This window comes from Antechinus flavipes, chromosome 3, assembly GCF_016432865.1.
Source record: "Antechinus flavipes isolate AdamAnt ecotype Samford, QLD, Australia chromosome 3, AdamAnt_v2, whole genome shotgun sequence".
Lineage (NCBI taxonomy): Eukaryota > Metazoa > Chordata > Mammalia > Dasyuromorphia > Dasyuridae > Antechinus > Antechinus flavipes.
This window is the reverse complement of record NC_067400.1, coordinates 575,132,062-575,276,240: the sequence shown is the minus strand read 5'-3', so window position 1 is coordinate 575,276,240 and position 144,179 is coordinate 575,132,062. Positions and strand designations below refer to the sequence as shown.

The 144,179-nt window shown below is 38.2% G+C and overlaps 1 protein-coding gene across 1 annotated transcript; it reads left to right on the top strand.

Annotated features, from left to right (window-relative positions):
- The first annotated feature begins 83,963 nt into the window (after positions 1-83,963).
- On the top strand, positions 83,964-140,380 carry OPRD1 (opioid receptor delta 1). The gene is made up of 3 exons (XM_051988027.1): positions 83,964-84,794; positions 127,759-128,108; positions 132,356-140,380. Exons 1-3 carry the CDS (start codon positions 84,583-84,585, stop codon positions 132,895-132,897), a joined length of 1,104 nt encoding a protein of 367 aa, XP_051843987.1. The 5' UTR covers positions 83,964-84,582; the 3' UTR covers positions 132,898-140,380.
- The last annotated feature ends 3,799 nt before the right edge of the window (positions 140,381-144,179 follow it).

Sequence of the window (144,179 nt, the reverse complement as noted above, 5' to 3'; positions counted from 1 at the left end):
ACTTTTCCAGTTTTCTTACACGTTTTTTTCCTTCTTTGTATCCCCAGCACCGTGCTAGGCACATAGTAGGTGCTTAATAGTTTTCTTTTTTAGCACAATACCTGGTAGACAGTGGGAGTGTAGCACAGTGTCTGGCACATAGTAGGAGTTTAATAAATGCTTATTCCTAACTGTCCTCATACCTGGAATGTTTGTACTCTCCTCTCCCTCCCTCTCCTTCCGTCTCCTTTCTTCCTTCCAAATGTAGCTCAAATCTCCCTTCTGCCAATAGATGGCTTTTCCCTTTTTCTTCCACTACTATTGTTTTTCCTTGTAAGAGTGCCTTCTATCTATTCTGCAACTATCTTGTCTGTTCATAGTGGTTTGCATGTATGTAATCTCCCCCAACAGACAGACCTTGAGAGAAGTAATTGGTTCTTGTCTTTCTTTGTAACCCCAGAATTAATAGTCTCTGTCACATAGTAGGCTTCTAATAAATGTTTGCTGATTCATTATAAAGTGGCAAAACTCATATTCAAACTCAGGTTTCCCAACTCCATTTCCAACTCTCTTTACACATTGCTATCTTGAAGGCAACAGAACTAGTACTCTTCTCCTTTATTCTCCTTCCAAAAAAGTCCCATGCGCTTAGGTTTGGATGTAAAAATGCTGCTCATGGTCTCTATTGCCTCTGAGCATTCATTTAAGATATCTTTATTTCTCTTCTCCACAGATCCCTTCCTTCCTCCCTTCCTTTCTTCCTCTCTTCTTCCCTTCCTCCCTCCCTTCCTTTCTTCCTCCCTTCCTCCCTTCCTTCCTTACTTCCTCTCTTCTTTCTTCCCTTCCTCCCTCTCTCCTTCCCTTCCTCTCTTCCTCCCTCCCTCCCTTCCTTTCTCCCTCTCTCTTTCCCTTCCTCCTTCCCTTCCTCCCTTCTTCCCTTTCTCCTTCCTCTCCCTCTTCCTCTCCCTCTCTTTTCTTCCCTGCCTCTCTCCATCTTCCTCTCTCTCTCTCAATTGGAGTTGAGTAACTTAGGACGATATCACACAGCTAGTAAGTGTTAAGTGTCCAAGGCAGGGATTTGAATTCAAATCCTCCTAACTCCAGATGCTCTATCCACTGCATCATCTAGCTGCCCCTCTTATTTTCTTTCTTTAAAACTTTTTTTAATATCTTTTTTTACATCATCTATATTTCCCAGTATTCCCTTTCCCTCTTCCCCTCTTAGAGAGCCACCCCCTATAAGAGAAAAGATAGAAAAATTCAGCCAAACTAACATATATTTAAGAAGTCTGATATTCTATATAATGTTCCATATTCATAGTCCTTCATCTTTCTTCTTGGGGACCAAGCTTAGTCATTTTATATCTATATCATTCAGTTTGGGTTGTTTTATTCTTTCAATTAATATTGTTTTAGTTATTATGTATATTGTTTTCTTGGGTCTATAGATTTTATAAATATTTCCATGCTCCTTTGAAGACATCAAATTTTGTAGGATAACACTGTGATATTCCATTACATTCATGATGTAAACAGTATGTATTTTACAGATACATAAATGTCCCTTGCATGTTGTCTCTCCCATTCAAATGTAAGTTTGAAGACAAGGGCAATGGTTTTTTGTTTTCCTCTCCTCAGACCTTAGCATTGGTTCTGCCTTACTTAATAAATTCTTGTTGACTTGTTATCAAGCTCCTACTATATGCCAGGCTTATGTTAAGAGCTGGGGATATAAGGAAGAGAAAAACAACCCTCTCAGTCTAACAAGGGAGACGTCATGCAAACAACAATGGACAAACAGATTATAGACAGGATAAGTTGAAGGACTGAGCAATGCTTGTAGCAGAGGGTGGGAAATGTGAGACTTAGAAGGAGCCAGGGAAGCAGAGTTAAGGAAGTGGAAGATAAGATAAGAGTGGAAGTCCTGGGGGACACTCAGAGAAAATATTTGGAATCAAGATATTGGAATGTCTCATGTGAGAAAGAGCAAAGAGGCCATTGTCATTGGATGGTAGAGAATGTAGAGGGAATTAAAAAGTGTAAGAAGACTGGAAAATTGGAAAGAGTTGGGTTAGGAAGGGCATAAAGACCAAAAAATGGATATTATGTTTGAACTTGGAGGTAATGCTTATTGACCAAGTAATTGATTAATTCTAGATAGAAAGTTGTAGAGATGGAATTCTTCCAGTAATAGGCAGGTATTGTTACTTCAGATTCATGACTTTCCACTGTAAGTCAGTCTTTTTTTTTTTTTTTTTATAATTTAAGCTTTTTATTTTCAAAACATACATGGATAATTTTTCTACATTAATCTGTAAAACCCTGTGTTCCAATTTTCCCCCTTTTCCTCCCACTCCTCCCTGAGATGGCAAGCAATCCAATATGTGCTAAATATGGTAAAAATATATATTGAATCCAATATATGTATATCTATTTATACAATTATCTTGCTGCACAAGAAAGATCAAATCAAAAAGGAAAAAAATGAGAAAAACAAAATGTAAGCAAACAACAACATAAAGAGTGAAAATTCTATGTTGTGATCCACACTCAGTTCCCATAGTCCTCTCTCTCAGTACAGATGGCTCTCTTCATCACAAGATCATTGGAACTGACCTGAATCATCTCATCGTTGAAGAGAGTTTCGTCCATCAGAATTGATCATCATATAATCTTGATGTTGCCGTGTACAATCATCTCCTGGTTCTGCTCATTTCATTCCCCATTGATTCCTGTAAGTTTCTCTAGGCCTCTCTGAGATCATCCTGCTGCTCATTTCTTACAGAACAATAATATTCCATAATTATTGATATACTATAACTGATTCAGCCATTCTCCTACTGATGGACATCCACTCAATTTTCAGTTTTTTGCCACTACAAAGAGGGCTGCCACAAACATTTTTGCACATGTGGGTCCCTTTCCCTTCTTTAAGATCTCTTTGGGGTATAGGCCCAGTAGAAACACTGCTGGGTCAAAGGATATGCAGTTTGACAGCTCTTTGGGTATAGTTCCAAATTGCTCTCCAGAATGGCTGGATGTGTTCACAAATTCACCAACAATGTGTCAGTGCCCCAGTTTTCCCACATCCCTTCCAACATTCATCATTATCTTTTCCTGTCATCTTAGCCAATCTAAGAGCTGTGTAGTGGTATCTTAGAGTTATCTGAATTTGAATTTCTCCCATCAATAGTAAGTGTAAGTCATTATCTTGCAGAGTTTAGCTATTGGGTGATAAATCTTTTGGTTTATGAAAACTATGCAATAGGTTTGGAAAACTTGGTGGGGGCCCACACCAATGATGCCACTGATTCTCACTTTGGAGGGACATTCTAGACTCACAGAATGGAAAAACTTAGAAATGTGAGCAGGTCCAAACAGTTCTGGAGAACAATCTGATATTCCCAAAGGGCTATAAAACTGTGCATGCCCTTTGTCCCAGAAATACCACTACTACATCACCACTACAAAGAGATTAAAAAAAAAAGGAAAAGGACCTATATGTGCAAAAATATTTGTAGCAGCTCTTTTTGTGGTGACAAAGAATTAGAAACTGAGGGGATGCCCATCTAAGGAATGGCTGAAGGAGCTCTGGTTTATGATTGTGGTGGAATAATGCTACAAGAAATAATGGGAAGGGGGATTCAGAAATCGTGGCAAGACCTATATAAACTGATCCAAAATGAAGTAAGAAGAACTGGGAGGCTGTTGTACATAGGAATAGCGATGTTGTGATTATGATCAACTGTGAAAGACTTGGTAACTTTGATCAGTTCAGTGATCCAAGACAATTCCAAAGGGCCTATGATTAAAAATGCTATCCACTTTCAGCAAAAGAACCGATGAGCTTTGAGTGCAGACAGAAGCATATTGTTTTTCACTTTATTTTTCTTTTTTCTTTTTTTTAAAAATAAGATGGCTAATGAGGAAATAAGTTTTGCATGACTTCACATTTATAATGGGTATCAAATTGCTTGTCCTCTCAATGGCTGAGGGAGGGACTGAAGTGAGGGAAAGAATTTGAAGCTGAAAATTTAAAAATGTTTAAAAATAATTTTTTAAAAGAAGCCTTAAAAATTCAATACAACACATTTTCCCAACTGTCTCCCCACCCTTTTTTATCCATAAGGCAATTGAGCCCCAAGCATCCAAAGTGATAGCAACATACTAATGGCTCTTTGTAATAGAATTGTACACTATGCTAAATGCTGAGATGTAAAGAAAGTCTAAAGAAACCAGTGTTACTAGATGGAAGACTAAATTGTGGGGAACAAAATGTAAGAAGATTGGAAAATCAGAAAAAGAGGGGTAGCCAAGTGGCGCAGTGGATAGGGCACCAGCCCTGAAGCTAGGAGGACCTAAGTTCAAATCTGGTCTCAGACACTTAATACTTCCTTGTTGTGTGACCCTGGGCAAGTCGCTTAACCCCAATTGCCTCACTCCCCCCAAAAAAATTAGAAAAAGTTGAGCTTAAGAAGGATTTTTAGTGTCAAACAGAAAATTTTATATTTGATACTGGAGATATAGGGAGCCATTGAGTGGTGTGGTAATATTGCTGAGGCTGCTTTTTAAGAAAATAACTCTACTATTTTCTTGAATTTCATCAAATTACGTTGTGATTTTCTTTTTTCTTTCTTTCTTTTTTTTCTTTTTTCTTTGTGATTTTCAAATGTGAGTTGAAATGGCTGTGAATGTTTCAACCTTCTGAAGACTAATTAAGGAACTATAAGTAAAGGGCTATAAAATTGTGTTATACCCTTTGACACAGTAATACCACTACCAGCTCTGTATTTGCTCTAACCTACCATTTATTTACTGGTATGCTATGTTGAGATATGGTATGGTATGCTATGGTATACTGGTTTATAGCAATAGCAAGAAATGTTACATAAACACAGATGAAGAATTGGTAGTTTCTAGTCCTTCTAGTTTAGTAAAAGGCATCTATCTTCCACATGGCTGCCAACTCCCAAAACACAGTTATTCCAAAAACACAAGTTACTACCCAATTACCCATAGGAAATTTCCCTATTGCTTTGATTGGATTCCCTTCATAGGCTCATTTCCAACCTGTATTTCCAGACTTAATTCACATTACTCCATCATGCACTCCTAGTCAAACTGGACTGCTTGTTCACCATATGGAACATTCAGAAATTTTTACATTTGAAAATATTTTTTGAATTTACTTTTTATTCTGATTTTAGCACCAAATAAAACAAGCATTTCTCTATATATAGCAGAAGAAAAAATGGGAAACTACATAAAACTAATTTTCTTATACATATAAAATATTTTTCTTTATTTACATGCACATATTATATATATATATATATATATATACACACACACACACACACACATATATACACATGAAAATAAATTCAACATGTTACTTTTATCCTTGGTTATCTGTGATTCTTTTTTGGATTTCTTCTTGGTACATTTAATGCCTTTTTTTTTTTTTTTTTTTTTTTTTTTACCGGTGTAAAAATTACTACATATTTTATTATTATTATTATTATAGCTTTTTACTTACAAAACCTATGCATGGGTAATTTTTCAGCATTGACCCTTGGGAAACCTTCTGTTCCCACTTTTCTCCTCCTCCTCCTCCCCTAGATGGCATGTTTTTTTTTTTTTTTTCTTTTTATTTTTTCTTTTTTTTTTTTTATAATAAATTTTATTTTATTTAATAATAACTTCGCATTGACAGAATCCATGCCAGGATAATTTCTACACGACATTATCCCTTGCAATCACTTATGTTTCGTTTTTTCCCCTCCCTCCCTCCTCCCCCCCCCCCAGGATGGCAAGCAGTCCTATATATGCTAAACATGTTGCAGTATATCCTAGATACAATACATATTTGCAGAACCAAACAGTTCTCTTGTTGCACAGGGAGAATTGGATTCAGAAGGTAAAAATAACTCGGGAAGAAAATCAAAAATGCAAATAGTTCACATTCATTTCCCAGTATTCCTTCTTTGGGTGTAGCTGTTTCTGTCCATCATTTCTCTAATGAAACTCAGTTAAGTCTCTTTGTCAGAGAAATCCACTTCCATCAGAATACATCCTCATACAATATCGTTGTCGAAGTGTATAATGATCTCCTGGTTCTGCTCATCTCACTTAGCATCAGTCCATGTAGGTCTCTCCAAGCCTCTCTGTATTCATCCTGCTGGTCATTCCTTACAGAGCAATAATATTCCATAACATTCATATACCACAATTTACCCAGCCATTCTCCAATTGATGGGCATCCATTCATTTTCCAGTTTCTAGCCACTACAAACAGGGCTGCTACAAACATTTTGGCACATACAGGTCCCCTTCCCTTTTTTAGTATCTCTTTGGGGTATAAGCCCAATAGAAACACTGTTGGATCAAAGGGTATGCACAGTTTGATAACTTTTTGGGCATAATTCCAGATCGCTCTCCAGAATGGCTGGATTCGTTCACAACTCCACCAACAATGCATCAATGTCCCCGTTTTCCCGCATCCCCTCCAACATTCATCATTGTTTTTTCCTGTCATCTTAGCCAATCTGACAGGAGTGTAGTGATATCTCAGAGTTGTCTTAATTTGCATTTCTCTGATCAATAGTGATTTGGAACACTCTTTCATGTGAGTGGTAATAGTTTCAATTTCTTCATCTGAAAATTGTCTGTTCATATCCTTTGACCATTTATCAATTGGAGAATGGCTTGATTTTTTATAAATTTGAGTCAGTTCTCTATATATTTTGGAAATGAGGCCTTTATCAGAACCTTTAATTGTAAAGATGTTTTCCCAGTTAGTTACTTCCCTACTAATCTTGTTTGCATTCGTTCTGTTTGTACAAAGGCTTTTTAATTTGATATAATCAAAATTTTCTATTTTGTGATTGGTAATGGTCTCTAGTTCATCTTTGGTCACAAATTTCTTTCTCCTCCACAAGTCTGAGAGATAAACTATCCTATGTTCCTCTAATTTATTTATAATCTCGTTCTTTATGCCTAGGTCATGGACCCATTTTGATCTTATCTTGGTATGTGGTGTTAAGTGTGGGTCCTTGCCTAATTTCTGCCATACTAATTTCCAGTTATCCCAGCAGTTTTTATCAAATAATGAAATCTTATCCCAAAATTTAGAATCTTTGGGTTTGTCAAACACTAGATTGCTATAGTTGACTATTCTGTCTTGTGAACCTAACCTTTTCCACTGATCAACTAATCTATTTCTAAGCCAATACCAGATGGTTTTGGTGACTGCTGCTTTATAATATAATTTTAGATCAGGTACAGCTAGACCACCTTCATTTGATTTTTTTTTCATTAATTCCCTTGAGATTCTCGACTTTTTATTGTTCCATATGAATTTTGTTGTTATTTTTTCTAAATCATTAAAATATTTTCTTGGAAGTCTGATTGGTATAGCACTAAATAAATAGATTAGTTTAGGGAGTATTGTCATCTTTATTATATTTGCTCGGCCTATCCAAGAGCACTTAATATTTTTCCAATTATTTAAGTCTGACTTTATTTGTGTGAAAACTTTTTTGTAATTTTGCTCATATAATTCCTGACTTTCCTTTGGTAGGTAGATTCCCAAATATTTTATGCTATCAACAGTTATTTTGAATGGAATTTCTCTTTGTATCTCTTGCTCTTGGATTTTGTTGGTGGTGTATAAGAATGCTGAGGATTTATGGGGATTTATTTTGTATCCTGCTACTTTGCTAAAATTATGAATTATTTCTAATAGCTTTTTAGTAGAATCTCTGGGGTTTTCTAGGTATACCATCATATCATCTGCGCATTTAATGCCTTAATCACCTATTTCCTCCTTCCTCTGCTTTTGGGGAAGCAACCCTCTTTTTAGCCTTCTTTTTCTTCTCCTTTTCTTACCCCCAAATGGACAAAAAGAGAAAAATATTAACAAACCTTATCACAAATATTCATACTCAAACTCAAAGTATAACACAAACAAAACTACTTTGGCTACATCTGAAAATTCATAATGCTCTTCATGAGTCCATCACCTATGTGGTAAAGCATATAAAATGCTTTATTTTCCATCTTCTGGAATTGTGGCAATAGAAAATTAATTTCCCACTTCTCCATCTTAGTCCCACACACAGAATACTTAACTTTCTCATTTCTACTTCTTAAATCCCTATCTCCTTCCAAGGCTCAATTTTGGTGTTGCCTACTACATGAAATCTTTCTAGATTCCCCCAATTAGTGTTCTCTCCTATCTTTGAAAATACTTCATATGGAAACATAAATCTCCTTTTCAGTTTCTCCCCCAAATTAGGAAATTATGTTTTCCTCTAAAGCCCTTTCCAGACTTCTGTGAAAACTTCTTTGGAAAGATGAATGGGATAGATCTAGATGAAAAGAAGAACTCTTCGCTTGGACCACAAAATAGACTATCTTCAGTCAATCTCCTCCCTCTATCCCTTAAAAGGATTAGATTAAGGTCTACCCCATGAGAATTACTTTCTTCCATTCAATGGGAGTCACTCATATCACCTCCTATTCAATTTGGATTCTCAGTATAGATCTGTGGGAGGAATTCCATGTATTCTTGGTGCAGAGTAGTACAAAAGGAAAGGGTTAGGTTAATCACTTCTGGAATCTTAATCCAGGCTATATCTTCTGATATTTTTTCTTTGTTCATGATTCCTATAAATGGTATCTGAAATCTTTTTGGAGCAAAGAGTCTTATTGGAAGATATATCAGATTAGGCCATATGGACATCTTTCCTCTCCAAGCCAGACATGACTTGGATATAGATTACTTTTTTTTTCCAAGACAACTTTCTTTTATTTTAAAAATTTTTAATATTTTATTTTTCCAAATACATGCAAAGATAGTTTTTATCATTCATCTTTGCAAAGTGAATGTAAGTTAAATATATGCAATTCTTCTAAACGTGTTTCCATATTCGTCATGCTGTGAAAGAAAAGTCCCATTAAACAGATCAAAAGAAATTTAATAAAATGAGAAAGTAAAAAAAAAACCCCACAAATAACAACAAGATGAAAATGCTATGCTTTGATCCATATTCAGTCCTCATAATTTCTGGATGCAGATGGTACTTTCCATCACAAGTCTGTTGGAACTGCCTGAAATCACCTCCTGTTGAAAAGAGCTAAGTTCATCACAGTTGATCATCACATAATCTTCTTGTTGCTGTATACAGTATTCATTTGGTTCTGCTCAATTCACTTAGCATCAGTTCAAGTAAATCTTTCCAGGCTTTTCTGAAATCAACCTGATTTAGATTAATGTTTTATTAAATAAAAACAAACAAACCATGCAACTTTGATAGACTGATGCCTAAATGACATAAAATAAATATTCATATTTTCTTTAATATTTAATTTATTTTATATACTCCCAAACAGAAGATTTATTATTCGCTCTCTCTTTTAATTTTCTCCTTTCTCAAAAGTCTTTTGTTTCTGACCACTGCTTGTCTTAATCCATCCTCTCTTTTATAATTCTCTATCTTTTCTCCATATCTTTTATCTTTTCCCCTCCTTGTTTTCCTATTGACTAAGACAAATTTCTATACTTAATTGAAGTGTGTATGTATATTCTTCCCTCTTTGAAACAATTCTAATGAAAGTGAGGTTCAAGCATTGCCCACCCCTTCTTTTTCCCTTTACTATAAAAACTTTTTTTTTTTTTTGGTTACTCCTCTTTTATGTATGAAAGTTTTCCTATTCTACTTCTTCCTTCCTCCTTCTCCTGATGCATTGCTCTTTCTCACCCCTTCATTTTTTTTTTTTGTTTTTTTTTTATGTGAATCTATATCTTCTTTTTTTTCTTTTTTATTTAATGATTACTTTATAATGACAACATTATTCCTTGCACTCGTTTCTTTTCCGATTTTTTTCCCCTCTCCCTCCCTCCACCCCCTCCCCTAGATGGCAAGCAGTCCTTTATATGTTGGATATGTTGCAGTATATCCTAGATACAATATATGTTTGCAGAACCGAACAGTTCTCTTGTTGCATAGGGAGAATTGGATTCAGAAGGTATAAATAACCCGGGAAGAAAAACTAAAATGCAGATAGTTCACATTTGTTTCGCAGTGTTCGTTCTTTGGGTGTAGCTGCTTATGTCCGTCATTTATCAATTGAAACTTAGTTAGGTCTCTTTGTCAAAGAAATCCACTTCCATCAAAATATGTCCTCATACAATATCGTTGTCGAAGTGTATAATGATCTCCTGGTTCTGCTCATTTCACTTAGTATCAGTTCATGTAAGTCTCGCCAGTCCTCTCTGTATTCATCCTGCTGGTCATTTCTTACAGAACAATAATATTCCATAACATTCATATACCACAATTTACCCAGCCATTCTCCAATTGATGGGCATCCATTCATTTTCCAGTTTCTAGCCACTACAAACAGGGCTGCTACAAACATTTTGGCACATACAGGTCCCTTTCCCTTCTTTAGTATTTCTTTGGGATATAAGCCCAATAGAAACACTGCTGGATCAAAGGGTATGCACAATTTGATAATTTTTTGGGCATAATTCCAGATTGCTCTCCAGAATGGTTGGATTCGTTCACAACTCCACCAACAATGCATTAGTGTCCCAGTTTTCCCACATCCCCTCCAACATTCATCATTATTTTTTCCTGTCATCTTAGCCAATCTGACAGGTGTGTAGTGGTATCTCAGAGTTGTCTTAATTTGCATTTCTCTGATCAATAATGATTTGGAACACTCTTTCATCACCCCTTCATTTTATTTTTGGAGATCATCCCAACACAATTAATTCACACTCATGTCCTTTGTCTACATAGCCTTCTTTTACCTGCTCTGATAAAGTTCTTAGGAATTAGATGTATCATCTTTCCACATAGGAATGTAAACAGTTTAACTTTATTGATTTCCTTACGATTATTCTTTCATGTTTCCCTTTTTATGCTTCACTTCAGTCTAGTACTTGAATGTCACATTTTGAATTGGCTCTGAGTTTCATCAGGAATGCTTGAAATTTCTCTATTTCACTAAATGTCTATTTTTTTTTCTCCCTCTTAAGCACTACATTCAGTTTTTCTGGATGGGATATTCTTGCTTGTAATCTCAGATCCTTTGCTTTCTGGTTTATCATATTCCAAGCTCTCCACTCCTTTGATTTGGAAGCTGCTAAATCTTGTGTGATTCTGCCTGTAGCTCCATGATATTTGAATTAATTCTGGCTGCTTAAAATATTTTCTCTTTGAGTTGGAAGTTCTGCTATTTGGCTGTAATGTTCCTGGGAGTTTTCATTTTGGGATCTCATTCAGGAGGTAATTGATGGATTCTTTCAATTTTTATTTTACTTCAGGATCTAAGCAGAGCAGTTTTTCTTGATAATTTTTTGAAATATGTTTAGCCTCTTTCTTTGAATATGACTTTCAAGTAGTCCAATAATTTCTTAAATTTATCTCCTGAATCTATTTCCCAGGTCAATTGTTTTTTCCAATTAAATAGTTCACATTTTCTTTTATTATTTTTTTTACTTGATTGTTTTTGATGTTTTATGGAGTTATTAATTTTCACTTGCTAAATTGTAATTTTTAAGTGATTATTTTCTTTAGTGAATATCTCTTTTTCCATTGGTTTTTAAGGAGTATTTTTCTTCAGTATTTTTTGGGGCCTCTTTAACCAACTGCTAATTCTATTTTCCTTTGCACTACGCTCATATCTTTTCCTAATTTTCCATTATTCCTCTTACATCTTTCTTGAGCTCACCTAGGAATTCTTGTTGGGCTTGAGTCCAGTTAGCATTTTTTCTTTGAGGATTATTATTAGCTATTTTCACATTTTTGTCTCTGAGTTTATCTTGATCTTCTCTGCCAACTTTGTAGCTTTTTATAATCAAATTCTTTGTTATTATTTGCTTCTATTTCTTGATGATGAACTTTCTGCTAATGTTGGATTCAGCTCATCAAGGGGTATGGGAGTCATTGTTTCAGATTTCAGGCTTTTTCTATGCTTCTGTTTTCAGATCTAGTTTTGGGATTCTGCAAGTTTTCAGGACTTCCAGGACAGCATGATCCATGGAGGGGTTTAGTCACTGCTCTCCTCAGTGTTTATTCTTGGCTTTACCCAAAAAAAGTCCCTGCTCCCCTGCAGGAACTAATTCTCTTCTTGGCTCTGGAACTACAATTAGGTTTCCTGTTCTGAAGCCACAAGTGCTAGTGTGCACCTTGGAACTACAACCGGGGCTCTTGTTCCTTTGTGAGTGACCATAAGCACTCTTCTCAGCCCCAGAACTGCAACCCAGAGGCATGGGTAATAGAATTGCCAGCTGTCCTCAGTGCTAGTAAAAGTTCCCTGTAATCTCTTTCTGACCAGTTATCTGACCCCTTATCATCTCTGGGCTGGAAACACTGAAAGCTTTTGGATCTGCTTCCAAGAACCATCAATGGTGCACTTTGGGCTGGCCCCCATCCTGGTCTCAGATATCTCTCCTACTTAAGAACCCCCTACACTTTTGATACTGCCTTCCTAATTCAGGGATCCTCCCCAAATCTGTTGTGAAGATTCAGTGAAATAATATTTACCGTGTGAGAGGCATAAATGTTAGTTATTATTATGGTATCATCAATACTCTACCTATTTCACAGGACTATTAGAAGGAAAGCACTTCAAACCTTAAGGATATGTGCAAATACAAACTATTATTATTGATTCAATAACATTTTTTAGGTAATTAAACATTTGGAACAACTAACTACTTGGCTATTGACTCCATCTTATTTATTTTTTTGTTTGTTTCATTCTTTTTTTTCTTTTTATTAAAGCTTTTTATTTTCAAAACATGGATGGATAATTTTCAACAGTGATCCTTGCAAAATTTTGAGTTCCTATTTCCCCTTCTTCTCCCCACCCGCTCCCCTAGATGACAAGTAATCCAATATATATTAAACATGATAAAAATATATGTTAAATCCAATATAAGCATACATATTTATACAATTATCTTGCTGCACAAGAAAAATCAAATCAAAAAGGGAAAAAAAAAGAGAAAGAAAACAAAATGTAAGCAAACAACAACAAAAGAAGTGAAAATACTATGTTGTAATCCACACTCAGTTCCCACAGTCCTCTCTCCGGGAGGACTCTTCATCACAAGATCATTGGAACTGGCCTGAATTGTCTCGTTGTTGAAAAATATTGACTCCATTTTAGAGATACCAATGGGTTCCCATTCCTATAGCCACTGTTCAGGACCTTAAGGAAACTTGGTCTGCAGTTTCAGTTTCATTGCCCTGCAAGAAAGCCAATCTCATTACTTTCTAATTGCACCTCTTTTCCAACTCAACATAGCTTTAATTAGTTTAATCTTTAGCCTTGGCCCCAAATAATTTTTGGCTCTTTTTAGAAATGAAATTAATCCTTAAAGAAAAGTTTACCATCATAGTGGACAACCAAAAGACATAAGTTTTAAGGGCAATTCCTCAAAAAGGAGTCAAAAAAATGTTTTGAGCAATGACATCATCATTGGCAAAGGAGTTGACAACAGAGTACTCTCCTACCCGAATCCTACAAGGCTTTTTTTTGGGGGGTCTGCTTTAGGAATTTCTGAATCTAATGATTAGAACCCAATATGTATGAATGAACTATGTATTGACACTGAGAGCAGACTAAGGGGCTGCAGGGGAGTTAAGGAAGCCAAAAGGTGAAACTTGCTTTCTAAATTTATATAGAAATCTTAGTATAGAAAATTAAGTTTTGAAATATATGAAGCCCCAGTTTACTCACATTGAATACATAGGTAGGGAAATGGATAGAAAAGTATTTAAGTGCTCACTATGCACTAGACAGTGTGCATGAGGCACTTAATAAATGTTTATTTTATTGAACTACATTGTACTACTTTGAAGGAGACCATAGGTTTCAGATGCATGTATTTATTTAAAAATAAGTTTTGATCACTAGGTTTTTATTTACTTAGCTTTTAATAACATGCCCTTCCTCATCCTCTAAGCAGAAGATCTTGCCTCATATATCACTTAAAAAATTGAGAGTATCCACAACTAGCTCCCTCTTCTCTACTATTAAACATGCCAACATTATTTTTATTTTCTTTTTTCCTTTGGTGTTAGAGGGAAAAGTTAACATGTTGTATATATTTACTTTCCCAGCCATCTTATCTGCTGTTTATTATCTTGATGCTCCTAACTGGAAAAGATCATTTGACAGAGGGACAATAAATATTTATATATATAAAACCCCTTTTAAAAAAGCTCTCCTTATCCTTGAACATCCCATTCATTTTCTGGGAAATGGGGAAGTCAATCAATCATTCAATCAATAAGCAATGACTACAATGTGCCTGGTACTGTGCCAGCCAAAGAATGAAAATCATGGCATTTGGGGAACCTCCATGCTATTGTCTCCTACTTTCTTATATCATCTTGATTTCTTGCACTCTAGTTCCCATCCATACCAAAAGCATCTTCCTCAAGAGCATCTAAGAGCTCTTCATTGACAATTTCAATGGCTCAGCTTTCCTGAGCTCTCTGCAGAATAGCTACATCCTTCTTCTAGATAACACTTTCCTGTTTCCTCTCTGTTTTTTTATGTTGCTTTCTTAGTTCTCTAAACAATCCTCATTAGCCTTCTCTACTGGGTTATTCCCTTCTCCAGGATCATTCCCTTGTTTTGGGGAAAAGGCTTTTGTAGCTCAAAATCACAAACATGTAAGTCATAATGGGGGGTTTTGATCAAGGTGATCTACTGGGAAAGGAAATGGCAAAGCACTCTGGTATTTTTGCCAAGAAAACCCCTTGGGCAGTATTAAAATGACAAAAGAAGATTGGAAGGTGTCCAACATATTACTGGGAGAGAATGAAGAACAGCTACAAGTAGCTCCAGAGAGAATGACGCAGCTGGGCCAAAGCCAAAAGGAATCAGCTGAGGATTTGTCAGGTGATGAAAAGAAAGTCTGTAAAGATCAATATTGCGTAGGAACCTGGAATAGAAGATCCATGAACCAAAGTAAGCTAGAGTGTTCAAACAGGAGATGAAAAGATTAAAGAGAGACATCTTAGGTGTTAGTAAACTTTAATGGATGGGAATAGGTGAATTTAATTCAGGCGATCATTACATATTCTGCTAAGGGATAAGAATCCTTCAGAAGAAATAGAGAAGCCCTCATAGTCAAGAAAAAGGTGAGAAGAGCAATGCTGGGGTATGAACTCAAAAATAACAGAATGATACCTGTAAAGTGGCTCAGTTCTCTAAAGACCTAAGATATCTTATAGAAATACCACACAAAAAAGATGTCATGTTCATCATAGGGGATTGAAATGCTAAAGTAGGAAATCAAAATTTTGGATTCTACCATGTTTAACATATATTGGACTACTTGCCAGCTAGAGGAGGACATGGGGATAGGGAAGAATAACTGGAATAACAGGAAAATTTGTCCTTAGAGTACAAAATGAAGTAGGGCAGATTGATGGAGTTTTGTCAAGATTAGTCACTAGTCAGAGCAAACATTTCTTTTCACCAACTCAAAGGGTCCCTCTATCTGTGGACATCATCAGACGGACAATTCTGAAACCAGACTGATTATATACTTTGCAGCCAAAGGTGGAAGAGCTCTCTGCAGTTAAAATACCTGAAATTGGCTCAGATCATGACCTTCTTGCAAAATTCAGATTTAAATTGGAGAAAGTAGGGAAAAACAGCAGACCATATAGGTATAACCTAAATCACAGCCCTTATGCATATGAAGTAGAAATGGTAAATAAATTTAAGAGATTAGATCTGGTAGATGGAGTCCTTGAAGAATTATGGACAGAAGTTCGTGATATTGTACAGGAAGCAGCAACAACAACAACAAAAAACATTCCCAAGAAAAAGAAGAGCAAGAAAGCAAAATGACTATTTGATGAGACTTTTCAAATAGTTGAGGAAAGAAGAAAAGTGAAAGAGAAAGAGGAGAAAGGAAAAGATATGCCCAACTTTTTTTTTCTTCATTAAAGCTTTTTATTTTTTTCTTTCTTTTTTCTTTTTTTAAATAATCATAACTTTTTATTGACCGAACTTATGCCTGGGTAATTTTTTTATATTATCTCTCTTTTTAAAAATTTTTATAATAACTTTTTATTGACAGAATCCATGCCAGGGTAATTTTTTTACATACATCATCTCTTGCACTCACTTCTGTTCCAACTTTTCCCCTCCCTCCTTCCACCCCCTCTCCCAAATGGCAAGCAGTCCTATACATGTTAAATATGTCACAGTATTTCCTAGATACGATATATGTGTGGAGAACTGAATAGTTCTCTTGCTGTACAGGAAGAGTTGGATTCAGAAGGTAAAAATAACCCGGGAAGAAAAACAAATATGCAAACAGTTTACATTCATTTCCCAGTGTCTTTCTTTGGGTGTAGCTGCTTCTGTCCATCACTGATCATTTGAAACTGAGTTAGATCTTCTCTTTGTCGAAGAAATCCACTTTCATCAGAATACATCCTCATACAGTATCGTTATTGAAGTATATAATGATCTCCTGGTTCTGTAAAGCGTTTTATTTTTCAAAACATATGTGTGGACAATTCTTCAACATTAACCCTTGCAAAACCTTGTGTTCCAATTTTCTCTCCCTTTCCCCATTCCCTCCTCTAGATGGCAAGTAGTCCAATATATGTTAAACATGGTAGAAATATATGTTAAATTCAATATGTATACATATTTATATGTTTTTTATTGTGCTGCACAAGAAAAATCAAATCAAACCAGTAAAAAAAAAGAGAGAAGCAAAATGAAATGCAAACAAAGAACAGAAGAGTGAAAATGCTATGTTGTGTTCCCCAATTTGTTCCCCTAGTTCTCTCTCTGGGTGCAGATGACTCTCTTCATTACTGAACAATTGGAACTGGTTTGAATCATCTCAATGTTGAAGAAAGCCACATCCATCAGAATTGATCATCATATAGTCTTGTTGCCATGTACAATAATCTCCTGGTTCTGCTCATTTCACTCAGCATCATTTCCTGTAAGTCTCTCCAGGCTTCTCTAAAATCATCTTCCTGATCATTTCTTACAGAACAATAATATTCCATAATATTCATATATCACAATTTATTCGATCATTCTCCAACTGATGGGCATCCACTCAGTTTCCAATTTCTTGCCACTACAAAAAGGGCTGCCACAAACAGTTTTGCACATGTGGGTCCCTTTCTCTCCTTTAAGATCTCTCTGGGATATAAGCCCAGGAGAAAAATAGCTGGATCAAAAAATATTTTATGGAGAATTCACACAGGGTAAGCACTTACAAGGTGGTCAGAAGAAGCAATACAAGGACACTCTCAAGGTCTCTCTTCAGAGTTTAGAATCAATTGTATGACATAGGAGATCCTGCCAGCATATCATATTCTCATCAGAGAAGGTGCTGTGCTCTATGAACAAAGCAGAATTGAATTAGCCCAAAGGAAATTTGAAATACATAAAATTAGAGAAGCCACCCCAAATGTTCATATGGATTATTTGTGTCTGACCTGTGGCAGAGCATTCCGAGCTTGTATTAGTCCAATCAGCCACAGTCGGACATACCATAACTTGATTCTAACATAGTAATATCATTTTTGTCCTCTTCAAAACCAAAGACTGCAACATATTTGCGTATATATTGGATCCCATTGGCCATTATCTTCTTTCTCTAAAAGATCCAAGCACTCAGCTCTTCTTATACTATTTGGAGACATGATCAAGGGTTTCCTAAACTTGGAAAGAAGTTTTATATTTAACATTAAACTTCCATTATTATTATTATTATTATTATTTTGGCAAGACAATAAGGGCTTAATTGACTTGCCCAGGATTACATAACTAATAAATGTTCAGTGTCTGAGGGCAGGTTCTCCTGACTCCAGGACCACTTCTCTATCCATTTGTGCCACCTAATTACCCCACTCCATTGACTTTAATAAATCCTAGCACTTCCAATGAGCTCTTGGGATTTTACCATCCCCTCAATAAGCTTCTTTCCCCTCACTGAGTCCTTGAATATTCATTGAATCCCTATTTCCATGCTATGTGCCTCTATTCAATAATCAACTTCCATAAAGCTCCCACTGTCTGCCAAATACTGAGTTTGGGGATTTAAAAAAAAATATAGTGTCTGCCTCATTTTACAGGGGTTTGCAATATTGACACAAGTAAATAATCACAAGGTAATTGGAGTAGGAAAACAACATTGGCAGGGACAGAGATAAGGGAAGACCTCACATAGAATGTGGTTACAAAGCAGAAATCCACTCATCCTCACCTTGCTGACCACACACACCTTCTGCTGAATTCCTCTGACTGACTTTTTTAACCCCTCCATTCACCCATCCAATCACTTCATGGAGACTTCATTTCCTTCACTAAACTTCTCAATTCGTTCCCTGAGCTGCCATTCCTTTGCTGCAGGTCGCACAATGGACAGAAGTTTGGGCTTGGAGCCTGAATTAAAATCCTACCTCATACACTTCCTAGCAGGGGCATGCTGTTTTATTTCTCTGGGTCTCAGTTTCCTCATCTATACAATAAGGGAGTTGGATCAAATGGCAGTAAGATTCCTTTTGGCTCTACATCTGTAACTCTGTGAAACCCTAGTTCCTATCAGTGAATCTCTGGTCCTATCATTTCCTGGCAAATAGAGAAGAAGAAATGGTCAAATTTTATATTCTTGGGCTCAAAGATCACTGTAAACCATGACTGTGACCATGAAATTAAAAGATACTTGCTTCTTGGAAGGAAAGACATGGCAAATCTGGATTGTGTAGTAAAAAAAATAGAGATATCACCTTCCTGACAAAGATCTGTATAGTCAAAATTATGGTTTTTCTGGTAATAACCAGATATGGCTGAGAGAATTGAACTTTAAGGAAAGCTGAGCTCTGCAGAATCAATGCTTTTGAATTGTGGTGATGGAAAAGACTTTTGAGAGTCCCTTGGACAGCAAGGAGATCAAATCAGTCAATATTTAAAGACTAATTTCAACTATTTACTGGAAAGTCAAATACTGAAGCTTAAGCTTAAATACTCTGGCCACATAATGAGAAGATCTTTTTTGGAAAAGACCTCAATGTTGGGAAAGATTGAGGGCAAAAGGAGAAAGGGTTGGCAGAGGATGAGATGGACAATTAGTTTCATAGAAGCAATGAACATGAGCTTGGACAAATTTTGGGAGAAGCTAAAGGATAAAAGGACTTGCTGCCACAGTCTATGGGATCATGAAAAGTTGGACATAACTGAATGAATGAACTGGGTCATCATACTGGATCATCATCCATTTGTGTACCATCCTTTTGTGCTGCTCTTTTCCTTTTTCTATTCACTTCCTCTTGGTGATCTCATCAGCTCCCATTGGGTTTAATTAGCATCTCCATGCAGATGCCTAAAAAAGCTACATATCCAGTCCTCATTGCTTTTCTGAGCTTCAGTCACTTATTGAATGATATAATATATAAATATATTATAATAGATATGATATAATATAATAAATAAATATAATAATATTATTTTTATAATACTTTCAGTATTTTGAACTGGATGTCCTATGGATATCTTGAACTTAACTTGTCCAAAACAGAACTTAATATCTTTCTCCTTAAACCCATCCCTTCTAAATTTCTTATTTTTGTTGGAGGCACCATAATTCTTTTTGTCACCCAGGAAGTTACTTCTATCATGCTGCATTCATGGAAGCCTGGCTCACCCCTAGAAACTTTATAGAGAGGGGCCACCCTCTCTATTACCAGAAGAAGCTTTCTTTCCTCAAAAAAGTTGCAAATTATAAATCATAGTATGGATGTTAACAACTATTAATAGAAGAAATAAAAATCATAATTACTCTAAGGTTTCAACTTACCTTTAGTAAATTAGCAAAGATAAAAGGTATGGCAGAGTTTGGAGGGGTTTGGAAGAGAAAAACCAGAACAAAAGGGAAAAACCATGAGAGGGAAGAAAACAGAAGAAAAAGAAAAAAGTGAACATGGCATGTATAGATTTACATTCACTATCTATAGTTCTCTCTTTGGATATGGATGGTGTTTCCCTTTAAAGTTTATTGGGATTGCCTTGCATTACTGAACTGCTGAGAAGAACTAAGTCTGTCATAGCTGATTATCACAGACTTATTGCTGTGTATAGTGTTCCTATTTCTCCTTGTTTTGCTCAGCATTAGTTCATGTAAATCTTTCCAGAACTTTCAAAACCAGTCTATTCATCATTTTTTATAGAACAATAATATTCCATTACTTTCATACACTATAACTTATTCAGCCATTCCCCAACTGATGGGCATCGAGTTATTTTCCAATTCTTTGCCACCACAAAAAGAACCTCTACAAACATTTCTGCGCATGTGGGTCCCTCTTTATGGTTTTTTTAAGGATTCAGATCCAGTAGTGACATTGCTGGATCAAAGGTTTTCACAGTTTTATAGCCCTTTGGGCATATGAACTCCTTATCTTTCAAAGAACACTAACAATAGCTGAGTAGTGACATCAGCAAATTCTCTCAGTATCCTAGGCTGCAGGTCACATGGACCTGGAGACTTGAACTCATCAAGAACAGCTCAGTGTTTTCTTATTGTCTCCAAGTTTATCTTTAGTATTGACTTTCTTTGCAAATAAAGCAAAAGCAAGGTAGGAGTTAGGTAGCCCTATCTTCTCTCAGTTGTCAGTTGCCATTGCTCTGTATATCCAAGCACTATTGGGGCTTGGAGGACTTATTTTTATAGATTAGAGTTAATCAGTCTGTCCTGTGCATTTGTCTACCACTGAATAGTAATTTCTCTCTAAATGGGTGGGTTATATGGTTAAAAAAAAAAAAAGATAAAAAAGACACTCCACACACATTTTAAAAAAATCCTAGTGAAATTTATTGGAAAATATAGATCATAATGGGTATGTAACTAGAAGAACGGAAAATTGAAGTTGTAAGTACTTTTCTTCTAGGGATTCCCTTTCCTTCCTCCCCCACCTAACCCTATACTTCTAGAAGCAAGAATATGTCTTTGTCTAGGTTTTGTTCACGTCAAATATCATGTTAGTTGTCTGAGTCACAAGTACTAGGATTTCTAGGTAAGTACATGAGATCATAGGATCATTGATTTAGAGTTGGAAAGAATTTGAGAGGTTCTTGGTTTTCCCCATTTTACAGATGAGCAAACAGAGAAGCTGAGTGATTTTCCCAGAATTCCACAGCTAGTATATATCTGAGGCAGGATTTGAACAGGTTTTCCTCATTTCAAGTCTAGCTCTTTATCGGCTCACTATACTTTGAGATATACCCACACAAAATAACTTTCCAGCTTTCTCCTTATATATAGAAAAGGTCCCATCTCTGATTGATTGGTGATGCCTTATTTTTTGTCTCCTAAGCAAAAAGGTCTTATTTCTCTTCTTTCTGACAATCTTTCCGGTACCTGATAATTTGTGATAGGTCTATTATTAAACATTTTATTTATACCTACTTGAATTGATTTATGCTTTCATAACTCTTCACAGGATAATGAATTCCACACGTTTATTGTTCATCCTGAAATGTATTGTGCAGAAGGACTTTGAAATAAGGGAGAGTCTTTGAAGTGGAAGTGTATTCTTTTATTCATTTATCCCTTGACATTTACAGAGTGTCTACCGTGTATAAGGGACTATGCTAAAAAGGTAATAGCTAAAGCTTTTATTAAGTACTTTCTATGTGTCAAGTACCATGCAAAGCAATAAGAGAATATAAATACAATGAAAAAGAAAGTCCCTTCACTTAAGCTACTGTAAAACGGAGGAGGAGACAGCATTGAAAGGAAAATCTACCTTTGTGGAGGTGAAATAGAAAAATATGGAAAGTGAGGAGAAAAGTGATCATGACTAGCCTCTGGCTTGTCCTCCAATAAGAGGTTCCCTGGGGAAAAGTTAATCATCTCAGAAAGGGGTCACATGGGTAAAGGAATCTCCAGGGCTAGGAACCTGCTGTAGGTAGACGGGTAAAAGGGGAGCTGAGAGAGAAATGAGATAAGTATGGGGAAAAATGAGACACTTCTTATCTTCAGACTAACAATGTATCAGGGGAATGAATATATAAAAAATATACCATAATATCTTAAAAACTATTTATTATGGACTTACATCCCTAATGTAATAATTCACACCAAAAATAAAGGAATTCAATGAATAAAATGTCAATTTTTTTCAGTGATCCCTTTAAGATTATTCTTATTATTACTTTCACATGGATATAAGGTAGTCCTTCTTCTTTAGTTTTTTTAAGTTTGCATTATTTATATTTTAAAATTTATTGAGTACTTTATTTTTCCCTAGTTATATGTAAAAAAATAATTTAGCATTCGTTTTCAAATCTTTGAGTTCCCAAATCACTTCCATTTGTTCAATAATGAAGAGAATCAGCTACACCCAGCAAAAGAACTGTGGGAAATAGGTGTGAACCACAACATAGCATTTCCACTCCTGGTTTTGTCTGCTTGCATTTTTTATTTCCTTCTCAGGTTATTTTTACCTTATTTCTAAGTCCGACTTTTCTTGTGCATCAAAATAACTTATAGATATGTATACATATGTTGTGTTTAATATATACTTTAACATATTTAACATGTATTGGTCCCTGCCATCTAGGGGAGGAGATGGGGGGAAGGAGGGGAAAAAATTGGAACAGAAGGTTTTGCAAGGGTCAATGCTAAAAAATTACCCATGCATAATCTTTTAAAGAAAAAGCTATAATAAAAAATAAAACACACACACATAAACACTTTGAGTTCCAAGTTCTCTCTCTTCCTACTTCTTTCCTCTTCCCCATTGGAAAGGTTTTTTTTTTTTTTTTTCAGTTTCATATGCAATCATCTTTTTATTTTACTATGTTACAGAAATGCTTGCCTTATTAATAATATATAATGAATGAAAGCTAAAAAGACTATCTCTAATTTTCTGAATCTAGGTGACTACAAAGGTAGCAATGCCCTTATTAGACATGAGGAATCTTGGAGAAGGAGTGTTTTAGATGGGAACTATAGAAGTTAACTGGTATTGTATTGAACTTGAAGGTATTTATGAAAAGCAAATAGAAATGTAGGTTGAAGATTCATGAAAGAGATTAGGGTTGAAGATATAGCGGAAGTCATCCTAGAAATGATAACAAAATTCATGGAAATAATAAGAATTATATAATTTAATTTAATAAGGAACCTATGGATGGTATCTCCTAAGTATAGACTTATTTGTATAAAAAATGGATTATGTTTTATCATTTAACTATGAACTTGATATTATTATACCTTTTTTTATAGCCGTCTACATACCAATGTTACTATACTTATTTCAAAATGATAGTGTCTCTGGCAACAAGATTAGATGATGATCAATTCTGATGGACGTGTCTCTTTTCAACAATGAGATGATTAAGACCAGTTCCAATGATCCTGTGATGAAAAGAGCCAGCTACACTCAGAGGAAGGAATAAAGGAACTGAGTGTGGATCACAACATAGCATTTTCACTCTTTTTGCTGTTGCTTGCTTACTTTTTCTTTCTCATTTTTTTCTTTTTGATCTGATTTTTTTGTGTGCAGCACAACAGTTGTAGAAATGTGTATAGAAGAATTACGTGTTTAACATGTATTGGATTACTTGCCATGTAGGGAGAGGGTATAGGAAAGAGGAGGGAAATTTGCAACATAAGATTTTGCAAGGGTCAATGTCTAAAAATTAGCTAAATTTTTAAAATAATTTTTAAAAAAAAAGCTAAAAAATAGCTAAAAATATGTTTTGAAAATAAAAAGCTTTAATAAACTATATTTTAAAAAAAGATAGTGTCTCTCATGAGAAAAATAAACATTCTGAAAATAAAGTAACAGTATAAATAAGATTTTTAAAAATAACTTTTTATTGATAGAACCCATGCCAGGGTAATTTTTTACAGCATTATCCCTTGCATTCACTTCTGTTCCGATTCCCCCCCCCCCTTTTCATTCCCTCCCCCAGATGGCAAGCAGTCCTTTACATGTTAAATAGGTTACAGTATATCCTAGATACAATATATGTGTGCAGAACAGAACAGTTTTCTTGTTGCACAGGGAGAATTGAATTCAGAAGGTAGAAATAACCCAGGAAGAAAAACAAAAATGCAAGCAGTTTACATTCATTTCCCACCCCATTGGAAAGGTAAGCAATTTGATATAGGTTGTACATGTGTACTCATGCAAAACACTTCCATATTAAGCATATTGTGAAAGAAATCATAGACCAAAAAGAGTTTGATTCAATCTATACTCAGACACCATCAGATTGCATTTTCATAATTAGTTCTTCAGAATTGTCTTGGATCATTATATTGCTGAGAATAGCACTAAATTATTTCTTAAAGTTTCTTTACCATCTTCTTTATATTTTTCATACTTGTACATCTTGTCTGCATTTTGGAATTCTATGACATTAATGGTCCACAATTCAACCTTTCACCTGTTGTTGAACATTAAGGCTGCTTCCAGTTTTTCACTGTTAGAAACAATCATGCTAAGAAGACATTGGAATGGATAGCTTTTTAGTCTGGTTTTGATAACATTCTTAGCATATATGCTAGACAATGGAATTATCAGGTCACAAGTCATTGCTATTTTTAAACCCTTAGTACAAACAGTCATATTTCCTTCTAAAAAGATTCTATTCTTTTTCAATTTCATTTTGAATGATCAGGAGCTGTTTTCCTACAGGTCATGCAGTTTAATTAAATCAGACATTTTCACATAGATGGATGGGGAGATGCAGATAGAGAAATCCTAAGCCCTGATAAATATCTTAATGTAATGCTTATTCCAAAGCAATTCTGCCCACCCTGTTCTTCATCTTGTCTGATTACTTAAGATTGGTGTATGCAGAAATGGTTCTAGTTCTTGGTGCCTATTCTAATATAAAATCGCACAGCCCTCTAAACACCCATTTTAACTAAATGGATCATTCAGTTGCTTGAAAAGTATCTGAGCTTAATGCTTCAGACTCAGCTACCTGATCTCTACAGCATTAATTCTCCTTCTCTCCTTCCAGCATTTATTTTTCGGTAAATATTCTGCACATACTTAGATATGCAATTGTTATCTCCCTTTTAGAATGTCAGGTCCTTGGATCAGGAACTGTTTGATTTTTTGCCTTTGTTCCCTCGAGTCTATCACTGTACCTGACACATAATCGACGTCTAAAAAGCTGCTTGTTGATTGGCTAACTATCCTATATCGCAACAAAGAAGGAAATTCAGTGATGGCAATGAGGGGAAATATGCATATATTTTATATGTGCCAAGGTTGTTTCCCTACGTGATTGGTATACCAGTAAGCTAAAGTTATGCTCATGCATTCCTATTCTATTTTGAGACTAAGTTCCTGTCATTTTCCTTCTAACCAAGAGATGGCAGCAGGTAGGCTTCTTCTGAGCAGTCTGCCCGTGACCGACAAGGAATTGGTTGGCTTGACTGCATAGGATTTGTAGACTTGTGAGGGAGTGGGGTGAAGAGGAAAGGAAGTATTTATGTAAGTTACTTTGTATCAGGTACTGAGTTAATAGCTTTTCCTCTTTTTTCTCTTTTTCTCTTTCTTTGTTTCTTTTTTCTTTCATTTCTTTCTTTTACCCCTTCCTTCCTCCCTTCCTCCCTTCCTTCCTCCCCTTCTCTCCTCCTCCTTGTCTTCACTCCCTTCCTTCCCTCCTTCCCTCCTTCCCTCCTTCCTTCCCTCCCTCCTTCCTTCCCTACCTTTCTCCTTCCTTCCTTCCTTTCTTCCTCCCTTCCCTGTTCTTTCTTTCTCTCCCTCCCTCCCTCCCTTCTTTCTTTTTTCTCTTAAAACATCTAATTTGATTTTCACAACAAGTTAGACATTATTATCACCTCCATTTTACAGTTTAGGAACCCGAGACAAACAGAGCTTAAATGATTGCCCAGAATTTCTCAACTAGTTCTTGATATAGATTTGAATTTAGATGTTCAAGACTCCAGGATCCACTGTTCCACCAGCTTTTTGTAAAGGCCATTAGGAATCATATAGCTCAATTCCTTCATTTTACAGAGGTAAAAGGAAGTATAGGGAATTGAAGTGACTTGCTCACAATGGCAGTTTATAAATAGCAGAGCTGGGCTTTGCCTCTAAATCTAGCACTTTCTGTTTACTCAGACTCCCTTATCTTGTCCAGTCTCTCCTCAGAGTATTGATTCCCTTGCTCTCACCATAGAGCTTCCACTTAACATTTCCAGTGATGGAGAACTTAGTCTTAGCACTTAAATGGCTCTTGCAGAGAGGAAGTTTTCCCTTCTGTCAAGATGAAGTCTTTTTCCCTGTAATTTCTAGCCACTGATCCCAGTTCTCCCCTCTGTGGTCATGTTATGATCTTCAGTTAATTGAAGACATCAATTTTGCTTTGCCCTCGTGAAGTGGGGTGGGTGGACAAAATGGCCTCTTAGGTCCCTTCCAAGGGACTCAAGATCTATGGTCTTCGGATGTTGTGTCTATAAAATCTTCTTATCAGACTCCCCTTTATAGAATGAACCCTAGTGAATGAGGCTATAGAAATGACAAAAATTTTATAGATTCTTTATAATTTTGCAGTTTTTGAGTTATTTTATGTGAATTCGCTCAAACTTACAGCTCAAGAAATTCTCACATCTTTATTATGTTTTGGAAACTTCATAGGTTCTAAAGCTGAGAGGGATCTTAGAAATCATCTAAAGAGTTTTTTCCTCTTCTTTTCTTTTTTTTAAAATCAACTTTTAATAATGTATTTTTTATATTACCATTGTTTCCTGTAGGATCCTGCTCCCTTCACTCCCCAAGAATATTACATATAACAAATAATATTTGTTAAAGATTAAAAAAGAAGAGAAAAAAAATAAACATACCTGGTAAATACATTAAGAAAGTCTGGAAAGATACTCAGTGTGCAAGACTTAACCTACCTCCACTTTCGTAAAGGTATATGGTAGGAATGTCTTCTCATATTTCTTTTTTTTTTTAATTATAGCTTTTTATTTACAAGATATATGCATGGGTAATTTTTCAGCATTGACAATTGCCAAACCTTTTGTTCCAACTTTTCCTCTCCTTTCCCCCATGTCTTCCCCCACATGGTAGGTTGACCAATGCATGTTAAATATGTTAGAGTATAAGTTAAATACAATATAAAAAAAAAGTTAAATACAATACAGTTATTTTGCTGTACAAAAAGAATCGGACTTTGAAATAGCGTACAATTAGCCTGTGAAGGACATAAAAAATGCAGGCAGACAAAAAGGGATTGGGAATTCTATGTAGTGGTTCATAGTCATCTCCCAGAGTTCTTTCGCTGGGTGTAGCTGGTTCAGTTCATTACTGCTCTATTGGAATTGATTTGGTTCATCTCATTGTTGAAGAGGGCTGCGTCCATCAGAATTGATCATCATATAATATTATTGTTGAAGTATATAATGATCTCCTGGTCCTGCTCATTTCACTCAGCATCAGTTCATGTAAGTCTCCAAGCCTCTCTGTATTCATCCTGCTGATCATTTCTTAACAGAGCAATAATATTCCATAACATTCATATACCACAATTTACCCAACCATTCTCCGATTGATGGGCATCCACTCAGTTTCCAGTTTCTGACCACTATGAAGAGGGGATATTTCTTTTTTCAAGCCATGCTTGTTCATTATAATTTTGTAACATTCCCTTTTGTTGTAATAGATAAAATATTTTATTAGTATCATTTTATTTTTTAAAAATAAGTTTTTATTGATACATGCAATTCAATATATTTTATTATATAGATTCTGGCATCATTGTGATTATACTAATTATCTTTTTCTTTCACCACCACAAGCACTATTCCCTATAACAAATAATATATATATATGTACATATATATAAACGTATATATATGTATATATGTATATAAGGGATCTGCTCCACCCCCAACACAACTTATAATTAGCTTGAAAAAGTCTGAATATGTACAATATGTAATATCTGTGTGCCTCCCATCTCCATGAAGAGGAAACTTGGAGGTGTTTTCTCATGTCTCTTAATTCTAGTTATCCTTGATCTCTATAATTTTATTAATTCATTTTATTTTTGGTGTGTGGTTGTTCTTTTTGTCCATATTATTGTAATTACAATAATTAATTACTATGTATATTGTAGTCTTGACTCAACTAACTTCACTTTATATCAACTCATATAGAACTTTCCATGTTTCTCTGTTATTACATATATCATTTCTTACAGCAGAGTAATATTCCATTATATTCATGTCCCATTATTTCTTTAGACATTTTCCAATTGGTGGGCATCTACTTTGTTTCCAGTTCTTTACTATCAGAAAAAAAGGAATGTTGTAAATATTTTAATACACAAGGGAACTTTCTTCTTATGATCGATTCCTTGGGGCATAAGCCCAGCAATAGACTTTTTATGGAGATTTTAGTCACTTTATTTGCATAACTCCAAATTGCTTTTCAGAATGGTCCTATGCTTTGGAGAATACATCTCCATAACTGTGAGAGGTAAATGATTTGCTTCTTTTTCATTTTTAAAAATAGAATGATCAATATTAAGGTTATATATCCATTTAGAATATATTGTATAACAGGATATAAGGTATTGATCGAAGATGGACAGATAAGTGATGCAATTCCTTCTCAATTACTAATTGTGTGATCCTGGGCAAGCCTCAGTTTCCTCATCTGTAAAATGAGCTGGAGAAATAAATGCCAAACCACTGCAGTATCTTTGACAAGAAAACTCCAAATTGGATCATGAAGAGTTGGACTTGACTGTAATCACTAAACAGCAGCAACGATTAGTCTAGTGTATTTTTTCTACACTGTTTTCTAATTTTCCTGCCATTTTAATGATTCTCCTCAGGTAATTTAAATTTTCCACTTTATCAAACATTGGGTTCTATTATTTCTGATTCTCCCCATCTTGTCTTGTTCCATTGAGTTTGCTATTATTTAATTAATACCAGATTGGTTTGGTAACTATTGCTTTATCACATAGCTTGAAGTATGGAAGTGTTATTTTCCCCTTCATCTCTTCCTTTTTAAAATAATTTCTTTTGACATTCTAGATCTTTTATTTTTCTAAATAAATTTTCTTATTTTATCAAATTCTGTAAAATATCCCATTGGTGATTTGGTTGCTATAACATTAATGAAGTTTAAATCAACTTTGGAAATATTGCTATTTTACTATCTTGGCATGGTCTAACCATGAGCACTGAATTTTTTTGCAATTATTTAAATTCTTTATTTCTTTAAGGAGCACTTTTTAATTGGCTCTATTGAAGTCTTTTGTGTGCTTTGTTAGGTTGATTCCAAATACTTTTTTTTATAGTTACCAGTCCTGGGATTTCCCTATTTATTTTAGCTCAGCATATAACTGTACATAATATGTTCTGATTATTCTTTTTATTTCTTCTTATTTTGTTGTGATTTCATCTTGCTCATTTGCTATTTTATTAATTTGATTTTCTTCTCTCTTCTTTTTAATCAGATTAACTAAAGGCTTATCCACTTTATTAGTCTTCTCAAGGAATCAGTTTTTAATTTTATTTACCATTTCTATGTTTTTTGTTTCTGATTTATCTATTAACCTTCTGATTTTTAATATCTCCTCTGTTGTGCTTACTTTAGGTTTATTTGTTAGCCTCTAGTTTTTAAAAATGCATATTCAATTCATTATTCCTTCTTTTTCTATTTTGTTAATGAATGCTTTTTAAGGATATAATTTTAACCCTGAGGACTACATTAGCTGTATCCTAGAAATTTTGCTATATTGTTTCATCATTATCAATTTATTTTACATAATTATTCATTGTTTCTATGATTTATTCTTTTATCCACCAGTTATGCAGGATTTTCTTATTAAGTCTCCATTTGGATTTTATCTTTTGTTTGTAGTCCCTGGACCATTTTTTAAAATTGCAATATAGTCCATAAAAGATGTATTAATACTTCTACCTTTTTATATTTGTTTGCATTATCTCTGTGCTCTAATACATGGTAAATTTATATTTTTAAAATTAAATCTTTTGGGTTTACATTCTAAGTTTCAAATTGTCTCCATATCTCACTCTGCCCTAGAGAAGGCCACCATTTGACACAGATACACATATATGTATAGTTCTGCTCATATCACTTTTCATTATTTCATGTAAATCTATATTTTTTTACATGCTCAATTTTTTGGGAGGAGGCTGAGGCAGTTGGCACTAAATGACTTGCCCAGAGTCACTCAGCTAGGAAGTGGTAAGTGTTTGAGGCCAAATTTGAACGCAGGGCCTCTGACTTCAGGGCTGGTGTGTTATCTATTGTGCCATCTAGCTGCCCTATATGTTCAATTTTTTAAAAGTTCAGTGTGGTGCTGAGAAACATATGTATCCCATTTAGAAGATACCATAAGGCTTTAAGTCTGATTATCTCCAGCAAACTCTAATTTGTTTAATTTCAAAATTTGTTTTGTTTATCTTTCTGTTAGACTTTTCCAAAATTTAGAGGGATACTGAAGTTTTTTGTTACTACTAAGTTATTGTCTATGTCTTCCTGTAATCCAGATAAGTTTTCCTTTATAAATTTGAATATGAAGGCATTCAGAATATATAAACTTATTACTGATATTGTTTTGTTGTCTATAAATCCTTTCAGCATAATGTAGTTTTCTTGTTTATTACTTTTTATTTTTTTTAATATTTGTTTTTCCTTTGTCAGAAAGTATGATTACAACTTTTAAAAAAATTCTCTTGATGCATAGTAGTTTTTTTTTTTTTTTTGCCATTCCTTCAGTTTTATTTTATGTGAACCTTTTAAAAATATTTCTGGTAGGCAACAGATTGTAAAGTTTTTTTTTTTTTTTTAACCTAATCTGTCACTCCCCACCCCCACCACTTTACTGGATTGTTTAAACCACTCACATTTAAAGTAATGAGTTAGGATTATATTTTCCTTCATCTCTCTAATGTTTTTTCAATAACATTTATTTTTTCTCTTCTTCAGCTGTAAACATAGTACTATCTTTCTTCAGTTACTTTACCTAATTTTTTAAAATAATGGCCCTATTCCCACTGCTTTGCTTTCCCTTACTATTGATCCCTTTTTCTCATTTAGTATCACTTTTCCATGGTAATTTTGCTTAATAGTTCCTTTTTCCCCTCCTGCTTTATCTATGTTATTCTTCTTCTCCCTCCCCCCCAAATTAGTCAAGTAAATTTGATGAGGGGAGCTCCGAAACTCTTTCTCTGTCTCTGACTCTGGTGGGGACCGCTAAGCTCTCCCTTGAGAGACCACCCCAGGTAATCAAGATAAAGTGGTTTGCATTCTGTTATGTGAGTGGGACTGGTTGACTCCTAACCCTATTGAGTTGGAGATTAGTTCAGGGACACTCATTCAGCTCCAAGATTTTTTATTCTGATTCCAGTTCAAATTGCTCCCAGCCCCCATCAAGAGCTGCCCCCATCTTCTAGCCAAGGTTTCAATTATTAAAAAAAGGCAACTTGGGCCTTATTCCTTGCAAAGGACCTAATATACCATGGCAAGGAATCTCTCTCTCCCCTTGGCACAAGCTGCAACTCTCTGCCTGCTGAAATGATATTCTCTGTCAGCATTACTCCCTTTTTATTTTTATTTCTCTATTTCCCTAACAGGACTATGCCAGATAAACTCCCTGATAGGATTTCTCTGCTAGAGGATTTCTCTGTTATAAAGTCCTCTGCCAGGACTCCTCCACTAGAAACTTTACTTCTCTGTCAGGACCTGCCACCAAGGAATTTGGTCTTTCTAGCAAAGACTGACTTCCCAATGCCAGTAATAAACTTCTTTTTGCCAGTCTAGCTTTTCTGGTTCATAAATTCCTTTACAAAGGATCTCTGCACTGACTAATGGGATTCCCACAACTCCCTGCCCTGCGTGGAAGCTCATCATTTGGGGACACAACCCTGAACCTCTTCATTTGGCTCCCTGACCACCAGGAATCAAGGGGAGCTGAACCTCATCATTTGGTTCCCTGACTGCCAACCCTGAACCTCTTCAGATTCTCTTTCCTTTTCTCAAAGAGTCTTGTTTATTAGGATTTCAAATGTCATTTTTGTGTGTGTGTATTCCTTCCCAGAAAGGATTTCTTTCACTCTTCTTTATCCATTTTCTCTTGCTATCATTCTAGATTCTCATGGTTCTCATTCTCATGATCCTATAATTATTTAATTTTGTTTTATTCTCTATTCCCAAACAATAAAAGCTTCCAAGGTATCCACTCTAGGCTCTCCCTTCTAGCAGGTTTTTCTCATGACTTTGGAGAGTTTGCCCCATGAATTCCCCTTTTCCATTCTGTCTCACTCTTAGAACAATGCCAGTTATTGCAGGAAACAGAGGGGACATTGCCCCATGGTAGAACTTCTCCTCCAATACATCCATAGTTATGTAGCCCACCGCTGATCCATACTTTTTTTCCCCAATTACCACTTCCCACATTTGCCTCAAAATCTTTTCTCTGAATCCATGCCCTCCTATTTTTCCAAGTGTCAGTTTCCCCCAGGAGATCCAATTCCCCTTTCCTAAGGTAGAATGGTGGACTTTTCAAGCATCAACTCCTTAGCTCAACACAAGGTTACCATTTCCCGTCACAGAATTTCTCTCTTCACCCATAGGAATATTTGTTAGTGATCAGTGGAACCCTCTCCCACTACCAAAGCAAAACCTTCCTTCTCCAACCTCTCTTTTTAATCTTTTCTTCTCTCCTCCTCCTCCTCACTCAATCTTCTGCAGATTCTTCTTTTTCTGAGTTCAAAAGAATCATCTCACCTTCATTGCTAGCTCTCAATTTGACTCTGGAAAACCATACATTCCTCTATTCCCTGCTTCCCTCATTCCCTTTCATACACTCTTCAGTGTTGTAATATAGTCCCACAAAAACTCTGAGTCACCTGCAGGCACAGTATCTATAGATAGAGCCTATAATGCCCCATGCCTGCCTTTTCAATGTCACCTCCACCAGATTTCCACTTCTACTTCTGTCTCCTTGTGTACATTTAGAAAGGGTTTCCCTGATGTCTTTCTTTTACTATAACTGTCCTTGGTTAAGACTTAATCAGTCTTCCTACATTTCTGTTGTTTGGCGTATTCAAAAAGCAAAATTTAATCTATTCTGTTTTTTTTTTCCTAAAAAGAAAGATTATTACTGAATGTCCACTTTTTTTCAATTATATTAAGTTCAGATTTACAGGGTAGATCAACTTGGGCTTCATTCTTAACTCTATTGCTTTTAGAAACACATTATTCCATTCCCTCCTACATTGTCTGGTGGCTGCAGAATACATTATTTGAATTTTCTTTCCTTTATATTTGAAGATCTTTATCCTGTTAACTTTAAAAACTTATTGCTCCTGAGTAGAATTGTTGAATTTAACCATTATATGTCTTGGAATTTTCAGCCATAGAAGTGATCTATGAATTGTTTCAAATGGTATTTTATTTTTAATGTCTAGAAGTACTGGCCAGTTCTCTTCTATTATTTCTTGCATTATGGCATTGAGGTTTTTTTGATCTGTCATGTTCTACTGGGAGTTATATTACCCTTAGATTGTCTTTATGTGTCTGTCTTTGAAATCGGGATGTTTTACTATCAAAATGAGTATATTTTCTTTTAATGTTATTGGTTTTTTCCTCCACTTCTTCTAGATTGTCTTTCACTTCTATGTATTTGCATTCCCAATCTATTGCTTTGTCTTTTGTTACTTTGGTGAGACTTGCCATTATAGATTCCAGTTTTTCTATTCTGTCCATTACAGATGCAAGGATTGTTTGGTATTAGAGAAATAATCAACATAATTAATTATATAAAAACTGAAATATTCCAAACCACATGATTATCTTATTAGATGAAGGAAAAGTTCTTAACAAAGTAAAATACTATGATTAAAGAAAGCCCAAACCTCAACCCCTACAAAGTATAGGCATAAGAAGATCTTTTTAAATATTATAAAAACATTTATCTAAAAACAAAGATAAGCATCATATGCAATGGAGATACACTAGAACCTTTTCTAATAAATATGGGAGTGAAGCAAGGATGATTGCTTCCCCCCAGCATTCATTTTTTATTTTTTTAATACTTGTTCTTTCCTTTTATATTATTGTAGTTACTTGAGTATGTTGTTTTCTTGGCTCTGCTTTTTTCAATCTGCATCAGTTTGTGTAAATATTTCTATATTTCTTCATATTCATTAGGGTCATATTTCTTATAGCACAGTAATACTCTATTATATCAATGTGCCACAATTTGTTTAGCCATTGCTCAAGTGACAGACATCTGATTTGTTTCTAATTGTTTGCTACCATAAAAAGTATTTCCATAAATACTTTCATCCATATGGAACTTTTTTTTTTTGTTAATGATCACTTTGAGGTGCAAACCTAGTAATGCAATCTCTGGATCAAAAATTATGGACATTTTTATAAGTAATTGTTAATAGCTAACATTTATATAACACCAGGTGCTGTGCTAAGTGCTTTATAATTAGTATCTTATTTGAAACCCACAACTCTGGGAGTTAGGTTCTATTATCAGCCCCATTTTTCACATGAGGAAACTGAGGCAAAAAGAAGTTAAGTGATTGCCCAGAGTCACACACAGTAAGTATCTGAGCTCAGATTTGAACTCAGATCTTCTTGATTGCAAACCTGGCATTTTATCCACCATGTCACCTAGCTGCCTATATTAATAACTTAATTTGCACAATTCCAAATTTCTTTCCAAATTAGTTTATTGGTTAACCAACAATATTCACATGTGCCTATCTTCCCATAACCACTTCAATATAGATCATTCCATCTTTTGTTCTTTGATAATTTGTGGCATATAAGCTAAAACATTTCTCTTATTATTAGTAATTTAGAGAATTCTTTCATGTGGTTGTTAATAGTTTGCAGTTTTTCTTTTGAGAACTATATAGGCCCATATCTTTTGGTCACATATCTATTAGAGAATGGCTTTTGGTTTATGTATACATATATCTATCTCTATACTTTTATAGATAATTTGTTAATTGTTTATATGTCCTGGATGTCAAACCCTTGTCAAAGAAATTAGATACAAATATTTTTTTCCCATTTGGTCATTACTTCTCTTCTTAACCAAAAAGATCTATTTTGCCTTTTCTAATCACCTCTGTCTCTTATTTACTTAAGAATACATCACCTACCCATAACTATGATAGATATGTATGTGATCTGCCTCTCTTCCAATTTTAAAAAAATAGTATGGTCTTTAATATTAAGGTCATGTTTCTAGTTACGATGGAGAGCTTGGAATTTTCTGGCTTACTCCACCACCTTCTCTGAAATTTTATTAAAAAATTAGCGATAGTGCTAGGGATGTGTGGAGAGGAGAGAGGAATATTTTCCAGATGGAGAGAATGGTTCGACAGCAAAAGAATGTGTGACCGGTATATATTGTTACTTATTTTTCAATCATATCTGACTCTTCTTGACCACATTTGGGGGTTTCTTGGCTGAGATATTGGCATGGTTTGCTGTAGAGGGCCAGAACTCTGAAAAACTATATTTGAAACAAGGTGTTAACTCAGTGGAATTAATGAGATGATGGGTCTCTAGTTCACATATAAGTACTATGTTGAGTACTTAGCATGGAAGGACCCAGCACATGCTGGGTGAGTGGAAAGCAGTGGGCTAGGAAAGCTGCAGCCACTCATAGGAGGGCAAGTTCTTAATCTGGGGTTTAGACTAGAGGAGAGACCTGAAAGAGGACCTGGGACCAGAGGCACCATGCCCTAAATCCCGCTTCCACACACACACTATAAGTGATTACACCAACAATCTGCTACAAAATGAGCAAGCTAAAGGGAGAAAAAAACCCAACTATAAAAAGTTAGTACAGAAATAGGAAAGACCAGGATTTATCTACATAGGAGAATACCGATTTTAAAAAGCCTCTCCTACCTCAAAAAAGTAATATCAAAAGGTTACCTTCCCCATAAAGTCTTAAAAAAAACTTTAAAATCAAATGAGAGAGATTGAGGAAAAAACTAAAAAAAAAAACACAAGAAAAATAAAAAGATTATTAAAGATTCAACCAACTAGAAAATGTGAGGATTAAAATTGTCCCACCTACAGTAAGAGACTGAGCCAGAGTTCTGAGCCAAAGGCTTCATGAAGAGTCCCCTCTGATGAAGTGGACCTCAGATCTTTCTCACAGTCTGAGATGCCACCTCCCCTTAGGGCTATTGCAATGTTCTCTCTAAAATGTAATGTTCTCTGTTTCGGTTTCCTTGGGGTCTCTGGGAGCAGCCTTCGTTTCAGTTCAGTAATTACCACAAGGACGGCCAAGTGTTAAAGTCCAAATCCTTTATATCTCATTCAAAGTCCTATCTCCTTCACTTGGGGCTCTGCTAGTTTTCTGGAGGCTTCCGGATCTTGGTTTCAATGGAGAAGCAAAGGAGGAGAGCCTACCACCAAGGTGGTGTGAGATGGGATGAATCTGCCCGAGTCCAAGGGCTTGTGCTCCAGCCTTCAGCCTCCAGCCTTCTGTCTACTTGTCTCTAATCTCTGAATCTCCCTCTGAATCTGAGGCTTCTAGTTTGTAAGCTTCACATTGAGTACAAACCAATCATTATATGACTAGGAAACCACAATTTGTTGTAGGATTAAATCAATGCTAAACTAGATTTAACCATTGTCTCCTCGATTCCACTTAGTACCTTGTTTCAAGTTCTGACACATAACATCTCCTTGCAGGATTAAATCAATCATACAGAATCATGCTAAATTAGATAACTGTGGTCTCTATCAATTCCACTGACTTAGTACTTTGTAAGAATTCTTTGTTTCAAGTTCAGAGTTCTGAACCATAACACTATACTTTTAAAGGATTACAATTATGTTAAATATAGAACAGCAATGTTATTGGTTAACATATATTACAAAGGCTAAAATATAATACCAGCAGGGTCACAAGATGATAGCTTCACCTATCACAGTCCGTGCCCTAAGTTATCATAAGGTAACTTGTAGTCATAATATAGTTATCTGCTTCCATTGGACAAATGAGTGGCCCGGAGGTACAAAAATATTTTGAGGGACTTTCCATGTAGTTGTGATTTCTGTAATGCTGGACTTGGTCACCACTTAAAGGTAAAAACAAAGGTGGAAGGCCTTTAATGAACTTTATATATTTAAGCAAGTGAACTTAGAATCTGCAGGTCACTGCTTTGGTAGTGTATATACAGAACTTTGATATGATTCTATCAAATTGATTAATAATGATTGGAATAGAGAAAGGTTCAAAATGAATTATTTCTCTCAAAAAGAAAATACAGATCTTTTTTCCCCCCTGAGGCAGTTGGGGTTAAGTGACTTGCCCAGGGTCACACAACTAGGAAATGTTAAGTGTCTGAAATCACATTTGAACTCAGGTCCTCCTGATTTCAGGGCTGGTGCTCTATCCATTGTCTTAAGAAAGAAAATGACTGCTTGAAAATTAGAGTTGGGCAAAGGAAACCACAGAAATAATAAGATACCAAGAAATAATAAAACAAAACAAAGAATAAAAAATAGAAGAGAATGTGAGCCATAAGGAAAAAAAAACCAGATCTGGGGAACACATAAAAAAGAGAAAATATAAGAATAATCAGACTACTTGCAAGCTAAGACCAAAACAAAATGAAAAAAATACAAGAAATAATTAAAGAAATTTGTCCCCAAATTATTAGAACAAGAGGGGAAAGTAGAATGAGAAAGAAATTCTACCAATCATCACTCGAAAGATCCTATAAGGAAATCCTGCAGAAACTTCATAGCTAAATTCCCAGATCAAGGAGAAAATATTATGAACAACAAGAAAAAAAAAACGGTTCAAATATGACAGAACCACAATTAGAATCACACAAGACCTAGCAGTGGTCACATTAAAAGTCTGCAGGTCTTGGAATATTTATATTGAAGATCAAAAGAATTTTTAGCCACAAAAAAGTTGTGGCTAAATTGTGAGACTTTCAGGATTTTGTTGCAAAAAGACCTGGACTTAATAAAAAATTTGACATATAAGATACAAAAGAAATATCAGGTAAATACTAAAAATTGATTTTAAGGAACTTAATAAATTTCTAAGATTGTCATTAGTGAGTGGGTAGTTTGAAAGAAAGATTAGGGTAGAGTTGAGTATTATGTGATTCTAAAAAGCACAACTGTAGGAAAAAGTAAAAAAAAAATTAGACTATATGAATGAGATATGATGGCAAGAACTGACATAGATGAATTAGATGGGAGAAGAAGGCTGCTAGTTCTGGTATCCTACTCATATTGGGAAGGGGTTAAAAAGAGACCAATATCTATTCATCTAAAAGGGCATAAAAATCTTCTAAATTTATTAAGACATAAGAGGGGGAAGGAATAGGATAAGGAACTGGGATAGAGTATGTAGATTAATGGGAATGGGATAAAGAGGGAAGGAAAGGGTGGAAAGAGTGGAAGAATAGGATAAGGGAGGGATTCTTGGAGGAGAGTTAGGTAAATAGCAAGGCAAGGTAGCAGCTAGAAATAAAGTAGAGGAGTCAGCAAGGAAAGGAAAAAAGATATTTTTTATCTTTTACAAACAGACAAAATAATGATTAGGTAGAATTTATTGATCTCAATCATTGATCTCAAAGTTAAAGTTAAAATAGATTCATTCAAAAGAGAAAAATAGGGAAGCTACATTATATGTCAAATATTAATCAAGATTGCATCAGTCTATCTAAAATAGATAGTGTAAGGTTGAAATAATCCTATGGTGTAGGAAATAATGAGTTGATGGGTTTAGAAAAATAGGGAAAGACCTAAGAAGGATGCTGTTATCTATCTTCAGAGAAACAAAGGACACGACTTTATATAATACAGTACAACCTTATATAGATGTATATGAATGTATATGTGCATATATGTTTATGATTAAAAATATCTATGTATATTTATGTATATGCATATGTATATATAAGTATATGTAGGCATATATACATATGTGTATATATGTGTAGGTATGTAGGTATCTCTGTGTGTGTTTATGTGTATGTATGTATATATATTAATATACATGTATATATATATTCATCCTTAATTATAGACTGTGTGAAGGAGGTGAGGGAGAGCAAAGGGGAAAAAAAGAATAAAATAAAAAATACACAGCAGAGAATAAACCTACAAGGAAGCAAAGATGGACAGCTCTGAATGTAATGTGTAGTATTTATTATATTTGCTTTCTTGAAATAGAAATTTATTGCTTTATATTTTGAATCCTCTCATATTCTGCTGCTTTTTTCTTTTTCTATTTTGTATTTGTTTTCGATATATAATACATAAAAATGAAATGTTGTTTGTCATTTGATATTGCGTCATAATATCCAGTTCCCTCCCTTTTCCTTTCCCTGAGAGCCATTATTTAAAAGAAAGATGAAAAAAGTAAAGAAAGATATTTCACAAAATGAGCCAATACACACACATGTATACTGTCTCTCTCTGTCTCTCTCTCTTTCTCTCTCACACACACAAACACACCCACACACACACATACACACATATACACACCCCCCTCAAATATACTTGTGTGTATTTGATTTTATGTGCTGGGCTTCACATCCAGCATCTTCCATCTCTTCAAAGAAGCAGGTAGAAGTGCCTTTTTATATCCCCTTTTTAGGACTAAATTTGATCATTTGAACAGGGACTGGGACATCCACAGATGTATGAACATGCTCAGCAGATGCAAACCCCACAGTCTGAAGCTCCTGCTTCTCTGAGAGTCCTGAAGCTGTAGATAGTCCGAGACTGTGTTACACAACTGTGTAACAGTTTAATTATTTTGTAACTGTCACCAGTCAACTAACCACATGATGAGGAGGATCTTTGTTCATCTGGCTACATAACAGAAATGGAAGGCTTCTCAAAAAATCCTGCAGCCTCAGCCTGGTCTCTTTGGTCCCTTTCTCTTTGTTTTCCTTTGGGCAGGTCCTTTGGACTCTTCATTGATAGAGTCCGGGGAGGGAGTGCTGTAAGGGGCAAAGCCTTGAGCCTTTTTGACCATATTACTTGTGTGATCCTCGCCAAATCACTTTGTCTACCCTCACTTCCTCATTTGTAAAATGGGGGTAATAATAGCATTTACTACTCAAGATACTCAGGATAATATTTGTAAAATGCTTTGCAAATCTTAAAGCACTATATATAGCTAATATCATCATCATCATCACCATCATCCAGAATTGATGTTACATTTAGATGTGAAAATAGGAGCTGATTCTATATAGGCAATATGTTTTGAATGTGCCCCTGAGGTGTCTGCAGGAAATACTTGTACTTTTGTTCTTGCTATATTTTTAAAAATAAATATCCCTTTGTGAAAACTAACCAATTTTAAGTGGTTAGATGAAACTTGGGCTCTGTTCTCTGGGACCTAAAAGTGGTGGAAACACGGATCATGGGTTCACGCAGGAAAGAAGAGACACCCCCAAATCCTTCAGATTACCCTAAAACCCTGAGGAATAGATGTAAGCCTGCCTGGCTTAGGGAGAGTGAACCAGAGCATCCTTATTACATACAGATCTCAGTTTTGATTGCTTTATATTATTCTTTTCATTTATATTATTATGATCATGCATATTATTTTCCTAGTTTGTTTCTTTTGTTTTGCATCAGTTCATATAAATCTCCTTATGCTTTTCTGTATTAAAAATTATTTGTTATAGTATAGTAATATTCCATTATTTTTATATGTCATATACTGGTTAGCCATTTCCCAATCAATTGATAATCTTTGTTTCCACTTCTTTGCTAAGTAGCATAATGTATAGCTAGATTTGAGACCAGGAAGACCTAAATTTGGATTGTGCCTCAGATCCTTACTATCTCTGTGACCTGGATAAGTTACTTAACTTCTAAGGCTTAATTTTCTCATCCCTAAAATGGAGGAAATAGTTACCCTTACTTCACAGGGTTGTAAGAATCAAATGATAATATAAACATATATGTATGTAAACATATGCACACACACATATATACACACAACCACACATATATATGCATATATTATATATACACACATATATATAATTCCAAATTGCCTTTCACAGTGGCTAATTCAGAGTTCTACCAACAGGTTATTAGGAAGTGTCTCTTCTTACCAGCACTTCAACTTTGATTATTTCAGTATTTTACCATCTTTTCCAATTTGCTGGATACGAAGTGACACCTCAGGGTTGTTTGGATTCACATTTTTTCTTATTATTGGTAAATTGGAACATTCTTTAATAGACATGTTAACAATTCTTCTTTTCTTAACTGTATTATGTAGCCTTATCTATTGGCAAATGACTTTTTAAAAAAGACGTTTTAGTATTTTTTTTTTTTTTGGTAGTTTTATTTCCTTTTCTCTTCCCAGCTTCCTTCCATCCCCTCTATCTTGCTATGGAACCTTTTCTTACAGCAAAGAAAAGCAGCTAAATAAGACAGATTGTTCCAACAAAAACATCTGACAGTGTATGTAAAATTCCAGCAGTGTATGCAAAATTCTATATCTAGAATCTACCACCTCTCCACCAAAAGAAGGGGAGCATATTTTGTCATCAGCTTTCTGGAATCCAATTTGGTCATTGCATTTAATCTGCATTTTAGCATTTTTATTTGCATCAATTTAGTCATGTATATTTTTATATTCATTTTGTTTTCACTGCATTAATTTAATGAGTCATCCAGATTTTCTCTGAATTCTTCATATTCACCACTTCCTTCCCTATAATAATATTCCATTGCATTCACGTATGACATTTTGTTCAACCATTCTCCAGTGGCTGGGCACCCATTTTGCTTTTAGTTTTCTACAACTACAAAAAGTGCTGTTATGAATATTTTAATAGTACATGCTTGTTGAAGTATGGACCTTTCCTCCTTTGTTTTAAGTCATCTTGGTTTACATGTAGATAGGAACAGTTAAATGACTTTTCTCACATAATTCCAAATTGATTTTCAGAATCCTTGATTTTCAGAATGATTGAATCAATTCACAGTTCCAACAGTGTATCACTGGGCCTGCCTTCATGTAATCCCTCCAGCACTGACTATTTCTGTCATTGATTATCTTTGGCTATGAGATGAAACTCTAGAATTATTTAAATCTTCTCTTTTTTCTTTAGTGATTTGAAGCATTTTTATATGATTGTTGACAGTTCCCTTCATTTTCCAAATTCTAATGAAAACTTAACCTTTTTAAGATTAGTAAAAGAGTTACCTTGACTGATCCTGCTTAATAATGCCAAAGCTCTTCTCATCTCTTGTCACCAATGATATTATTACCCTCAACAACAGCAAGTGCCTTAACCTCCTTACCTCACATAGGAGACTGAGATCATCTTCTGGGAAGTCCTTTGTTTCCCTTCTTCTATTCCTCAAACCTAAATCATTAGCCTTTCTCCTTTTTTTTTCCTGTAAAAGAAAAAGAGATAGCCACCCTTTTCATTAAGTTTAATTCCTCTAATAATAATGGCTAGTATTTATATAGCATTTTATTCTTTGAAAAAATATACAAATATTACCTCATTTGATCTTTATAATAGCTCTAGAAGGTAGGTATTATTTTTATTATCTCTGCTTTATAGCTGAGAAAACTGAAGCAGATAGAGGTTAAGTCACACAAGCTAATAAATGTCTGATGTCACATTTTAACTCAGGTTGGTCTTGATTCTATGCCCATTGCTCTACCCACTGGACCACCTAGTTGTTTCCTGCTATCCATGGTCTTGATCTTTTCCTTTCCTATTTTCTTTGGGAATATGCCCAAGGAGTTCTCTCTCTTTCTGTCTCTCTATCTCTCTGAATCTCTCTCTGTCTCTGAATCTCTCTCTGTCTCTGAATCTCTCTCTCTCTCTCCCTCTTCCTTCTTCCTTCCCTCCCTCTCTGTCTCTGATCCTGTCTGTTTCTGTCTTTCTGAATTTCTCTCTGTTCTCTTCTTCCCTCCCTCTCTGTCTCTGTTTCTGTCTTTGACTCTCTCTGTCTCTGTCTCATTTATTTTTAACCTGTCCTTCACCATTGCTTCTTTTCCACCTGCCTGTAAATAAGCTTTGTTCCCCCCAATTTTATATTGCCTTCACTGATTATTCAAGCCCATTCAGCCCATCTTATTTTTTTGGCTTTCTCTGCTACACTTCTGAAAAGGTCATCTATAACTAGAAATCAGATGAAAGAATGACTAATCATAGTTTCAGAGGACTGATGGTGGAACTCACTTCCTTCATTAGAGAGGTGGTAGACTATGGTGTGATCATTGTAACATGATTTTTCTTAATTTGTTTTCTTTCTTTCTAGGCAGAAATCTATGGAGGTGGTGATGGTTTTTGAGAAGTACAGATGGTGTGAAAAAGAAAAAGCATCAATAAAATATTTAAAAGAATTGGCTATACCTAATGGTTCTAATTTCTTGCTACCCTTTTAACTCTTGTACTGAGCTTCCACTCCAGCAATGGCTTTCTAAGGTCATCCATATCATCATCAAATCCAGTAATCTTTTTCTGGTCTTTAATCTCTTTACCTCTTATGACTTTTTTACCCTGTTGGTGATTCCCATCAGAATACATCCTCTTTCTTTCCTTGGTTTCAGGAGCATACCTTCCTTCCTTTCCCCCATTCCCCTTCTCATGCCTCCCTAGCCAGTCCCAATGCCCAATACCATACCCCATCCCTTCAATGTTGGTTGCCTCAGCTCTTCCTTTGCTCTTTCCCCTTCTCTATATATTCTCTTCCCAAACTCCCAGAGTTCATTTATCCATCTCTGTACAGACATCTCTCTGATCTTGGTTTCCAGGCTTCTTCTGGGACTTGATGAATGGACATATCAAGTGCCCCTGTGTGAGGTTCCTGGATCCATACTTAAGGGACTCCTTCAGCTCTCAGCTCTGAGAACTTCAGCCCTGAAGACACAGCCAAGGAATCTCCAATCATTTAGGAAACTGGAAGCTATAAAAAAAATTATCTTAAAATTCTGATTTTCAAATTTTCTTCCTTCCTCTAGTCCTTCCCCACCCAATGAGAAAGCAAGCAATATGATACCCATTATACATGAGAAGTCATGCAAAAAAAGCATACATTTCCATTTTAGCTAAATTGCCACAAAAAGAAGAAAAATAAAGAAAAATTTAAAATTTTTAAAAATATGCTTCAAAATTAAAACCATTTCTAGTCATATGAAAAGATGCTCTAAATCACTATTAATCAGAGAAATGCAAATTAAGGCAACTCTGAGAAGCCACTATATAATTCTCAGATTGGCTAAGATGACAGGAAAAGATAATGATGAATGTTGGAGGGGATGTGGGAAAACTGGGACATATACATTGTTGGTGGAATTGTGAACAGATCCAACCAGTCTAGAGAGCAATTTGGAACTATGCTCAAAAAATTTATCAAACTGCATACCCTTTGATCCAGCAGTGCCTCTACTGGGCCTATGATTCCAAAGAGATCTTTTTTTTTTTTTTTCCTGAGGTAATTGGGGTTAAGTGACTTGTCCAGGGTCACATAGCTAGGAAGTGTTAAGTATCTGAAATTAGATTTGAACTCTGGTCCTCCTGACTTCAGAACTGGTGCTTTAATCACTGTACCACTTAGCTGCCCTGCAAAGACATCTTAAAGGAGAGAAAGGGACTCACATGTGCAAAAATGTTTGTAGTGGCAAGAAACTGGAAACTGAGTGTATGCCCATCAATTGGAGGAATGGCTGAATAAATTATGGTATAGGAATGTAATGGAATATTATTGTTCTGTATGAAATAATCAGCAGGATGATTTCAGAGAAGCCTGGAGAGACTTACAGGAACTGATGCTGAGTGAAATGAGTAGAACCAGGAGATCATTATACATGGCAACAATATTATACAACAATCAATTCTGATGGACATGACTCTTTCCAACAATGAGATGATTCAAATCAGCACCAATGATTTTGTGATGAAGAGAGCCATCTACACTCAGAAAGAGGACTGTGGGAACTGATGTGGACTCACTCCTACCCAGTGAGTATCCATCTCTGTACAGACATCTCTCTAATCTTGGTTTCCAGGCTTCTCTTTTTGTTGTTCGCTTGCATTTTGTTTTCTTACTCATTTTTTTCTTTTTGATTTGATTTTTCTTGTGCAGCAAGATAATTGGAAAACTATGTGTGCATATGTTGGATTTAACATATATTTTAACATGTATAACATATATTGGATTACTTGCCATTGGGAGAGAGGTTGGGGGAAGAAGGGGAAAATTTGGAAGACATGGTTTTGTTCAATGTTGAAAAATTATCCATCCACATGCTTTAAAAATAAAAAGCTTTAATAAAAAAAATATGCTTCAGACTGCACAATTCTCTCATCAATTCTCTCTCTGATACTGGATAGATTTTTTTAATCACGAGTTGAAACCGGAAGTTTCTAGCCCAGAATAGAAGATTCCAGATATGAAGGTTTTCAAAGAAGGAAAAGAGGGGAGGCATAGCATGTCAAAAGAATAGACTACTTGTTGGAAAGAAAAAAAGCTAGACTACACAAATCAGAGGTTTTCCAGGCTATACCATCACTTCATAGGGTTATTGTGTGAAAACTTATCCGGCCCAACTCTGCTCTCAAATCACTGGACTTTTGAGTCTTTTCAGTGGCAGGCTCCTTAACCTGAAGATGCTTCTACCTTTTTGGTCCACTCCTCTAATTGATGGGTCCCTGGCTGGGATTGGGAGGTGCTCAAATCATCCACTTTCACTACTCTTGAATTCACTCCTGACTTTCCCCTTGCTCACTAGCAGCCTTGCCCCTGGGAATCTTTTCTTCTCTTCCCCTCCCCCTCCATTTTTCTGGCTTCCTTTTTATGTATTGTTCCTTACCCTCTTTAAAATAGAAGTTCCTTGAGAATAGGGACTGACTTTTTTCGTTGTATTTCTATTCCTAGTATTTAGCATAGTTCCTGGCACATGCTTAATGAATGTGTGCTCTCTCTCTCTCTCTCTCTCTCTCTCTCTCTCCATCCATTCATATGTTTGTCTCTATTATCTATGAAATCTCTCTCTCTCTCTCTAGATGTGTATATATATATATATATATATATACATATGTAATATGTATATATATATTTCTATTTCCTCTCTATCTCTCATATGTTGGTCTATTTCAATCTCTATCCTTCTATCTACCTCTATATTTATATCTATCTCTATCCATCTATCATTTATCCATGTAATCATTTTCAATCTTTCATCTATCTTTCTATCTCCTGGTCTCTTTATATCTATCCTTCTATAAGTATCTCTTTCTGCTCCATATGAAAGCAAGTTATTTTTATTGAGAGTTATTTATCTCTCCAATCCAAGTCTTGCCTGAAATCTCCTTCATATATCCTTGACAAGTAGCTACCCAGCTCGAATGCCTCCAGTGATGGGAAGCTTATTTGTTCACCAGAATATTTCATTTTACTTGCTATTAGACAATTCTCACTAGTAGAAAGTTTTAGATGGGATAAGAAAATAGAATTCCAGATCTTAGAGCTGGAAGATGTGACTTCAAATCCCAGCTAGCTCTGCTACTCACTGTGTTCCTTATCTCTAAAATGAAAGGGTTTGATTACAGCTGAAGTCCCTTCAAGCTTGAGATTTAAGTTCTTCCTTATCTTGAAGCAAAATCTGGTATCTTATAGTTTCAATCCATTGGTCCTAAGTCTCTTGCTAGCTGTGTGATTTTGCACCAGGGTGGGGAGAGGGGGAAGGGAAGCTGCACCCAGGATGTCACATGGAAAGGGAGCATGAAGCAAGAGTTCATGTGGTCCCAGGACAAAAAGGCAGCAATAGGTGATATCATATATCTCTGTAGTTGTTCAGTTGTTTTCAGTGACCTCATTTGGGATTTCCTTGGTAAAGATACTGGAGTATTTTGCCATTTCCTTCCCCAGCTTATTTTACAGATGAGGAAACTGAGGCAGACAGGGTGAAGTGATTTGCCTACCCAGCTCCAGGCCAGGCGCTTCATGCACTATGGCTGCTCCCTTAGCTCTCTGAGGGACCTTCAAGGATCTTCAAGCCCTAGAGCGCCCCTCACAATTGGCCAGGGAACAGCAGGGAGTGGCTACTTTTATAGGAGCTGGTTGGTAGACAACTTAAGTCAGAAAGATCTGGGTTCAAGTCCTACCTCTGACACAAATTGATTATGTGATTCTGGATAAGTCTCTTAACCTCTCAGTTTACCAGGCAGCTCTCTGATACTATGAGGAGATGACAACCTGTTTTTGTAAAAGGATTCCTTCATACGAGAGTTCCCCTATACCAGTAATATCACTAGTCCAGAGCCTGTGACTGTGATATTAGTGTGGATAAATAAATGGTAGTCCTCATCTGCCAGGAATGAACATTCCATTGATTAAAGGGAAAGGGTTTATTGAGAGGGGATATCAGAGTTCTAGATATGGTGGCCATAGAGGATTTCTTTTTATACTGTATCTTTTAAATTCCTCTTTCATACAATAAATATACTTTAAACTATAATATAAGTGTCTTCTTTTTGGGTTAAGGGATAAAGGATGAGAGAGATAGGTAGAGAGGTAGATAAAAAGGGGAAGAGAGAAAGAAAGATAGATAGCTAGATAGAAAAAGAAAGAAAAAGATGAATAGGTAGAAAGAAAAAGAGAAAAAGAAAGACAGATATGTACATAGAAGAAAAAAAAGAAAGAGAAGTAGAAAGAGAAAGAGAAAAAAGATAGGAAATAGAAAGAAAGAGAAAAAGACAGATAAGTAGATAGAAAAAGAGAAAAATAAAGATAAGTAAATAGAAAGAGAAAGAAAGAAAAAGACAGAAATAGATAAAGAAAGAAAGAAAAATTATGGATAGCTATGTAGATAGGAAGAGAAAGAGAAAAAGAAAGATAAGTAGAAAGAGAAAGAGGAAAAGATAGTTGGATAGAAAAAAAAGAAAGACAGAAAAATTAGATAGGTAGAGAGAAAGTGAAAAAGACAGAAAGATAAGTAGCTAGGAAGAGAAAGAGAAAAAGAAAGGCTGACAGATAAATAAGTAGATAGAGAAATGAATAGAAAGACAGCTAGCTAGCTAGATCCCTAGACAGAGCATTTATTAAGTTCTGCATTTGGTGCTGTTAGATATTAAGCAAGTTTAAGGGAAATGGGGACACATCTGGAGGTTTTCTCAGAGTATTAGGAGTGTGGAGTCGAATGAGCCAATTTGTAATGTTTGTAAAATATTGTGTGCCATTTTGACTCTACATTTTAAAGTCTAGACTGAATTGAGAGGAAGCCAGACCAAGGCACTGAGTGGCAGGACTCAGAAGGGTTCCTGAGTACTGCTAGCCACTAATCTGTCCTCCTTTTACCTGTGCCCACATAAGTTTATGCCCACATATGCTGGAAACCATTCCGTCCCAGCAGGTTCATCCCTTACGCCCCGGGGACATTCACTCTTTATATGTGCCAATAGATAGTGCAAAAGTGTGGTCCTGAGGGCCAAATGAGATAATGGATTTAAAGTGCTCTTCAAATTGTAAAGCTCAGTAAAAATCCCCAGCTCTTGTTATCAGCAGTGGTGCATTGCAGTGGGACCTTATATCAGCAGAGTGAGAGCTGGGCAGGAAGTTCTCTTGACTATTCCATGACTGTTAAATTTGAAATGTCTGTACCCTGAGGGAACAAGGTGGGTGGAAGGGTAAGGAGCAGGGAAGTTTGGGATGTGGGAATCAGAGAGATACAGAAAGGGATCTTCAAGTCATTCATCAATATAGGACCAGGGAGCACTTTAGAAAATGAGATCTGGAGGGTGAGAACAAAAAGATGAATTCTATAACCTTTATTAAGTTTCTTAATCATTGGGTCAAATGAGTGATGATGGGGAAGTTGCTGAGATTTGGTAGGGAAGCAGCATAAAATTATCTCTCTAGAGAAAAAAAGCAGGACAATCTTGCTTTCTTTTTTTATCACTGTGGCTAGAGAGCAGGGGAAAATTGGCAATTTTCTATTCTACCCAAAAGCTTTCTTTTCATTTTCACAGAGACTTTGGAAGGGTGTGTGTGAGTCATGCTTCCAAGAGCTCCAGAGACAGGAGGCAGACTCCAGTAGCCTAGTTTTAGATCACAGTCAGCTACAGTTATGTCTCCAAACTTACCACCCCTTTTTCTCTCCTCCCAGCCCCCATCTCTGCCACGTGTCTCTACTGGGAGCTTCAGGGATACAAGAGAAAAGGATATAGTCTTTGCCTTTGGTCAGCTCTCGGTATGATGGGGAAAGATTTCTAGCTTCTAGTTATCATTAAGTGACATAGAACAAGTGGAAATGAATATATAAATGAGCAGGAATAATAAAGAATGCACATATTTTGCTCTTGAAGTAGAAGTTTTGTCTGTATTCCCTGTGAGTTTGATATAATCTGATTTGCACATATACATGGTGGGAGTCTAGTATTTCATCTCTGAGGCTACCCCTTCTCCCCTACCTCACACTCAAATATTGGGTAAGCCAGATGACACACCATTACTTTAGATTTAATTATTCTGTGGTATCTGTAATTAAGACTATAATTGATGAGAGCCCATCAGTAAGGTTACCTTGAATGGCCATCCATTTGACACAATAAATGATATAATATGAACAATGGCACCAAAACATTCCTCCCGTAAACCCGAGATACTCTCTGTCACAAATCCATATGCCAGTAGGAAAAATGGGCACAGACTGTTGCCATTGCTACCAGAGTATAGTAGTTGTAGAAAAGCAAATATAGGAAATGTATATGATCAAGGCAACTCATACTTTTACCACTATGGGACCCAAATGTTCTTTCTTTTATTGGGGTATTTTTATGCTTTTTGCTCTGGGCACAGTATTTTTCTAGTCAGATTGGTCAGGTGGATTCCCTGAACCTTTTTTATCTATAACTCAATTCTTGACTATCAGGAATAATTCCCTATTTTGCAGCTGGACCCTCTGGATTTGCTGCTTTCTAAGTATGGCATCTCCTGTTGGTCAAACTGCTTGGTTGAAAGAGATCATTGTTAATGGAGGAGAGCAAGGAAAATCCCTTCCTCCAACTGGACTCTGGAAGAGATGCAGGGGAAAAGACAAAAGAAGATTTCCTCTTAGAGGTGGGTTCTTTCTTCATTTTTAGTTAGTGGAGATAAATTTCTCAATTGAGATGGTCCCTATGATAGGATCAGGGTTTGCCTCATTTCTCAGAAACCAGGACTCGTTTTTCCTAAAAGGTAACTAAACTGTACCTGGGACTTGGTTGTCCTGTTTCCCTTCCTAGTCTCTTAAAGGAATAAAAAGTCCTCTTGCCCTGCTAACCAGATAGATTTACAGATATAGCCAAGGAAGGACTGAAAGCAGAGAAACTAGATGCCGCTATATCCTGCTGCAGATCATGAATATTCTAGAGCAAAGGAAACTTTATTTTGTTATTTGTTCAGTGATTTATTAGGGCCTCATTTTGTCCTATAATTGAATCTGAACAGGGCACCAGAGTTAAGGCCTTCTCTAATTGCCCTTCTTGTCTCAACCAATACTAGAGCTGGAAAGCTTAATTTTTAAAGGCCACAAGGGGTGTGGCTCATCCTTCCTTCTATCAGCCAATTTGAGGAGGAGCTTCATAAATCATAAAGGAAAAATGAAAGGATAATCTCTTCTTTTACAAGCTATGATACACAAGTAAGTTTCTTTGTTATCTGGGGGACCAATTGTTCAGGCCCAAACCCTTACTCCACTAGAAAATTGGAAACAGGGTAGATCTCTTGAATATAGAACACTTATTGAAGCTTACAATTAGAGTAAACCTTATCAACAATGAAGCCCAAACCTCTTTTCTTTACACTTACACGATGCTGGACAAGTCACATTACCTCTCAGAATCTCAGTTTCCTCATCTACAAAATGAGAATAATAATACACCATTTCACAGCATTGTTGTGAGGTGTTTGGTGTTTAAAACCATTCATAATCTGATCCCTTCCTACTTATCCAGTCTTTTTATACTTTACTCCCACTCCCAACATATCCCTTGGCTGGCTTTCTTGATAATCCTTAAACAAAAGCATAATAATCCTTAAACTCCAAGCATTTTCATTGGCTGTCATGCCTTGAATGCTCTCCTGGCTTCCTCCTATCTTTCACATGCTAAATTGACCCTCCACTTTCTACCTGATGTCTTTCCTAATCTTCTTAATGCTATACATTTCCTTAGTTGATTATTTTGAATTTATCCTGCATATAGTTTGCACATAGTTATTTGAATGTTGTCTCTCCCTAAAAAATAGGGACTGTTTTTATTCTTTCTTTGTATCATCAGAGTTTATTATAATCTGGATAACAGTGGGCTCTTTGCATTCCCAACCTATTATTCTCTCCTTTGTTTCTTGGATGAAGTTTGCCATTGTACTCAAGTTTTTCTATTCTGCTCATTACTTTTGTTGTGCTTGACATTAAGTTTGCTCTCAAAATTCTCATTTCTCTATTAAACAACTCAGGAAGCCTCCAAGCATTCTGGAGAGTAATGTGGAACTATGCCTAAAGGGCTATCAAACTGTGAATACCCTTTGATCTAGCAATGTCTCTGCTGCGTTTGTATTCCAAAGAAATCATAAAAAAGGGAAAAGGACCCACATGTGCAAAAATGTTTGTGGCAAGGAACTGAAAACTGAGTGGATGAATGGCTGAATAAATTATAGAATATTAATATAGAATATTAATAGAATAATATAGAATATTATTGTTCTATAAAAAATAATCAGCAGCATAATTTCAGCAAGGTCCGGAGAGATTTACATGAACTGATGTTAAGTAGAATGAGCAGAACCAGGAAATCATTATACACAGCAACAGTAAAATTATATGATGATCAATTATGCTGGACGTGGCTCTTTTCAACAATGAAGTGATTCAGGACAATTTCAATAGATTTGTGATGGAAAGAGCCATCTGTATCCAGAGAGAAGTGACTGAAAGTGGATCACATCATAGTATTTTTACCTTTTTTTGTTGTTGTTTGCTTGCTTGCTTTTTTTTTTTCTTTCTCATTTTTTCCTTTCTGATCTGATTTTTCTTATGCAGCATGATAAATGTGAAAGTCTGAAGAGAAGAACTGTACTAACCTATATTAGATTATTTGCTGTGTAGGGGAGAGGGTGGGGAAGGAAGGAAGAAAAATTTGGAGCCAAAGATTTTTCAAGAGTGAATGTTGAAAACACTCTTCCCTTGTATTTGGAAAATAAAAAACTATTATTAAAAAAATAAATCACCCAGGAACAATGTGATATAGTTCTAAATTCTTCGCAAGTTCCACAGGGTCTTCTGTTTTATCATTTCCAAATTTTGTAGCATTTATAGATAATCTGAACTTGTTTACTTAATTTTGAAGCCTTATTTTTTTCTGTTGTTACTATTTTTTCCTATTGATTTATCCACCTATGTTCATAGTCTTTAAGTTTTCTTCTTCCTGAAAACTTTGGTACCTTCAGGTTTTTTTTCCTCCCCTATTTTCCTTATCACTCACTTCCTTACAACCTCTCCTCCAATTGTGCCTTCTTTGGGGGCTGAATCTCAAAATAACAGCCTTCTCCCTTCCTGGGCTTCACAGTTTACCAGCCTAGGTCTCTGCCTCAAAGGATTTTTGGATGCTCAGGACTGGCTCCACCTTAAAGCTTTGCTCTTTCCCTCAGCACTGGCATGGAATGTTGCATAACTAATCACAAGAATGGTCCTAGTCACTTGTCCCATTCCCTTTGTTCCTCAGTTCTTTGGTCTGGCACTAGGGAGTTCAGAGCTTTGAAATACTGGTGCTTCTGGATTGCATCCTCCAAGTAGACTTTTGCTCTGAAAGGCTGTGTCCAAGCTGGTTGTGGAGCCCTGAGTAAATTTTCACAGTCTGAAACTGGGGGCTCCACAGTACTGGAAAGAGAGGAGGGACTGGGATGTAGGAGCAGATTAAAAAGTTTATTTTTATTTATTTAGATATTTTCTAATTACATTAATTTTTTAAACTTTTATTTCAAAATATTTTGAATTAGGTTTTGATATAAGACTGTAGTGTGTCCTTGCTAGTGCAATCTTAATGCAGATAGTATGGGAGTCTGGAGAGGGGTGCTGAGTGAGCTCAGGGTCAGTAAGTATCAACTTCTGTTTTTTTTAAACTTTTTTTGGTTTATGAGTATCTTAGACCATGGATGCAGTGGAAGCTTATCTTTGGTGCGTAATTACTGTTTTGGAGAAGTTTGAGAGATTGTGGGGATCAAAGAAAATATCTCATCTGCCTTCTTGTTGCTCACATGACACAAAATAATAGGTCTTAATAAATGCCTTTTGTTTTGATATGGAATTATAAAACTTTAGGGTTGATAGGAATCTCAAAGAAAACAAAATGCAAGCGAACAACAACAAAAAAAGTGAGAATGTTATGTTATGATTCTTACTCAGTTCCAACAGTTCCCTCTCTGGGTATAAATGACTCTCTTCATCACAAGATCATTGGAACTGGTTTGAATCCTCTCACTGTTGAAGAGAGCCATGTCCATCAGAACTGATCATCATATAGTCTTGTTGTCATGTATAATGATCTCCTGGTTCTGCTCATTTCACTCAGCATCAGTTCATTACAAGCTTCTTTGAAATCATCCTGCTGAACCTTTCTTATAGAACAATAATATTCTATAACATTCATATACCATAATGATGTGGTTAGTGGCAGTGCAGAGAGTTGATGTGAGAATTGGTGTGAGAATCTTCTCTTTGGTTGGAGGTGCCGGTCCAATGCGAAAAGAATTCACAAACCTGAAAAGTTTGGATGGCAAAAGAGAAGTTTATTGGCACTGAGAAGTCAGCTTTGCTAGGAAGACTGACTTCCTCAATGGCAAAGTCCTAGCAGAGAAATAACAAAAGGCTATCACTGAAAAGGTCTCTTCACAGTGGGCAGGAGTCCTGGTAGGCAGCTGTGCCAAGAGGGGAGGTCCCTTGGCAAAGCATAATTCCTACTTGGGACTTCTGCAAAGATTTGGAGTTTAGAATTGTCCTTTATAACAGTCTGAGGCTAAGGCTTCCAGTTGAAAAGAGCCAATGCCCCTAAGCCTAGATACTTATCTTGGAGTTTCAAGCTACTCAATAACAGGTCCAGATCTCCAATCGAATGAAAATGACATTGAAGACCTTTTTCTTTTTTCTTTTTCAAAGTCTAGAATTTCCTGAAGATCAGGGTCACCCCAAAAGATCAATGCGGGGGTAATTTGCCCAAGATCTCCAATTGAATGATGATGCTTAACTTGTCTGGGGAAATATGCTTTTCCAGGAGGGCCTGAGACTCCAAATCTCCCTTCTTTTACAGATTAAAGGGGACACAATTTCAGAGTTCACCCACGTCAATAACTTATTCAGCCATTCTCTAACTGATGGGCATCCACTTTTCTGGCCACTACAAAGAGGGCTGCCACAAACATTTTACACATACAGGTCCCTTTCTTTCCTTTAAGATCTGTTTAGGATATAATTTCAGTAGAAACACTGCTGGATCAAAGGGTATGCACAGTTTTATAGCCTTTTGGGCATAGTTCCAAGTTGCTCTCCAGAATGGTTCACAATTCCACCAACAATGCATCAGTGTCCCAGTTTTCCCACATCCCCTCCAACATTCATCATTATCATTTCCTATCATCTTAGCCAATCTGAGAGGTTTTCTTTTTTATTTTCTTTCCTTTTTGATCTGATTTTTTCTTGTGCAACAAGATAATTGTATAAGTATGTTTACATATATTGGATTTAACATATATTTTAACATGTATAATATATATTGAATTGCTTGCCATCTAAGGTATGGGGTGGGGGAAAGGAGGGGGAAAATTTGGAACATAAGGCTATGCAAGGGTCAGTGTTGAAAAATTATCTGTGCATATGTTTTGAAAATAAAAATCTTTAATTAAAAAAAGGAATCTCAAAGAGTAGCTATCTTATTCAATTCATGCTATATAGAGATCAGAAGAAGGAACAAGGCCTGTCCAACCTGGGAAAAAGAAGACAAAGAGAAAACCTGGTAGCTGTGTTTAAGTATTTAAAGAGCTGTCTTGTGGTGAGAGGATTAGACCTGTTTGGGTCCAGAGGATAGAACCAAGAGGAAGAGAGGGAAGTTTCAAAGAACCTGGTTTTGTTTTGACATGAAGAATTAATTTCTTAATAATTAAAGATTTCTTCTTACTCATTGGTGGTAGGTTCCCCCCTCACTGAAGATAATCAAGCAGAGGATGAATGGCCAATTGTCAGAGAAATTATAAAGGGAATCCAGGTGCAGGATGGACTAGATGCTCATACAAATGTATGAGTAGGGACACATTCCTTCATCTCTCTGGGTCTCAGTTCGTAAAATGATAGGATTTGACTAGATGTTCTTCTATAGCCTGAAATCTATGATTGTGGAATTTATCTTTATTTATTTATTTTATAAGCTTATTTATTTTTAATTACTTTATGAATCATGTTGGGAGAGAAAAATCAGAGCAAACAGGAACAGCCATGGGAGAGATTAAAAAACAGAAAAAAGAAGTGGACATACTATATGTTGATTTACATTCAGTGTCTTTAGATCTTTTTCTGGATGCAGATGGCGTTTTCTGTTCAAAGTTTATTGGGGTTACTTTGGATCACTAAACCACTTAGAAGAACCAAGCCATCCATAGTTGATCATTACATATTCTTGCTGTTATTGTGTACAATGTATTCCTGGTTCTGCTCGTTTTGCTCAGCAACAGTTCATGTAAATCTTTCCAGGATTTTCTATAATCAGCTTGTTCATCCTTTTTTATAGAACAATAATATTCCATTATCTTTATGTACCACAGCTTGTTCAGCCATTTCCCAATTGATGGGCATCCACTCCTTTTCCAATTCTTTGTTAGTGATCGTGGACTTTATAATTTTATATAAAGTGTTTTATAGACTGTAACATGCTATGTAAATATGATGAGGGACTAGTCATGGTCCTTAGAGTATGCTTATTATCCATGTGTAGTGTCAGAGAGCCTGTTTCTGGAAGTGTATGATGCAAGGATCTTTTCTTTCCATGACTCAGATTATGCAAAGGTATTCAGCTAACTGTATGGGGATTTTAATTGTCTTTTTAATTGTTCTTTTTATTTTTCTGCCACAAATGAGTGTACATACAAGTCTCCAACAAAATCTTTTTCTTTTCTGGTGGCTAATGAGTACCAGAGATGGAATAGAAGCAATTATGACCTTGGAAGCTTCAAAAAATCAGAAGAGCCAGCAGAATGCATAGCAAAATCTCTTGGTAGCTGCAACAGCTAAGAGCAGCCAACTCTGAGGAACAGACTTTTTGACTCACTCCAGCAGTCCAGCAGCCAAGAAAAGCAGGAGAAAGACTCCCCCATCAGCTACACCACATCTCAAAGTAATGTTTTGAAACTGTCACTTAAAATTTGAGTCCACTCTTTCCAGGGATCAATATGATAGAGGAGAATGGGCTCTTGGTTTGGGGTTTTGTTGTATTTTAGCTCTTACTACTGGATACGAATTAGCTAAGTAATATTGGGGATCTATTAACAGGCAATCAGTGAGGGAAAATTGGACGGAGGCTTATTATTTTAGAGATGTGGTCACTGGGTTAATTTGGAGCTGAGTCAATTCCCTGCCCAGTATTATTCCCTCAATTATGCTCTTAGAGGGCACCTAATCCACTTTAGATACACAAAAGCTAATCTCAGTGAGAGAGCCAGTAATGGTCATTCCAAAGAGAGTCTGGGGCTGAGCTGAATGTGGACAATCTCAGAGAATGAACAAATTATACCTGAAGCAAACCTGTAAGGCTACTGCTGGGGAGACTGTAGAGGTAGGGTAGGAAGCAGGGTTAGAGGTAGCAGGACCTCCTATAGGATGCTACTGCTGTGGAGGAGGTCAGAGAGAGAAAATATGCAATGGGAGGCAGTGTGGTGCAGTGGAAAGAATTCCTGCTTAGGAGTTAGAAGATTGGTTCAAATTTTGCCTCTGATGCTTATTACCTATGTGATCTTGGATAACCCACTTGGCCTCTTTGAGACTTTGTTCCCACATCTGTAAAATTAAGGGATTGACTAAAAAGCCTCTTAAATTTTTCTTAATTCTAGGTTGATGGTCCTGTGATGTAGTGATTCTTATCTTAACTAATTATTTCTGATTATTGGATGTTACGCTCTATAGTTCCTTTGTTGCTTAAAAATGGTCATGAAGATTCAGGCCGGTTCCAATGATCTTGTGATGAAGAGAGCCATTTATACCTCCAGAGAGAGAAGACTGTGGGGACTGAGTGTGGATCACAACATAGCATTTTCATGCTTTTTGTTGTTGCTTGCTTGCATTTTATTTTCTTTCTCATTTTTTTCCTTTTTGATTTGATTTTTCTTGTGCAGCAAAATAATTGTATAAATATGTATGTATATATTGGATTTAACATATATTTTTACTATGTTTAACATATATTGACTAGTTTGCCATCTGGAAGAGGGGATCGAGGGAAGGTTTTGTGTTGAAAAATTCCATGCATAAGTTTTGAAAATAAAAAGCTTTAATAAAAAAAATGGTCATCAAATTGGGCCATTACATTTATTCCACTTAGCAGAGTTTTCATTGCCTCACTCTCAGTGTGATTAGAGTCATCATAAATCAAGAAAATTCCTTTGCTCTTGCCTTTCCTTCTTCAGGACCAGGCTAATACCCAATAGAAGCTACCTGGTTTGCAGAATGTTTCAAAAGTCTTAGGACAGTTTCAAGTTGATAAAATTTATAACTCTCCTAAAGCTTTTTTCTTTCTTTCTTTCTTTCTTTCTTTCTTTCTTTCTTTCTTTCTTTCTTTCTTTCTTTCTTTCTTTCTTTCTTTCTTTCTTTCTTTCTTTCTTTCTTTCTTTCTTCCTTCCTTCCTTCCTTCCTTCCTTCCTTCCTTCCTTCCTTCCTTCCTTCCTTCCTTCCTTCCTTTCTTCCTTTCTTTCTTTTTTTTTAAATAACTTTTTATTGACAGAACCCATGCCAGGGTAATTTTTTACAACATTATCCCTTGCACTCACTTCTGTTCCGATTTTTCCCCTCCCTCCCTCCCTCCACCCTCTCCCCCAGATGGCAAGCAGTCCTACACATGTTAAATATGTCACAGTATATCCTAGATACAATATATGTGTGCAGAACCGAACAGTTCTCTTGTTGCACAGGGAGAGTTGGATTCAGAAGGTATAAATAACCCTGGAAGAAAAACAAAAATGCAAATAGTTTATATTCATTTCCCAGTGTTCTTTCTTTGGGTGTAGCTGCTTCTGTCCATCTTTGATCAATTAAAGCTCTCTTTATCGAAGAGATCTACTTCCATCAGAATACATCCTCAAACAGTATCATTGTTGAGGTATATAATGATCTCCTGGTTCTGCTTATTTCACTTAGCACCAGTTCATGTAAGTCTCGCCAGTCCTCTCTGCATTCATCCTGCTGGTCGTTCCTTACAGAACAATAATATTCCATAACATTCATATATCACAATTTACTCAACCATTCTCCAATTGATGAGCATCCTTTCATTTTCCAGCTTCTAGCCACTACAAACAGGGCTGCCACAAACATTTTGGCACATACAGATCCCTTTCCCTTCTTTAGTATCTCTTTGGGGTATAAGCCCAGTAGAAACACTGGTGGATCAAAGGGGATGCACAGTTTGATAACTTTTTGAGCATAGTTCCAAATTGCTCTCCAGAATGGCTGGATGTGTTCACAATTCCACAAACAATGTATCTGTGTCCCTGTTTTCCCACATCCCCTCCAACATTCCACATTATCTTTCCCTGTAACTCTAGCCAATCTGACAGGTGTATAGTGGTATCTCAGAGTTGTTTTAATTTGCATTTCTCTCATTAATAATGATTTGGAGCATATTTTCATATGGCTACAAATAATTCTAATTTCTTCGTCTGAGAATTGTCTGTTCATATCCTTTGACCATTTATCAATTGGAGAATGGCTTGGTTTCTTATAAATTAGAGTCAATTCTCTATATATTTTGGAAATGAGGCCTTTATCAGAACCTTTGACTGTAAAAATGTTTTCCCAGTTCATTGTTTTCCTTCTAATCTTGTCTGCATTTGTTTTGTTTGTACAAAAACTTTTCAATTTGATATAATCAAAATTTTCTATTTTGTGGTCAATAATGATCTCTAGTTCTTCTTTGGTCATAAATTCCTCCCTCTTCCACAGGTCTGAGAGGTAAACTGTCCTATGCTCTTCCAATTTATTTATAATCTCGTTCTTTATGCCTAGGTCATGAACCCATTTTGACCTTATCTTGATGTACAGTGTTAAGTGTGGGTCAATGCCTAGTTTCTGCCATACTAATTTCCAATTTTCCCAGCAATTTTTGTCAAATAATGCATTCTTATCCCAAAAACTGGGTCTTTGGGTTTGTCAAACACTAGATTATTAAAGTTATTGGCTGTTTTGTCCTTTGAACCTAATCTATTCCATTGATCAACTAGTCTATTTCTTAGCCAATACCAGATGGTTTTAGTAACCGCTGTTTTATAATATAATTTTAGATCTGGTACAGCTATGTCCTAAGACTTTTGAAACATACAGTTATTTGGTATGAATACAAAATGGATGTGCCAATGACAACTCTTACTTGGGGAAAAGGGAAGAGAAGAACATCAGCATTTATATAGCACTTACTTTGCGCCATTTATACAGCACCTACTACTGTGCTAAGCTGGGAGGTAGGTACTATTGTTTTCTCCACTTTGCAGGCGAGGAAACTGAAGCAAGCAGAAGGTAAGTGATCACACAGTTAGTAAGTAGCTGAGGCTCAGCACATTATCCATTACACCACCAGCTGCTTCTAAAAAACAGGTAAATATGTTATTAAAAAAAAGAATTACAGATGAATGCCTTGTTATGACTGATTCCTTTGGAAAGTTACAATCTAAGACTCTCGGTCCAAATGACAGAGTTTTGTATTTAGTGGGAACCTCCCAGAGAGCCTCTCTGAGCTCTGGATCAGTGACACCATTGAATGGCTCCAGGTGAAGGGATCAGCAAGTTTTCTTTCATCCTTGAGCAAAGGGTCAGCAAAGGCTGATTTGCTGTTGGGCTGACCACATCACAACAAGCCAGAAAAGGCATCAAGAAGGCTCAGTGGTTAGAGAGGTTAAAGATACTGGACTTGGGGAGCTAGTGGGTGATAGTTCCTCTCTTCCCCAATACTATTTTCTATTTCTTTGTCTATGAATTTGGAGAGTAAAATGCCAGAACCCCATGGGGAATCCCCAAGTCCCCAAGATAGAGAACAAACTCTGAATTTTCCCAGCTTTCCTCAGTGGTCCCCTTTATTTTTCTGAAATCCAGACATCTCTACAAAGACAGTCTGAATTCCAAATTGTCATTAATTTGGGTGGCATCTCATAGTATCATTAACTTACAACTGGAAGGGACTTTGAGGGTTATTGAGTCCAATCCCCTCATTTTACAGAGCAGGAAACTGAGGTACAGAGAATTTAAATGATTTGTTTTAGGTAGGATTCTAAACCAGGTTAAACCCAAAGCTTTATTCATTACACATTTATACTATCTCTCATTATATCACACTATCTTTTACTGGCAAAATGAGTGAGTCACACTTTTATTTTGTATGTACCTGCTTTTATTGTATTTCCACTCTCCTTCTACCTTTCTCCTTCAAGAAACTCCTTGAAGTTAGGGGCTGTTTTGATCTTAAAGTTTCATCCCCAGTGATTAGCTCAGTCCCTATTGCATTGTATAAAATGTTCAATGATTGATTAAAGAATGATCACAAGACAGGACATTTCTTTTTTCTCTCCCATAACTTCTAGCACAGGACAGGACACATCATAATAACTAATATTGATAGAGTACTCTAAAGTTTACTGGGAGATAGTTATTCCAGTCAATCACTAAGCATTTATTAAGTGCCTGCTGGATGCCAGGCACTGAAAGAGGTACTGCCATCAAAAGGAAATAAGTCCCTGTCCTCAGAGAGCTTATGCTAAGATCTCCCTTGAGCTTCACACGAGGGAAACTATGACTTTATTTGTCTCACATAACAGATGAAGAAGCTGGACTCGGACACTTGCCCAGAATCACAAAGTAAGAGTCAGAGGCTGGATTTAAACCCTGGTCCTCCCGACTCTGAGATGAGCACTCTGTCCATTCACACATTTTACCTTTATTTATCTTTTATCCATGTTGTTCCATATTTATTTCTTTATCCATGTTGTTCCTTCCTGTCAACATGGATAAAGACCATGTTTCATGGTCCAGACCATGGACCATGAATACATTGGAACTGGGGGTTATGAACAAACCCTGTCCCTCTCATGTAAACCCCATAAATTCAGGAATTTATTTTTGTAATTTTGGTACCCAGCACAGTGCCAAATACCTTGGGACTTTAGCTTCCTCAACCCTAAATGGAAAAAAAAGAGAAAGAAAACAAAATGCAAGCAAACAACAATAAAAAGTGAAAATACTACATTGTGATCCACACTCACTCCCCACAGTCCTCTCTCTGGGTGAGATGGCTCTCTCCATCACAAGACCATTGAAACTGGCCTGAATCACCTCGCTATTTAAAAGGGCACGTCCATAAGAACTGATCATCGTTGTTGTTATGCACAATGTTCTCTTGGTTTTACTCACTTAGCATCTTGTTGTTGTTATGCACAATGTTCTCTTGGTTTTACCCACTTAGCATCAGTTCATGTAAATGTTTCCAGGCTTTTTAAAAACCCTCTTGCCGATCGTTTCTTATGTAACAACAATATTCCATAACATTCATATACTATAACTTATTCAGCCATTCTCCAACTGATGGGCATCCACTCAGTTTCCAGTTCCTTGCCCCTACAAAAAGGGCCACTACAAATATTTTTGCACACATGGCTCTTTTTCTCTTTTTTATCCATCTCTAGAGACACTGCTGGACCAAAGAGTATGCACAGGTTAATGGTCCTTTGGACATAGCTCCATATTGCTCTCCCTTCTAAGTTCTTGAAGTTCTCTTGTGGTTAATGGGGAAAAAAGAGACCAAGAGAAGGCATCTCTCGTTTGATTCCTTCTAAGAGGTTTATCTGAAACACTCTCCTCCCCACTTTCTAGGATACAAACTATCTCAGTATTTTAAAAATGTCCCACTATAAAAACACTTTATGTTCAAAGTTGTTCCATACTTAGTTTGAAGCCTATTATTGATTCAATGGAACATTATTTTCACCTGGTGAAGGTATCAGGGCCTAGCATCTTGACATTCACTTTAAATGGGATGGAGGATGATTTAATTGATTTGCTCATTTGGTCTTTGAGGCAGTTTTCATGCAGATGATAAATGACCACATGCAGGATATATTATAGTAGGGATTCCTTTTGTTTGTAGTTTGAATTTAATAGGGCAGCTAAGAAGCTAGGTAAACACAGTTATGTGAAAGGAGAAAGTCTCATCTTCAGGGATTCAAATCCAGCTTCAGATACTTCCTCGCAGTGTGTCCCTGGGTAAATCACAATCCTGTTTGCCTCAGTTTCCCCATCTGTCAAATGAAATGGAGAAGGAAATGGCAAATCACTCCAGTATCTTTGCCAAGAAAACCCACAAATAGTGATGGGACAGGCGTCTGACCAAAGCCCCAGAATTTGTCCCAGAAATGTGTTCTCCACTATTACTACCATAACCTTGCACAAGCAGCCAAAGGAGCCCATACCATGACTATCTAGGAGGTCACAGAGACCCACATCCTATCCCATGTCCTTGACCATATGTGTACCATCTATCTTCCTGTTTCTATGTGAAGCTCTGCTGTATAGCAAAGTGCCAACATCTTTCTATTTAAGCTCCTTTCTTGTCCCTACTCACCCACCCTTTTTAGACCTGCTAAAACCCTCCTAGGCTTTCTCTTAGGACTAGTCTGTATGCTTTTATGTAACTAAAGCTCCTGATGGCTAAGAGAAAATCTCTCAGATTTCTTTCTGTATTAACCTTGACACCAATAGGGTAACAAAGAGTTTGAAATGATTCACAGCAACAATGAACTCAGTGACTGCTGAGCTCTCCTCCTACTCTCAAATTCTGGATCTTTAAAGTTCAATAGAAATGCCAGTTGTTGTTATTGTGATAGGAAGGTTTGTTGCTTGGAATGCCTCTTGTTGGTTACCATCCCAAATCATTCATTCATTATTTCATTATTATTATTCATATAGTATTAGCTTTTCTAATGACTATGACAATTGGAAATTATTTCCACCCTCAGCATTTGTTTATTCATCTTTAAGTTAGAGAAATGAGATTAACAATTCATCTCATAGGACCATTGGGAGACTAAAAGGTTATAAAACAGGAATTCATATTTTGAGGTCTATGGACCTCCTTATAGGTAGATTTCAGGAGATCCATAAGACTTTGGTGGAAAAATCTTAACCTTTGACTAAAATTTTGCATTTTCTTCAGTTATCTAAAAAGCTATTCTCATTGGAAAAGACATTGATGTTGGAAAATCTTTTTTTTTTTTAAATAACTTTTTATTGACAGAACCCATGCCAGGGTAATTTTTACAGCATTATCCCTTGCACTCACTTCTGTTCCGATTTTTCCCCTCCCTTCCTACACCCCCTCCCTTAGATGGCAAGCAGTCCTTTACATGTTAAATAGGTTACAGTATATCCTAGATACAATATATGTGTGCAGAACTGAACAATTCTCTTGTTGCACAGGGAGGATTAGATTCAGAAGGTATAAATAACCCGAGAAGAAAAACAAAAATGCAAATAGTTTATATTCATCTCCAGTGTTCTTTCTTTGGGTGTAGCTGCTTCTGTCCATCCTTGATCAGTTGAAACTGAATTAGCTCTCTTTATCGAAGAGATCCACTTCCATCAGAATACATCCTCAAACAGTATCGTTGTTGAATGTATCTCCTGTTTCTGCTCATTTCACTTAGCATCAGTTCATGTAAGTCTCGCCAGTCCTCTCTGTATTCATCCTGCTGGTCATTTCTTACAGAACAATAATATTCCATAACATTCATATACCACAATTTACTCAACCATTCTCCAATTGATGGGCATCCATTCATTTTCCAGCTTCTAGCCACTACAAACAGGGCTGCCACAAACATTTTGGCACATACAGGTCCCTTTCCCTCCTTTAAGATCTCTTTGGGATATAAGCCCAGTAGAAACACTTCTGGATCAAAGGGGATGCACAGTTTGATAACTTTTTGAGCATAGTTCCAAATTGCTCTCCAGAATAGCTGGATGTGTTCACAGTTCCACCAACAATGTATCAGTGTCCCTGTTGATGGGAAATCTTGAAGGCAAAAAAAAAAGGGGATGGTAGAGGATGAGATGGACAGATCACGGAAACAATGAGCACACACTGGGGCAGATTTCCAGAGATAGTGGAGGATAGAAGGGATTTACATATTGGTCTACAGGGTCATGAAAAGTCAGACTAGCCACAACAACAAAATTCTCTAAAGGTGTCCATCACTTTCATCAGCCTGCCAAAGGGGTCTCTGACATGAGCTGGGTGGTACAAATATCTCCTAGGAGTCACTCTGTGGATTGTGGACATGTCTGCTGAGAAGCTTCCTCCGGTCTTCTCTCAAGTTTCTTTCTTTCTTTTTTTTTTTTTTTTTTAACTTTTTTATTGATTTTATTTTATTTTATTATTCTTTCTTTCTTTTTTAAAATAATTATAACTTTATTTTATTGACAGAACCCATGCCTGGATAATTTTTTCTAACATTATCCCTTGCACTCACTTCTATTCCAATTTTTCCTCTCTTTCCCTCCACCCCTCCCGGAGATGGCAAGCAGTTCTATACATGTTAAATAGGTCACAATAGATACAATATATGTGTGCATTCTCTCAAGTTTCTATAGGAGGTGAATAACTCAAAAGCAAATAGAGGAATGCAAAATTATTTCACCTTAGCACGTGGACAACTATAACAACTCTTCTTCTCCCTGAAAACCTCATTCAGCATCCAATCTCGAACAGCACCTTTTCTCAGTAAGGGAGTACAAATTCAGAATCAGTAGGGGCCTGAGAGATGAATTAATCCAAGCTTTCCATTTTACAGAAGAGGAAAATGAAGTTGAAAAAAATTAACTGACTTGTAAAAGGTCATACAGATAGTAAGTGAAAGAGCCAAAATTTGAACCCAGGTTCCCTAGCTCCAGCAAGGTATTTGGTGCTGGGCCTGAAGTCAGATTTGGCCTGTTACTTAGTAGTTGTATGAGCCCCTGCAAATCACTTATCCTCTGTTTATCTCAATTTCTTTCTGTAAAATGATAACCTATGACCCTCAGTCACAGTGCTTGACACATAATAGATGATTAATAATATTTATTGAATGATAGAAGCTAATCCAATTTCTTCCTGAAGAACGATTTTGTTCTACAACATAATCGTAAGTTGCCATCCATCTTTAACTTGTAGTGATGGAGAATTTACCATCTCTTGAAATAACCCTTTCAATTGTTATTTAGAACAAAGAATTACATCATCTTCCTTATTTTGAGCTGAAATTTGGTTCTTCATAAGTTTCTCCTGAAATGAGAAAGGATCAGCAAAATGCTCTTTTGGGTTCTCAGGCAGTGAATTCAAAGACATCTGATTTAATTCCCTTCTCCTATCTCTGTGCTTTTGTAATCATCTTCTACCAATGGTGATGGCCCCTATGCAATGAATGACCTTTAATGGATGACCAAGCACTAAAGTCTTCTTAGAACAAATTGTTGTCATTTACCCACTACCACTAGGGGAAATCTTTGTATGCTTGGGGTAGACATCTCCCTAATTCGATGATGGTTACCCTCAACCTGATTTAGCCATCTGCTGAGATGGTTTCCTGGAAGGTCACATTGGTTTCTTCCCATGTATTTACACCCATTCCTTTCTTTCTTAAATATTAAGGTTCCCCCCACCAAAAAAAAAAAAAAAAACCCAACCCTACTACAAGAACAAAACCTCCTATCTTTAACAAGCAGGATGATTTTAGAAAAACCTGGGAAGATTTACATGAGTGAGTAGAACCAGGAACAATGTACTCAGTAAGTATTATACAATGAAGAATTGTAAATGATTTACCTATTCCAATACAAATTCCAATGTATTTGGGATGAAAACCACTAATCCATCTCTAGAGAAAGAATTGATGTTCAAATACTGACTGAAGCATACTATGTTTCACTTTGTTCATTCATTCCTGCCTCTCTTCTTCCCTCCTTCCCTCCCTCCCTCCCTCCATTCTTTCCTTCCTCCCTTCCTCTTTTCCTTCTTTCCTTCCCCCCTCCTTTTTTTCTTCCTCTCTCCTTTCTTCCATTCCTCCCTCCCTCTTTCCTTTCCTTCTTCCCTTCCTTCCTCCATCTCTCCTTCATTTCCTCCCTTCCTCTCTTCTTCCCTTCCTTCCTTCCTCCTGACAGGGGAACCCTGAAACTGTCTCTCTCTGACTTTGGCGGGGAACCCTTGAGAAACTCCTTGAACCCTTGGAGAAGTTCTCTCCTGAGAAAGATCCACCCTAGGGAATCAAGATAAGTAGTTTCATACTATTATCCTGGAGAAGACTGGCATACTCCCAGTGATAACACTCACTACTGATTACATCCTTTATTGAGTTGAAGCTTAGTCTAGGGACACTCATTCAATTGAAAATCTTGTATTCAATTGGAAGATCTTGGTCTGATTTCAACTGAAACTGCCCCTAGCCCCTAACCAAAGTTTCAAATTATAAAAAGGGGCAACTTGGGGCACTTCTTGCAGAGGGCCAAAAGCAGGAATCATGCCAAGGAATCCCCCCCTCTCTCTTGGCATAGTTGCCTGTGAGGACATTCTCTTTTTAACGTTAATCCCTCTTTATCTCTCACCTATTTCCCTAACAGGACCACACCCCTCTTTACCTCAGCTAGGAACTTTATATCTGTTGGGACCTTGCTTTGAGGGAAGTCAGTCTTCCTAGCAAAGGCTGACTTCTCAGGGCCAATAAACTTCTTTTTGCCAGTCTAACTTATCGGATTCGTAAATTCTTTTACCTGTGCCAACCAGAAGGGGTTCCCACAACTCTCTGCCCTGCATGGAACATCATCACTCCCTCTTTCCCTCCCTCTCTCCCTCCCTTCTTTCCTTCCTTCCTACCTACTTTCCTTCTTTCCTTCCTTCTTTCCTTCCTTCCTTCCTTCCTTCCTTCCTTTCTTCCTTCCTTCCTTCCTTCCTTCCTTCCTTCCTTCCTTCCTTCCTTCCTTCCTTCCTTCTTCCTTCCTTCCTTCCTTCCTTCCTTCTTTCCATCCTTCCTTCCTTCCATCCTTCCTTCCTTCCTTCCTTCCTTCCTTCCTTCCTTCCTTCCTTCCTTCCTTCCTTCCTTCCTTCCTTCCTTCCTTCTTTCCTTCCTTCCTTCCTTCCTTCCTTCCTTCCTTCCTTCCTTCCTTCCTTCCTTCCTTCTTTCCTTCCTTCCTTCCTTCCTTCCTTCCTTCTTTCCTTTTTTCCTTCCTTCCTTCCTTCCTTCCTTCTTTCCTTCCTTCCTTCCTTCCTTCCTTTCTTCCTTCCTTCCTTCTTTCCTTCCTTCCTTCCTTCCTTCCTTCTTTCCTTTTTTCCTTCCTTCCTTCCTTCCTTCCTTCCTTCCTTCCTATGTTTGTTCTGCAAATCTCTAAAATACTTTTCTGTATATGTGGCTTAGGTGTAATCAAACTCTAGGATAATAAGGTATAAAATGTAACCTAGAACAGAAGTCTAGAATCAGTAAATGTTTGATTTATATAACTATTTTGTTCTTAGGGTCAAGTAAAAATTTCTTGGGTAAAAAGGGATCATAGGTGGAAAAAGCCTAAGAAACCTTGGTCTGGAAGATAGTCAAGGAGGCAGAGCAGAGGAAGATAGACAGTCAGATAATAGACAAGGTCTCTGTCTTATTATCTAAACTTGATTATCTCCCCCAGAGCTTAACAAAAACAGCCTACACTCTGTAGTAAGTCCTCAATAAATGACTGTTGAATTATTTAACTGAGCGGAAGGAGCTCTTATAAGGCTTGGGGCTGTGAATAGTCAGTCTGCTTATACCCTAGATAAATCCTACCCGAGCTGGGGTAGGAGTGAATGTGGAAAAAGGAGAAAATGTAGGCACGAGTTTTGGGAAGCTCATTTTATACCTCTGAAGTCCTATTCTAGTTACAGCTCCAGAAGCAAATTAACTACAGGAGCCAAGAAGGTGGCAGGGAGCAGGATGAGATCCAAAAGAGCCAAATACTGTTCAGCAGTTACAGAATGAGGACCAATTGGAGTTTATGATTAGGAAGTCATTGGAATCATTAAGTGACCCTAGAGATTTTCATTTAGTTCAACCTCATTTCAAAAATATTTTAAAATATTTTTGTTTTTATATTGCTTACATTTTCCTTTGTACTTTTCTTCCTCCTTACAGAGAACTAATCCCTATAACAGGATATTTTTAAAAGAAAAAAAAGGAAAAAAGGGAAATCACCCTCTTCCCCCAAATCTGACAGTAAATATATGTGGTGTTCCCAATCTATAGACCTCACAACTTTACAAAGCAGTTGGAGGTGGGGGATGGTATTTTATCTCTCTTTTGGAAGGGCCAAGGGTTTTTTTTTTGTTTGTTTGTTTCTTTGTAATTTTGCAACATTCACTCTTAACTTTTTGTGATTGTTTTTTCCATTAACTTTATGATGCTCTTCTTTTTCAGATGAGGAAACAGTCCTAGAGATGACTATTTAACACTGAGAGTAAGTGGCAGAGCCAAGATTTGGACTCATATCTATAGTCCTGAAACACAGGGCTCTTTCTACTACTACTATTATTAAGGATGGATGTGGATAGGTTGAATAGGTTCTTGATGTGTTAGGGAAAATCTAGAGTATGGCTTAACTAAATTGTATCTCTGAATCCACTCCAAGTAATTATAAAGTGATTGTTGCTGTAAGGCTTTTCTTGGAAAGGGCAGGAGGTTGTAGAGATCTGAGCTGGAGATGGGAATAAATCCTATGAGGATCTGCTTCTAATAACTTTCAAGAATTTCTGTTCTAGGGCAGAGGTATGAGTGATTCTATACAACTCCCTCTCCCTACTCACTCTAGGGAAGAATAAGGAAGAGGTGTGGGTGGGTGGGTGGGATATTGCAGAGGTTGAAATGCATTTTAATGAGATCCCTCAGGCTCAGGTCCCTGGGAATAATTTGGATTCAGTTCCTGGCAAGGGCAGTAAACAGTCAGATCTCAATTATCTAAGCTAATTGTGGGGGGGGGGGGGGGGGCGCATAAATAAAGGATACAGATGATAAAAAAAAATCATGCTTGGCTCTGGAATGCCTTCTCAGATTTTATTAATGCAAGCAGAATGTCCATGACTAGGAAGAAATTGTCCCATTGTCTACTGCTCTGGTTAAACTACATCTAGAATTTTTTATTCTATTCTTACATGTTAGGAAAGATACTGAAAAACTATACTGTAGGGGTGGAGCTAAGATGGTGTAATAAAAACAGGGAATCACCTGAACTTTCCCCAATTCCCTTCCAAATTAAAATAGCATTGAAGCATTAAAATAACACCATAATGTGAATTCTGGAGTGGTAGAATCAACAAAAGAATGGGGTGACCAATTTTCAATCCAAAATATCTTAGGAGACTGGTAGGAAAATAGGAGTAAGAATGGAGCACATTCTAGGGAAGGCCATCCAGGGCAAGCCAGCATTGAAGCTCTAGGCCTCTGCACCAGCTAACCTGTAGTGAGCCATACATAGAGTTAAAAATTAACATAATATTAAAAATCAAGAAAAAGGTTAGAAAAACGAGCAAACATTTAAGAAAAGAATCTGATTGAAACACAAATTCAGAAGAAGACAATAATATCAAAACAACTAAACATACAACCTCAGAGAAAAATTCAAATTGGTCCCAGGTCCTGGAAGCACTCAAAGATCGTTTTGAAAATCAAATAAAAGAGGCAAAGGAAAAGTGGTGAAAAGAAATGAGAGTGATGGAAATAAGAGTCAATAGATTACTAAAGAAGACCCCAAAATTTTGAAGACAATAACACCTTAAAAATAAAATAGGTCAAATATCAAAAGAGGCAAAAAAAAAATCCGCTAAAGAGAATTCCTTAAAAAGCAGAATCAGCCAAATGGAAAAAGAGATACAAAAATTCTCCAAAGAAAAGAGTTCTTGCAAAAGTAGAATGTCCAAATGGAAAAGGAGGTACAAAAGTTTACTGAAGAAAATAATTACTTAAAAATTAGAATTGGATAAGTGGAAATTAATGACTTCATGAGACATCAAGAAACAGTAAAACAAAATCAAAAGGATTAAAAAAAATAGAAGACAGTGTAAACTATCTTATTGGAAAAACAACTGATGTGGAAAATAGAGCAAGGAGAGATAATTTAAGAATTATTGGTGTATCTGGCAGCAATGATGAAAAAGAGAGAGAGAGAGAGAGAGAGAGAGAGAGAGAGAGAGAGAGAGAGAGAGAGAAAGAGAGAGAGAGGAGAGAGAGAGAGAGAGAGAGAGAGAGAGAGAGAGAGAGAAAGAGAGAGAGAGAGAGAGAGAGAGAGAGAGAGAGAGAGAGAGAGAGAGTCTGTACTTTGTATTTCAAGAAAGTATCAAAGAAAACTGCCCTAATATTCTTGAACTAGAGGGTAAAATAGAAATTGAAGGAATTTACCAATCACTTCCTGAAAGATATCCCCAAACAAAAACTCCAAAGACTATTATAGTTAAATTCCAGAGTTCCCAAATCAAGTAGCCAGAAGGAAACAACTCAAATATCATGGAGTCCCAGTCAGAATAACTCAAGGTTTAGCAGTTTCTACTTTAAAGTAGCAGAAGTCTTGGAATAGGATATTCTGGAAGGCAAAAGAGCTAAATTACAACTAAGAGTTACTACCAGCAAAACTGAGTATATAATCCTTCAGGGGAAAACAAATTAACATTTAATGAAATTGAAGACTTTCAAACATTCTTGATGAAAAGACTAGAGCTGAATAGAAAGTATCACATTCAAATAAAAGACTCAAGAGAAGCATAAAAATGTAAATAGCTAAGAAAAATCACAAGAGATTTAATAAGGTTAAACTTTTTCTGACCTACATGAAAAGATGATACTTGTAACTTCTAAGAAATTTTTTCATACGTAAGGAGGTTAGAAGAAGTGTACATAGACATGCCATGGGTGTGAGTTGACTCTGATGGGATGATATCCAAAAAATTAAAATTAAGAGGTTAAAAAAAGGGATGCATTAGGGGAAGGGAAGGAAGAAATATAAAGTGATATTTTATCTCATATAAAAGAAGCTTTAAAGTAAAGGGGAAGTTGGGGGATTGACTCAAAGAGGGAATAACAAGTATACTCAGTTGGGTTATAGAAATCTGTCTTACCCTACTGAGAAATAAGAGGGGAAAAGGATAAGAGAAGGTGGAGTAGGCTGATAAAAGGAAGAGCAGAATAGGGAGGCAGTGGGTAGAAGCAAAACAATTTTGAGGAAGGACAGGGTGAAAGGAGAAAGAGTAAGAAGGATAAATAAGGTATAGAGGGAGCAGAATGGAAGGAAATAGTAATCATAATTCTGAATGTGAGTGGGATGGATTCACCCATAAAAAGGAAGTGTATAAAAAACCGGAATCCAATAAACTATTGTTTACAAGAAACATATCTGAGGCAGAGACATTCAAAGAGTAAAAGTAAAAGACTGGAGGAGAATCTATTGTACTTTAGCTGAAAAAAAAAAGTGGGCTAGTAATCATCTCAGACAAAGCAAAAACAAAAATTGATCTAATTAAAAGAGAAGCAGGAAAACTACATTTTGCTAAAAGATATAGACAATGAAATAATATCAATATTAAACATTTATATGTAATTTTATTTATATATAATTTATATTTATTATATATTTATTTTGTATATTTATATATAATATTACATATTATATTTAACATGATAACTATATATAATGTAATATATAATAATTTATATATATATATAATTTATATATAATATATATAATAGATAGATAGAAGGAGAGAGTGAGAGAAAGAGAGCAAATGGTATAGCATCAAAATTCTTAAAAGAAAAAGTAAAGTGAGTTACAGAAGGAAATAGACAGTAGTACCATAATAATGGATGGCCTCAACATGCTCCTTTTAGAACTAGATAAATCTAACCAAAAAATAAATATGAAAGAAGTTAAGAAAATGAATAAGATTTTAGAAAAGTTAGATATGATAGTCCTTTAGAAAAAGTTGAATGGAAATAGAAAAAAATATACTTCTTTCTCAGTGATTTGACACCTACATAAAAACTGATCATGTATCAAACCTCATAACCAAATGAGAAAAGCAGAAACAATAAATGCATCCTTTTCAGATCATAATACAATAAATATCACATTCAATAAAGGGCTATAGAAACAAAGATTAAAAATTAATTGGAAACTAGATGATCTAATCCTATAGAATTAGTGGGTCAAAGAAAAAATCATAGGAAAAAATCAATAATTTCATTAAAAAGAATGACAATAATGAGACAATATATCAAAATTTATGGGATGCAGCCAGAGTGGTATTTAAGAGAAATTTTATATCTCTAAATATTTACATCAATAAAACAGAGTAAGAGCAGATCAATGAATTGGGCATGTAACTGGAAAAAAAAAACCTAGAAAAAGAACAAATTAAAAATTCCCAATTAAACACCAAATTAGAAACCCTGAAAAACAAAGGTGAGATTAATAAGATTGAAAGTAAGAAAACCATTTAATTTATAAATAAAAGTAGGATCTGATTTTATGAGGGAGAAAAACCTCTATAAAATCAGACAAATGATTACTTAATTTGATTAAAAAAAAGAAAATCAAATTACCAGTGTCAAACACAAAAAAGGTAAATTCATCACTAATAAAGATGAAATAAAAGTGATTATCAGAAGATATTTTGCTCAATTTTATGCCAATATCTAACGATCTCAGTGAAATGGATGAATATTTACAAAAAATATATAAATTTCTCAGATTAACAGAAGGGAAAATATAATATTTAAATAGCGCTATTTTGGAAAAAGGAATTGAGCAAACCTTCAATGAGTTAACTTAGAAAAATCTTCAGGATCAGATAGATTCACAAGTGAATTCTACTATATACTTAAAGAATAATTAATTCCAATACTATATCAACTACTTGAAAAACCAAAGAAAAAGCCCTTCTAAATTCCTTTTATAACACCAATATGGTGCTGATACCTAAACCAGGAACAGATGAAAAAGAGAAAGAAAACTATAGTCCAATTTCTCTAATGAATATAGATGCAAAACATTTAAATAAAATACTAACAGAGAGATTACTAGCAGGGAGATCATACTCTATGACCAGATGGGATTTGTACCAGGAATGAAGGACTATTTCAATATTAGGAAGATATTGGCATAATTGGCCATAACAGTAATAAATCAGCAGAAATCATACGATTATCTCAATAAATGCAGAAAAAACTTTTAAAAAAATCACAACATCCCTTTCTATTAAAAACACTAGAAATCGTGGGAATCAATAGAACTTTCCTTGAAATGTTAAATAGTAACTATCAAAAATCATCAGCAAGCATTATTTATGATGAGGATAAGCTGGAAGCTTTACCAATAAGATCAGGGGTGATCAGGATGCCCACTATCACCACAATTATTCAATATTGTACCTAGAAATTTCTTTTTCTTCCCTTAGTACTGTAGTTAACTAGAAATGTTAACTACAGTACTAAGGGAAGAAAAAGAAATGAGAAGAATTATTATTATTTTTTTTTAATAATTACTTTATATTGACATTCATTTCTGTTCCAATTTTTTTTTCCCCTCCCTCCCTCCACCCCCTCCCCTAGATGGCAAGCAGTCCTTTATATGTTGGATATGTTGCAGTATATCCTAGATACAATATATGTTTGCAGAACCGAACAGTTCTCTTGTTGCATAGGGAGAATTGGATTCAGAAGGTATAAATAACCCGGGAAGAAAAACAAAAATGCAGATAGTTCACATTCGTTTCCCAGTGTTCTTTCTTTGGGTGTAGCTGCTTTTGTCCGTCATTTATCAATTGAAACTCAGGTCTCTTTGTCAAAGAAATCCACTTCCATCAAAATATGTCCTCATACAATATCGTTGTCGAAGTGTATAATGATCTCCTGGTTCTGCTCATTTCACTTAGCATCAGTTCATGTAAGTCTCGCCAGTCCTCTCTGTATTCATCCTGCTGGTCATTTCTTACAGAACAATAATGAAATAAGAAGAATTAGAATAAGCACTGAAGAAACAAAACTATAACTCTCTGCAGATGATACAATGGTATACTTAGAGAATCATAGACAGTCTTTAACAGAGTTACAGGATATAAAATAAATCCATACAAATCAGTAGCATTTCTATGTATTAACAACAAAGTCAACAGCAAGCTGTATAAAGAGAAATTCTATAAAATAACTAGACAATATAAAATAGTTGTGTGTCTAACTAATAAGACAAACACAGGAACTATAGCAACATAATTACAAAACACTTTTTACAAATATAATCAGATCTGAAAACTTGAAAAATGTTACTCATGGATACCTAAATTAATTTACTTATTCAGTCTATCAAACTATCAAAAATTATTTTAAAGACCTTGAAAAAAATGATCATGAAATTCATCCAAAAGAACAAAAAGGTCAAGAATATCAAGGGATTTAATTTTTTAAAATGTGAAGGAAGAAGGCACAGGTGTATCACATCTCAAACTGTATTATAAGCACTAATCATCAAAACCATGTGATATTGGTTTATAAATATAATGGTGGATCAGTGGAACATATTAGGTATGCAATACATAGTAGTAAATGATCATAGTGATTTAGCATTTAATAAATCCAAAAACCCAAGCCTTTGGGATAAGAACTTAATATTTGACAAAAATTGCTGGGAAAATTATAAAACAGTTTGACAGAAACCAAGTATAAGTCAACATTTCACATCATAAACAAAAATAAAGTCAAAGTGGGTACATGGTTTAAACATAAAGTATGATACCTTAAGCAAATTAGGAGATCATGGAATAATTTACCTATTAGATCTGTGAAGAAGGAAAGAATTTATGACCAAACAAAAAGTAGAGAGCTTTCCAAGATATAAAATGGATTGGATTATATTAAATTTGAAAGGTTTTGCAAAAACAAAACCAGTGCAGCCAAGATTAGAAGAAAAGCAGAAAACTGAGAAAATTTTTAACAAGTATTTGTGATAAAGACCTCATTTCACAACTCTATCAACAATGCATTAGTTACCTAATTTTCCCATATCCCTCCAACATTTGTCTTTTTTTTTTTTTTTCTGTCATGGTAGCCAATCTGATAGGTGTTAGGTGGTACCTCAGAATTATTTTAACTTTTTATTTCTCTGATCAGTAGAGAATTGGAGCATTTTTTCCCATATAACTATAGATATTTTGATTTCTTTGTCTGAGAACTGCCTGTTCATATCTTTGACCATTTACCAATTGGAGAATGACTTGAATTCTTCCAAATTTGACTCACTTCTCTACATATTTGAAAAATAAGGTCTTTATTCTCTGCAATTTGGAAAATCTACATGAAATTTTAGGCCTTCCCTTCATACCAGAGAAGAAGTCTGCCCTTTTTTCTTTCTTTTGTGTGTGTGTGTGGGTTGTTTACAACCCTTTATTGTAAAAATTGTGTTAAGTATTTGCTTATATGCTGTGTGTTGTCTGCTGGCCTTTGCCTATCATGTTGAAACCATGTGTGGAAAGAATGCAGATACTATTTGTTTGTCTGTGGTGAGGCAATTGGGGTTAAATGAGTTATCTAGGATGTCACAGGTAGTAAGTGTTAAGTATCTGATTTGGGATTTGAACTGGACTTCAGCTCCAGTACTCTCCACTGTGCCATCTAACTGCCCCAATGATGCCTTTAATATTGTGCTAAAGGAAATGATGAGTAGGATGCTTTCAGAAAAAACTGGAAAAGGGCAGCCAGATGGTGTAACTAAACTCAAATATAGCCAAAGACACTTGATTCTAGCTGTGTGACCCTGGACAAGTCACTTAACCCTGATTGCCTTCCCCCACCTTCCAAAAAAGAAAAACCTGAAAGACTTACATAAACTGATGCCAAATGATGCGAGCAGATCTAAGAGAACATTGTACACAGTAACAGCATTATTATACAAATGGTTTAGCTATTCTCAGTAATACAGTGATCCAAGACAATTCCAGAGGACTTATGATAAAAAAAGTTATTGCCTCCAGAGAAAGAACTGATGAATCAATGCAGATCAAGACATACCATTTTTCACTTCATTTTTTCCTGGTGTTTGTGTGTGCATTTTCTTTTACAACAAATATGGAAATATACTTTACATGATTACACCTGTATAACCTATATCAAAGTGTTTACCATCTCAGGGAGGGGAAAAGAACAGGAGGAAAAGAATTTGGAACTCAAAATTTTATTTTATTTTATTTTATTTTTTTTTCTTTTTTAAATTTTTTATTTAATAATTACATTATATTGACACTCGTTTCTGTTCCGATTTTTTCCCCCTCCCTCCCTCCACCCCTCCCCTAGATGGCAAGCAGTCCTTTATATGTTGGATATGTTGCAGTATATCCTAGATACAATATATGTTTGCAGAACCGAACAGTTCTCTTGTTGCGTAGGGAGAATTGGATTCAGAAGGTATAAATAATCCGGGAAGAAAAACAAAAATGCAGATAGTTTACATTCGTTTCCCAGTGTTCTTTCTTTGGGTGTAGCTGCTTTTGTCCGTCATTTATCAATTGAAACTCAGGTCTCTTTGTCAAAGAAATCCACTTCCATCAAAATATGTCCTCATACAATATCGTTGTCGAAGTGTATAATGATCTCCTGGTTCTGCTCATTTCACTTAGCATCAGTTCATGTAAGTCTCGCCAGTCCTCTCTGTATTCATCCTGCTGGTCATTTCTTACAGAACAATAATATTCCATAACATTCATATACCACAATTTACCCAGCCATTCTCCAATTGATGGGCATCCATTCATTTTCCAGTTTCTAGCCACTACAAACAGGGCTGCTACAAACATTTTGGCACATACAGGTCCCTTTCCCTTCTTTAGTATTTCTTTGGGATATAAGCCCAATAGAAGCACTGCTGGATCAAAGGGTATGCACAATTTGATAATTTTTTGGGCATAATTCCAGATTGCTCTCCAGAATGGTTGGATTTGTTCACAACTCCACCAACAATGCATTAGTGTCCCAGTTTTCTTGCATCCCCTCCAACATTCATCATTATTTTTTCCTGTCATCTTAGCCAATCTGACAGGTGTGTAGTGGTATCTCAGAGTTGTCTTAATTTGCATTTCTCTGATCAATAATGATTTGGAACACTCTTTCATATGAGTGGTAATAGTTTCAATCTCATCCTCTGAAAATTGTCTGTTCATATCCTTTGACCATTTATCAATTGGAGAATGGCTTGATTTCTTATAAATTTGAGTCAGTTCTCTATATATTTTGGAAATGAGGCCTTTATCTGAACCTTTAACTGTGAAAATGTTTTCCCAGTTTGTTGCTTCCCTTCTAATCTTGTTTGCATTAGTTTTATTTGTACAAAAGCTTTTTAATTTGATGTAATCGAAATTTTCTATTCTGTGATCAGTAATGGTCTCTAGTTCATCTTTGGTCACAAGGAACTCAAAATTTTAAAAAATGAATGTTAAAACTATTTTTTACATGTAATTAAAAAATTAAAATATTATTCCATAGCAACAATAAAAAAAAGTTGTTATAAAAGGATTAGTTGAAAGAACTGGGAAAGTTTATTCTGAAGAAGGTAAAACATAAGGAGGATATGACAGATATCTTCCAGTATGTGAAGAGTTAACATGGATTAGATTCATTTGGGGTGGCTTCAGAAGGGAGAACCCAGACTTTTAGCTATGGGTGAAAATTACAGTAAGGTAGGAAGATTTTAACTGGAAAATTTTTTAATTGCAGTAGAAGGGAATTGCTAGCTAATACAAATAGAAAGAGATCCCTACAAGCTGCATATTGGCTTAAAAAAACACAAATATTATTTATATTATATTGTATTTTTATTTATTTTTGTTATACATTTTAATATGATTTGGCAGCATTGGAGAATTTTGGTGAGTTTGACATCTCTGTTATAGTTCATACTGCGATAAAATCTTCCATTTCTATGATGATTTCCAGCTCATCAAGTGCTGGTAGTCAGTACAAGTGTTATTATCCCCATTTTACAGAGGAGGAAACTGAGGCACAGAGAGGCGACGTGCCTGAAGCTTGTTAAATGTCTGAGTTGGGATTGGACCTAAATGAAATCTTAGGAGACATTAAAAGATGCATAATAACTTCAGGACGTGGAAGATGGCCATTTTGCTAAACTTTATCTTAGATCATATCTGGAGTGTAGTTCTGAGCATCAGAGTTTAAGAAGAAATATTAATGATAAAGATTTTCTAGAGACCAACCTTGAGCTTATATTATATGAGGACGTTCTAGTTTATACCTCAGACAGGAACAAGCCTACTAATTTTGACAATCTCAGATTCTATAGGCTAATTTTTTTCCACATTAAGTATATGTAACCAAATCTGCTGGGTTGGACTGAAATGAGTTTTCATTCCCTATCTACTTTGTAGGAATGACAGAGATAAAACAACAGCATAGATGTAAATATATCTGGAAATGTGAAATGCTACACAAATGCAAAGGATTATTGTAGCTTTCATGTTGGTCTCATTATTTTATGTTTCTTCTGTAGTTTGTGCTGTTAAATGGGGTGAAGGAAAATGGAAATATAAAGGGGATGTCTGGTGAAGTCTGATAACGTCACTGTATTCACTCTCAGACACATGTACAGTCTTCTCCTTGGCAAGCTAGACCCACATTCCCATGTGCATTATTTTCAATAGTTTCCTGAGGGATTTTGTTCTTGTTTTGAGTCCCATGAATTTTGGGTTTGAGGGAGGGGCTGGGTTTGGCCTCTTGTATACTTCTGCTATCTTAGGGTGGTTCATTTTTTTCTCATTTCATTGCTTTAAAAGTTGAGAACAGGCGCCCATTAGAGAATTCTGGAGACATCAATCACACCATTGACTGAAGGACTGCATAATGGAGCATGAAAAAATCCAGCATGTTTTTGGTGATTCATCATCAATTCCTATGTGAATATTACCCCCATACAGCAGCAGAAATGATGTGTTCCTTTCTTTCTAGCTTATTCTTTAATATAGATCCAGAGAATGTCAGTTAGTACTTGAAGGGGGAAATAAAGTATCAGAGATGGAAAAACTCTTCGGTCATATAAGGTCAAAGCTGAGAAGGTCCTGAGAGCATAGAATATCAAAGCTGGAAGGGATTTTAAGACACAGAAAGTCAGAGCTGGGAGGAGTTTTGATACATGAGGATATATAATACTGGAGATAAAAGGAACTTTAGAATTGAATCAGCCCAACCCCTTTATTTTATAAATGAGAGCACTGAAGCTTAGGGAAGGGTCATTTGTTCATGTCACAAATTGGGAATGGAATGTGCTGATTGAGTTTTAGTTTAGTGTACTTCTTCCCTTTACTAATACTGGCTAACCATTTTCTTTTCTTTTCTTTCTTTCTTTCTTTCTTTATTTTGAGATAGAATTTTCCCCAAATTACATGTAAAAACAATTTTAAACTTTCATTTAAAAAAGTTTGTTTCAAGTTCTCCACTTCCTTTCTCCACCTTCCTTTCCTTACTGAGATGGTAAGTAATTTGATAGATTATACACAAGTAGTTGTGTAAAACATATTTTCATATTAGTCATGTTGTGAAAGAAAGCACAGATCAAACACACACACACAAGGTGAAAATAATATGCTTCAATTGGTACTCAGATTCCATCAGTTCTTTCTCTAGAGGTGAATAGCATGTTTCATCATGAGACCTTTGGAATTGTCTTAGATCATTGTAATATTGACAAGAGTTAAGTCATTCACAGCTGATCACACAATATTGCTGTTACTGTTTCCACTATTCTCCTGGTTCAGCTCACTTCACTTTGTTTCAGTTCATGTAAGTCTTCCCAGGTTTTTCTGAAATCTGCCCACTCATCATTCTATAACATAATAGCAATCCATCACAATTATATACCACTTGTTCAACCATTCCTAAACTGATGGCCCTTCCTTCAACATCCAATTCATTGACAACACAAAAAGAGCTGCTATACATATTTTTGTACAAATAGGTGCTTTTCCTTTTCCTTTGGTCTCTTTGGACGCAGACCTAGTAGTGGTATTGCTGGATCAAAGGGTATACACAGTTTAATTGCCCTTTGGGCATAGTTCCAAATTGCTCTCCACAATGGCTAGTTCAGTTCAGAAAATCATTTTCATAATTATATTTTGAAAGCTAACAAACATGATTCTCTAATAACCACTTAGTCTTTGTTCCTCAGTATCCTCCAATATCAAATGAAAGGAGGAAGAGACCAGATTGTTTTTAAGGCTCCTCCTTCTTTGGGCATTCCATGTTCTAATCTTCTCTCATTTCTGACATTCTGAGATTCTATGATTCTAAGATAACTTATACAAAGGTAATCAAACTTAGGCCAAACAACAACAAAGACAATGTTAATTTGTGGTTTTCTAAGTCCATATGTAGAGCAGCTAGGTAACTCAGTGTATAGAGCACTGGCTGGGAATCAGGAACACTCTTCCTGAGTTCAAATCTGGCCTCAGATACTTACTAGCTGTGCGACTATGGGTCACTTCACTTTATTTGCCTTAGCTTCCTCATCTGTAAAATGAGCTGGAGAAGGAAAAGGTAAACCATTCTAGTATCTTTGCCAAGAAAACCCCACATGAGGTCATGAAGAGTTGAATGCAACTGAAAAATGAGTCAACAACAACAGAGTCAATAGGCAGCATTCCTATTTGAGTTCAACACTTGGTCTATGAGTATAGTCACAAACTCACATAACAACATTAGCACGTCTATGAATGTCTGGTCAATGGGACCATCTCTGTGGATTAATTGCTAGAGTCATTTGGCTACATGTGGGTAGTATTGGGGGGCAGAAATCACTCCCCAAACTTAAGGATTATAAACTCATTTCCTCTGGTGCCTCTTTTATTGGCTTATTGTTGGGGTGAGTTTTTTGGGGAAAGGCAACACAGCAACTCTGCTGCATTTTGGATAAAGCTAGGGCAACCTAGCTGAGCAACCATCATGTCTTCATCCTCCTCTAGCTCAAGGATTCTTGTTTCTATTCAATTTACAAATTTAATTCAAAATTTAAGTGCCCACTATGGGACAAATACATTTGGTTAAACTCCAAGAAAACAAAAATAAAGAAGATAGTCTCTGTCTTGAAAGAGCTTACAATCTAAGAATGTATGAAAAAGTGGTCCTGTCCACTTTTATAGCTCCATTGGTCACTTCTGTGGAGCTGATTCTATGGCTAGATATTTACCTTTGAGTTCCAGACCCACCTCTATAACTGTCTGCTGGACAGTTCCTGAGTAGCCTATTGATACCATTCTGAAAATATATCACAAATAAAATTGGCCTTATCACTTTCCCCAACTCCTGAACTTCCCTGCTAATGGCACCACCACCTTTCCATTTGTTGTAGGCAGGAAAACCTTTCATTTTTCTGACCTCATCTTTCTGTTTGACAGGCTGTTTATTCCCCAGACTCCTCTTACCTGGTAATTTTACTACTTGTCCTGCTCCTTCTCTGAATCCCTCCTCCCCCATATCTGGAAACTTCTCTTCTGGGCCCCAAACTTCCAGTTTCCTAGCTGATTGGATTCCCCTCTCCTCACTCAAAACCTCGGTGATAAGAAACCAACCACACTTGCCAGAATAGATTCTTTCCCCCCATAAAACATCTGAGTCGCTCTGATACCCATGGTGTCTGACGTGCTTTAAAATATGGATCCTTGCAGGAGTCCTAGGCCCTTAGGAACATTTTCTTCCTACCATAGCCTTGCAGAGTATGATGCAAGGCAACATCCCTGATGTTGCTATTTGTAACATGGCTAATGTGGAAATGTTTTGCATGCCTTTATATGTATAAGTAATCACAATCAAATTACTTGACTTCTCAAGGAGGAAGAAGCACAGGAGGGAGGAAAATGATTTGAAACTCAAAAGTTAAAAAATGTATGTTGAGGAAGCAGCTAGATAGCCCAGTGGATAGAGTAGATAGCCCAGTGGATAGAGTAGATAGCACAGTGGATAGAGCAGGGAACCTGAGTTCAAGTACTGCCTGAGACAGTTAATACTTCCTTGCTATGTGATTCCCAGCAGTCACTCAACCTCAATTGCCTCAGAAAGAAAAAAAAAAGTATGTTAAATGTTTTACACATAATTTAAAAGTTTTTTTTAATAAAACAAACTTTCATTAAAAATAAAGAGCCAAAACAACAACAACACTGCCTGAAACACACCAGATGAAAGGACTTGTTGATTTCCACCACGAATGGCTCATCTGATTCTTTTGAAAAGCCCCATTAATCCCAGCATCTGACTGACTACAATCCTTCAGGCTCAAAAACCTCATAATCATCTTGGACTCTTTCCTTGATCCTGAACATCCAGATAGTTGCCAGTTTCTGTCAATTATGTTTTCTACACTCTCTAAAACCAGAATTTTCTTTTCTACTTCTACTTCACACCTCTGGCATGTACAATGGCAACAACCTCTGGAACTTTCTTTGGACCTCAATCCTTCCCCTTCACTCCCCAGTCCTGCCATCCAGTGTTGATACAGCCACCAGAGAGATTTTCAAAAACCAAATCTGCCTATCTCCTTCACTATTGCTGTGCCTCCTTAACCAGGTAGCCCAATCTTATATCCATCCTGGATGAATGCTTTTTGTGTCCTACATTGCTGTTTTCCAATGGAGATGCATTACCTGTTCCATCTCCTCTACCTCAGCTTTCTCTTTCTCACCACTTCTGGTGCCTTTGCAAACGTGAACTGGTCTCCCCTTTATCTTCTTCTGCTGACTTCCTTCCTTTCCTTCAGGGTCTGGCTCAGGCGTCCTAGAGCCTTTCCTGATTCCCCCCCCCCCCCCTTTCCAACTCTCTTGAAGTGAATGATCTCTTCTTTTCAATTTCTTAGTCTATTTTCCGTGCACTTATTTACTACAGGACTTATTTGTGACATGTTCATTATTACCTCCGGGGTGAACTTGTTATTACTCCCTTCCCCTATCGCAAGACCGTAAACTCCTGGAGGGCTTCTTTTGTCTCACTTCATATAGGGTTCCCCAGTTCCTACTTAGCACAGAACCTTGCAACGGGATAATAATAATAGTTCACATTGATATAGTTATTTATGTACATTATCTCATTTGATCCTCACAAGAACCCCGTGAGGGAAATGCTATTATTATTCTTATTTTACAAATGAGGAAACTGAGACCCAGAGAGGTTCAGTGACTTGCTCTGGCTAATGGGATGATGTCTTCGTTGGGATTGAGACCCAGGGTTTCTTCATTCTTCCAGATTCTATATTCGGTCCATTTGCTGCCTTGCTTCACATTGATTTAGGGTGAAAAGAAAAGAGCCTCTGAATTTGTCTTTTTACATAATCTTTTGATAACTGTATATAAATATATTTGGTAAAAATGAATGATTTGTCCAAGGTCATACTAGCCCAAAGTAGAAGAGACCAAAGCAGGACTCGAACCGAGATATCTGTCTCCAAAGCTGATTTTGCACCAGGCTCCCTGAGACGGTTTAGTTCAATCAGTGTTTGCCAGTCAGTCAATGAGCATTTATTTCGTATCTTCTATGTGCCAAGTACTTCTTAAAGTCTAGGAATACAAAGCAAGGCAAAAAAGATCGTCCCTGTTCCGGAGGAGCTCAGTCTACAATGCGAGAAAACGTTTGAGCAACTGGCTACAAACAAGACGTCTATAGGAATATTTGGAGATAATCAATAGATCGAACACAGCCCCAGGTGGCTCTGTAGGCTGCACCAGGGCCCGTTGGGAGCCGGGGTCTGGTCTGCCAGGCTGATGTAAAGTCCGCCCCCGCAGCCTGGTAGCTGCCCACGTGGTGCAGCACGTCTGAGGAGCCGGCAGGTTTTCTAATAAATCGCGCCCGGGCTAGCAGCGGCGGCGAGTCCGGTCTGGGACGCACACCGGAGAGACAGCCCGAGGAAGCGGCGCTGCGGCTGGCCGGAATCGAGCGAGATCTCCGGGAGCCGGGGGGCTGCAGACCGGGCGTCGGGGAAGCTAGCTGCAGAGCTGCTCTTTCCCCACAGCGGAGCTGGGAAGTGCCAGAAGCTGCGCCCGGACGCGCTAAGCGCGCAGCACCGCGCGGCAACCCCCGGGGGCCGCCTCGGGATATCGGCTCAACCAGTAGCCAGCCACTGCAGCCCTAGTCCGCTGGAGAGGGAGAGACCCGGTTCGACCGTCCCATTCGATCCCGTCCCGTCCCGGTCAGTCCCAGTTCTCCCAGCCGGACCTTGCCCGCCATGGAACCCGTCCTTCTGGCAGACGCTGAGCAGGCGCCCCATTTCCTCTCTAACAGCTCCGGCGCCAACGCGTCGGAGCCGGAGCCGGAGCTGACTGGGGGCGGCCGTAGCGCCGCGTCCATCGCGCTGGCAGTGGCTATCACAGCTCTCTATTCGGCGGTTTGTGTTGTAGGACTGCTGGGCAACGTACTGGTCATGTATGGGATCGTAAGGTGAGGCCGGGACCTGGGGTTCCGGGGATTCGGGGACGCCAGGACTGGGGTGGAGGAAGAGGCATCCCGGTATCCCGAGGCCTCTGGGTTGTGATGGACAGCGCCCAGGAGCGTGTGTGTGTGTGTGTGTGTGTGTGTGTGTGTGTGTGTGTGTGTGTGTACCAAGTGCTTATGGATACTTGGGCGCTCTGCGGAGGAACAGGGGCTGATCAGCAGCCATCCCACTGTGCCAGGAGCGGTCTGTGTGCCGCCGCCGCCGCCGGGGCTTTGTTTGTGGGGCTGCTGCAGTTAGCTGGAGCCCTGTGTGTTCCTCTGCGTCCATTCACATCGCTAGAGCTGGTCTCTGGAATTTGACAGGTGGCTACAGGTGCCTTGCCTGCCTACACTTAGCTGCCTTTGCAAGGGGGCCAATCTGTCTGCAGGCAATTCTCTCTCTGGACATGCTTGAATTGAACTGAACTACCATCCCCATATCCTTGCCTCCTTGGACTTTCTTATGGGTGACACAGCTAGGAAGTGTTAAGGGTCTGAGGTCAGATTTGGACTCAGATCCTCCTGACTTCAGGGCTCTATCCACTACACCACCTAGCTGCCCAATTGCTATTATTTTTTGAAGAAAGCCATAATGCAATGTGGGAGAAGAAATGATATAACACTGCTAAATTGGAGAATAACCAGGTTGATGGAGAGATTGGAGACCACCCCAGAGAAAGATCACTTGAAGGAACTGGAGATTTTTAGTCCAAAGAAGAGATGATGTAGGTAAGGGAAAGGTGAAGGATGAACATGACATTATTTCCAAAGATTTGAAAGGATGTCATGTGGAAAAGAAATTAGGTTTTTTCCCCTTGAGACAGAAGTCTTGGAAGACTCTAGAAAGAGCCTTGAATTTGGAGGTAGAAGATTTGAATTAGTTTGAATATCAGCCTTGTATCTGAGTACTTGGGCGACCTTGGGAAGGTGACTGTCTCTCAGTTTCCTTCTGTGTAAAAAATGACAGACCAGTTGATTTCTTAAATCCCTTCCATCTCTATAGCTATAATCCATTGTCTAGTTTGGCTTGGTACAGAATACAGAACTATTAGTAATTTAGACATTGCTGATAGCCAGTCAAAATTGATTTCAGGAAGAACTTTCTAACAACCCCAAAGGGAACCCAAAATGGAAGGGACTAGTCTTGGGAGCTAGTCTCATCTCCTCCATGGGAGGTCTTCCGAAGAACTGATCAGATGATTGTTGGTGATGGGCCTTTGGGTGGATGGCCTTTGAGGTTTCTTCCTCATTCTGTGAACTTGCTTCACCTGTGGAAGTCTGGTTTTCTGGAACAGGTTTGTGCCTGTGGGTAACCCAAGAACCCCACAAAGAAAGGTTTAAACCCCACTTCTTCCATCTCTTATCTTATGATATGATATGATATCTTATGAGGATAAGATTCATTCTGTGATTCTTCTGGGAAAGGGCAAAGAGCTCTCTATTCATCATTCCCTAGGGTATCATGGCACCCTGAGTGTAATTTCTCTAAGAGGTCCTGCAGAGCTAACTCCAGTCCTGTCAAGAGAAGGAAGAGGGAGAAGTATTTGCTTTCAGAGTGTAAAGGCGGCACGAATTCTGTGCCTTCCTGAGGGGATTATATCGTTCCTGGCAGATGAAATCATTTTTAACTGTGCTTAGAAGAACTGCTCTGTCTCTGGAGAGCAGTGCTTGAGAAGGTTTGTAAAGTGTTCTTTTCCCAATGACCTGCCATTGGCTTTGCCCTTTAGGTAGTGCACTCCTCTAAGCAGGGAGATCCTTCCTTCTCTCATATCTCCTTCTCATAGGCTCTGTTCTCTTCTATGATGGGCTCTCTCCCACTACTGTGAGCTGGCCCTGCCACCCCACAGACTTATCACACTACTAAGCAGAATTCTGACAAATAGTAAGGCAATAATGCCTGTTTTATGTAGTGGACATTTATATCACTCTGTCTATTTGTCCAGGTTCCCTGAAAGAAGGATGGGGGAAGGGGAAAAGACTGCACAGAGCAATTCATAATGGGCTTCAGTCTCTGGAGACTCTCTCAGGTCCTAACTCAAAGCCTATTGCCTCTTATTTTAGACACAGTTCTGACGAGCTTAATTAATTTGTGTGAATTGAAAATTCAGGGTGGAGCAAGAATGCTGGAGGCAAGTACTTTGACAAGGCATCTCATAGTCTGAGAGACAAGAGAAGAGAAAGAAAAATTATTTTAAAAAATCGGTGCTGACAACGCAAAAAGCAAAATAGTTGGTAGTCAATAGTATGAAATACTTCCTTATGCCTCAATGTCACTTTAGTATAGTCTAGAATAATGGATACTTAACAATGCTTATAATCAAGACCCAAAACCATTAAAAAAAACCCAAAACTTATGGTTGTTATTCTTTTTTTGAGAAGACTTTTTAAGAGGGTTTCCGTGTTGTTTTTCAGTCATGTTATGACCCCATGGACCATATTGTCCATAATTTTCTTGGTAAATATACTAGAATGACTTTCCATTTCCTTCTCCAGTGGATTAAGGCAAGCAGAGTTAAGTGATTTGCCCAGGATTATATAGCTAGTAAGTTTTGGAGGTCAGATTTGAATTCAGATCTTCCTGACTCTAAGCCCAGCACTTTATTCCCAGAGCCACCTTCTTCCTTGAAGGTTTCCATTCCAAATGATTGAACACTAAAAAAAATTTTTTTTTTTATATTCTAAGGATGGTTTAGTGATTTAATTCTGCTTGCTATTTCAGAGGTCTGAATTCAATTCCAGATCCATACAGATGCTTTTTGAGAAGCACAAGGGTACCATGAATTGATCATTGGACTTGCACTCAGTGAGACCTGGATTCAAATTCTGCCTGAAACATTTACTAGCTGTGTGACCCTGAGCAAAGCATGTAATCTCTATTTATCTCTGTTTCCTCATCTGTTAAATGAGGAACTTGGACTCGGTGATCTTCTAAGATCTATTCTAACTCAAAATCTATGATTCTGTAAGTCATCTTTGTGAAGAGAATCATGTTTCAGATTAATCGTAACGAATATACTACCATCTTATTTTTCTGGACTTTAGTTTCCTTATCTGAAAGATGAGGATGTTGAACTAGATAATTATAATAAAGAAGACTTAGGTCTTCTTCAGGCCTAAAGGCAACCAGATTGTACCATAGTTCACAGAATGCCAGAGAACTCCTTCTGCTAATGCAGATTGCAAGCCATAACCCTAGAGTCCATCTGAGGGAGGCAGAGGGATCGAGTGACTTGCCCAGTGTCACACAGCTAATTAAGTGTCAAATCCTGATTTGAAACTCAGCTCTTTATGACTAACTCCTTCAATCTGATCAATGAGGCATCACTGTACAATGGAGTTCCCCACAGGTATGTAACTTAAATAAATTAAAATACTACCACTAAGCAAAAAGAAAGTAAAAACTACTAATAATGTGAGAAATTTCACCCTTCACCTGCCATTTCAGTCAATGAGCATTGACTCCAGAGTGGGCTGAGCTGGAGATGGGAGAGCTGAATGTACTGTTTCCTCAGCTGGTCTCAGTTCTTTCCATTCTTCCTCTCCAAATGATTGTCTCCTTGGCACTGAATGAGATTCTAGAGCATCATCTTTGTCACACCTACTGGAAGTCTGCTTAGGTGGGGAGTTAATGAAAGGAACTTCCCTTGGCCTTCCAAAGAATTCCTGGTTAGCTAGAAGGACTCTGTCAAGGATGCACTTCTTGCCTCTAGGTGAGGGGCGAAACAATTTTGTCAGGTTAGCTCATTCTTTAATATTATCTACTGTTTAAAACCCTTCCAAGATTATTTCCCCCCAATCAGCAGTTTTCAAGTCAGCTAAGTTATTATCTGTTTCTATTTTTTTTTTTTCTATTTGAAAAATAAGTCCTAGTTCCTGATTCTCTCTGGACCAGTAGCTTAGCTGGGTGCTGTGAAAAATAAAATTTACATTCAATTGTTTCCATGGCAACCATCCTAGTGCCTTCTGCTCCCTGCCACTGATTGCATTTAAAAAGACCCTGGCTGTGGAGCACTGAGCATATTAGAAGCTTGAGTTGATTAGTTCTGCTGAACTGTTATTTTGTTCCTCTTTTTTGGTCATTAATTAATTAATGTATGCATGGATGTTACAAGGGATGGCTTATTCTCTCTCTCTCTCTCTCTCTCTCTCTCTCTGTGTGTGTGTGTATGTAAGGGATGTATTTAGAAATGAAGGCGGTATAATACAAATGCTACTGATAAAAATGATAAGAAGAATAATCCTCTCTCTAGTTGCAACTGTTTAAAGACACTGAACTTTATGCGTATTTTAAGGGATTTTCAAATGAACTGACTTTAAAACCTCACCTCCGCAGTAAAATATGACTTTGCTGTAATTGGCAATTAGCACATTTTCCCATTCTCCTTAAACATGGTGCAACTACCCACCCACCCAAAACCAGAGATGGGAAAAACCTTATGACTTTGCTGAAGGAAGAAATTCATTCTCCCACAACTACCTGAGGCATTGGGGTGACCTTGTTTGAATCAGCTTGACACCCATGTATGCCTCCCACCCCCTCACGAGGCCAGGGGTAGAGACTCTTCCTCACTCTCCATCCCTAGGCTCAGAGCCAACCTGACCCAGTCACACTATCCCCCTCTCCCTAACCCTCTTCTAAAAAATAGAAAGAGAAGGAAGGCGTGTCAAAATGAGGGGGAGCACCTATTTCCTGAGGCATTACATGAGCTTGGGGAAATTTGGGCACCCCATCTCTGATTTTCCCCTGTCTTAAATCTCTCCCCTCTTCCTGCCTTTTCTTCATCTCCCATCATCATTTAAGCCCTCATCTTCCCTCCTTCCCCCACAGTGACTGTCCCTGGTAATCACTTTGGATTTCTGTAATGACATTTCTGACAGAAAAAAAGTTATAGTTAGTATCTAAGTATAATGTAATTCCTATAATCATAGCTTTATTTTACCTTATATATATATAAACTAACATTATCTGAAATTATGATTCCCACCCCTCCTTTTTTAAGTTAGCAAAGTCTTTTACATAATTATTTAATGAGACTAAAAACAATGGATGGTAAATGGTACTATCATTTTTATAAATGAAAAAATTTTAGCTTAAGTGAAGTGACTTTCTCAGGTTCACAAAATTAGTAAATTTCTCAGCTGGGATTAGAATCCAGGTTTTTCTGATTCAATCCATTATGTCACCTTCCCTCAGGTAATGGATATAGCAATATTTAGGAGCTCAAAGTATATCTCTCAGCACAGAGACCTTTACCCCAGAACCCTCTCTTGTCTTCCCATTTATACCAGCCTGCTTCACAAGCAAGAGAATTACCTCTAATGACAAGTGAAAACTGGGGGTCAGCATTGATTCTTCAGGAACCTATAAATTGTTGAATATTCTATCCAGACCAGCTCTCCTACTCAATGAAGGAGGACAACAGAGCTTTTAGTGAGTTTTGTCATAACTGATCTTCAGCCATCATTTCTCTCTCCTTTTAACTTAGAACTTCAGTTCCCCCTCAAACTGCCTTTGATCTTCATAATAATCACTATCACTCAACCCTCCCAATTTGGTGCACAGGAGGTCTCACCAGTCTATTTCTGAGAAACTGAGGCCAGAGCAGCTAGCAGATATCTCTAGATCAGAAGTTATGACCTTCTTTGGGGAGGGGTGTTATGGACCCTACTGGCAAACTGGTGATGCCTCTGGATCCCTTCTTTGAATGTTTTTAAATGCAAAAACCCATGAGAGTCTATTGGAAATCAATTATAATGAAGTAGCTACAAATGTATATACTTTTAAAAACAAGTTTATAGACCCCAGGTTAGAGGTCCTATCCAGGTGGCTCATAGTGGGTGGACAAATTGTCAATGAACAAATGGACAAACCATACAATAGGTGGTTAGAAACCTGGTTTCTCAAAGTGTACATGCATATATTCATAGATACCTTCTTCTGAGGCACTGAATTATGGAGACACAGAGCATCTGAGGCAATCTATTTAATGTTCCATAGACAAAACAGAGGTCTATAGTTGTACCTGGAGTCCCTGTCCTGAGGTTCTAAGAACTGGTGGTATGAAGAGACATACATAATCAGAAGACCACTTATTAGTTGTGTGACTTTAGGCAAGTCACTTAACCCAGTCTTCTACCTCAGTTTCCTCATCTGTAAAAATGAGGGAATGGATTAAATTATATCCAATGTCCTTTCTAGGTCTAACATTCTGTGAGTCTTAAGTTTAAGGAAGAGTGTGGAACCTAACTTATGGGAAGTACATAGAACTTCTTGAAAGCTGTGTGTTGGCAAATAATTCTCCCTTTCCTCTAACATACCATTTCCTCAGTTTCCACATTTGTCAAATGATAGGCTTGGACTAGATGTGTGGACTTGTGAATTAAATAGTATGTCCCTGAAAGGTTCTTTTCAGATCTAAGTCTGGAAGGGACTTAGTATGAGTTGCAAGATTTGGGAATGATGCAAAGGCAGAAAAAATTGACTTTAGTTCTCAGCTACTCTTTGTTAAGTTGCATAAATTAAAAAAATTAGCCAGAAAAGTTTGGGAAGTCACCAAAGGGTTAGGGAGCATTTGGTTTTTAATAAAAAAAAAGTTGTTCACAATTAACAGACTAACTGTTCTCTATATTCAATTCTTCATTCTCCTCTCTCTTTCCCCCTATTCTCTACCCCACCCTGCACTCAGTTGGGGCTCTTATGGCAGATGATTGTCTTCAAAGGGGAGATTCTGACAGAAAACCATTCTAAGAATGGAATCTCTGACTCTCTCTGTCTCTGTCTCTGTCTATCTCTGTATCTATGCCCCCCCTCTTTCACTCTCTCTCCTCTTTCCTCTCTTCCTTCTTCCCTCTCTCCCTCCCTCCTTCTCTCTCTTTCTCTCCCTCTTTTCTCTTCCTCCCTCCCTCCCTTCCTCCCTTCCTCCCTTTCTTCCTCTCTCCTTCTCTCTCTCTCTCTCTCTCTCTCTCTCTCTCTCTCTCTCTCTCTCTCTCTCCCCGTAATTGATATAAAGAACTCTTCCTCTCTTCCAGATTAACATTAATACCTGAGATAGTGAGAGATTGTGATTCACTCAGGGTCACAAAGCCACTTATGTTTCAGAGACAATATTTGAACCCAGATCTTTTGGACTCTGTCTTTCTCTGTTTCTGTCTGTCTCTTTGTGTCTCTGTCTCTCCATCTCTGTCTCTGTCTGTCTCTGTCTCTGTCTCTGTCTTTCTCTTGTGTCACATTGTCATTTATGTTTCAGAGGTAATATATGAACCAAGACCTTTTGGATGCTCTGGCTCTCTCTTCCCTATGCTAAGGCTGCCTCTCCTGTGGCCCTCTTAAAGTCTTTCTCCAAGACTTATAGGGGTTCCTCGGACAGGAGCAATTTGTGAAGCTCGTTCACTAGTGTCAGCTGAGGAGAAATAACCTCAATTTCTTCTGAAAGGTGAGCTAGTAAAAGGCTGAGGGAGGCTAGTCAGTACATAGCATCAGTCATCCAAAGCCTTTAACCTGGCTTCTGACTTCGAAGGTTGCCATCACCTTGGAGAGCTCCTCTGTCCGCAGAGTTGGGTTTCCCCAGAATTTGAAGTCTGCTGGATTTATCATGTAAGGACGTTTAACCCTGGGGTTGATTAGACCTTCACATCAGGAATTGCTTCTGTCTCTTTTTGTTTCTCTGTATCTGTCTGTGTCTCTGCCTTTCCCTTGTTCCCCTCAATCTCTACATCTATCTTTTTGTAAGTCTCTCTCCCATTCCATCTCTCCTCCTTTCTCTGCCTCCTTTGTCTTTTCTATGTTTTCTTTCTTCTCTCTCCATCTTTCTCCTCCCCCTTTTCTTCTTTGTGTTCTAGAGATTTTCTACTTTGGGCTCTTCCCCTTTCTCTTTTTCTGTCTTTCTTCCCCCTCCCAATATATTTCTATCTTCCTGTGTCTCTTTGTTTCTTCCTATCTATGTCTCTCCCTAACTCCCCCTGTTTCTTCCTCTCCCTTAGTCTGTGTGTCTCTCCTCCTCAGTCCACCCCACCCCCATCCTCTGTCCTCTACCAATCACAAAGCCCATATTCCTCTCCTTTTCCCAGCCTCTTTAGCAGACATTCAGGAAGTCAGACGTTTCAGCACCATCTTCACTGACCATCCCCTTCTCTCCCTAACATGCTGAGATGCAGAGAGCTCTTTCTGCTCTTGACATTGCTAGATGAACAGGTTAACTCCCTCTGGAACTGGAGCTGCACTGATTTCTCTGCTGAGAGAGGATGAGACAGCTCTCATCCTGAGAATGAGGCTCTAGCATCATCCGGTTTGCTGACCCAAAGTCCATGCTTCACACTAAGGGGGAATCCCTCACTTTAGACCCTATTCATATGCATCTCCCTTTGGGAAAGGAGATTTTTTTTAAATAGAAAGAGCTTATTCTTGTTAATGTTGGAATAGAGAGATGTGATGGAATTAATGTACTAAGTAGGAGTAGGGAAATAGGTATAGTGAAGTAAACTGGCTTGGGGGAGGGGGGGGTCAGATGCCAGCTCTGCCGCCTACTACTTGTGAGAAGCCAAATCCTCTCCAGGTTCCAATTCCTTATCTATAAAATGAAGGAGATTAGCGTACATGGCCTGGAAGGTGCTTTCCATCTCTCTAATATACTGGTGAATTGCACTCCTCTTTCCTCTCCCTCTTCTCCTCCTCTTCTCCTTTCCACTGTTTTCCACCCACTCCTCCCTGAATCTTAAGCTTTTGTTCATACAAGAGGAGAGACAGACAGTCCGAATAGAGTTATTGGCTCAAAGAGTATTTATTTAGGGGAACAATATTATGGTTTATTCAGGGAACAATAAAAGAATTCTTGTGGGAAGGTAGGGAAAGCTGGAGAAGTTGATAGGAAGGGCCTTGAATGCCACTCCAAACTTTAAAGTTTGGGCAGTAATGGGCAATAAAGTAGTTTTGAAAGTTTTTTGAGGAGAGGGATTACATTGGCAGAGTCAGTGATGTAAAGCAAAGGTGTCAAACACATGCCAAGTGGCCCCCAACATCCCCACGTGTGGCTAAAACCAGATTAAAACATAACTGGAAAATAATTAATCATGAATAAAAATAAATAAAATATAGATGATATTGCATTTTAAAATGAAATCAATTGTGGATCACAGGAATCCTTATGGATGCATTAGTAGCCCTTATTCTTATTTGAGTTTGACAACACTAGTGTAAAGGATGGTTTAGAATGTCAAGACATTGGAAGAAGGGACATTGGTTATTGCAATGGTCCAAGCATGAGGTGGTGAGGACCTGAATAAGGAGGGGGTGTTAGGAATGGAAAAGAAGCTCTATGATCTTGGATAGGTTCCCTAACCTTTCTGGGTCTTGGCTACAAAATGGGGACACCATGGCCCAGTAATGAAAGCTCTCATTTCTATGGTACTTCAAGGTATACATAATGCTTTAAAAATAACAACGTTGTTATTCAGTTGTTTTTCAGTTGTCGGACACTGTGTGACCCCATTTGAGGTTTCCTTGGCAAAGAGGCTAGAGTGCTTTTCCATTTCCTTCTCCAGCTCATTTTAAAGATGAGGAAACTGAGGCAAACAGGGTGAATGACTTGCCAAGAGTCACGCAACTAGTAAGTATCTGAGGCCAGATTTGAACTCAGGAAGATGAGCCTTCTTTACTCCAGGTCCAGCACTCTATCCATTATGGCACCAGGAAGATGAGCCTTCTTTACTCCAGGTCCAGCACTCTATCCATTATGGCACCACTTAGTTGCCCCCCAAATAACAATAGTTTACATTTTAAATTGCACAACAACCCTAGAAAGAAGGTGCTGTTTTGTAGATGGGTAAACTGAGTTTTAGAGCAATTATGTGACTTACCTAGACTCATACAACTAGTAAGTTTCTGAATGGGATTATCCTAAATCCAATTCTATCTCCTACACCATTCAATTGGAAGGCAGTAGACCAAGTGATGTCTTGAGGCCCTTTTGTGCCTGAGTTCCTGGGATCATATATTTAGACCTAGATCATATATTTATTTATTTATTTAAAAAATAATTATAACTTTTTATTGACAGTACATATGCATAGGTAATTTTTTTATAACATTATCCCTTGCACTCATTTCTGTTCTGATTTTTCCCTTTCTTCCCTCCACCCCCTCCCCTAGATGGCAGGCAGTCTTATACATGTTAAATATGTCACAGTATATCTTAGATACAATATATGTGTGCAGAACCAAACAGTTCTCTTGTTGCACAGGAAGATCAGATTCAGAAGGTAAAAATAACCTGAGAAGAAAAACAAAAATGCAAACAGTTTGCACTCATTTCTCAGTGTTCCTTCTCTGGGTGTAATTGATTCTGTCCATCATTGATCAATTGGAACTGAATTAGATCTTTGTTGAAGATATCCATTTCCACTAGATCATATATTTAGAGGTCACTTAATCTAATACTTTCATTTTTCAATTGAGAAAACTTAAACCGAGAGATATTTATATTTTATAATTTATTTTCGCTGAAGCAATTGGGATTAAGTGACTTGCTCAGTGTCATACAGCTAGGAAGCATTAAGTGTCTGAGACCGGATTTGAATGCAGATCCTCCTGATTTCAGGGCTGGTGCTCTATCTACTGTACCACCTAACTACCCTTATATTTTATAATTAACTCATTTGATTCTCACAACAACCTTGTAAGGTAGGTCTATTATTTTACATTCTACAGAGAGGCAACCTGATAAGCAACAGGGGTTAAATGCCTTGCCCAAGGTCTTACAGGAAGTGAGCATGATCAAGTCATGCTCATGGGTTCCCCTGACCCAAGAGCCAATTCTCTGATTCTTTAAAGGGACTTGAGAAATGTAGGGAAACCTTGGCCAAGAGAAAGGTCTGTGAATGCACAAGAATTCATCTTCTTCCACGCTATTGACAGGTTCCACCCCTGCTCTTCCCTCACCCCTGACTGGCTAGCCTGCTGCTGGCCATGATTCAGTTCATCTGTTGTCCAGTCTTGAATAATATGTGTCAGCCCACAGACCCATCTGCTCATCCAGAGGATACTGTGAAGCTCCAGCCAGCCGCACCTCAGGAGGAAGGAATTGTGCAAGCACAAAGTATGATTTCATTACTGCTGAGGACTGGGGCCTCGAAATCAAATTGGCTCCCAAGGAAATCAGAACGGGCACAGGAAGAGGGTGAATAGTTACTGAGAGAAGAAAGGCTCCATTAAACAAGCCATTCACCATGCAGATGGCTGGAGCAATCCTGCCTCTGCTTGATGGGAAGGGATGCTCTGTTTGAACTTCTGGTTGAACTAGCTAGCACAGCTGCAGAAATCAGTGGAGACTTGTCTCTGACCAAGAAGGGCTGTGTGTGTGTGTGTGTGTGTGAGAGATAGGAGAGGAGGACCAGAAAGCCTGTCTTCTCGAATGTCCTAAGGGTAGACTGAAAGACAAAAGGGAGAAGATTCAACAACACTAGGTGCCTTGTCCCTGGATGGGACTGACCAACCTCAGGAGGTGCTGATGTGCCAAAATAATGCACACACCTGTGCGTTTTCCAGGCATGCACATCCAGGTCATTTTTGTGGTCGTCTAGCTATTTTAGTTGTGTCTCCCTCTTCTTGACCCCATTTGGGGTTTTCTTGGCAAAGATACTGGAATGATTTGCCATTTCCTTCTTCAGTTTATTTTATTCATTTTTTGAGGAGGAGAGTTAAGTGACTTGCCCAGGGTCACACATAGGGTCTGAGATCAAATTTGAACACTGGTCCTCCTGACTTCGGGGTTGGTGCTCTATCCACTGCACCACCTAGCTGCCCCTTCAGCTCATTTTATAGATGAGAAAAAAGTAAACAGGATAAAGTGACTTGATTGGGATCATCCGGCTAGTAATTATCTGAGACCAGATTTGATTACAGGAAGAGGAGTTTTCCTGACTCCAGGCCCAACACTATCCACTGAGCCACCTAGTTACTTGAATGAAAGCTATGTCTACTTGTCACTCCCTCTAGCAACACAGCAGTGAAAGTACCTGTCTTGCTCAGGGAGATAGCAGAGGCATTCCTTATTGGGTCTCCTTTCCATTGGGGAGGTGCTGAACACTCCTTGTTTCAGAGAAGAATGGGACCATAAAACTCTTCTTGTCCAATTTTCTCATTTTACAGAGGGAGAAACTAAGACCTCAGCAGATTAGGTGATTTTACCCAAATTGGGGAAACCTATCACCAATTAAGAAGTCCCCTCTACTTTTGGATATTTCCAATTGTTAAGAAATTTGTCCAATATCAGACCTAAAATCTCATAAGCATTTGGCAACGTCTGGCTTTCAGCCCAGAGGGAACTAGACTAGAAGAAGTACAGGACTCCTAACACTGCATGAGCTGATTATTCATCTTGGAGGATCATTGAGGAAGAAGCCTTAGAGGTTATTAAACCTAACTTTTTCCCTTTACAGATGAGGAAACTGAGAGTCAGAGAATGTAACTTAGTTAAGGTCATAGTGGCAGAAAATGAAAGATTGATCCAGTATCTCAATCCAGTTTTTCTGACTCCAAATATGGCTTTTTTCCCCCTACATGGCTCTCTACGAGGGGCCTGAGTCTGAATCCCACTTTGGAGCCCTGCTACATATTTACGACCTCTCTGGCCCTCAGGTTCCTTCCTCACAGGGCTGTTGTGAAATGAGCAAATGGATGTCAAGCCTTTTGCTGACCTTAAAGCATAAAATCCATTGATTTAGAGAAATGAGGGAGGAAACTTGTCTAGGGAAATTAAACAACTACGTCATACATTTACATGTATACTAATTATCAGACCTAGGATTTAGGTGTTATTTAGCTTTTTTTTTTTTTTTTTTAAACTAGACCTGTGATTTTTATCACTATGAGGAACTCCTGGTGAGTAACTTTCTCTACTAATAATGGTCTCTACTACTAATAATAAACTGCTACTTCTGCAATTTATGGTCTTCGTGAGCTCTCTGGGGTCCTGCAAGATTAAATAACTGGTTCAAGGTCACATAACCAATATGTGTCAGAGGTGGAATGGTTATGATGATTATTATTAATTTTACCCCATGCTGTTTCAATCTTAAGAGCCCTTAGGGACCAGGGAAGGGAGTAGTTCAATCTGCCATGGCTAGCTGCCTGGCTAGATCAAGGCTTTCCTCACCTGCCTCCTGGGCCCCAAAGGGCAACTAGGAGAGCTGAAGCAATGGGAAAAGAGAAGGGGAGGGCAGAGGGAGTCCATTCTAGTTCCTCTTCAAGCTACTGTGGGTGAAAAGCAAGGCCCCTCAATAAAGATTCAGGGGGCATGGCCCATTGCTCTAACCCCAGGTCTTGTGGCTCACTTCCCTACACTTGGGTAGCTCTCTTTCCCCTCTGCATCTATGCCCTGAACCCCTAGGAATAAGTAAGGACATTTAAAAGAGGATGAGGTCTTTCTACTTCTTCTGGAGCTCTGGGCCCATGCAGTTGGCATTGAAGCCCTGAAATGTGATGAATAAACATGTCTCCTACTTGGGTCAATTGGTGCACTTTCCCTGGAATACATCAGGTTGAAACTGGTTCTTTCCATACCAGATAGAGTTCATTGTAAGTGGCACAATGGATAAAATGCTGGGCTTAGAGTCAGGAAGACCTAAAAATCTAGCCTTAGACACTAACTAGCTTTGTCACCTTGGGCAAGTCACTTAACCCTATTTGCCTCAGTTTACCCATCTGTAAAATGAGCTGGAGAAAGAAATGGCAAACCACTCCAGTATCTCTGCCAAGAAAATCCCCAAAGTGATCACAAAGAGTCAGACACGACTGAAATGACTAAATAGTAAATACAACAAAGCCAATCAACTCTGATTCTATGGATAAGGTCATGGACTTGTAGATTGAGATCTAGAGATGAGCTGAGAGTCCAGCCCCTTCATTTTGCAGATCAGAAAACTGAGGCTCAGTGAGGTTAAGTTGATCTGGATCACACAATATATGAAAGAAATAGCCTTCTTCACTTTGAGTATATTTATTTTAAATTAAATTTTTCCCAATTTTTTCAATTCAATTTCAATTCTCCTTCCCCCTTTCTTCCCCAATTTAGAAAGAAAGAAAAACAGAGCTCTTGCCATACATATGCATAATCAAACAAAACAAACTCTCCCATTGGCTATCAAAAAACATCAATTTGCATTCAATCACCTCTGTGAGAAAAGAAGTAGCTTGTTTCATATTTCTAGTCCTCTGGAATAATGATTAGTTTTCTCATTGATCCAAGTTCACTTTTCTCTGCATCAGCTCATATAGAGCTTGCCAAATTTCTCTGAAAGGACTCCCTTCGCCATTTCTTGGAGCACAATGGTACTCCATCACATTCAGGTGTGATAACATTTGAGCCATTCCCCAATTAATGAGCATCCAAAGTTGAATTGATTGATTGGATGTCAGACCAATTAAGGCCTGAAATTCAAACTTGAGCACGATCAAGATAGATCCAATTATTTTCCACTACAAAAGAGCTGCTATAAATATTTCTGTACATGTGAGATCTTTTCTTCTTTTATGTCTTTGGGATATAGACATAATGTTGATACCACTGGGTCAAAGGTATGCACAGTTTAATAACAATTGGCACACAGTTGCAATGATTTCCATAATGGCTGGGCTTCTTCATAGCTCTGCCAATAGCACATTAGTGTACCAGTTTTCCCACAGCCCTGCCAACATTTGTCATTTTCTGTTTTTGTCAACTTTGCCAACTTGAAGTGGAACTTCAGAGTTGTTTTTCTTTGCATTTCTCTAATTATTAGTGATTTAAAGCATTTTTCCAGATGGCAAAAGATAGCTTGGCTTTTTTTCCTCTGGAAAGTGCCTGTTTAATATCCTTTGACTATTTAAAAAATTGAAGGAATACAGACTGATTTTTAAAATTGGAAGATACCTCAGCAACAATCTATCTGAGACATTCATGAAGAGAATCCCAAGTCTACCATCTTCAACAAGGAGCTGTTCAGTCTCTCCTTGAAGATCAGCAAATGGGAGATAAAGAAAATCCTCTCCTGTTTCTTTCACTTCCCAGAGGACAGCTGAGTGTCAGGAATCAAAAAGACTTGAGTTCAAATCTGCTCTCAGACACTTATTAGCTGTGTGACACTAGGCAAATCCGTTCACTCTGTTTCCTCATCTATAAAATGAACTGGAGAAGGAAATGGCACACCACTCCAGCATCTTTACCAAGATTGTTGTTGTTAGATTTCCTTCTTAAGGACCATGCCTTAAATCAATGGGGTCATGAAGAATCAGACAAGACTAAACAAGAAGAAGCCTCCCCCACCAAAGTCAGTTCTGTGAGTGTATTCAGATTTATTTGTTAGAGGGTAATTGTATTCAGAGTCTCCTCTTCAGTCTAGAGGTGTAGAATGTGAACTCCCTCAGGGTTCATCAACTGATCAACAAATATTTATTGAGCACCATCTTTACCTAGCATTATGCTAGGCCCTAAGTGCCACCAAAAGATAAATGAAATAATTTATTTGCCTTTGTAGTTCCTGTAGCTAACAAGTGCCTGGCACAGAATAGGTATTTAATAGATATTTATTGAATCAAATTGAGGTTGGGATTCGGTCTCCTCACTCCTCAGGGTCCTGGAAAAGTCCCTCCCTTAGAGTACAATCAACAGGCTTGTAGAGGTTTAAGGAATTTTTACTTTCGTGGTACAATACATGCACACCTGCTTCAAGCCTAGCAACTTGATTCAGTTTCACTTTAATGAATATTTATTAAATGTTTCCCTTGTGTTCAGAAGAATTCTGTGAGGCTGAGGTAATGCTTTCCCGGATTTGGGGGATAGCCTGAGTGAATGGATGGAGGCAGGGGACCGCATGAAGAGATTTTTATTGCTTCTTCATTTTGGTCTATTTCTGTGACCCTTTTTGGGGTTTTCTTGGAAAAGATGCTGGAGTAGTTTGCCATTTCTTTCTCCAGCTCATTTTACAGATGAGAAAACTGAGGTCAACGGGGCAAGGTGACTTGTCCAGGGTCACACAGCTAGTAAGTGTCCGAGGTCAAATTTGAACTCACATTCTCCCGACTCCAGCTGTATGCTGAATTTAGATAGAGAAAACTAGTCATCCAGTTTGGATGAAATGTAGATTATATCTTGTGAAGAAGGCTGGAAAGATGGGGGGGGAGTCCCTGTGGAGCCTTCAGTACCAGGCTGAGGTAGGTAGGTGATCATAGTCTGTCCAAGGGGTAATAGGATTCTAGATTTATAGCTGGGGTTTCCCCTGCTCCATTCCCTATTTTATAAATGGGGAAGCTGAAGCCTTGAGAGGTTAAGGGCTTTAAGTGTTTGAGTTTAGATTTGAACTAAAGCCTTCTCATTCTAGAACTGGCGTTCCTTCCCTTGTACCAGGTTTTTGATCAAGAAAATAATATGGTTGGACGTGCGCTTTGGGAAAATTCTCTTGACAGCAATTTGGAGGATGGATTGGAAGCCAGGAGGGAAATCATTTAGGAATGGTTCTCCAGCTGAGAGCGGAGGAGAGTCTGAAACAAGGTGTTTTGGAGTGTGGGTGAGGGGAAGATGGGATAGGTGGGAGAGAAGGCTTGTACATCTTGATTGACTGATGGATGTCAGACCAACTGAAGCCTGAAATTCAAACTTGAGCACGATGAGGATAGATCCAGCCTCAAGGGGAAAATTTTAACCAAGTCATTTCAATTCCAAGGAACGTCTGTTTCCTCTCCTAAGCAGACCAGATTTCCCTATTGGAAATAGATGATAGGTTTTCCCTGGTTACCATAAACACATTCTCTTGATTCCTCGGTGCTAGGAAATGTTATATATCCAGTGATTTTTGTTTATCATCCAGAGCGGAAGCTGATTTTGTGATAGAGCAGTGCTCACAGATTCCCATTTCTCTCTGCTGGGAGTTGGGTGGGGGAGGGTGTCAGGTAGGCTAATTTTGGCATCCAGAGAAAATAGCAAGACACCCCCATGCCCAGTTTCTGAATATTCTCTGAGCCCAACATAAATCTGGAGGTCAGAGTCTAGAGACATCACTTCTCCAGATATGGGAAGTAGGGATATTGAGTAATCCTTTACTTTTCTTTGGTCATTATCCAAATTACCCAGATGGCCCCTGGCATGTACCCTGCTGGTTCAGTCTCTGGTCATGCTTTCTTTTAGGAGAGCACTGATTTTGGTCATTTTGTTTTTAAATAATCTTGCTTTGCTTCTGCCATGTGTATCAGATTCGCAGAATTGGAAGGGAGGATATGTAATGTTCGGGCTAGTTTTCTGGAGGTCCTTCGGACGGGCCTTGGTCTCAGCAGGATAGACACCATGAAAATGGTCAGGAATAGAGTTTAGATTCTTTATTTTGGCCCAGTATTGATCTTGGTGCAGGAGCAGGAGAGCCACCAGGAGGCTGGTCAAAGATGGAATGTCTCTCTTCCAGTCCTTCTTAGCCCTTATACACCTTATTGTAATTACATCATTACAGCATACTGATTATGTGTGAACTTAGAGAATCATTACATCACCATGCTAAGTACCAAGTATATATGTGATCTAAAAAAACATCATCTTATCAATTCCACTGAGTTAACACCTTGTTTCAAGTATACTTGTCCAGAGTTCTGGCTCTCTACAAAGACACAGAAAGCATTGCCCTTTTTTAAAAAACCTGACAGGGATATGGAGGTGCTCAGGGAGAATTGGTGTTTTATTAAACAGATTCACTCTAGAATGTCAGAACTGGGAGGACTCTTAGAACCCAGGAGGTCAGAGCTGGGAGGGCCCTTAGAACCCAGGATGTCAGAGCTGGGAGGGCCCTTAGAACACGGGATGTCAGAGCTGGGAGGGCCCTTAGAACCCAGGAGGTCAGAGCTGGGAGGGCCTTTAGAACCCAGGAGGTCAGAGCTGGGAGGGCCCTTAGAACCCAGGAGGTCAGAGCTGGGAGGACCCTTAGAACCCAGAATGTCAGAGCTGGGAGGGCCCTTAGAACCCAGGAGGTCAGAGCTGGGAGGGCCTTTAGAACCCAGAATGTCAGAGCTGGGAGGGCCCTTAGAACCCAGGAGGTCAGAGCTGGGAGGGCCCTTAGAACCCAGGAGGTCAGAGCTGGGAGGACCCTTAGAACAGAGAGTGTCAGTACTGGGAAGACCCTTAGAACCCAGGAAGTCAGAGCTGGGAGGGCCCTTAGAACCCGGGATGTCAGAGCTGAGAGGGCCCTTAGAACCCAGAATGTCAGAGCTATGAGGAACCTTAGAACAGAGAATGTCAGTACTGGGAGGACCCTTAGAACCCAGGAGGTCAGAGCTGGGAGGGCCCTTAGAACCCAGGAGGTCAGAGCTGGGAGGACCCTTAGAACTCAGAATGTCAGAGCTGGGAGGTCCCTCTGTGACTATCTAGGCCAACACCCTTTTTTTCTTGAGGCAGTAACTGAAGTCTTGATTCTCAGTCTTGGGAATGTGTCAGTAGAAGTCCATATGCCCACTTTGCTGAAGGGGAAGGCTTATTTTGCGGAGTAGCAGAAGGTCAGACTGGACAGATCAGTTAGGGCCTGGTGGTGGAGCATGTGCAATACCAGACCCCAGTGCCAGAACATGGTCCTGGAGGCAGTGGAGCACAGACCTTTTTGACAAGATTAAAGAAGACAAAATTGGGAGATGTATACAAGATTGTGAAGTTGTATAATGTGGAATTATGAAGGGATCCATTGATTTTGCACTGTTTGGAACAATGCAAACTATTAATGGATAATTGATTATAGCAAGAAGCATGTGTACTTCCATTGTTCTGAAGAAAACAAGATTTTTCACTGAGAAACTCTTCTTCTACCCACAGTTTCTTCTGTTTAGCTATGCCTAAATTTCAGATTCATGGGATGGTAACTTTAGACCTCATAGAATATTTCCTCCAACCTTCCCATTTTATAGATGTGAAAACTGAGGGCCAGAGGGATGATTTGCCTAAGATCACACTGATAGGAAATGGCAGAGCTGGGATTTAAATGTATTCTCTGATTCCATCCTCAGCTTTCTTCCTACCACATTATCCTGCTCTGATTCTTACCCTCTTCTATAGTAACCAGTGGACTTTAGTGTAATGAATTGTTTTCCATTAACTCACTTTGCCAAACCCTGGCCCAGTTCATTAGCTTCTGGCCCCCTGCCGCTGGAAAGGGAGCAGAGGCAGAAGGATGCAGCTGGTATTCCCAATGCCAAGCTAGGATTGTTGGGCCAACAGAGAGAGGACCCACTCCTTTTGCCTTTAAATAGAGGAGGCTCCATATGGATGGCAGCAGCAGGGACAGCAGTTTTGCAGAGGAGCTTCCCATTGGGTAAGGAGGGTCTGCCTGATGAGGATATATCAATGGCAGAGTCAGGAGGAGAAAACTCAGAGGCTTTTGTAAATGAGGAGTCCCAGGTTCTTCTGTGTTTCTAGCTAGACTATCAGAAACAGAAAGAGGCTGAGAGCTCATTTAGTGTAATCCCTTTGACACTTACTTAGGGTCATAGGGATGGGGAAGGCCATGAATGCCTTGGGCTTCTACTTCCAAATTGGACAGATTTGCTGCCTCCTTCTTACATAGTCACTCTCATTCCTTAGTCTTCCAGGGAGTATAGAACATAAGCTCTACGGTGAGGGAAAGGGGAGGTGATTTTTCTTTTTTAATCTCTATCTTTGCATGTCTTAGACTTAGAATAGCTATTGTGAATATAGTAGATCCTTAACAAATTCTTCAAATTTGTCTCTTTCCTCTTGAAATTTCTCTTTCCTGCTTGGTGTCCAGTGTCAAAGAATTAGTCCAGAGCAAGAGATTCTCAGTGAATGAAAGTGTAGTTTTATTGCTTACTGCCATAAGGGAGAGAGCAGTTTGTACAGAGAATTTCTGTGGAGGAGCTTCTCACATAATTGAACAAAGTGAAACAGTTTTATATTCTTTGACGGGAAAAAGAAAATCACAAGAGCGTTTGACAAGATTAAAGGAGATGGACAGAACTGGGAGAGGTATACAAGATAATGGAGATGTATAATATGGAATCACTGAGAGACTGATCATTGGACTGTTTGGAGAAACAAACTATTAATGGGAAATTGATTACAGCAAGAAGCACAAGCATTTCCATTGTTCTGAAGAAAGCAGGGTTTTCCATGGGGAAATTTTTTTTCTCCTACCCATAGTTTCTTCTGTTTAACACTGCCTTGCATATCCATAGTTCTTTGTAATTTCAGAGTTTCAAGAAGAACGATGTTGTTCAGTATGAAGCATGATGTCCTTCAGTCATGTTGGACTCTCTGTGGCCCCATTTGGGGATTTCTTGGCAAAGAAAGTGATTTGACATTTCCTTCTCCAGCTCATTTTATAAATGTGGAAACTAAGGCAAACAGAATTAAATAATTTGCTTACAGTTACATAACTAGGAAGTTTTTGAGGCTTGTATTTGAATTCAAGAAGATGAATCTTCCTGTTTCTCAGTCCATTGCACTAGCTGATTCCACATCAGGAGATCTTTCTAAGGAGACACGGAGGAGGCTCATAGTAAATTTTCTACTGTTCTTTGCATGGTGAAGGCCTTCCTAGTTTGCCTATAAACCTGAATCAATTTCAACACAATGAATATTTATTAAGTGCCCACCAGGTGCTCAGAAGAATTCTGAGAGACAGAGCATTCTAGACATGGGGGACAGCCTCTGAGAGTGCACAGTCCTAAGACAGCCTGCTGAGTTTGAGTTGTTTGTGATTGCATCTCAGAATTTAATTCTCAAGAGCCTCTCAGCTCTCTTGAGCTCCCTTGATTTCCATTCTAGAGACACAGATCAGGCAGTACAGTGTTAAGATCATTAGTTGAAGAGCCATAGGTCTGAGGTTCAAATCTCATTCTGGCACTTATAAACTGTTATGATATCACACAACTCATTTAGATGCCCCCTGAGCTTCAGTTTCTTTCTATTTGAAATGAGAGGTCGGACTATTTAGGTCTCTTCCATTTATGAATAAACACCTGCTACAGGCTAGATACTGGGGATGCAAATTCAAAATTGAAACATGGAACCCATCCAAATTAAAAAATGAAAGTCCTTGAAAAAGCTTATTTTTCACCTTTTTTGTTCAGTCATTTCAGTCATGTCTGATTTTCATGGCTCCTTGGGGTTTTCTTGGCTGATACTGGAGAAGTTTGCCATTTCCTTCTCCAGCTCATTTTACAGATGAGGAAACTGAAGCAGACAGGGTAAAGTGACTTGTCTAGGGTCACACAACTGGGCAGGTCGGAAGCTAGGTTTGAATTCAGAAGAGGAATCTTCCTGATTCCAGGCCTGGCACTCTATCCAATGTCACCTCTTTTCACCTAGATATCTTTTTTTAAATGAGATTTTCCTAAAATCCACTCTCCTATAATCTGAGATCAGAAATGTCTGATGACCATCTTTAACTACATGAACTTTAAAGTTTATTGTTCCTTTCTTTTCCTGTAGTAGTTATTGGAAGAGGATTAAATACAAATGCTTGCCTTTGGCCTCAAAGATTTTATAATCTAATATTTAGCATTTAATAATAATAGTTTTTGGTGAATATAAATCACATGCTATGCTCACTTTTTTTCTTTTGGTTTTTTTTCTCTCATGGTTTTTCCCTTTAGTTCTGATTTTTCTCTCCTTACATGATTTGTAAAGAAATGTAAATTTTAAAAAATTAATGTAACATTGGATCACTTGCTGTCTAAGGGAGGAGGGGAGGAGGGAGGGAGGAAAAATTTGGAACACAAAGTTTTATAAGGGAAGGTGAATGTTGAAAACTATCTTTGCATATATTTTGAAAATAAAAAGCTAAGAAAATTAATGTATATGTAGAACCAGAAAGAAACAATAAAAAAAGAAAGAAAAAAAGCAATAATAGTTTTTTAAAAGGTATTCTCTTGTTTGATCCTTAAAGCAACCCTATGAGGGAGATTCTGTTATTGTCCTCATTTTACAGATGAAGAAATTGAGCCTGAGAGAAACTGTACCGAGGATCTCAGAGTTAGCAAATGTCTGAGGAACATTTGAACTCATTTTCCTGACTCCAAGTACAACATTCCATCTATCGAGAAACCTAGCTAATATAATAGGGGAGATAAGCACATTATAATAAGTAAATTACAAGGAAGATCATAAGGGAAAGGAGAAGTCTAGATAAAAGATCATAAGACTTTTAAGAGAGATAATTATAATTTTCTTTGGGAGTTGGAGAGGGGAATATGTTCCCAGTACCTATCATGGTGTTGGCCACATAGCAGACATTTATTAAATCCTTGTTGGTTGGGTAATAGATTGATTAAGGACTCAGTATTTGAGCTGGTCCTTGAAGGAAGAGATTTTCACTGCATGAAACTGTTAAGGGAAGGTTGTCCTGATGTAGTAAATGGCCCAGCTGAAGGCAGCAGAGTGTAGGATAGAGTCAGAGAAGGGCCAGCGACCTGGTTTGGTTGGAATATAAAATTTGGGAAGGAGCACACAATGAAGGTTGTGATCTTAAGAATTTGATTGAGTTGCTTCTGCTTTATTCTGTGGATATTGGGGTATCATTTAAGATTTTTAAGCAGAGGACTACTAAGGTTACATGAAATCAGCAGGAAAATTTGGAGACCTGAGCAAAAGCTGGATTGCAGAGATCAGAGCTAAAAGCACAGAGATCTTGGCATGGAGTCAATGCCATTACAAGGAGTTCCAGGGAGCTACAGTGCTCAGCTTTGGGACTTCCATTCTGGGGTTATGCTGTTCCAACAGGTGAAGGGCCACTAGACTTAGCCAGCCCCAAAATTGGATCATGTTTCACCCTGGCCATTTTCTTGCTATTCATGTTCATATGTTTTCCTTCCTTTTTTCCTTCCCTCCCTCCCCCATTTTCCAACAGTAATCAAATCAACTCTGCTACTGGAATAAGACTATTACTGTTGACTACTTTCTTGTTCCACTTACCATCCTTATGATTTACTAAAACAAAATACTCATCCTTGGTACCTTTCCTATATATATATATATATATATATAGATGTGTGTCTTTCTCTGTTAGACTATAGTCCTCTTGAGGGCAAGGGATGCCTTACTTTTGTATTTGTATTCCCATCATAGAGCACAGATCCTGGCATATAGTAATTGCTTAATTATTGCTTTTTCTCATCCATCCATCCATCATCCATCCATTCCGTTCCATTCACTCCTTGATGGTCAGAATCAAGTCCAGAAATCTTTCTCATCATACTGCTTGAAATTCTGACCAGCCCCTAAATTCCTAGAGGATTCCTGCCTCTCTGGAGCAAACTAGAGGTTCCGAGTGATCCTAGCAGCTTCTAGGCAAGGTCTTTGATAGGGAGACTACCTGTTCTTCTAGCAGAGCTTTGGTTTCTGATATTCCTTTTGGACAGCTCTTATTCCATGTTCCCTATTTTCTCTCTTCCCTACAAGGAAAAGGAACAGATCTCCACAGTTCATCTCCCTTCAGGCCAGGGAAAGGACCATGTAACTTTTGTCCTATTCCCATTAATAACCCCAGACCAACCAACTGAGTGTTCTATTCATGCAACTTGCCCTGAATTCAAACAATTTCATTTGAATGACTGAGGGCTATGATACTGAAATAAGAAGTCAGCTCTTCTGAATGTGCATGTAGCCATCCTACGGGTCCCTTCTTAAGTATAAATGGAGTAAACACTACATCCAATTCTCTCCTTTCCTTCATTCATGGAGGCAACCACAGGATTATAGAAAGGGAAAATGTTTGGGATTCTGTGCCTTGAATGACCTTGGTCAAATGATTTTCCTTTGCTGAACTATAGTTCCGTATCTTTAAAATGAGGGTTTTGAATGATATGGTCTCCGAGGTCCCTTTCAGCTGTTACATTTATGGTTTTATAGATTCATTCACTCATTTCAGACTTATCCTTCCAACTCTATTCTCTTCTTCGCAGAAGTGAGGAATTATGGGTATAGAATATAACATATAATATTAGATTTTTCCGATTTGTTGGTTAGTTTTTGCTGAACTGCTTATTTTCCTCTTTTTATTCTTTATTGTAAGAAATGACTCTTGGGAAAAAGTGGGAGAGTACACCGAGACATGTAGGGAAAGTGAAAACAAGATATCCATATAAATTCATTTATATGAGGAAATATGTTTAGTATAATTGCACATGTTTAACCTATATTGAATTACTGCTGTCTAGGGGAGGGAGGGAGGGAGCTAGGGAGAAAAACTTAGAACACTTGCAAAGGTGAATATTGAAAACTATCTGTTCAAAACCAAAGTCCATTCTTCCTTCTGGCCTCTTGTTTGTTCCAGAGGCATCACTGATTCTCAGGCAGGCCCTCTGATTCTGAATCTTGCATTTTTCACCACTATATCAATGTGTAAGCCTCTTTGCCTCTGAGCAATTCCCAGAATAAAGGTGAATATTGGTTTAATGTCCCATTCCCTGGAAAGGAAGTGGCTCTGCATCCAGAAGTCTTAGACTTTGGAAAGAGTTGAGATCTAAGATTCTGAAGAGCCCACAATCTGATTTCTTTTCCCTCCCCTCCTCTTATCCCAACTCCATGAAAACCACTCAGTTCTTACTGTCAAAACAAAGAGGAATCTGTTTTTGGAGGGAGGAAAGGACTGGAGTAGGATGTGTGTTTCTGGCAGCTTTTCCCCTTGAGAATACCTCAGCCAACAGGCCAAGGTTTACTTCCCCTAAATGAAGTTTGGCTCTCAGAGCCTCAATGTCCCCAGTGCCAGGCAGCTCTCTGTCTCTAAAGGCTTTGAAAAGCTTTTTTGTATAGCTCCAGGGATAATTTCAACACTCATGATGGGTGTTGAAGGATCCAGAGAAGTAGATGAAATCTTTATGAGCTTGGGAGGGAATTGAAGAAGGTAATCGGTGTAGACCCCATGGGCCTGGTTTCTTGGCACAGCCTTGCCTAGGGTATGGCTTGCTTTAAAGTTTATGAAATGGGAAAAGTTTTTTTTTCCTTTTAGAGTCCCTATTTGCTTAATTGGAAACCATTCTAAATTTGAGCACCTTGTCTCTTGATTAATTCTCAATAAATTGGACTGGATTTTTGGGCTTTAATTTTCCATATCTGGAAAATAGGGATATTGAGAATAGCCATTTTTTATAGTGATTTACAGTGTGCTTTGTCATTCTGTCTCATTCAGTCTTGGAGTGGGTAATAATAACAGCAGACGTTTCTATGGAACTATAAGATTTATGAAACACTTTACAAACATTATTTTATATGATCTAATACTTCTGGGCAATTCATAATAATAATAATTATTATTATTACTTTTTATTCTTTATTGTCATATATTATTATTATATTATCTCCATTGCATAGCTGAAGATACTGGCTGTCTGAGAGGTTAAAATGTATAATATAGCAGAAATCAATTGACAAGTATTAATTGAGTACCTACTATATGGCAGGTCTAGGATAGGCACTCAGGGTTCAGGGGAGAATAACTTCTGCCTTTAGGGATCTTATAATCTAGACAGGGGGAGCATAGACATATATAGTTCTACACTGAATTGAAACAAGGTGATTTGGAAGAGAGGTCTCATGTAGGAGGTCTCACTTTAGCTGAGCCTTGAAGGAAACTATTGGTTTTAAAATATAGAGAATGAGGAGGGGTTACATTTGAGGGAGGGGATACTGCCAGGGCAAAGGTTGCAGGGCTCTACAATAGGATAGAATATTGTATGTAAGCAACAGAAAGAAGACAAATTTGGCTTTCTGAATATGATACAATCAAGATGGAAAGGTCTGCTGGGACAAGGTTTTGAAGAGCTATAAAAGTTAAACAGAAGAGTTTATATTTGATCATGGCAGTAACAGGGAGCCACTGGAGCTTATCGAGTAGAAGAGTGACACAATCAGATTTGTCCTTAAGGAAAATCTGTTTAGTTTGACAGCTGTGTGAAAAATGAGTTGGAGAGGGGAGAGACTTGTGGCAGAGACCTCAATTTGGTATCAGAGAAACACTAAAACCTTGTCTCTTCTTACTATCTTTATGGATTTAGTCAAGTTATTTATTAAGTCCCTAAGGCTTAGTTTCCTTATCTGCAAAACAGGGCTTATAGGGAGTGTCACAGTGTATAGAATAGCAGGCCTGGAGTTAAGAAAATTCATTTTCTTGAGTTCAAATCTGGCCTGGAACAATTCCTTCCCAGGTGAACATAATCCTGTCTGCTTCAGTTTCCTTATCAACTCATTTTAATGAGTTGAAGAAGTAGGATCTTTGCCAAGAAAATCCCAAAATATGATCATGAAGATTGGACACAACTGATACAGTAACATAATGTAAGATTAGAGGGGAGGGATGCAAAATAAATATAAGATTGAATGAAATAGATACTATGTGCAAATGTGCTTTGTAAACCTCAAAGGGTGTCGATATCCTCATCATCATTCCCATAGAAGTTAAGCTCCTTGAGGGCCAGATAGTTTTTTACTTTGGATCTCCATTATCTGCCATAAGTCTAAACATAGTAAATGTCTGATTGGATTGGATTGATATGTCATAGCAAGAAGGAGGAGTAATCAGTGTGGATAGTCCATGTGCTAAATTAGAGTTCATGCAGAGTCAGGGAAGTTTCTTGGAATCTCCTTCAAGACTCAGCTCAAGCACCATCATCTGGTCCCCCAATGGCTATTGCTTTCTCCCATAAGGCTACATAGATCATGTGTGTGTGCATGTGTTGTATCTCCTTTGTATCTGTATTGTGTATTTTATATCTATTTATATATTTGCGTATTTTTTTTCCTCTTAAAATGTAAGGTTCTCGAGGACAAGAACTATTTCATTTTTGTCCTTGTATTCCCTACCTAATAGACATTTAATAAATTCTTGTTGATGAATTGCCCTCTTGTGGAGCTTTTGTGGGAGCATAGGAGAAGATGTGGGTGGTTCAGATTTGTACCTGTGGAGAAATGCCCACATGGGTGAGATAATAACTCTGTTACAGTATCAAAGTGTTATTCAATTTAATTCAACAAGCAATTTAGTAAGTGTCTACTGTGTGTCAGGGACTGTGCAAGACCCTAGAGATACAAAGACAAAAACAAAGCAAGCTCTGTTTTCAAAGCGCTCACATTATTCAGTAATTATACATTCTATCTCTTGTGTCATACCTGAGCAGCTATTTTCCCAAAGTCTGGCTTGGATTCCTTCTCTTAACATTTTTTTCTGGCTTTGTAGCTAGAGCAAATTACTAAACATTTCTGAGTTTGCTCATCTGCAAAATGAGCAATTTAGATTGGATGGCCACTTATAACTCTGACATTGTGTGTTCTACCATGCTGAATCCTAAAGTCCTTTCTAGCATTGACTTTCCATGTTCTGGGATTTCTTCCAGCTCTGACCTTCTGTGTTCCTTGGCTCAGGTGGATTACCTGATTTTAAAATTAAAAAAAAATTAAAAATTAAATTAAATTGTTTTAATTTTTTAAATTAAATTTTTAAAAAATCAATTTTTAAAAGAATTGGAAAGTGTAGTTGTTGAAAAATGGAAAATGGGAGAAACACCACCAGATTGGAGAAAGACATAAATCTTAATTTTCAAAAAAGAGAAGTCTTCAAATCATAGGCCATTGAACATAGTTTTGATCATTGGGAAAATTCTAGAAGTGGATTACTATAAAGGCAGTTGGCAGTTGAAGAATATCTAGGGAAATAGAGATGAAAAAGAACCAGAATGGGTTCCATAAGAACAAGTTATATTGGACTAATCCTTTATTTCATTTTCTAATGAGATCATTAAACTGGCAAATGAAGGGAATGTTACAGCTATAATTTAACTTCTTTCCCTGCAAAGCAGTTGATGAAAGTATTTCATATTTCTGGTTATGGAGAAAATGGAGAGCTATTAGACTAGACAATAATGCAATTACATGGATTCTAAAATGGTTGAACAGATTGAATGAAAATTGTTGTTCTGTCATTTCAGTAGTATTCAATTCTTTGTGACCCCATTTGGGGTTTTCTTAGCAAAGAGATTTTCTTTTTCAAATCGAATGATAAAAAAGTCAGCTAATGAATGGTTCAATGTCAACATGACAGAAAGTCTCCAGAGGAATATCCCAGTAGTAATGGTCAGTGACTTGTCTCAAATCATCCAATTTGCAAATGATGTTAAGTTGGGAGGAGGAGCTAATAATATACTGCATGACAAGCAATATTTGAAAAGATATTAACAGGCCAGAATTGAGGATTGAATCCAATAGGATGGATATAAGGATCAATGTAAAGTTTTACACATGAGTACAAGAAATCAACCTCACAATTTCAAAATGAAAGACACTTAGACAGCATTTTATCTGAAAAATTTCTGGAGTTTTTAGAAGACTACAAGTTCAGTATAAATCCATGATATGATGTGACTCTCTATGAGTCAGCAGTGAGATATAGTAGCCAAGAAAGCTAATGGATCTTGGGTTGCATTAAGAGAGGCATAGCTTCCAGGAACCAGGAGGCGAAAAGTCCTGTATTCTGCTCTCATCAGTCTCACCAGGAGTATTGTGTTCAGCTCTGAGCAACATAATTTAAGAACATCGATAAAGTGGGTAATGTGCAGAGAAGGGTAACCAGAATGATGAAGTGACATGTCCATGTCATATGCAAATCAATTAAAGGAATTAGGAGTGCTTAGCCTGGGAAAGAAAAAAAAAAAAAAAACTAGAGGGGCACATAATAGCTGTATTCAAGTATTTGGAAGTTTCATGTGGGAAAAGAATCAGACTTGTTCAGTTTGGCACAAATAGCAGAACTTTCTCCCCTTCTCCCTCCCTTTTTGTTCCTCCCTCCTCTCTTCTTTTCTTCCTTTTTCCCCTTTCTTCCTTCTTCCCTCCTTTTCTTCTTTCTTTTTCTCCCTATCTCTCTTCTTTTCTTCTTTCTCTCTCTATCTCCCTTCCTCCCTTCCTCTCTCCTTCTCTTCCTTTCCTCCTTCCTTTCTTCCTTCCTTCTTTTTCCCCTTCTCTCCCTGCCTATCTCTCTTCTTCCCTCCCTTCCTCCTTTCCTTCCTTCTTTTCCTTCAGTTCTTTCCTTTCCCTCTCTCTTCCTTCTTTCCTTTTCTTTTTTTCTCCCCACCTCTTCCTTTCTTCCTTCTTCCTTCTTCTCCTCTCCTTCCCTCCCTCTCTCCCTTCATTTCTTCCTCCCTCCCTTCCTCCCTTCTTTCCTCCCTCTCTCCTTTTTTCCCTCCCTTCCTCTCTCCCTTCTTTTCTTTCTCCCTCCCTTCCTTCTTCCTTCCTCCCTCCCTCCTTCCTTCTTTTCTTCCTTTTCCCTCTTTCTTCCTTCTTCCCTCCTTTTCTTCTTTCTTTTTCTCCCTATCTCTCTTCTTTTCTTCTTTCCCTCTCTATCTCCCTTCTTCCCTTCCTCTCTCCTTCTTTTCCTTCCCTCCTTCCTTTCTTCCTTCCTTCTTTTTCCCCTTCTCTCCCTGCCTATCTCTCTTCTTCCCTCCCTTCCTCCTTTCCTTCCTTCTTTTCCTTCAGTTCTTTCCTTTCCCTCTCTCTCTTCCTTCTTTCCTTTCCCTTTTTTCTTCCCATCTCTCCCTTTCTTCCTTCTTCTCTTCTCCTTCCCTCCCTCTCTCCTTTTTTCCCTCCCTCTCTCCCTTCATTTTTTCCTCCCTCCCTTCCTCCCTTCTTTCTCTCTCTCTCCCTTTTTCCCTCCCTTCCTCTCTCCCTTCTTTTCTTTCTCCCTCCCTCCCTCCTTCCTTCTTCCTTCCTCCCTCCCTTTTCCTTCCTTCCCTCTCCTTTCCTTCCTTCCCTCCCTCCCTCCTTCCTTCCTTCTTTCCTTCCTCCCTTCCTTTTACCCTTCTTTTCTTCCTTCCTTCCTTTTTCTCTTCCTTCCTTCCTTCTTTCCTTCCTTCTTTCCTTCCTTCCTTCCTTCTTCTACTTCTTCTAAGCAAAATCTATAAAGCTATCATCTCTACTTGTTCAATTGCTCAGGGCTTGCCTGGGGAAAGATTTTTTATTGCCAGCTCAGTGAGCAGGGCATGTTCCAGCATTCATTCTCCTCATAACTCAGACTTCCCCTCTTGGCCCCCAAACACACACAACTCTCCTGAAGGCTCTTATATTTGGCCAATTAAGCATGAAGGGCAGACTCCAATCATAGAGAGCAGCAGATCCCAGGTAAAAGGAGAGAACAAGCCAGAGGAACACTAATTGCAGTGGTGATGAGGCTCCCTGCTATGAGATTCATTTGGAAGAGTGAGAGATCTGGGGCTAACTCAGAGCTGCCATTTGGAGAGGGAGGGAAACGCGAGAGCAAAGGGGGTGATGGCCCAGGGGTCCCAAAGCTTCATTGTTGAGGGAGTGAAAAGTCCTTTTCCTAGAATAAAAGAAAAATCTAATTTTTGTTTGAAAATTCATTTAAGTCTGATCTACATATGACAGTGTATTGCTTTGGCATTATTTTAATTCATTAGCATTTTAATATCTCAGGACCCCCTTTCCTTTTCACCTCCCCCAATCTTATACTTCTGGATAAGTATGGGCCATACCCATTCTTAATCTACCCTTGTCTAAATCTAAAGGAGATACCCCTGAGGTTTAAGGGATGACAGGAAAGAAAAATGATTAGTCCCGATGCCGATGGGCTGGATTAGAGAGGAGGTTTTCAATTTTTTGGAGAAAAAAAACAAATTTCTGTAGACATGACAATACAAGCTCCTTGAAGGCAGAGACTATGTTATTTTTATTTTCTTTCTATCTCTAATATCTTGCCTCCTGAGTAGTCTCTCACTTAAGTCCCTCCCCACTCCAGTGCAACCTCCACATGGCTGACACTAGTGATTTCCCAAAAGTTCAGGTCTAACCTTGGTCCTCTTCTTTTCAATAAACTTTAAGTGATTTTCACCTCTAAGATCAAGTAAAAAACTCTATTTGTCATTTCTGGCCCTGATTAAATGTTCCATGTTTATTATGTATTACCTTCTTCCATGTTCTCTTCAGTCCATTCAAACAGCCTTTACAGTTCTTCATAAACACTCCATCTCCTGAATCCATCCCTAGGATGCACTCCTCACTTCTACTTCTTAGAATCCCTAATTTCCTCCAAGAAGGTATATAGGCAGTAACTTTTACATGACTTTGACCTACCCTCCTCCCATTCTAGTGAATCTCCCTTAAAAATTACCTTCTATCAGTAAAGTGTGTGTGTACACACACACATATATATGTATGTGAATATATATTACATATAACAACAAAAAGATATATACATGTTAACTCCCTTGATAGAAGGCTTCTTAAACACAGGGGATTATTTTTCTTGTCTGAACATCCCCAGTGCTTTGCCCAGTGCCTGTCACATTGTAGATCCTTAATAAATATTTGTTGAATAGTTTGTCACACATACAAGGTGGTTAATAAATGTGTTGAATTTAATTAAATGAGTCAGAAGAAGCCCATTAGCTTGGCCTTCTCATGTCGGGACAGATAGTAGAGGAAGTACCTTATAGGGAAGGAGAATGATCTAGTCCAGTGGAAAGCATATTGGACTTGAGATTCCAAAGAACTAGGTTCTAGTCCAAGCAGTGCATTTTTCGCTGTGTGTCGTTGGGCAAGACTCTTAATCCATCCGAGCCTTGGTTCTTCATCTACAAAATCTGCTTCCCTATCTTGAAAGCCTGTTGACAGGCTCAAGTGAGATAATATATGTAAAGAGCTTTGTAACTATAGAGACTGCTCTCAGGGCATGTAAGAGGGACGTGCCAGTCGAGAGCTGCTGGTGATTAAAAAAAAATTCATTTTCTTTCCACCTCCCCCACATTCTGTTGCAGCAGTGTATGGACTTTGAGTGAGCTGAGCACAAGAGATAGCTTGGGATGTGTCTAGAAGAGGAGGGGACCAGGAGATTATTGTTCATGGGAACAGACCCCAAAATCTGAAATAATTTTAGAAGGAAATTTATTAGATCATTTGTTAGGGGAGAGAAAGCTGGGAAGGAGTTCTAACTCCCTCTCTTGCAAACTCTAGAAGTTTCGATTATATAGAATTTAGACAAGGGTACCCTGCATAGGAACCACAGGAAGCCAAAACCCAAGTGTGGGTAGATCGGTCACATAGTTCTTGATGTGATAACTCAAAGCAAGAATGATTTTGGTGGATCGGGGGCCTGGAGGATCCCCAGATACCTTGAAGTTATTTTCAGCATTCCTAAAGAATTGTGAGAGTCAGCCAACATTCTGAGTGTGGACAACCTTTCATCAGGTAAGGTTGGATTGAAACAGTATAATGATTTTTCTAGACAATATAATAAGTCATTTCCCCTACAGGATCATTCAATCAACAAACATTAACAGAACATTACACTGTGTGCCAAACATTGTGCTAACCACTAGAGTTGCAAAGAAAAGCAAAAATGACAGTCTGCCTTCAAAGAGCTCACCTTTGAATGGGGAGACAGCTTGTAAACAATGACAATCATTGCTCTTTGGCTCTTCCCACTGTAATCCCTCAACTATTCAGCCACTAAAGTGATTTTCCTAAGGCACAGTCTGATTCTGTCACTTTCCTCACTCAATAAACTTTAGTGGCTCCCTGTTGCCTCCAGGATCGAATGTAAAATGTTGTTTGGCATTCAAAGCCTAGCCTTCTCTTACCTTCCTAGTCTTCTTATACCTTATTCCTCTGATATCGACACTGGCCTCCTGGCTGTTCATGAACAAGACGCTATCACTTTGGGCACTGGGCATTCTTTTTTCCCCAAAAAATTATTTTATTTTTCCAAATACATGCCAAGATAATTTTCAACACCCATTTTGCATAAGATTTTGTGTTCTACATTTTTCTTTCTCCTTCCCTTATCTTTCCCTTCCCCAGGACAGCAAGTAGTCTGATAAGTATTAAATATATGAAATAATTTAAATCTATTTCCATATTTGTTATGTTGTATAAGAAAAATTAGACCAAAAGGAAGGGGAAAAAGCACAAGAAAGAAAAAAATCCAAACAGTCAAAAAAGGTGAAAATATTATGTATCTTCATAGTCTAACAGTTCCCAAGGGGAAAAATAAGACTTTTGCTCTTGCCATACACCTCCTTTTTAGGAGGGGTTTTGTCCTTTTCCCATCTTTACAGAACTTTTCCTCCTTCCAAGCCACACCCCCTTCAAGTGGAAATTTCTTTTTTCTCATCTTCTCTTTGTTGTACTGTCATAAATTTCTTTTTGAATTGGGAACTCTTTGCTCTGACTTAGGGTTCCATTTCCATGGTCATTTCTCTTATAATAATCTTATAATTCTTTTGTAATAGTTTTCAGTAGGTGACATTGTGATTGTCAATGGATAAAGTGGACAGCTTTGTTCTGGTGGCTCCATAGGGCAGAATTAGTAATGTGGGGGAATTTGCAGGGAAGATCTGGGTTCAATGTATTAAGGAGATACTTTGTGATGAGAGCTGCCCAATACTTTGTGATGAGAGCTGCCCAAATGAAGCTAGGGCTGCAGGGAGAAAGCAGGTTTATTCCTTATTTGTGCTCTTCCAGCAGAGTCTGACTAAAGGCTGGCTACCTATCAGGAAGGATTCTTTGTCCAGGTAAAGACTGAGCTGAAGTCCCTTCTAATGCTGAAATTCTATGATTCTATGGGAGGTAGATTCTCTTGAGATGTGGATGGGTGACTCCTATGTCTTTAGGAGATTACTCTTCTGCACTGTAGGAAGATCTGTGTGCTTACCTGAATTTCATTCAACTCAGTTGGATACCCAAGGAACCATGTCCCCTCTAGAGATGATTGGTAGATTGGCTGTGTCTATAAAAAATTGCAAAAACCATCAAGTCATTAAGCATTTACTGAATGCCTACTGTGTGGCAGGCACTGTGCTGAGTGCTAGGAATATAAAAAAGGCAAAACAAAAAACAAACTCAAAATCCCACCCTCCAAGCTCTCAAAGAGGTCACAGTCTTAATGAGAAAGACAGCATGCAAACAACTATGTACATAGAAGATAAACACAGGATAAATTAGAGCTCATCTCACAGGGAAGTCACAAAAATTGGGGAGGATTGGGGAAGGCTTTATGCTGAACGTGGAACTTCAAAATGGATGTGACAAAGCCAGGGAAGGCAGGAAAAAAAGGCCTGGAGTTGGGAGATGCAGAAAGAGTATCACTGGAGGGAGTAAGGTAAAAGAAGATTTTCTTCTTTTAGGAGGAAATCAGGTTATGAAAGGCTTTAAAAACCAAACAAGAGGATTTTATATTTGTTCTGGGATTTAATCCTGGAGATGATCAAATAGTGACGGGTGATCTGATGGACCAGTGTGGGGAGAGATGGGAAGCAGAAAGACAAACCAGCCGCCTAATGCAGTGGTCCAAGCAAGAGGTGATGAGGGTCCTCCACCACCCTCACTTGATGGACTGCTGATTATGGGAATTAACTGATCAGTAGACATTTATTAAATCTTTACTATCTGGGGATGTCTTGCTAGGTTCCAGGGGAAAAGTGACAAAAATAAAACAATAACTCCCTTTAAGGAGCTTTAATTTGTCCCCATTATGGGAGGAAAAAATAGGCATGAAGGGGGGGTCCCCTAACGGGCACCATAATGCTTGGAGCACTTGTTCTGGAATCAGGAAAACTCATCTTTCTGAGTTCAAATCTGGCCTCAGACACTTGCTAGCTGGGTGACCCTGGAGAAGTCACTTAACCATGCAAAATGAGAAGGAAGTGGAAAATCACTGTTGTATCTTTGCCAAGAAAATTCCAAATGGGGCATATAAAATTAGACACAACTAAGCAACAACAAGTATATCCAAAATGGTTTTTTTGTGTATTTTTTATTTTTACTGGACTTGTGGTTTCAATGGAGCAGGGAATATACAAACCAATCCTACAATTTATAGGGTCAGGGTGTTGCCCGGGGTAAACGGGTTAGGTTCACACAACTAGCAGTATATATCAGAGGCAGCCCAAGATTTTGGGGTCTGCTTTCCACCCACTAGCCTGGGCTGTCTTTTATACAAAAATACATGTAAAGTAAAAACAGAGTCATACAGAGCGATTGAGACAGTAGAAGTAGAAGTTGAAAAAGGCCTTGTGTGGGAGGTGGTGATTAAGAAGGAGAGGTGAGGAGGGAGTAATTCCAGGCTTGGGGGACAGAAGGCCTATGCTGAGAGGATACTTAAAGCATCACTTTAATCAAGGCAACTGATGAGATGGAGGAGGAGGAATATTAACCTTTGGGCTAATGCTAATCCAGCTCTGCTAAACCATTGATCCAAAGGAGTACTGGGGAAAAAAACCAAACAAACGCCAAATCCCAGGAAATCATTATTCCTGTTTTTATAGCACTTTAAAGTTTTCAAAGCATTTTATCTATATTGTTGTTCAGTCCTGTCTGACCCTTTGTGACTCCCTTTGGGGTTTCCTTGGCAGAGATTCTGGAATGGTTTGCTATTTCCTTCTCCAGTTTATTTTACAGATGAGGAAATTGAGGCAGACAGAGTTGTGACCTGCCCAGGGCCACACAGCTATTAAGTGTCTAAAGACAGATTTGAACTCAGGAAGATGAGTTTTCCTGACTCCAGGCTTGTTATTCTATCCACTATGCCACCTATTTGATTCTCATAAGACCCAATCATCCCAATTTTACTGATGAAGAAACTGAAGCATAGAAAAGTTGTGATTTATCTTCAGTCACACAACTAGTAAGTGTCTGAGGCAGGATATGAATGCCGGTCTTCCTGATTCCAGACCCAGTTCTCTATCCATTGCACAGCATTGATACCTAGGTGGTAGGTTATGATCATTATCTTCATATCCAAAGGATAACACTTTTTAAAAAACCATATCTTTAATTTTTAGAGGTTGGCAATGTTACAAAAAAAACCTAAATTAGACTTAAGCTAAAGAAAATGAATCCCACAATTCCCAAGGATCCAACCCCCTGTGGCAATTGAAAGATCCAGCATGAATCAAAGTAGCAGAAATAGAAAGACATCTAATTGTTCAGTAGAAAAGAAAAGAAATTCAAGGAGTCAGCTGTAGGGTTGAGGCCGCATCCCACACAGCTGGGATCTGTGCACAGCTGAGAGGAGACAACTTTCCAAGACGTTTGAGAAAGACGCTGAGCAAAAACCCTTCTTGGAGCAAAAACCTTTCTCTGCAAGCCCAGAGAGTAAATTAGGGATATTTTGGGACAGAAGTGGGACAGATGCTCTGCCTGCCCAACAATGGATTGAGTTAGTCAATTTTAGTTTAAAAAAAACCCAAACAAACAACTGAAATCAATCATACCCTTTGAAACATCAAATAGAAAGAGCCTGAAGGCTCAGCAGATCTGGAATCATTCATTCAACAAGTTTTAATGGGCACTTACTTTACCGTGCCCTGACCTTGGTGCTGATGAGCTGACAGGAACAGTTGCTATGTTTTTTGTTATTTTTCAGTCATTTTCAACTCTTTGTGATTCCATTTGGAGTTTTCTTTGCAAAGATGCTGGAGTGGTTTGCCATTCCTTTCCAGTGCATTTTACAGATGAAGAAACTAAAGAAGACAGGGTTAAGTGACTTGCCCAAGGTCACATAGCTAGGAAGTATATGAAACTAGATTTGAACTCAGCGGCTATAGTAATGCATAAAAGAGAAAGAGAGAATAAAACAGTTCACAAAACTAATCAACATGTGGATTGAGTCTGATGGTATGTGCAATGTTCCACAGTCATAGTCCCCCACATCTACAAGGAAAGGAAAAAGATACATTTTCTTGTGCTTTTTTGGGGAGAGGGAGGCAAGATTGGTCATTTTAATTACCCAGCATTGAGTTTCCAGTTTTTTTTCCTCACATTGTAACTGTAATACAAATTTCAAGTCCTGTAGAAAAGTCAAATGAACTGCTTTGGAAAGGAATAGATTTCTCTCTCTTTTGAGGAAAAATCAGAAGTTGGGTAACTACTTGTATAATCAATTCATTTGAACTCAACTAACATTTATTTTGCTCACTGTGTTAATTACACTTGACAGAATACTTGGCAAAAAACCAATGTCCTGTTCTCAAGGGACTTAACACTTTACTACTGTTGCATAGGAGATTCCATTTAAATTACAGATTAGTATATATCCCAGCTTCTTAACCTGTGGTTTGCACCTCCAGATGGGGGTCTCATTACTGGATGTGACATTGCAAAACTATGATTTATTATCAGTAAATGTTTTATTTGTATGCCCATTTTATATACCTATATCACTGGGGTCATGTAAAAATTTCTTGGGCAAAAAGGAAAGTAAGTGTAAGTGGGAAAAGTTTAAGAAGCCTTAGTGTAGATGATCTCTAAGCTGTCTTTCAGGTCAGATTCTGTGAAACAGAAGTAAAATCAAGTTAACACTTATATTCTCTAAGATAGTCTCCTGTGCCTCATTGTAGTATGCAGGGGATCTAGGCTTTCAAAGACCATGCTACTGGTCCATAAGTTTTGAAGGTTTCAAACTGGGGAGCCTTTTGGGACAGGCTGATGATGGACTGACTATGTGTCCGTGGTCCACCTGTGGTTCACTGAATGTGACCAAGTCTCTCCACCTGTTTGGATCTCTCTTGTGAAATGAGGGAGGTTGGAATAATTTTCTGAGTCAGATAATGAAATATGTCCTTCTGGAATTGGAATCTGTCATCATAATGATTGTCTAAACTGCTTTTCTTTGTTACAAAAAAAATTTTGATTTTAAAGCAGTGCCTGGGTACCATCTCTAGAGATAACAGTGATATGGAAAACAAAAATGGCATGAGGAGAGAGTGAGGCTGACGACTTTGCATAGCTCTGCCACACTGAAATCCAAGTCAAGACATCACCCTCATAATATTATTGATTCTTTTTATGAACAAAGAAAAACAACAACAACAACTTTTTAAAAATTAGTTAGGTTGTACTAAGTTACGTCTAAAGTCCTTCTGGGTTCATAATCTCGGTTCCAAAATCCAGCCTTCAAAAAATTTAGGCAGGCTGTCTGAGGGATGGAGGGGCTGTGGGCAGCAGGGGTGCAGGGAAAACCCACATTAATGAAGCTGTGGACTCTTTCAAAGGAGACACAAAAAGAACACGTTTGTAAGACAAAGCTTTAGATTTGAAGTTGAAGGATAGAGATTTGGATCCTTGTTCTATTATTTATCTGTATGAGCTTGGACAAGTCATTTAATTTTGCCAATCTTCAATTTTCTCCTCTGAAAATTGGGGAGGTTAGAACTTTCAGAACTCTTCTAGCTTTAGATCTGAAGTCTTATGAATAGAAATATGGATATTGTTTAACCTACATCATCTTGTTTGATTCTCAAGATGCCTCATGAGTCAAACCATGTATTATAAACCTCTTCTGCAAATTAGGAAACTGAGGAACAGTACAGTTAATTGGCATACCAATGGTCACAAAGCTGGTAAGTGACTGAGCAGGAACTCCATGATCAGATTCAGATTCTCCACTGTGCTTCTAAATAGCTCATATCTAAAGAGTAGGGGCATATATAACCTCAACTGAGCCCCATGGCATTTTAATGAAGTGTTGTTACTCCCATTTGGCAGAGGAGAAAACTGAGGCTTAAGAGATCTCATTGCTATCTTACCCATCTCAAATCTCTTCCCTCTCCAATTCATCCTCCACATAACTCTCAGTTGTTTTTCTTAAATAACTATCTGACCATATCACTCCCTTACTCAGAAAACTATGATGGCTCCCTATTGCCTCTTAGATGAAATAGAAACTCCCTTGTTTAGCTTTTAAGGCCCTTCACAACTCGACTCATCTTTCTGCTCTCACTGTATATTCCTCCCCAGTTCCCACCTTTCATCCAGTCAAACTGTTCTTCTCTCTACAGACAGAACTTTATCTTCTACATAGATCTCTTTCTCCCATCTCCATATCTTTTCATTCACTGGCTGTCTACTATGCCTAGAATACACTTCTTTCTCCCAGAATCTATCTCATCATCATCTCATCGTCTCACAAGACTCAGTTCTAGCACCACCTTCTGCACTTTCCTTATTCTTTTTACCCTCTCCCTGTTAGTGAGTGCCCCAACTATGTTTCATTTAACTTCAATGATTTATTTGCATTTATTTTGTATGTATATATTATGTATATATACATTTATACATACATATGTATGTTTGTGTGTATGTATGTACATATTGACTTCCTAATATTGAATTTAAAGATCTGTAGGGCAAGAAGTGCTTCATTTTTGTCTTTTTCCTCCTTTCATAGTACCTTGCATAGTATCTAGCACTTTTTTGTTGTTCAGTTGTTTTTCAGTCTTTGTTTGATTCTTCTTGACACTCCCTCTCCCAATTTGTTTTATGGAGGGAAAGGCAAAGATATCAGAGAAGTTTGCCATTTCCTTCTTCACCTAATTATATAGATAAGGAAACTGAGGCAAATATAGTTAAGTGACTTGCCCAGAATCACATAACTTGTAAGTGTCTGAGGCTAGATTTGAAATAAATTTGAAATAAAAATTAGTCTTCTTGATTCTGAGCTCAGAGCTCTATCTGCTTCCACACCTAGATGACCTTGGTCACTTTTGGTGGTACTTAGTAGGTGCTTAATAAATGCTTGTTGATTGACTGATATTCTTGTCCATAGTCAGACTTACAACTTGAAAATTATGGTTCCATTATTCCCCAAAGGTTATCAAACTGTGCATGCCTTTTAATCCAGCAGTGTCTCTATTGAGTCTGTATCACAAAGAGATCATAAAATCACTCACACGTGCAAAAATATTTGTGGCAACCCTTTTTATAGTGGTAAAGAACTGGAAACTGAGTGGATGCCCATCGGTCGGAGAATGATTGAATAAGTTATGGTATATGAATGTTATGGAATATTATTGTTCCATAAGAAATGATCAGCAGGATGATTTCAGAAAGTCCTGGAGAGGCTTACATAAACTGATGCTAAGTGAAGTGAGCAGAACCAGGGGAATTGTATACGGCAACAATGAGATTATAAAATGATCAGTTCTGATAGACATGGCTCTTTTCAACAATGAAATGATTTAGGCCAGTTCCAATAATCTTGTGATGAAGAGAATCATCTATATCCAGAAAGAGCACTGTAGGAAGTGAGGGTGAATCACAACATAGTATTTTTATGTTATAGTTGTTTGCTTGCATTTTGTTTTCTTTCTCATTTTTTCCTTTTTGATCTGATTTTTCTTGTGCATCATGTTTTGTGGAAATATATTGCATGTTTAACATATACTGGATTACTTGTCATCTAGGGGAGAGGGTTGGGGGAAGGAAAAAATTTGGAACACAAGGTTTTGCAAGGGTGAATGATGAAAATTATCCATGCATATGTTTTGAAAATAAAAAGCTTTAATAAAAAAATAAAGTTCAACTCAAATGCTCCCTCAAAAAAAAAAAAAAAAGAAAAGAAAAGAAAAGAAAATGATGGTTCTAGGACTGAAGCCTGATTTTTTTGACCCTCCCCCCTCCATGAGATTTCCAGTCCCACTGGCCCACTCAGGCTGACTGTGGAAATACTTATAGGAGTCAGAAAGGAGGCCATCTGTGCTAAGTTCCCCCACTTTATGGAAGCCAAGAAAATTGAGAGGTGACAGGCTTTGCCCTCAGTCATATAGATAGTAAATGGAAAGACTGTGATTCAAACCCAAAGTCTCAGATTCCCAAATTAGTGCAATTTCCTTTGTATCCCCTTCAGCCTCTTTTATGTGAATTGCTCCCCCACCTTGTCATCATCTCTGCTACCATTAAACATGAAGAGGAGCTGAAGTCAGAGTCTGCTTTGTGTGGGCGTTATTAAATGGGAGATGAGAGGGTCTGGGAAATAAGACTTGCCTTGACCTTTTTAGTGATATCTTTTGTTTTTATATTACTTTCATTTCCAATATATATATAGATCTCTCCCCTTTCCACAGAGAGCTGGCCTTGTAACAAAAAATGAGACAGAGAGACAGATGATGAGAGAAAGCAGCCGAGTGAAATTTATCCACACAGTAGTTGAATTGAATAATCTATGTCATGTCCCACAATCAGCCCCCCCCACCCCTCTCGCCTCTGCAAAGGAGGGCAAGAAACACATTTTCTCGCCTCTTCTTCAGGATCAAACTTGGTTTTTGATGATGAATTAACCTAATATTCAATTTGAATTTTATTGCTATTTTTCCATTTACACTGTTGCAGTAGGGTGGATCATTTTTGCACATTTCATATTCAGTCTCTTCATACAATATATGTCCTTGCTTCTCCATATTCATCATAGCAAAAGGGTCAGGCTTGAGGTCAAGGAGACCTGTATTCAAATCGAGCCTCAGATAACTTACTAAGTCACTTAACTTCTGTCTTCCTCAGTTTACTCAACTGTAAAATGGGAATCATAATAGCATTCTCTCTCAGGATTGTTGTTAGGAGCAATTGAAATAATAGTAAAGCATTTAGCACAGTGTCTGGCACATAGTAAACACTATGTAAATATTCATAATAATAATTATTATTGTTAGTGGTACAGCAATATTTCATCACATTCATATATCAGTTTGTTTAGCCACTCCTCACTGATAGCCATTTTTTTCATTTTCTTTGCTACCACAAAAAGTGCTGCTATGTTTGCTTTAGAATCTTCCTATGAGCCAACAGTGGATGGAGTGTTGGATTTGAACTTGAGAAGATCTGTGTTTCAAATTCTACCTCAAATACTTAATAGCTGTATGAGCTTGGGCAAGTCATTTAACCTTTCTCAGCCTCAATTTCTTCATCTGTAAAATAGGTAAAAAACCTACCTCTCAGGTTGTTGTGAGGATTAATTGAGATCATATATGTATTTTGCAAACCTTAAAGTAAATATAAATACTTACTATTATGATGATATTTGTTTTCTTTGGGAGTATATGTGTAACTCTAGGATCTTTCAGTCAAAGAGTATGCATAGATAATTCTAGTTGCTTTCCACAATGGTTGAACCAATTCATAGTTCCAACAAAAGCCTATTAATGTGCCTGTCTTTCTATAGCCCCTTAAATTTTCCACCATTTGCCAATTTTTCCAGTTTTCTGGCTATTAGGTGATAACTCAGAATTGTTTTGATTTGGAGACTATAGTAATAACGATGCTCAGAGTTGTTTTGATTTGCATTTTGATTGGAGATTGAGTTGTAATGAGGATGAAAATTCCTGACATTCGTATGTTATTTTATCTTTTTTCAGCCATAGCTGATTCTTTGTGACTCCATTTGGATTTTCTTGGCAGAGACACTGGAGTAGTTTGTCATTTCCTTCTCCAGCTTATTTTAACAGATGAGGAAACTGAGGCAAAAAGAGTTAAGTGACTTGCTCAGGGTTGAAGATCTAGGAAGTATCTGAGGTCAGATTTGAACTTAGGAAGATGAATCTGTCTGATCTAGGTACAGCATCTATCCATTGCACCACTCTAGCTGCATAATATTTATATAGAGGTTAAAGACTGGCTGAGTGCTTTTCATGTGTAGTGTAACATCATAAAGGAAAGGACCCAGGGACCCATTTTCTAGCTCCACTTGCCTGATAGCTAGCCAGGAGCATTCCCAGGTGGCCAGACAAATGGTGGAGTTTAAGTGTTCCAGACTTTTTCCCCTCCCCCGTCTTCCAGCTAGAATAAAAAATTCTTTGCATCTCTCAATATATGTGTGACCTTTGACAAATCAGTTAACCCCTCTGGGCTTCCGTTTTCTCAACTGGAAAACAAAAAACTGAAGGGTAATTTCCAGCTCTAAACCTCTTCTGTCTCTTTGTCTGTTTCTTTTTTTCTTTCTCTCTCTGTCTCTGTCTCTCTTCCCTTTCTTTTTTCTTCTGTTTTCTCTTTCTGTTTCTCTGTCTGTCTCTGTCTCTCTATTTCTGTCTGTGTTTGTGTCTGTCTCTGTCTCATTCTCTCTTTTCTTCTTCCTTCCTCTGGTAAATGGCTCATTGGCCCCTGACAAATATGGAAAGTGAGAAAGCTCTCTTTGGTTGTTTCTCCCTCTTCAGATACACCAAGATGAAGACAGCAACCAATATCTACATCTTCAACCTGGCCCTGGCTGATGCCTTGGCCACCAGCACACTGCCCTTCCAGAGTGCCAAGTACCTGATGGAGACGTGGCCTTTTGGCGAGCTGCTTTGCAAGGTGGTTCTCTCTATCGATTATTACAACATGTTCACCAGCATCTTTACCCTCACCATGATGAGTGTGGACCGCTACATTGCTGTCTGCCACCCAGTTAAAGCCCTGGATTTCCGCACACCAGCCAAAGCAAAACTGATCAACATCTGTATCTGGCTCCTTTCCTCTGGCATTGGTGTGCCTATCATGATCATGGCTGTGACTCAGGCCAAGGGTAAGTATGTTGATTCCCCAGATTCCTTTGGAAATTTACTGCCTTATAAGGTAGTGAGTCCTCAGTTGCTAAAGTGTCAAAGTCAATGGGTGCAGAGAGAATATAGGTTCCACATTGGGATTGGTGAATATTTGTAATTCTCCTACTAGCTTACAAGCTGTCAGACTCAACTAACTTGATTGATCAATGGACAACGTTGACTGACCAGGGAAACATATGAGTAATTAATCTCTGAGAAACAGGAAACTGGCCAGTATGTGTCTTTCTCCTGGTCTCATCCTTGAGCTCACTTGAAGGGCAGCCTCAATTCTTGCCTTTTGCCCATGGGGCTAGGGTTGAGAAGTTCCTCTTGTTAGATCTATGTGTGAATCCTTGGCTGGGATGACTGTTTTGCCTACAACCTGGAGTGAAGTGGCAAATTGCTAGTTGCCAGAAAAGTCTAGCTTGAAGTAATAGACTTAGTGGGGTGGAGAGCTGAGTTCAAGACAAAAATCTAAGTAAGATCACATTCATTAATTTTTGCAAAGTAGAGAGAGCATTGGCCTGGGAAATAGGAAAAGCAGGGTTCAAATCTTGCTTCTGATAATAATTCAGCTATAAAATCTGGTCAGGGCTCAAACCTAAGTGAAGAGAGATCTCTCTGAGTCATTTCCAGAGAAGAATAATAAGAATTGACATTTAGATATAATGCAAAGTACCTTCTATACATGATTTCATTTTGCCCTCATGCCAAACCTGTAAGGTAGATGTTATTATACCAACTTTACAGATAAGGGGACTAGGTTCCAAGAGGTTAAGACTTCCCTATGGCTGCACAGTTACTGACCCCTTAATTCTAGTGCATTCCTTCTGTTGGTTACTTCCAATTTGTCCTGTCTATGTCTTATTTGTACATAGCTTTTTGTATGCTATTTCCTCCATAGACTGTGAAGTAGCTCTTTGAGGTGGGGACTGTGCTTTTCCTTTTCTTTGCATCCCCAGAATTTAGTATAGTACCTGGAATAGAGTAAGTGATTAATAAATATTTATTAACTTTCTGACAGATGGTAAAAATTAGAGTTGGAATTTGAACTCAGATTGTCGTTTGACATACTGGCTCTTCAGGGTAGCTTTTGACAAGTGACTTTCTCCATACCTTCTGTGATGCTCTCATTTCAGAGAAAGTAAGGCTGATGCTATTGCACAGCTGTGTCTCATTTAAATCCAGTTCACGCACAAGTCACAACCTCATCTGTGACGTCATTGGTCCTCTTCAAACATGAAGGACAAATAGCATCAACTTCGAACAAGCCCAGAGTGGCAAGTCCTTTGGGACAGGGCTGGAGAGAACATGGGAATGGAATGGGTCCTGGCCAGTTAGTCAGTAACTCTTTATTAAGCATCCTACTGTGTACCAGGGACTTTGCTAAGTTCTAGAGACATGAGAAAAAGACAGTTCCTGCCCTTGAGGAGCTTACAATTTAAAGGGGGGAGAGAACATGTAAATAATTATGTACAAACAAGCTACATACAGAATAAAGTAGAGATAATCAATAAAGGGAATTAGAGGGATTGGGAAAGGCTTCTTGCAGAAGTTGGGATTTTAACTGGGATTTGAAGGAAATCAGGAGGAAGATGAGAGGGAGAGCATTCCATGCATAGAGAATAGTGTGTGAAAATGCCCAGAGTTGAGAGATGGAAGATCTTGTTTGAGGAACAAGAAGGAGGTCAGTGTCACTGTCCAGTGCTCACCTGCCTAAGGAAGGTTATGAAAGGTGTTTAAGCTCCTATTGCAAGCATCAGATCAGAGTGGTTTAACAACCAGTGTTACAAAGAGCCAAGAGTGACCCTAATGGATCATAGACAGAGGGGCAGATGTGTCCTCACAGGGATCATTCCCTATATTTCTTTGGAAACTCGTTGTCTTGTGATGTAACAAGTTCCCTGTTGCTAGAAGTATTTAAGGCAAGGCTGGATAATCATTCATTGGTTGGCAGTAGATGTCAAAGGATGAAATCCTCCCATTGGGCAGGATAGATAGACTAAATGACATCCAAAGACCCTTTCAACTCCAGGATCCTATGAGTCTGTATAACCCATTTCAGTGTTCCCTGTCCCTCTGCACATTGTCCCTTGGTTGATATCACCTCAGTGCCCCCTCCTAAAGACCCACTCTATTCCTTCTTGTTGAAAATCAGTGAGGTAAGACAATCACTGGATTCTCCCCTTCTCCATGCCTACATTTATGGCTAAGAAGCCAAAACAGAGGTTGTTATTCTCACCAAATATGGAGAATCAGAAATTGGTTCAGGGTGAATCTTTTCAGAGCTCATCTCAGAAGGCAAGAGGGGAGGGGCAGGATTGACTGTTGCTGCTGTTGCCCACCCTTCCCTTAACTCCCATTGATAATGAATCAGCTGCCAGAAAGCCTTGCCCACCCTCCTGACTTGATAGGGAAGGGATAGGGTAATGAGGGAGGTAGGGAAGAAGGTCAAGGTGGCATCTGGGAGCAACCTCAGTCAGAAATCAGGCCCTTCCTCCCCCTCCCCCCTACCCCCCGACCCGTATGTCTTGTCACCAGCTGTAAAAAGTATATTGGTCGCTTGGCATCTATTCCCTGCTGGCACTAAGCTAGTCCCTGTGGAGTGTTGAAGTAGGCTCTTTAAGGGTGGCACATACTAGTCATTCTTTTCAGTTTCTTTTTGTCCCTCAAGTTGATTCTACTGAGAGGCACCTAAATTGGCTGAATAAACTTCAGTGGCTCCCTTTTATCTGAAATTGCGTATTATCTCCAATATCAAATCAAAAATCCATTATGACCTGGCTTCAACTGACCTTTCAAGCCTCATTACACTTTATTCCCCTTTATGCACTCCACCAAACTGGCCTTCCTGCTGTTCCTGCCTGTATGTTCTCATCTTAGGGTTTCTGTACGCTTTGTCTCTCATTCCCCTCAACCCTGCCAGTGCTTAGAATTTTCTGTGTCTTCACATTCACATCTTAGAATTCCTGTCTTCCTTGCCTACATGAGGGGAAAAATGTACCTCCTTTTTTTTTTTAAGAGGTGAGGATCTACACCCAGAGAGAGGACTGTGGGAACTGAATATGAATCACAATATAGCATTTTCACTCTTTTTTTTTCTTTGCTTGCATTTTGTTTTCTTTCTCATTTTTCCCCTTTTTAATCTGATTTTTCTAGTGCAGCATGACAATTGTATAAATATATATGTAAATTGGATTTAATATATATATATTTAACATGTTTAATATATATTGGATTATTTTCTATTTAGGGGAGGCCATGGGGGGAAAGGGAGGGAAAAATTTGAAACACAAGGTTTTGCAAGGGTGGCTGATGAAAAATTATCCATACACATGTTTTGAAAATAAAACCTGTAATAAAAAAATATGAAGGTGAAGGTGAAAGACTATGGGTTTGGAATCTTATATGTTATCAGACACTGTGGAGTTGGTTGCTTTTGCTGAAATGCTCTTTTCAATCTTTTTCATCCTTGTTAAAAGAAATGGCTCCCTGAGTAGAGCACATGGAAGGAAATGTTTTTTTTTTTTTTAGATGAAGGTGATATAAAAGACAAAATATAAAAAGATTTTATTTTAAGTAAGTCACCAGGAACATTTCAGAGGCAACATGTTCCTGTCACACTACACATAATAAATGCCTAATAAATGGTTGACTGACTGATTGACTCAATCTGCGGTTCTCTTCCTTGTTCTCACTCTGGGGAGAGTTGAGAAATCCACATGCTCCCCAGCCCATGGACTCTCTGTGGTCATTCCCTTACTCCTCCCATGCAGGACAGCCTTGCTAAGCAGGTGCTAGGGACAAGACAGGACTGGAGGAGGGCACCTTGTTCTCATTCTCCCAGCTTGGGGACCGCAGGGCCATAAAAGAAGAAAATGACTACTCGAGAGGGAGGGACTCAGGCTGATTGCTTTGCTCTCTATAATCTTGGTACTTCCTTCGCCAGCCCCAGCTGGAGCCTTGGTAATCTAGCTGTGGGGAAGGGTCATTGCTCAGTTAGTCTTTTTAAAATTTTATTTATTTTATTTTATTTTTTTTAAAGCAACTGGGATTAAGTGACTTGCCCAACGTCACACAGCCAGGAAGTGTTAAGTGTCTGAGGTCGGATTTGAACTCAGGGCCTCCCGACTCCAGGGCTGCTGCTCTATCCACTGCGCCCCAGCTACCCCCCAGCCGCCCCTTCTCAGCTAGTCTCTAACCCCACTTCTGTCTCTGTGCCCCCCAGACGGGATCGTGGTTTGCATGCTCCGCTTCCCGAAGCCCAGCTGGTATTGGGACACCGTGACCAAGATCTGCGTGTTCATCTTCGCCTTCGTGGTCCCCATCCTGGTCATCACCGTGTGCTACGGGCTGATGATTCTGCGCCTGCGCACCGTGCGCCTGCTCTCGGGCTCCAAGGAGAAGGACCGCAACCTGCGGCGCATCACCCGCATGGTGCTGGTGGTGGTGGCCGCCTTCATCATCTGCTGGGCCCCCATCCACGTCTTCGTCATCGTGTGGACCCTCGTGGACATCGACAAGAGGAACCCGCTGGTGCTGGCCAGCCTGCACCTCTGCATTGCCCTGGGCTACACCAACAGCAGCCTCAACCCCGTGCTTTACGCCTTCCTGGACGAGAACTTCAAGCGCTGCTTCCGAGAGTTCTGCCGGCCCTTCCGCCGCGGACCCCATCGGGAGCCCAGCAGCTTCAGCCGCGCGCGGGAGGCCACCGTCCGGGAGCGAGTCTCCACCTGCTCTCCCTCGGACGGCGTCAGTAGGCCGGCCTGACTAGAGCTGGGCCCGGCCTCCCGGGCAGCCCCAGGGGCCGAGCTCAACTCGGAAGTGACCCAGGTCACCACTACAGAGTTTTAGTCACATGGTGGGTGGGGGTGGGAAGGGGGCTACATCAGAGATGGGAGCGAGCTGTAGGAAATCCTAAGGTCTCTCTCCTCTTTGTCTCCTCCCCCACCTCCACGCCACAGCTCCTGGGGGGTCCACCAGGATTGGGAGTGGGGGGCTTTTTTTTTGAGACCCTGGGGGATATGGCTGATATTTCACCCCTTCCCCATTTCCCTCATCCCCCAAGACTTGGGATTTCCTGTAGCTAATTAAAGGCTGGTCTCCACCTCTGTTGGAGTCCATCATAATTGGAACTATGCCTGGAAGGCGTAATTAAGGAATTAAGAACCTTAAAGTGTGTGGGAGAAAGGAGAAAGTACCCCCATCCTAGTTGGGTTTGAGTGAGAGAGTTAAGTGTCTCACTTTAGTGCAGGTTTATCTGTGATGAAGTGGAGGAAATAATTTGTGGCGTTATCCCTCTAAAGCTGGATTCAGGAGAAATCCTGTTCTTTCCCTCCCACCCCTTCCATCCATACATATACTGACGTCCCTTACCCAAGGATTTGGTTTTTCCAAAATCATTGAATGGCAGAGATGGAAAGGACCTAAGTGATGTCTCTGATCTGACTAACAATCTCTCCAATGGTAATGAGTCCAACAGGTAGTCATTCAGTTTCTTCTTGAAGGCCTCTAGAGAAGGAGAATTCACCACTTCCTAAAGCAGCCCATTCCATTTGGGGACAGCTCTGGATGATGTTACTTTTTCCCTGACATCACATTTAAATCTATCTCTTTGCAACTTTTACCCAATGGATTTTTTTTTGTGGGTGGGGTAAGGGGAGGGAGAGACAGACAGATGTCTACACAGACAGACCTAGTCGGTCTCAGAATTCCTGTTTTTGGTTCACCTATGTCAGTCATTCCATTTGGAATTTTCTTGGCAAAGATACTGGAGAGCTTTGCCATCTCCTTCTCCAGCTTATTTTACAGATGAAGAAACTGAAGCAGAAAAGAGTAAGTGACTTGCCCAGGGTCACACAGCTAGTAAGTGTCTAAGACCAGATTTTCAGTTAGAGGCCCAGCACTCTATCCATTGAGTCCCTGGTTGCTCCTTAGAACTCCCTGCCCGCTTCTTCTGGATTTGCCTGTCTATAACCTGTAAGGTCAGGGATCTTTACCCCATGATCCTACCCAGAGTATTTCTTTCCTTTGATCGTTAAATTACTGATGTCAAGAAAGATGGGGAAGGAGAGGGAAAATCCCTGGGTTAGTTGGCTGCAGAGTAGATTTGATTTATTTTTTTCTAAAACTTAATGAAACAATTTTTAGATTTGCCCCTAACTTGCTATTTGATCCTGGGCAAGTCAGTCTTCCTTTCTAAGCTGTAGCTCTCCTTTCACTAAAATGAGGGGTTTGAATTAGATGATCCTTTCATGTTCTAACATTCACTTCTGTGATTCTCTTTCCCCAGAGAACAGATCTCTTCCCAGAGCCTCTCCTCCCCCTTCCTTGTTCTGCTCCTTCTCCCTTCAGTCACGCTAACTTGGGCTCTCATGTTGAAGTGTCGAGTTGACATCCTTGTAAAAACAAATTTAATTTTCTTCCTTTTTTGGGACAAATTGAGGTAAATTGACATTTTTATCTCAAACAGAAAAAAAATGTGAACAATCCACTTCTCCTCTCCCCTTGACAGTCATTTCCGTGGAACAAAAGCCTTTTTTCCCTCTGTATCTGTGGCGCTGTCACTCACCTTCGGGTGCTCAGAGGGCCAAGCACCCTGGCTGGTGCAGGAAGGCATTGGCAGAGTGCCAGAAGAGTGGGAGGCAGGGTAGGAGTTGGGGGAGTCACTGGAACTCTCTCATATGCCCTCTTTCCATATTTTGCTTCTCCCTTAAACCCCATCATTGTTTCCTGACTGTGGAGAACTGGGGACCCTCCAAGACACACTCTGAACTATACGGATGGGACTGGGGTCTCACCAGTGGTCACCTCCATTTGTAATCTGACCAGCTTTGGCCACTTCCTTGAGCTCTTCTCTATTTGCAGAAAGACAGAGCCTAGTAGCAATCCCATCCAGAGATCATCACTCTCCTGGGGAGACAGAGACAAGACAAACCTCCTGGAGCACTGAATCCCATGGATGAAACCCTGGGACGATGCTGAAACCCCCTTGACTGGCAACTCAATGTCACCACGGTGGAAGGAATTTCAGAAGGGCTATAACTTTGCCCAAATCTGCTGCTTATAAATTGCACAGCTCAAAATAAAAATAAATAACCAACTAGGTGAAAGGCCCTGGGTTCACCCGAGGCAAATGGCCAGTTTAACTGCTCACCAGCACCAGATGTGCCTCTGCTGCTGGCTTTTGTATGCTTCTCATTCATGCTATTCATTCAGAGGTAATTATTGTGTGTAACTGGTCCTGGCTGCTCTTTCTAAGCACTTGTACACGTGTATCTATTTTCTTCCTACTAACAGTTCCCTTTCAATGTCTGTGAATAAGTTCAAGTCTGACTTCCTTTACCTTTGTGAGACTTTGTTCCTGCACGCCACTAAGACTTGGTTAAGTCACCTGGAGATCAATCTCCATCAGGCACATATAGGGAAGCAGGTGGTGGGGTATAGAATTATTAAAGGTGATTGTGATGCATTGGGTCACTCCCAATGAAAAGTTGTCATGTCCCCTGCTGGACTATTCGGCAGCAACTCAGAATTCTGCTTTAGAACTTGGGATGATCCAGCTATGCTCCATAACTATGGTCATGCCCAAAGGGGCTGGAAGAGCCCAGCTGTCTAGTGACTAAACCCAGCACTGGAAGCTTCCTTCCTTCTACTGATTATCTCTCTTAATCTAGCCATTCATTAAGTTCACTGGGGAGTTATTATGCTTCTGACAGAAATAGCACGAGGGAGTTCATTTTTGGTGTATTTGACTTGAGACCTTGTCCCCTGAAGCAGTGACATATAGACATCTTCCTGGATTAAGATGGGGTTGGAGGATGAAGGGGTGGAGAGAGAAAGGGAAAGGGGACAGAGACAGAAAGGAAGAGAGACAGAGGGAAAGGAGGAGAAAGAGATGGAGATGAGACAAAGTAAGGAAAAGGGGGAGGATAGGAAGGGGAAGGGAGGAGAGAGATGGGAGAAGAGAAAGAGGAGAAGAGAGAAACAGGAGAAAGAGAGGAGAATAGGAGGGAGAGAGGACAAACTCAGGTGAAGGAGAGACAGGGAGAAAGGGGAAAAGAAATAGGAAACAGAAAGGAGGCAGGAAAAGAAAGTGAGAGAGAAGAGAGGGAAATGAGAGAGGGATGGAGGAGAAAGAAAAAAGAGTGGGGGAGAGAGGAAACAAAGGGAGAAAAAAGGAGGGAGAAGGAAAGGGAGAGAGGAGAGAGAGAAATGACAAACAAGAGAAAAAAGAAAAAATGAGATAGGGGTGGGTGTGTGTGCGTGTTTCCTTCTGGAATGAGTCTTTTCTTTTATATGTTCTCTCAAAGAACATAAACCTTCACCTACTAGTCTGTCTGTGACCTGGAATAGGAGGGATCTAGTAGAAGTAGGTCCAGAGCTGATTGTGCTCTCAGGCATAGGTGATGATAAGAATTATCTGCAGGCAAAAGGCATAGAAATGCAATTTGGAGTGTGTAGCACACTTTTCCTGGATTTTTAGCAAAGCATTTGGTAGTTTCTCATACTATTCTTGTGGAGAAAATGGAGAGCTGTAGATCTGATGATAATGTAGTCACATGGATTCCAGTGCCAGGCAGTGAGGTTCAAAAAAAGGCAAAAAACAGTCCCTGCCTTCAAAGAACTTCCAGTCTAATATGAATGATTCTTAGTTAATCATGGGGTCTACAATCCCAGGAATCTAGGCTTGGTCCTGCACCTGTATAAAAGCATAGGTGAATGATCTGCTCATCAAGTACTGGTGACACTGAGTTGGGAGGGATGGCTCATATAGGATGACAAAGTCAGGATCCCAAAATTTAATATGAAAAGCTTTAGGGGAAAAAAGGTTTCCCCAAGTTCAAGATTATGAAGGATGGCGATCAACAGCTGTTTCAAGATAAATCTGAGGATGTTAGTGAACCTCAAGCTCCATCAGTCAGTGATGAAATATGTCAGCCACACTGAGATTAATGAGATCTTGGGCTATATTAAGACAGATGTTGCTTCCAGGAAAAATGAAGGTGCTAATCCCACTGTTCTTTGCCCTCATCAGACCAGTTCAAATTGTGCTTCAGACATATGACACTTACTAGCTGTGTGATTCTGGGCAAGTCGCTTAATCCTGATAACCTCTGGTGAGGGAGGGAGAGAGGGAAAGCGTTGTGTTCTGTTTGGGTGCAGCTGAAGAAAGAAACTGATAAGCTGGAGAGAGTACAGAGGAAAACCAGGGTGTTGAAGGGCCTTTGGTTTGCATCCTATGTGGATTGAAGGAACTGGGCATGCATTTGAGGGACATGCTACCTATCTTCAGGTACTTGAAGGGTTTTGATGCAGAGAAAAGATGAGATGTTCTGTATGACACCAGAGGTTAGAACCAAGAGGAGCAGGTGGAGATTTTGAAGAGCAACTTTTGGCTTGATAAGAGAGGGGAAAATAATATTAGAGTGGTCCAAAAATGGAATGGACTGCTTTGAGGGAGTGGTGCGCTATCTCTCCTAGGAGAAGATGGGATCTCTGAAGGATGTTGCTAAGATTAAGGAAGACTGGGGAAGACTCCTCTTGGAGGTGGGATTTTAGCTGAGAATTGAAGCTAGAGCAAGCAGGAGGCAGAGATAAAGAAGGAGAGCCAGTGTCCTCCCTAATGTAGAAGTCCCGTCTCAATACTCAAAACTTGAATTTGGAGACTCTTCAAAGAATCAAAAGGAGGTGATCCATTACTCAATGAGCAAGACTAGAATTTGTGACTCCCAGTTGAAGGCAGGAGTGCTCCATCTCTTAAGGGTACCAGTGTAGACCAGAATCCCCCATATATGAAAGAATGACTTTCATGTTGGGATAGTTTATGAAGTCAGCCTGAGTAAGCAAGTATAAATGATTCCTGTCTAAACAATAGTGCCTAAATTAAGATTGAGGTTCATGTGGCAGAGATTTCTGGAGGAGCTTTTTTCTTCCAATAACACAAACAAGAATTTGTTTTATTTTCTGGAACCAGTCTCCAAACTGACCCTTGTGGTCCCTGGTGACCTCTACTGGGTATGTTTTCTGAGTAGCATTTTGTCAAATATTTCTGTGTTATAGTTCTTGAGGAGAATAGTTGGGCAGACATTCAGAAAAACACACGATGGATTTGGAGGCAGAAGATCCGAGTTCAGATCTTGACTCTGCCATTGAGGATATTCTTATGTGTCCTTTGACAATAGCTTTCACATTTCAGGGACTCCTGAGGGGGCTGGGTAGGATAATCTTTAAGTTTCCTTCCAGCTTTAAATATTCCACCTCCTCTGCAGAGTCTGGTGCTAGACACTATGAAGGACAGGGGTGGGTGGATTCTAGGGTCTCTGTCTTGAGGGTGCCTTTACTCCAGGTGGAAATAGAGACACTAAGAATAGCTGAAATAAAGAAACACAGTTAATTGCTAAGCAACACAGCAAACTACTCTATTTGCCAAAGGGTGTAAATCTGTAAGTGCACAGAGCTTTCCAGCAAGTGCGTTTAATCGGAGAGGGCTCCCCAGAAAGAATGGACTGAGCGGACTTTCCTCCCCAAAGGATAGAAGGTACATGGATAGGTGCAAATCGGGTAGGGAGAGACCTGCCAAGTCAACAAGAGATTTTGTGACCAGGGCCTGGGTATGTGGTTGTGGCTGGAAGGACCAGTAGATGTCAGAATGAGAACGAGCCAGTGTTAGGACTCCAAGGACCTAGGTCCTGGTACAGGTACTGCAAGGCTATTATTAGCTCACTGTGTGTCCCTGACACAAGTGACTTTCTCTCTCTGTAAAATGAGGGAGCTGGTAGGGATGACCTACCTTTCTGGCTTGACCTCCCATGTGTCTCTTCTTGTGTTTCAGAGTCCAAGGAGACTCAGCTCAATGAGATGCTAGAAGGGAAGCTGGAAGACTTGAATTATAATGGAGAAATTAAGTTCTGGGAGGCAAGGGGTTTGTTTTCTGGGGTTTATTTCTCTTAAGCACACCAAACATGAAGGTCTTTTTGTTTTTATATTTTTTACAACCAAATCACAAACCAAATTTTTGTTTTTATGTACAAAATTAGCGGTGAATTTACATTCATAGAGGATGTAGTGAAAAGCAGTATAGAGTAGTGGTTAGGGGGTCAGCCTTGATGCCAGGAAGTTTCCTCACTTAGGAGTTTTCTGTATTGATGATGTCACAAGTTTAGTATCTATGCTTAAAAAAACTGACCCAATAGCAACAACCCAACCTCAATAACAAGCATGCTCTATACCATGTGGATTTCTATTGTCCTTCCCCCAACAAGACATTTTCTATCTTCCTCATATCATTCCAGAAGTTTGTTTTTTCCATGGTCTTACATTTCTAGAAATTGTTACATCTCTATAGAGACTAGGAGATATGTTTGGAGCCCATCCCTTATGTATGATAATGTAAGACTTGGTTGAGTAGAAATGAATAATTTTGCCAAGGGATGAAGCGTAGAAAAACTCAGACTTAGGAAATATCAGACTGGATTAGTCATTAGAATGTATAAAATGAGAGGAAGCCTTTTTTGAAAAAAAATTATTTCTCTCAATTATATGTAAAAACAATTTTAAATATTCATTTCTTAAAATGTTAACATTTGGGTCTTTAAACTTCTCTTTCATTGAGAAATCAAGTAATTTTACATAGGTTATACATGTGTAGTAATGCAAAACATATTTCCATATTAGTCATGTTGTGAAAGAAAACAGACCAGAAAAAAAAAAACTAAGAAAAATAAATAAAGCTTTTTAAAAAGTATGCTTCAGCCTGTATTCAGACTGCATCAGTTCTTTCTCTGGAGATGGATAACATTTTTCACAAAAAGTTTTTTGGAATTATTCTGGATCACTGTAATGCTAAGAATAGTTAACTCACTCACAGTTGTACAATATTACTGTTACTGTATATATTGTTCTCCTGATTCTGCTCGCTTCACTTTGCATCAGTTCATGTAAATCTTTCCAGGTTTTTTCTGAAAGCATTCTGCTCATCATTTCTTATAGAACAATAGTATTCCATCCCAATCTTATACAACATCTTGTTCAGTCCTTCCTTAATTGATGGACATTTCCTCAATGTACAATTCTTTGCCACCACCAAAAAACTGCTATAAATATTTTTGTGTACATAAGTCTGTTTCATTTTTCTTTGATTTCTTTGGGATATAAATCTAGCAGTGATTTTGCTGGATATGCACAATTTTATAGACCTTTGGATATAATTCTAAATTGCTCTCCACAATGATTAAATCAGTTCACAATGCCATCAACGTACATTAGTGTCTCAATTTTCCCACCTCCTATTAGGAAGGACCTTCCTAAATTCTACATAGTATGACAGATCTGGGAAAAATCTCAGAACACCGAAGAGACAGTGGTATCCCCAAAAACCTAGAAAGAAGAGAATAACAAAGAGAAGGGAGCCAATAGCATTAAAAGACTCCAGAGAGGTCAAAGAGAATGAGTATTGATTTTTTAAAAAGACCATTTGGAGCTGTCCAAGAGTAAGGAATTCTTAGCTTTGGGAGGTTGTGAATTTCTTGATTATTGAAAGCCTTTCAGTGAGGCTAGAGGAATACTTGGAGATATAAAAAGGAATCTTGCTTAGATGTAGGTTGAACTTGACAGCTTCTGTGGTTTCTCACAATCCTGAGGTTCTATAACTAGCTCCCTGTTTGACCATATACAAGTTAGATCCCTCTGCCTCACTTTTCCATGATAAACATTTCTTTTTTTTTTTTTTTAAGATTTATTTTATTATAGCTTTTTATTTACAAAGCATATGCATGGGTAATCTTTCAACACTGATCCTTGCAAAACCTTCTGTTCTAAATTTTCTCCTCCTCCCCACCCTGTCCCTAGATGGCAGGCAGTCCAATATATTTATACAGTTATTTTGCTGCACAAGAAAAATCAGATTAAAAAAAAAATCAGATCCAGAAAGAAAAAAAAAACCTGACAAGGAAAACAAAAATGCAAGCAAACAATAACAGAAAGAGTGAAAATGCTATGTTGTAAGCTATACTCAGTTTCCACAGTCCTCTCTCTGGGTGTAGATGGCTCTTTTCATCATTGAACAATTGGAACTGGTTTGAATCATCTCATTGTTGAAGACAGCCACGTACATCAGAATTGATCCTCATCTCCTGGTTCTGCTCATTTCACTCAGCATCAGTTTGTGTAAGTCTCCCCAGGCCTCTCTGAAATCATCCTGCTGGTCATTTCTTACAGAACAATTATATTCCATAACATTCATATACTGCAATTTATTCAGCCATTCTCCAATTGATGGGCATCCACTCAGTTTCCAGTTTCTTGCTATTACAAAGAGGGCTGTCACAAATATTTTTGCCCATGTGAGTCCCTTTCCCTTCTTTAAAATCTCTTTGGGATATAAGCCCAGTAGAAACACTGCTGGGTATGCACAGTTTGATAACTTTTTGAGCATAGTTCCAAATTGTTCTCCAGAGTGGTTGGATCCATTCACAACTCCATCAACAATGTATCAGTGTTCCAGTTTTCCCACATCCCCTCCAACATTCATCATTATCTTTTCCTATCATCTTAGCCAATCTGAGAGGTGTGTAGTGGTATCTCAGAGTTGTCTTAATTTGCATTTCTCTGATCACTAGTAATTTAGAGCACCTTTTCATATGACTAGAAATAGTTTCAATTTCTTCATCTGAAAATTGTTCATATCCTTTGACCATTTATCAATTGGAGAATGGCTTGGTTTCTTATAAATTAGAATCAATTCTCTATATATTTTGGAAATGAGGCCTTTATCAGAATCTTGTAAAGGAATTTATGAACCCAAAAGTTGTATTATTGTCCCCAATTTACAGATAAGAAAATAGGTAGGCTCCCTATAGGAACCTGAGCACTTCAGGTGCTCAGGGTCATACAACCAATAAGTGTCTAAGTCACATTTGAACTCAGATCCTTTCTACTGCTGGTCCAGCACAATATTCATTGTGCTATCCAGTTGCCTCTTTTAGGGTTAGAATATAAAAGGTGATTGAGGTAATTTCTAAAGATTTCTGCCAGCTCCAAACTTGTAAGGGAAAAGTGCTTACTCTGCAGCTTCCTACCCCTCTGCTCACCCAGTGTCTGAGATCTATAGGAGAAAAGAACTGGGACATTTCTGAAGGGGGGAGTGGGAGAGAGGAGTGCTTTTTACAAAAATAGATTTGGGGGCCTGATGTTTAAATTTATACTCTAAGTACAAGGTGATGTCAGAGCCTAGAAAGTTCTTTTAGGAGATTAAAAATATATGAAGAATGTATAAAATAATATTGATTGGGGAAGGAGGAGTCTTCCCTAAGCCCAAACTTGGAAACCAAGTCAGCCACCCGACCTCCCTAAAAAGGGGGACTACTATTTTCTAGTTTGATTATCTGTGTATTGTCCCTTCACTCCTCCCCTATTCCTTTGTGATGTTTTCAAGTCAGCTTTTGAAATCCGAGGCAAACATTCCCATCATGCAGTGAATTTGGGGCTCCTGCTGTGTCTCCTCTGAACAATGAATTAGTCCTCAGGGACTGTGAGTCAGTATTACTGATGGAGACTCATTGACAAAAACAAGCCTAGCGTGCACCCTAGCTCCCAGCAGACACAACTCTTGGATTATTTTGTGTGTGGGATCCTCTGTACCTTTTTGCACAGGGAAATCATGACTTTCTGGGCCCTGATCCCAATTGTTAATGTGCTAACAATCCCTGAAGAGGATGAGAACATCCTTTTGCTTTGCCCTTGAGTTTCCTAAGCAGGGTGGGTCTAATTTTAATAAATGGCTCTTGGTGGAGCAGCATCTCCCGGAAGATTTATGTGTGTCTTGCTCCGAGGCCATGTAGCTGGGTGAGTTCCATCGTGGCCCCAGTGGGGGATGACAACTGGGTTCATTCTGGGAGTGTTTCCACACCAATAAAAAAAAGGCCTTCTGAGAATGAGACAAGCTGTGCCCCTGGATTTGGGAAGCATATTTCTGTATAATAACTTGAACCAGTAGTTCGGTATTTTTGTAAAGAAATCTGATCTCCTAAAGACAGCCCTCCTTCCAACCTTTCTCCTTGAATCTCCTCTACTGCAATAGAGAGGATACAGCACTGATCCAGACGACAGTAAGTTTGGGTTCAAATCCTGGCTCTTCCATTTACTTGATGGACAGCCTGATCCTAGTCACTTTCCCTCACTGGACCTCAGTTTCCCTTCTGTAAAATAAATAGATTGGACTCAGTGAATCATCTCTAGCTTTTGCTAGTTTTACTCTATGGACTCCAGGGAACATTTTTCCTTTACAGAGTTGGCTGTTTGCTGATGGATAAAGGGATTTATCGGTTTCTATCTGTCTATAGCATTTTAAAAGTTTGAAAGGCATAATTCCAGGGTAACTTAATCATTTTGTTAACAATGCCAGCATTTTAATAAAAGGATGGTCATTTGGCCATCTCTCTCTTAGACCAAAGACAATCATGACAGTGGACTCATAGCTTATACGCCCATTGGAAGAGAGATGTTCCAGGGTGGCAATCAACTCTGAGTGGTTAATAGTTAATGAAAGAATGAATATTACAATGAAGAGCTGGACCTGAATTTTGATTATGTCATTTAGTTCTCAAGCTATGCCCAGCCTTAGGCAATTTATTCAAAATATTTGTCTCTACTCAAACCTGAGTAGATTTAAAGTAATTGGTTAATAATAATCATTTTTCTCACATCTATCTACTTATTATCTATCTATAGTTCTATCATCTATCTGTCATCTATTTATCTATCTATTATCTAGCTAGCTAGCTAGCTTAACTTCTCCTTTATCTCTGAGGCTTTTTCCTGGGGGATTGTCCTGGATATCTGAACAGGGAACTCTCAGGCTGGAAAGAGAGAGTGATGTTCTTCAGGTGGAAGGGCTACTGATCTTCTGCCCCCTAATCAAGCTCCAGTGCTGCTTATTTGAAGATATTTCTCTATCCAGGAACAGGGGGAGGGGGGGCGCGAATCTGTTATTCTCAATAAAGTGAAGGTTTCTCTAGGTCTTTTTTCTCTTTCCTAGAATGGGAGAATGAGGA

What these genes read in the sequence shown, in the direction of transcription:
- OPRD1 (XM_051988027.1), top strand. Translation starts at nt 84,583, where the DNA reads ATGGAACCCGTCCTTCTGGCAGACGCTGAGCAGGCGCCCCATTTCCTC. An exon ending in GTCATGTATGGGATCGTAAG is followed by an intron (nt 84,795 to 127,758) that starts GTGAGGCCGGGA and finishes CTCCCTCTTCAG; the next exon opens with ATACACCAAGATGAAGACAG. An exon ending in GGCTGTGACTCAGGCCAAGG is followed by an intron (nt 128,109 to 132,355) that starts GTAAGTATGTTG and finishes TGTGCCCCCCAG; the next exon opens with ACGGGATCGTGGTTTGCATG.